Source organism: Schistocerca cancellata, chromosome 8 (genome assembly GCF_023864275.1).
Source record: "Schistocerca cancellata isolate TAMUIC-IGC-003103 chromosome 8, iqSchCanc2.1, whole genome shotgun sequence".
Classification (NCBI taxonomy): Eukaryota; Metazoa; Arthropoda; class Insecta; order Orthoptera; family Acrididae; genus Schistocerca; species Schistocerca cancellata.
The window spans coordinates 347,093,416-347,237,594 of NC_064633.1; the positions used below are offsets into that span (position 1 = coordinate 347,093,416).

General features: G+C 43.8%; 1 protein-coding gene across 1 annotated transcript; it reads left to right on the forward strand.

Moving 5' to 3' along the window:
- Nucleotides 1-2,061: 2,061 nt before the first annotated feature.
- On the forward strand, nucleotides 2,062-120,500 carry LOC126095146 (acetylcholinesterase-like). Its single transcript, XM_049909866.1, has 11 exons — nucleotides 2,062-2,369; nucleotides 27,841-27,960; nucleotides 31,501-31,635; nucleotides 55,295-55,559; nucleotides 79,605-79,790; nucleotides 85,990-86,189; nucleotides 88,975-89,128; nucleotides 92,266-92,447; nucleotides 98,584-98,716; nucleotides 111,433-111,553; nucleotides 119,516-120,500. The coding sequence occupies exons 1-11, from the start codon at nucleotides 2,313-2,315 to the stop codon at nucleotides 119,661-119,663; spliced, it is 1,701 nt and encodes a 566-aa protein (XP_049765823.1). The 5' UTR covers nucleotides 2,062-2,312; the 3' UTR covers nucleotides 119,664-120,500.
- Nucleotides 120,501-144,179: the final 23,679 nt, after the last annotated feature.

The window sequence follows — 144,179 nt, forward strand, 5'->3', positions numbered from 1 at the left end:
GCTTAGAGCCATTCGTCTTGCAGACGAAGTCGAAGAGCAAGACCAGGAAGACTGAGTGAAGAGATGCTACTGCTCGATAAAGGCCGCCCACATTCTGCTAGACGCACAGAAAACACTAGACAGGAGTTGGGTTGTGAAGTCACCGCACCCATTTTATTTACCTCATCTTGTGCTCTCAGATTTTCGCCTTTTCCGCTCCCTATCGAACAGCCCCCTAGGAACTTGTTTTCCGGATGGACAATACACTCAGAACCTGGCTCGACGAGTTCTTCGCCTCGAAACCACACGATTTCTACGGTCGCGGACTCGCAAAGTTAGCCCCAGCGTTGGCAGAACGTTGTAAATAGTGAAGGGGAATATATGTATTATTAATGGCTGCAGCATCTGTTGTGTTTATTAAACTTACGGGAAAACTCTAAAAACTTATGCTCCAGCACAGTAAATGAATGTACACTACTGGCCATTAAAATTGCTCCACCACGAAGATGTCGTGCTACAGACGCGAAATTTAACCGACAGGAAGAAGATACTGTGATATGCAAATGATTAGCTTTTCAGAGCATTCACGCAAGGTTTGCGTCGGTGGCGAACCTACAACGTGCTGACATGAAGTAGGTTTTCAACCGATTCTTCATACACAAACAGCAGTTGATCGGCGTTGCCTAGTGAAACGCTGTTCTGATGCCTCGTGTAAGGAGGAGAAATGCGTACCATCACGTTTCCGACTTTGATGAAAGTAGGATTGTAACATATCGCGATTGCGGTTTATCGTATCGCGACATTGCTGCTCGCGTTGGTCGAGATGCAATGACTGTTAGCAGAATATGCAATCGGTGGCTTCAGGAAGGTAATACGGAACGCCGTGCTGGATCCCAACGGCCTTGTATCACTAGCATTCGAGATGACAGCCATCTTATCTGCATGGCTGTAACGGATCGTGCAGCCACGTCTCGATCCCTGAGTGAACAGATGGGGACGTTTGCAAGACAACAACCATCTGCACGAACAGTACGACGACGTTTGCACAGCATGGACTATCAGCTCGGAGACCTTGGCTACGGTTACCCTTGACTCTGCATCACAGACAGGAGCGCCTGCGATGGTGTAGTCAACGACGAACCTGGGTGCACGTTATTTTTTCGGATGAATCCAGGTTCTGTTTACAGCATCATGATGGTCGCATCCGTGTTTGGCGACATGGCGGTGAACGCATATTGGAATCGTGTAACTTGTTCGCATTGACGGTGCTTTGAGCAGTGGACGCTACATTTCAGATGCGTTACGACCCGCGGCTCTACCCTTCATTCGATCCCTGCGAAATCCTACATTCAGCAGGATAATGCACGACCGCATGTTGCAGGTCCTGTACGAGCCTTTCTGGATACAGATAATGTTCGACTGCTGCCCTGGCCAGCAGATTCCCCAGATCTATCACCAATTGAAAACGTGTGCTCCATGGTGGCCGAGCAACTGGCTGGTCACAATACGCCAGTCACTACTCTTGATGAACTGTTGTATCGTGTTGAAGTTGCATGGGCAGCTGTTCCTGTACACGCCATCCAAGCTCTGTTTGACTCAGTGCCCAGGCGTATGAAGGCTGTTATTACGGCTAGAGGTGGTTGTTCAGGGTACTGATTTCTCAGGATCTATGCACAGAAATCGCGTGAAAATGTAAACACATGTCAGTTCTAGTACAATATATTTGTGTGATGAATACCCGTTTTTCATCCGATTTTTCTTCTTGGTGTAGCAATTTTAATGGCCGGTAGTGTATCAGTCAGTGAAGTGCTACTGCCGTGATGGCGTTATCTGAGAATAGCTGACGTGAAATCCACAAACATAACAACCTAAAAGTCCTCGAACCGGTTCACAACACTGAGCGGGTGATTACCTTAATTTATTCCGCCGCGCCGGCACGAAGCGTGCCTATAGCCAGCGCGGGCACTGTTTCCGCTAAGCGCTGTTAAGGTTAAGGTGCCAAGGTTTGCGCAAGGCTGCCGCGAGGCGCCTGACGTCGGACAGCGGCCAGGGGGTTTCCGGCGAGCGGGCCGGGCTGGTGTCGCGTAGTGCGGGTCGCGGGACGGATGCAGGCGGAGCAGCCGCGCGCCTCCGCTCTTGTGTAACTGGCTCACCGAGCTGCACGGGCCGTCCGGCGTCACTCCATCTGATAGCTCGAGCGTGTCCGCCAGATTTGGAAGCGGGAGATAAGAGCCGGCGTTCTCGCGGCTATAACAATAGCCGACCGGCACGCGTGGACATCAGTGCGCGTCTGTCCAGCTGACGATTCTCACCTCTCCCGTACAGAGATCAACATGAAACTCCTCGCGACTATCGTCTTTATCATCATCAGCTTTTACACCTCTTCCCATGTGAGTAAAAACGTTGTTCCTAGATAATAGCAAAATACTCGCTTTAGTACATCTCTTTATTGTGCTACACAGTTTCGATCAACTAGACTATCTTTAGGTAACAAAATCTTAGCATCACGATTCCAGCAATGACCACTCTTCCCCAAGTTCAGTACATGTATGGCCAAGTCCGCTTCTAAGTTGTTGTACGTCAAACGTCAGATACAACCCATTGCAAAAGTTTAAATTGTAATGATGTTGGCCGGCCGGAGTGGCCGAGCGGTTCTAGGCGCTACAGTCTGGAACCGCGCAACCGCTACGGTCGCAGGTTCGAATCCTGCTTCGGGCATGGATGTGTGTGATGTCCTTAGGCTAGTTAGGTTTAAGTAGTTCTAAGTTCTAGGGGACTGATGACCTTAGAAGTTAAGTCCCATAGTGCTCAGAGCCATTAGAACCATTTTTCGTAATTATGTTGGTATATGAATTCCAAAAGACACTAATTGAAAACATCGGCTGTAAACAATGGCAAGGGACGAGTTGGTTTTTTTGATAAACTGCACAGTTAAGTTTCAGCAAAATATCGTAAATAAGATATTTCGATTACGTACAATGTGATTTTCTTATTCGATTATGACATTGTTTTCAATATAGTATCTATAGTAACACCGAATTTTTCAAATGCTGAATTCCACACAAAAATTTATTATTAAAAATTCGTCATTGAGTACATAACATTGTTTGCTTGCAAACTGGGTGTACTTGACATGAGTTAGCGTTGAATTACTTGCTGGGCGAAGTAGCGAAACCCTGCTGCGAAACTTCCCAAAATTACCGGTATAAAAGTTCTGGATTGTTTCAGTTTTTGATACTATAAGATGGGCCTAAACTATCTGTGCATTAATGAAGTATGTTATTGCTGTTGTGGTCTTCAGTATGCGGACTGCTTTGATGCAGCTCTCCATGCTGCTCTATACTGTGCACGCTTCTTCACCTCCGAGTAACTAATGCAACCTACATCCGTCTGAAACTGCTTGCTGTATTTATCTCTTGGTCTCCCTCTACGATTTTTACCCCCCAACCGCCACCCCGCACGCTTCGCCTCTAGTACTGAACTGGTAAACCCTTGATGTCTTGGGATGTGTCCTACCAACCTATCTCTTCTTCTAGTCAGGTTGCGCCACAAATTTCTTTTCACCCCAATTCTATTCAGTGTCTCCTAGTTACGTGATCTACCCATCTAATCTTCAGTATTCTTCTGCAGCAGCACATTTCGAAAGCTTCTATTCTCTTCTCTAAAATTTTTATCGTCCATGTTTCACTTCCATGCACGGCTACACTCCATACAAATACTTTCAGGAAAGACATCCTTACACTTAAATCCATATTCGATGTCAACAAATTTCTCTTTTTCAGAAACGCTTTTCTTGCCCTTGCCAGTCGGTATTTTGAATCCTCTCTGCTTCGACCATCGTGAGTCATGTTGCTGCCGAAATAGCAAAACTCATCTACTGCTTTACGTGTCTTATTTCCTTATCTAATTCCCTCAACATAGTCTCATTTAATTCGATTGCTTTCGATTATCATAGTTTTGCTTTTGTTGATCTTCAAGTTATGTCGTCCTTTCAGGACACTGTCCATTCCGTTCAACTGCTCTTCGAAGTCCTTTGTTGTATGTGAGAGAATTAAAATGCCATCGGCAAACCTCAAAGTTTTTATTTCTTCTCCCTAGTTTTTAATTCCTACTCCTAATTTTTCTTTTGTTTCGTTTACTGCTTGTTCAATGCACAAACTGAATAACATCGGGACACTCTCTTCTCAACCACCGCTTTCCATTCAAGGCCCTCGACTCGTATAACTATCGCCTGGTTTCTGTACAAATTGTAAATAGCTTCTCGCTCCCTGTATTTTATCCCTGACACCTTTAGAATTTGAAAGAGAGTATTCCAGTCAACGTTATCAAAAGCTTTCTCTGTGTCTGCAAACGCTGTTAATGCAGGTTTGCCTTTCCTTAACCTATCTTCTACGAGGAGCCCTAGGGTCAGTATTGCCTAACGTGTTCCTATATTTCTCCGCAATACAAACTGATCTTCCCCAAGAACAGCTTCTACCAGTTTTACTATTCTTCTGTAATGAATTCGTTTTAGTATTTTGCAACCGTGACTTATTAAGCTGATAGTTCGGTAATTTTCACACCTGTCAGCACCTGCTTTCTTTGGAATTGGAATTATTATATTCTTCTTGAAGTCTGAGGGTACGTTGCCACTCTCATACATCTTCGTCACCAGACGGAAGAGTTTTTTCAGTTTCTTCAGCTTTAATCTACAGGCCGGCCGCTTGTGGCCGAGCGATTCTAGGCGCTTCAGGCCGGAACCGCGCTGCTGCTACGGTCGCAGGTTCGAATCCTGCCTCGGGCATGGATGTGTGTGATGTCCTTAAGTTAATTAGATTTAAGTAGTTCTAAGTGTAGAGGACTGATGACCTCAGATGTTAAATCTCATAGGGCTTAGAGCCATTTTTTTTTAATCCACAGTTCATAACGAATAAACTAGGATCAGAGCCCACATCTGGCTCTCCCAAGGCTGTCAGTAGTTCAGACGGAATGTTGTCTACTCCAGAGCCCTTTTTCGACAGAAATCTTTTAGTGCTCTGTCAAATTCTTCACGCAGTATCGTATCTTCCATTTCCTCTTCATCTACGTCCTCTCCCATTTCCATAATATTGCCCGCTAGTACATCTCCCTTGTATAGGCCCTCTACACACTCCTTCCACCTTTCGTTTTCCCTTCTTTGCTTAGGACTGATTTCCCATCTGAGCTCTTGATATTCATACAGGTGGTTCCTTTTTCGCCAAGGCCTCTTAAATTTCCTTGTAGGCGGCATCTATCTTTGACCTAGTGATGTATGCTTCTAAATCCTTAAACTTGATCTCTGGCCATTCTTGATTAGCCATTTTGCACTTCTTGTCAATCTCGTTCTTCAGACGTTTGTATTCCCTTTCACCTGCTTCATTCACTGTGTTTTTATATTTTCTCCTTTCATCAATTAAATTCAATATCTCTTGTCTTACCCAAGGATTTCTACTAGCCCTCGTCTCTTCACCGACATGATCCTCTGCTGCCTTCACTATTTCATCTCTCAAAGCTACCCATTCTTCTCCTCTATTCCTTTCCCTTATTCTTGTCAATCGATCCCTAATACTCCCTCTCAAATTCTCTGCAACCTCTGGTTCTTTCAGTTTATCCAGGTCCCATCTCCTTAAATTTCTATCTTTTTTCAGTTTCTTCAGCTTTAATCTACAGGCCGGCCGCTTGTGGCTTCTAGGCGCTTCAGGCCGGAACCGCGCTGCTGCTACGGTCGCAGGTTCGAATCCTGCCTCGGGCATGGATGTGTGTGATGTCCTTATTTAATTAGATTTAAGTAGTTCTATGTCTAGAGGACTGATGACCTCAGATGTTAAATCTCATAGGGCTTAGAGCCATTTTTTTTAATCTACAGTTCATAACGAATAAACTAGGATCAGAGCCCACATCTGCCCCAGGAAACGTCTTATAATTTAAAATTTTCTTCCGAAATCTCTGTCTTACCACTATATAATCAATCTGAAACCTTCCTGTGTCTCCAGGTCTATTCCACGTATACAGCTTTCTTGCATGATTCTTAAACCAAGCGTTAGCTATGATTAAATTATGTTCTGTGCAAAATTGTACCAGACGGATTCCTCCTTCATTCGTTCCCCCCAGTCCATATCGACCTATTATGAGGTATAACAGTCACAAAAGTGAAAAAGCGAGCATGGTTCAGCACAACAGAAAATTAAGTTTAACAAGAACTTTACTACAGCGTATAAAAAAATGTTAACGGTGACACTTAACACTTCTACCGCCACTCTATCACCCTAAATTCACGTAAACTGTGGTAGGGACAAAACTTAACTTTCTTAAATGAATATTCACATTTATCTGAATAGCGGTGGCCACGCGGTTCTAGACGCTGCAGGCCGGAACCGCGCGACTGCTACGGTCGCAGGTTCGAATCCTGCTTCGGGCATGGATGTGTGTGATGTCCTTAGGTTAGTTAGGTTCAAGTAGTTCTAAGTTCTAGGGGACTGATGGCCTCAGATGTTAAGTCCCATAGTACTCAGAGTCATTTGAACCATTTATCTGAATAGCAGCAACCTTTCAGGAGCATTTTCTGTCAGATTTTTACCCGAGTCTTAGTTGTCCACAGCGTCCTCAGATTGGTACAAATCTTCCCTGGGAACCATTTTCTGGTACGAACGTCGTCGATTACCGAGATACATGTTTTGTTCAGTTACCTCTGTTTATGTGCAGACATCGTGACGAAGTTGACGTTAGCGAGAAACTGAAATGAGAGAGAGAGAGATAGAACCTCAGTCTCTCGATTTATTGTGGAACCATCAACTACTATGAAAAGGCACATCACTTACCATTTTTTACATGCAGTAACTCTGTTTCTCATCGACTATCCCTTACCACTTTTACAGCGAAGATCTTCAATATGAAACCATATCTAACTTTACTCATGGTAAATATTAGGCAGAACAGTCATTGTAGAAGTGATTATGCATTATACATATACCAGTAAACACCTATTCCTTAAATAATCGGGAGTACGAAATTGAACACGTTGGATTTTTTTATACGTCTTTCCCTATAGTTTTTAACCTCTACGGCCGCTTCTAGTATATGGAGGTTATTCCCTGACGTCTTAACACATGTCCTATCATAAAGTTCCTTTTTCTAGTGAGTTTTTTCCTTATGTTCCTTTCTCCGTCGATTCCACGGAGGGCGTCCACATTCCTTAGTTTACCAGTCCACCTAACTTTCAATTTTCTTCTGTAGCACCACATTCTCTTCTGTTCTGGTTTTCCCATTGCCCATGATTCACTACCATACATGGTAAACATCAATAAAACGAACAAACTGCAGGGACTGGTCCCTGAAACGAAATGGAGGAGAAAATCTGCTATGAACTTGCGTCTGGAAATGGACGGTGGGCGTGCAACGACAACAAATCGTCTCGGAACACAGGTACAGAGCTGCATCGCATCCACGTCACAAAACATGTTCAAAATGGCCTTCATGGCACTTAAGTGATGGGGATAGTATCGGTTGCCATGCAGGATACACATAATCGTACTTTGGCTTTCGCTATGTCGGCGGGCCACTTGCCTGGAGCTTGTACTAGGGTTTGTCTCAGTATCCTGTAGAACCCGGTCCTTCAAATCTAGTGTACGCACAGTTCGACGCCTTCCTGCACGATCGTCTGCGTGAAAGGACCCATGATCACACAAACGCCCAGGAAGGGCTTGAAGTGTTGCGTGATGTGGGTGGTGTCTGTGAGGGTACTTGTTTTGGTGTAGCCGTGCTTCCTCTCGATCGTTTCCATATGCTTGGACGTACACAAACACCATCTCGGCTTGTTCCAAGTATGAATACGGGACTATCCTGCTGCTTGTAGCACGCTGCGTCAATCAGACAGCCTGCAACATACATACGGCGCGAGGTCAGAGGAACTTTCATTCGTCATAGCCATTTTCCGCGGCAACGATGCATTTCAGGACACAAGGTCATAGTACATTTTTTTGCTCCATTTCCATTCTGGAATCTGTTGTTGAAGTTTTTAGGTTTTATTTATGTTCGCCCTGTACAATACTGCGCACCAAACGTAAATTTTTTGAAAATTCTTCCTCACATTAAGGCCTATGTTTGATACTAGAACACTTGCTTTGGCCAGAAATGCCCTCTTCGTTTGTGGTAGTCTGCTTTTAATGCCTTTACTACTCTCGTTTCTGCTACTGCTGGTTACTTTCCTCTTTCTTCCGCTTACTCTCAGTCCGTATTATGTGCTCATTATATTGTTAATTCCATTCAGCAGATCCTGTAATTCTTCTTCACTCTCACTGAGGATAACAATATCATCAGCGAATCTTAACATTGAATTGCTTTCACCCTGAATTTGAACCCCACTCTTGAAGTTTTCTTTTATTTCCATCATTGCTTCCTTTATGCATAGATTGAACAATAAGGACGAGAGACTGCAACCCTGTCGTACACCATTTTTAATCCGTGCACTTCGTTCATTTTCTTCCATTCTTACTGTCTGCTCTTGTTTCTTGTACGTACTGAACATTACCCGACTTTCCGTATAATATACTCTTATTTTTCTCAGAATTCGAACATCTAGTACCGTTTAACGCTGCCGAACGTTTTTTCTAGGTCGATAAATCCTATGAGCACGTCTTGATTTTTCCTCACTTTGCTTCCATTACTAAGCGCAACGTCAGGACTACCTCTCTCGTACCTTTACTCGATTGACATGGTTTATCTAACACTGCACGCTGTGGGAAGCAACAATAAATGCAGATGATAAAAGAGTCACAAGTGCCTGTTGAGGCTGTGGCTGATAAGTGGCGGGTGTCCAAATGACTATCGCTTACAGATAAGTCGTATGATGTTACATCATTCGTTAGGAATAGATAGGTCTGTTGGATTGTACCGTTGTTAAATCACTGAATGTGTCGTGGGGCAGAGGGACACTGCACCAATCAAGATGCAAATCTGGAACTTTATAAAGCAGTCAGAACTACAGACGATTTAAAAGCAAGGAGGTCATAGCTTTAGGCTTGCCTACGTTCAGGTCAGCTTGACAAGGATGAACAAGTGCATCGCCGGTGGCCTTGTTATGCGAACCATTCCGAGATTCACCGCATGTGAGTAATATACATCAGCACGGACAGACAAAGAATAGAACCTCGATTCTCGCCTAAGAGCCATGGTTCCAAAGCTGAGAGCTTACATATCAGAACGAAACCAGTAATCGCGGTGACGCATATCATATGGAAAGTAGCTTCCTGTTTTATCTGAGTGTGGAGATGGGGGAAAACAAATGACCGTAAATAGTACTTCAGTCACTCATAGAATGGGGAATACATTGCTGCCCGTAAATACAGCAACACCGTGTAGGTGGCATGTCACAAACGTCAATTGGCATTTGCTGGGATATGCAAATAATTAGCATACCCCTATAGAGTAAATTTAGAGAAATATCTAAAGAAGATTGTGCGGCCATTATGTTGCTACTAACGTGTATGTTGCCTAAGGATAGTGAGAATGAAATAAGCGACATTACGGCCTTTAGAAATGTACTGAGACAGTCAGTTTTCCACTGCTTGATACGCGAATGGAGTACTAAAGAAGTGGATTACACTGGTACCATGTACCTTTAGCCGTGTAATGTACAGTGGCTTGCGCAGTACACTTTTTGATGCAGGGTATCCTACGTAATGCAGAATACCACTAGATTCAAGATATGCACACTCGCCAGTGTAAAAGAAAGCGAAGAGTACTGTGTTGTCAGTAGAGAAACAGTAACAGCAGAACTGGTAGGTTAAAAGATCTCAATACTGACTTCGAACGCGAATTAGGCATTGGATGTCACCTTAGTATTAAATCCACGAGCGACATTTCAGCCTTTCTAAAGCTACCCAAGTCGACCGTTGGGTATCTGATTGTGAAGTGGAAAAGTGAATGAAAATCCACACACTGAGATGTATCGGTGGATAGAGACCATCGAGAATTTCAGACGTTGGCTATAAAACACGCGTGAAATCAGCGTAAGAAATTACTACTAATGCTACCAGCAGTCCCGGTAGCACAGTGACTGAGCGTATGGAGAAACAAAGAATGGAGTACAATGGACGAGGAACTCTTCAAAAGCCACGCATTTATGTAGTCAGTGTGAAGCGGCCCTTGAGGTGGAGTGAAGAGCGAATGCACTGGGCACTGGGCGAGCGTAAACGAATTATTTGGAGTGATTAATCACGCTGTACCCTGTAGCAGTCTGGTGGAAGGCTGGAGAACATTACTTGCCACCATGTGTAGTACGAACAGTGAAGTAGGTGACGTTACAGTGTGGGTGAGATTACAATGTCGTTATCCTACTGCACTTAAGAAAACGCAAAATGTGAAAGAATATGAAACACATCTTACGCCATAGTGCACTGCATACAGCAGAGAAACAGTTTGAGGGCATGATTGTTTCATTGCACTTTGTCATAAAGCAGAATCGATGAGACAATGGTTTGTGGACAGCAACGTTCCTGCAGTGGATTGGCCTGCCCAGAGTCTCGGTGTGAAACCAATGGAGGGCCTTTGGACTGAGTCAGCACGTCGACTCGGCTCCCGACTCCAAAGTCCAACATCACTACTTTGTCTGGTTTCGGCTCTTGAGGAAGAATGGGCTGACATCCCTCCACAGAAATTCAGACACCTCGTGTCCCAAGCAGGTTTCAAGCGTTTATAACCTCTAAGGCTGGAAACAGCCGACATTAATGCACACCAATAGGCGTTCGCTCACTTTTGATCAGGTAGTGTAAGCGTGTTAGGGCCCGGAACTTTAAACGAGCACCTCGGAAACGGCGAATCTGTCAGCTGTTTTTGTGCTTCTGTCGTAATCATGTGAAGAAAGTGGTTGAAGGACGTTGAAACCACGAGTAAGCGACAAGGTGTCGGACGTCCACACCTCATCACAGAAAGTGTAGGTCGAAAGCTTCCCCGTTCTGTAAAGTAGGATAGGTGCCGAACGGTGGCACATCTGACGACAGAATACGGTGCTGGTGCAGACACAGTTGTCCTGGATCACGCCGTTCAGCGCCTATTGCTGAACACCGGGCTCCGCAGAAGACGACGTCTACGTTTCTCCATGTTGAACGAACGACATTGCCCATAACGACTACTGTGGGCAATGGATCATTGAGATTGAACCGTGTATCGTTAGAAACGTGTCACCTGATTGAATGAATCCGTTTCTTGTTACGCAAAGTCGATCATCGTGCTCTTATACACCGTTATCCAACTGAACGGTTGCTCGAAACATACACTGTGCATTGGACGCAGGATGGTGGGGGCGCTATGAAGCTATAGTGGACATTCGCCTGGCTTTTCACGGTCTTTGTTGTAGTAATGCAAGACACCATGATAGTTTTGGACTCCGCGAGGATTGTTTCGGATCACCTACATACCCTTCATGTCTGATGTTTACCTGGGGCGGCAGTGGCATCTTCGAACAAGATAAATGTCTCCATGACGGGGCGAGAAACATCCTACAGTGTTTTAAAGAGCATAATAGTTAACTCACGTTAGCTGTTGGTCACTAGACTGGGGTTTGCTGATCTGAACCCGATGTAACAGATCTGAGACACTACTGGGCACCAGTTCCGCTCACTGAAACCACTGGTCCGTAAATTATGTGAATTGCGTTATATGTTCGTCGACATCTGGTGCTATGTACCACCGAATGCCTATCAGCTACTTGTTGAACCCTTGCCACGGAAAATCGCTTTTACATTGCTTTCCAAAGGCGGACCAACACGCCCTTTAGCACGTGGTCATAATGTTTTGACTTACCAGTGTAGGATGTTGTAGCAGCTGTCCGAAGACTGCTCTGATGCAGCTCTCCACGCTAATATATCCTGTGCAAGTCTCATCTCAGAATAGCTACTGCGACCCACATCCATTTGAACCTGCTTATTGCACTCGTCTTGGTCTGCCTCCGCAAGTCTCAACATCCCCCCCCCCTTCCCCCCCCCCACACACACGCACACACAACACACATACACACACACAAACACAAACACATATGTCACCTAACTGACGATCTAATGATTCCTTGACGCCTCACGATGTATCCTATCAGCAGATCCATTCTTTTGGTCAACTTATGCCAACAATTTTCCTCCCCGATTCGGTTTAGTGCCTCCTTATTAGTTATACGATCCACCCATCGAATCTTCAGCATTCTTCTGTTCGGAACCGCTTATAGTCCGTGTTTCACTTCCATCTAACGCTACATTCCATACAAATGCCTACAGAAAAAACTTCTAACGCTTAAACATATATTCGAAGCTAGCAAATTTCTCTTCTTGAGAAACGCTTTCCTTCTTACAGCCAATCTACATTTTCTATCCTCTGTCCTTCGGCCATCATCAGTTATTTTACAGCCGAAGTACTAAAACTAATCTACTACTTTCAGTGTCTCATTTCCTAATCTAATTCCCTCAGCATCGCCTGATTTTATTCGACTACATTCAATCATCCATGTTTTGCTTTTGCTAATATTCATTCTATATCTTTCGTTCGAAACATTTCCCATTCCGTTGAACTGCACTTCCAAGTCCTTTGCTGTCTCTGACAGAATTACAATGTCACTGGCCACCCACCAAAATTTTACTTCTTCTTTCTGAACTTTAATTCCTTTCCAGATTTTTCTTTATCTTCCTTTACTGCTTGCTCAGTGTACACGATGTATAACTTCGGAGATAGTTTACATGCTTGTCTCACTCCCCTATCAACCGCTGCTTCAGTGTCAGGTCCTTCGACTCTTATAATAACTGACTGGTTTCTGTACAAGTTGTATACAATCTTTCGCTCGCTATATTTTACCCATTCTGTCTTCCAATTTTCAAAGAGTGTGTTCAGCTCGACATTGTCAAAAGCTGTCACTAACTCTACAAAAGCTATGAAGTAGGTTTGCCATTCTTTAACCCACAGTATCAGTCGTAGGGTGTGTATTGCCTCGCGTGTTGCTATGTACTACCGAAGGCCAATCAGCTACTTGTTGAACCCTTGCCACGGAAAATCGCTTTTACATTGCTTTCCAAAGGCGGACCAACACGTCCTTAAGTACGTGGTCATAATGTTTTGACTTACCAGTGTATGATGTAGTAGCTGCCCGAAGACTGCTTTGATGCAGCTCTCCACGCTAATCTATCCTAGCAGCCTTTTCAGTAGTTGCAGGCGCAGCAGTCTGGATGATTGACTGATCTGGCCTTGTAACACTAACCAAAACGGCCTTGCTGTGCTGCTACTGCGAACGGCTGAAAGCAAGGGGAAACTACAGCCGCAATTTTTCCCGAGGGCATGCAGCTTTACTGTATGGTTAAATGATGATGGCATCCTCTTGGGTAAAATATTCCGGAGCTAAAATAGTCCCCCATTCGGATCTCCGGGCGGGGACTCCTCAAGAGAACGTCGTTATTAAGAGAAAGAAAACTGGAGTTCTACGGATCGGAGCGTGGAACGTCAGATCGCTTAATCAGGCAGGTAGGTAAGAAAATTTAAAAAGGGAAATGGATAGGTTAAAGTTAGATATAGTGGGAATTAGTGAAGTTTGGAGGCAGGAGGAACAAGATTTCTGGTCAGGTGAATAAAGGGTTATAAATACAAAATCAAATAGGGGTAATGCAGGAGTAGGTTTAATAATCAATAAAAAAAATAGGAGTGTTGGTAAACTACAACAAATAGCATAGTGAACGCATTATTGTGGACAAGATAGACACGAAGGCCATGCCTACTACAGTAGTACAAGTTTATATGCCAACTAGCTCCGCAGATGATGAAGAAATTGATGAAATGTATGATGAGATAACAGAAATTATTCAGGTAGTGAAAGGAGACGAAAATTTAATAGTCATGGGTGACTGGAATTCGAGTGTAGGAAAAGGGAGAGAAGGAAACATAGTAGGTGAATATGGATTGGGGGTAAGAAATGAAAGAGGAAGCCGTCTGGTAGAACTCTGCACAGAGCATAACTTAATCATAACTAACACTTGGTTCAAGAATCATGAAAGAAGGTTGTATACATGGAAGAATCCTAGAGATACTAGAAGGTATCAGCTAGATTATATAATGGTAATACAGAGATTTAGAAACCAGGTTTTAAATTGTAAGACATTTCCAGGGGCAGATGTGGACTCTGACCACAATCTATTGGTCATGAAGTGTAGATTAAAACTGAAGAAACTGCAAAAAGGTGGGAATTTAAGCAGATGGGACCTGGATAAACTGACTAAACCAGCTAGGTTGTACAGAGTTTCAGGAAGAGCGTAAGGGAACAAATGGCAGGAATGGGGGAAAGAAATACAGTAGAAGAAGAATGGGTAGCTCTGAGGGATGAAACAGTGAAGGCAGCAGAGGATCAAGTAGGTAAAAAGACGAGGGCTAGTAGAAATCCTTGGGTAACAGAAGAAATATTGAATTTAATTGATGAAACAAGAAAATATAAAAATGCAGTAAATGAAGCGGGCAAAAAGGAATACAAACGTCTCAAAAATGAGATCGACAGGAAGTGCAAAATGGCTGAGCAGCTATGGATAGAGGACAAAAGTAAGGATGTAGAGGCTTATCTCACTAGGGGTAAGATACACACCGCCTACAGGAAAAGTAAAGAGATCTTTGGAGAAAAGAGAACCACTTGTATAAATATCAAGAGCTCAGATGGAAACCCAGTCCTAAGCAAAGAAGGGAAAGCAGAAAGGTGGAAGGAGTATATAAACGGTCTATACAAGGCCGATGTATTTGAGGAAAATATTTTGGAAATGGAAGAGAATGTAGATGAAGATGAAATGGGAAATATGATACTGCGTGAAGAGTTTGACAGAGCACTGAAAGACCTGAGTCGAAACAATGCTCCGGGAGTAGGCAACATTCCATTAGAACTACTGACGGCCTTGGGAGAGCCAGTCCTGACAAAACTCAACCATCTGGTGAGCAAGATGTATGAGACAGGCGAAATACTCTGAGACTTCAAGAAGAATATAATAATTCCAATCAAAAAAAAAGCAGTTGTTGACAGATATGAAAATTACCGAACAATCAGTTTAATAAGTCGCAGCTGCAAAATGCTAACACGAATTCTTTACAGACGAATGGAAAAACTGGTAGAAGCCTACCTCGGGGAAGATCAGTTTGGATTCCGTAGAAATATTGGAACACTTGAGGCAATACTGACCTTACGACTTATCTTAGAAGAAAGATTAAGGAAAGGCAAACCTACGTTTCTAGCATTTGTAGACTTAGAGAAAGCTTTTGACAATGTTGAGTGGAACACCCTCTTTCAAAATCTAAAGGTGTCAGGGGTAAAATACAGGGAGCGAAAGGCTATTTACAATTTGTACAGAAACCAGATGGCAAATATAAGAGTCGAATGGCACGTAAGGGAAGCAGTGGTTGGGAAGGGAGTGAGACAGGGTTGCAGCCTCTCTCCGATGTTATGCAATCTGTGTATTGAGCAAGCAGTAAAGAAAACAAAAGAAAAATTCGGAGTAGGTATTAAAATCCATGGAGAAGAAATAAAAACTTTGAGGTTCGCCGATGGCATTGCAATTCTGTCAGAGACAGCAAAGGACTTGGAAGAGCAGTTGAATGGAATTGACACTGTCTTGAAAGGTGGATAAAAGGTAAACATCAACAAAAGCAAAACGAGGATAATGGAATGTAGTCGAATTAAGTCGGGTGATGCTGAGGGAATTAGATTAGGAAATGAGACACTTAAAGTAGTAAAGGAGTTTTGCTATTTGGGGAGCAAAATAACTGATGATGGTCGAAGTAGAGAAGATATAAAATGTAGACTGGCAATGGAAAGGAAAGCGTTTCTGAAGGAGAGAAATTGGTTAACATCGAGTATAGATTTAAGTGTCAGGAAGTCGTTTCTTATAGTATTTGTATGGAGTGTAGCCATGTATGGAAGTGAAACATGGACGATAAATAGGTTGGACAAGAAGAGAATAGAAGCTTTCGAAATGTGGTGCTACAGAAGAAAGCTGAAGATTAGATGGGTAGGTCACATAACTAATGAGGAGGTATTGAATAGAATTGGGGAGAAGAGGAGTTTGTGGCACAAGTTGACAAGAAGAAGGAACCGGTTGGTAGGACATGTTCTGAGGCATCAAGGGATCACAAATTTAGCATTGGAGGGCAGCGTGGAGGGTAAAAATCGTAGAGCGAAACCAAGAGATGAATACACTCAGACTCAGAAGGATGTAGGTTGCAGTAAGTACTGGGAGATGAAGAAGCTTGCACAGGATAGGGTAGCACAGAGAGCTGCATCAAACCAGTCTCAGGACTGAAGACCACAACAACAACAACAACAACCAGAATCTACTTTCTTTAGAAATGAGTTTATTCTATTCTTTTTGAAGTTTCTCCTGTCTTACATATTCTCCTACTGTTTTTACTTTTCTTCCTCTAATTACTACCGAATTACTATCATTCATCACAACTGAGTTTTTGTCTTCCTTTACTATCTGAAGAATTTCTCTTGCCTCAGCATACATCCTTTCAGTGTCTTCATCATCTACGGAGCTAGTGGGATGTAAACTTGTACTACTTTTGTTAGTGTTGGCTTTGCCTCTATCTGGGCTACGAAGATATGTTCACTATCCTGTAGTTTCCCCTTGATTTCAGCCGTTCGTTGTACCAGCACAGCATGTTTGCTGGTGTTGCAAGGAGAAACTGTTGCTCCTGCAACTACTGAAAATGCTGCTGCCCCTCCTCAGGAAACACCCGTTTGTCTTGCTTCTCCAGAGGTACCCCTCCGTTGCGGTTGCGGCTATTCCTGTTTGCGTGCATTCCTGTTTTATTATTCATTATTAGAATCTGTTCTTGTTTGCCTCTGTTTGATTTTGTATTTATAATCATGTACACACCTGACCAAAAGTCCTGTTCATCCTGCCACCGAATATCACTATTCCCCACTATATCTAACTTCAACCTATTCATTTCTATTTTTAGGTTTTCAAATCTACTTACGAAATTAAGGGATCTAACGTTCCACTCTCTGATCCGTAGAACGCCTGTTCAATTTTTCTCGATGGCCGTAATCATTCTGAGTAGTCTCCGTCTCTAGATTCGAATGCGGGGACTATTTTACTTCCAAACATTTTACACAATAGGATGCCATAATCACTTAACCACACAATGGAGCTGCACGTCAAAAATGGTTCAAATGGCTCTAAACACTATGGGACTTAACATCTGAGGTCATAAGTCCCCTAGACTTAGAACTACTTAAACCTGATTAACCTAAGGACATCACACACATCCATGCCCGAGGCAGGATTCGAACCTGCGACCGTAGCAGCCGCTTTGTGCCGGACTGAAGCACCTAGAACCGCTCGACCACAGCGCCGGGAGCTGTATGTCCTCGAGAAAAGTACTGCCTGTAGTTTCCCCTTAATTTCAGCCGTTCGTTGTACCAGCACAGCATGTTGGCTGGTGTTGCAAGGAGAAACTGTTGCTCCTGCAACTACTGAAAATGCTGCTGCCCCTCCTCAGGAAACACCCGTTTGTCTTGCTTCTCCAGAGGTACCCCTCCGTTGCGGTTGCGGCTATCTGTGTTGTTGAGGCACGCAAGCCACCTCCGTTAGCCATGTTACTGACTCACGAGGCAGCATCAGTGTATAAAGAACGAAATAATGTGGTCCTAATGAGAGTAAACGTCTTAGATGGGCGGCACGTGTCATCGAGCTGAAATCCCATGATTCCTCCCTTTGAAGGTATTCCTTCTCTTGCAACATAGTCGTAGACCACATGGAAGGCAAAGAAGAAATGGAGTGACATCCGAGAAATCTGAGACATGTATAAGAGATGACTGGTGCTAAAGAGCAGCTGACAGGAATCAATGCAATGTTCGGTGCCCTTGGTCTGGTAGCGAAATGATGGTAATGATGATAGTTCTCCAAGTAACTATTAATTTACTTTTTTGTACCTCCACAAGATAATGACAGAACTGTGTTTTTGGAGTGAACTGCAAAACTTGTCTTGCAATATACTAAAGCTGACAGTCCGAAGGAATGAAGATCGTCATTTAGCGTTAATATTATGTGTTTAATGGCCTTCACAGTTCTGTAATATTTTAGAAGTTGCAATGCGTTTTACCTGGAGTTTTATTCTATGTGTTTACTATTAGGATTTTTGTGACGTTTTCAAGTAATAACGACTGTGATGTCAATGCATATATGGAAGATGTAAATACCGTTGACACGAAGATGATATCCTCGTAACAATAATGCAGTTGCATTGATGCACTTCGAAGTGTTCTATTACTTGAGAGCTATTACTTACCGAAATCGCGATTGTAAATAAATGAATATAACAACAGTACAAGCAGAGAATGCTGACATTTCTAAAATTTTGCGGTATGACAACAATGGACCGATTAAACTGTACAAGCATGAGGCTCATTCAAGGGAATAAGCATTACATTCGTCTGGAGTGGTTTAGCGGTAGGAAGATTTCATTTCTGTTAGATAAAGATTTGAACACTGCATCTCCAAAGATGTATGTAGCCTTTGCTATTGCGCCTCTTTAGTTGGTAGCAATGTATTGTGACATATTTTCAGTGCTTTGAGCGAAACGTTTCGAAAAATACGAGGGTATTCGGAAAGCAAAGTTCGATGGGGTGCAAAATGGAAATCACAGTGAAAATCCGATGAAGCTTTGCACAGATGTGTTGGGCAGTGTCTCTAGTATGCCTGTCGATCGAGCCATGTCGCTCTTGTCAGTTCTGAGCGCACAGTGAGTACGTAAATATGCTTAAAAGAATAGTATGAAGGCCTGGTGTGAGTCGCCTGATGTCATGCAGCCCACATCACATAGCAGTCATGCGTTTCCTTCTTCATGACAATTCTCGGCCGGAATTGTAGGGGCAATGGAGATGCTCCTGCAGCGTTTTCGATGGGGGGTGTTCGTAATTGATTCTCCCTGAGTTTCATCATTGGTCACATGAACCGTTAGTTATGAAGACAACGTTCCGGCACAGACTACGAGCTGTAGACCAGCGCAGAGAATTGGCAGGAACACAGGTGGCTTGCTTCGATGACGAGGGTATTGGAAAGTTGGTACAATGGCACGACAAATATCTAATTCGGAGCGGCGAGTATGTAGAGAAGTAGCTGGAAGATGTAGCTAACTGTTGTAAATAAAACATGCTGGTTTCCATTTTGTGACCGATCGGACCTTAATTTCCGAATAGGCCTCGTATAACTGGAAATATCCTGTACGTGACGACAAAAGTTGTCATCAGGTGTAGCCGATCTTCCCGTAACTTGCTACGTATCACAAAATAGAGCTGAAAGTCAACTTTGCTGCAGATTTCAGACTCATAACCATATGTTACACTTTGGAGCGATATCTTTGTTTGTTTTCCTCTGCAAACATTAATCACAGTTGTATTTATTCTAGTTTTCATTTCACGAATGATAATTCCTTTCGAAAATGTGTTTTTCCTCTTGCAAAAGGTATAAATGATTTAGTGTTTTTATGTATATTACAAAATTCTCTGCCTTTTGTGTAGTTTGAGTCACGGGACACATGGTTTCGGAATCTTGCAGAGTTTATGAAATATCTGAGATTTTCATGTTACGGGGAACACATTATCCTTCGCTCTTCGCGGTAGAGAAGATAAGGGATATAAATCAATTGTTTTATCTCGTCGAGTTTCATTAACGGTAAACGTGTGTTATCAGATTGCATTTGTGAAGCAATATATGCCCTGTAATCATTACCTGGTAGTTTCTTGTGTCACAGTACGTTTCATACAATTGTATCGTGGTAGTCCTCTTCTTTGTCTACTTTTTTGTCATTGCTATCTGCCTTCGGGCGAGACGTATTATAGCGTAAGATGTCTAACGTGATTGATAAAGTTATTTCGAAAATGTAGAATACACAGGAGTCGAATATAAAATTAAAATTAATACCGTAATAGAATATTTCTGTATACTGACGCTTCTCGAAAAAGAGTCTATCTTTTGTCAGCCTTTCGCCTCACTTGCGTGTCTGTACGCTTTCATGCTGCAAGGTAGAGACATGCTTTAGTGTTTGAGGTCAGAAATAATTCGGCCGAACAGAAAAATTAAGGGAAAAATCGACGTTCTGTTTAACTTTAAAAATCTAACCTACTCGTTTCCTGTAAGGTGAGGCTACTATTGACAGTGGGACGTCCTGATAGTACTCTTACTAGAAGTTGGAAATTCCACAAAAATATCACCTACAGGGTGATCGTAAATTTCCGTTACGAACTTCTAGGGCTTGTAGAGGGGAGTGAGTACAATATATTTTGATTAGGAACCCATGTCCAAAAACGTGCCGTTTCCATTGTACGATGGTTTGATTTCAGATGCTTAACTCATACACTTCTGCTTGAGGAATAGAATTAGGCGTGACACAGTACAGTTATTAGGTAACAGTTCGAAAGTAAACATTACGAAACATCCATTTATCTGTTAAGCATATTTGTGTTGTATTAAGACTTAAACGTTACGTATTTACATTATTGCAACAACAACAAAAAAACAGCATAGTGTAAGTACTTCCCTCAGCAGACGTTGACGCGTTACACATCTGAATTGAAACCGTCGTAGAACCGAAACGGTAGACATGAGTTCTTATGCAAAATCTTATATACCCACTCTCCTACACAAGACCTAGAAGTTTGTGACGGAAATTTCCGAACAGTGTGTATAATGCCCTTCACTAATTTTCAATAGCACTTTAGTGTGTGAATAACATGCAATTCTAGAAAACAGTATATCCGAAGAAGTGGTTCATGACATTGTTGTTAACAATTCTGATTCGATCTCGTAGTAGGAGAAATCAAAAAATGGAATCAAACGTACCCACATCTTCATTCATGTCACCATAGTTTAATTATCATTTAATGTCAAATACTAGCGATGTATCGGTGCACTGTGCCTATATTCGTTAATTGTTAATAGATCAAATGGTTCAAATGGCTCTGAGCACTGTGTGACTTAACTACTGAGGTCATCAGTCCCCTAGAACTTAGAACTACTTAAACCTAACTAACCTAAGGACATCACACATATCCATGCCCGAGGCAGGATTCCAACCTGCGACCGTAGCGGTTACGCGGTTCCAAACTGAAGCGCTTAGAATCGCACGGCCACACCGGCCGGCATTAATAGATCATAAAAATATACATGATATTATCTGGGTAGGTGCAAAGCAGCAGAACTCAGTGATTCGAATAAATGAAATTCAAAATCAGTGGATTTTGCTGGTATCTGCGTTAGTGGTGTTATTTTTTAAATAACTAGACTTGTAAACAGGAGGAGGACACTGTCTTTGCGGATAATAATCTCACTGAAACACTTCGAGTTTAAAACGAAATATAGTGCTATTTGTTTAAGAACGAAATGCTGAGTAGAGCAGGAATTACAGAGAATCCGATGGTAACAGTACAAGACACAACTCGTTACTCGTCAGTTCGTAGACGCTGCAAGCACCTCTCCTCTGCCTATTACAGCGGATCTTCCATCAAATTTTACTCCATCAGAATCCGCCTTTCGCCCTCCTTCCTTGTTTCACCGTGAGAGATATGGCTGTTAAGTTCATTGATTGTCCTACCTACATCCATCCACCACAAAGGTTCGCAATCGTCTCTCTGCTTCTGCTGTACAACTCTTTCCCGTCGCTTCCAAGCTCAAACAACTGCATAATCAAATATCAACAATCCCATGTCTGACCAGTTGTTCAAAACATGCGTGGCTTGTTCACGATGCCCTGAACTAGGGCTCTCTAGTTGTGGATCACCTGAAGCTACATGACGTTAGTCGACTTCGGGCTGATAATTCTTGTGACCAGCATTGGCGATCTAACGATAATGCAGTGGCCGAGTTATGTTATGACCGCTACTCTGATACTGGTGTTGCAGGGTGGCCACTTCTGTCCTCAACTGGCGTGTGTGGGGAGCTGTGGGATGGGATCTCCAGTAACGTGGCGAACGCGAGTCACAGCAGCATTCTGTAGTAATCGATGCTTCCACCCAAGAGGTCTATGACTGCGGCCCAGGGGCCGGCCTTGGCTAGCAGGCAGCGGGTGTGTCCACTTCTTCTTCTTCTTTCGAATGGGCCAGCTGAGGACCACGATATTCAACTTCTCAGCCTGGAGAGGGACTCGATGATTGCCCAGTAATGCCGCATTCTCCGGCTATGCTTCTCCTTTCTCTCCTTTGTCCAAAGGGCGCCGGTCTTTTTACGAAGCGACCTGTCCTGAAACCTCTTTTCTTTTAGTATCCTTCTGAGGAGAGCTCGGTTTCTAATGTCACGTTCAGTCATGTTCAGTCCCTGTATGTCTTTCTTGACTTCTATCAGCCATGGTGTCACGGTCTTGCTGCTCTTCCAGTAGTTGAGAAGTGGGTTGGTTGGTCTTGTTTGGTCCTTCCTTGTGATATGTCCGTAGAAAGCGAGACGTCTCTTTCTGGCTACATCTGTGATTTTCTCGGTTTGATTGTATAGCTCCTGGTTTTATTGTCTTCTGTACTTACCATCTGTTGTGACCGATCCCAGAATTTTTCTCAGGACCTTCTTCTCCTCAGTCTCTAGTTTATCTGTCAAGCCTTTCCTGTTCATATTCAAGCATTCTGAGGCATGTAGGGCTTCAGGGCGAATAACTGTTTGGTTCAAATAGTTCAAATGGCTCTGAGCACTATGGGACTTAACATCTGAGGTCATCAGTCCCCTATAACTTACAACTAATTAAACCTAACTAACCTAAGGACATCACACACATCCATGCCCGAGGCAGGATTCGAACCTGCGACGGTAGCGGTCGCGGGGTTCCATACTAAAGCGCCTAGAACCGCTCGGCCACCCCGGCCGGCAACTGTTTGGTAGTGCTTTAGTTTGGAATTGCGAGATAGGCATTTCTTATTATAGATGTTCTTGGTTAATCGATATGCTGATTGTAACTTATTAATCCGACTTGTTAGTGCTGTTCCTTCTGATAGATTAGGTTCCAACCACTCTCCTAGTTACTTGAATCTGTCAACTTTCTCAATTTGGCCTTGTTCCAATTGTAGTTCACTGGGAGTATTAGCTGATGTTGGTGAGGTATTTTGTCTTTTCTAGTGACAATTGAGGTCCTACCTTGGCAGCCTGGAGTTTGAGCATATTGAGTTGCTTTACTGCTACTTCCGCTGAGCTTGTTATAAGTGCCAGATCAACTGCGAAAGCTAAATAGTCTACTAATAGTCCCTACCGCTCGGTATATTTTGTACTTCCATTTCTTTTCGCCAGTTTCTGATCACCTTGTCAAGTGCACAGTTGAAGAGAAGAGGTGAAAGTCCATTTCCTCGTCTAGCTCCTGTCTTTATCTCAAAGCTTTCTGAGAGTGTTCCTCTGAACTTTACTCGTGATCTAGTGTTACTCAGGGTCTATTATACTAACGCCCATTCATATAATTTGATTGGCCTAGCTGGGCAATGGATCCACCTTCTTCAATGCGGATGGACACATACTTCCGACCTCCTGTAGGAATCTCAGAGAGCGAACATGGGGGAAATGGACAGGGAGTGCGGGTATGTGGCGCTCAGTGGGAAGGTGAACCGGCAGTGGGGCGTGCCGAGACGTCCGCGCACTTGTGATAACGCTGTTTCCCGGATGGCGCAGTAGTTAATACACCTGATTAGTGAACAGGAGATCCCGGGTTCGAATACCGGTCCGGTGCACATTTTCACTCGTTGCTGCTGATTCCGCGTAGTGTCGTGATGCAGCTGACAGCAGCGATCCCCTCCCTTTCCTTTCTTCCCCTCTCAATTTCAATTTAGATAAGTGTCCACTGCGGCAACGTAACTGCGCTGGTGGTGGCGACGGCTCTCTTGCTGACTCAATTGGGGAGTCGGTTCCGCTGCGAAAGTGGTTACACAGCGGGATGTCTCTTATTTTACCCCAAAGGTGTTTTTCCGAAAACTTTTATGCTTACCCCTTAAATGTTGTTAAAATTATATTAATACCTTCAGCTGCTAACGGGCGTTGATATACACTCCTGGAAATTGAAATAAGAACACCGTGAATTCATTGTCCCAGGAAGGGGAAACTTTATTGACACATTCCTGGGGTCAGATACATCACATGATCACACTGACAGAACCACAGGCACATAGACACAAGCAACAGAGCATGCGCACTAGTACAGTGTATATCCACCTTTCGCAGCAATGCAGGCTGCTATTCTCCCATGGAGACGATCGTAGAGATGCTGGATGTAGTCCTGTGGAACGGCTTGCCATGCCATTTCCACCTGGCGCCTCAGTTGGACCAGCGTTCGTGCTGGACGTGCAGACCGCGTGACACGACGCTTCATCCAGTCCCAAACATGCTCAATGGGGGACAGATCCGGAGATCTTGCTGGCCAGGGTAGTTGACTTACACCTTCTAGAGCACGTTGGGTGGCACGGGATACATGCGGACGTGCATTGTCCTGTTGGAACAGCAAGTTCCCTTGCCGGTCTAGGAATGGTAGAACGATGGGTTCGATGACGGTTTGGATGTACCGTGCACTATTCAGTGTCCCCTCGACGATCACCAGTGGTGTACGGCCAGTGTAGGAGATCGATCCCCACACCATGATGCCGGGTGTTGGCCCTGTGTGCCTCGGTCGTATGCAGTCCTGATTGTGGCGCTCACCTGCACGGCGCCAAACACGCATACGACCATCATTGGCACCAAGGCAGAAGCGACTCTCATCGCTGAAGACGACACGTCTCCATTCGTCCCTCCATTCACGCCTGTCGCGACACCACTGGAGGCGGGCTGCACGATGTTGGGGCGTGAGCGGAAGACGGCCTAACGGTGTGCGGGACCGTAGCCCAGCTTCATGGAGACGGTTGCGAATGGTCCTCGCCGATACCCCAGGAGCAACAGTGTCCCTAATTTGCTGGGAAATGGCGGTGCGGTCCCCTACGGCACTGCGTAGGATCCTACGGTCTTGGCGTGCATCCGTGCGTCGCTGCGGTCCGTCTCCCAGGTCGACGGGCACGTGCACCTTCCGCCGACCACTGGCGACAACATCGATGTACTGTGGAGACCTCACGCCCCACGTGTTGAGTAATTCGGCGGTACGTCCACCCGGCCTCCCGCATGCCTACTATACGCCCTCGCTCAAAGTCCGTCAACTGCACATACGGTTCACGTCCACGCTGTCGCGGCATGCTACCAGTGTTAAAGACTGCGATGGAGCTCCGTATGCCACGGCAAACTGGCTGACACTGACGGCGGCGGTGCACAAATGCTGCGCAGCTAGCGCCATTCGACGGCCAACACCGCGGTTCCTGGTGTGTCCGCTGTGCCGTGCGTGTGATCATTGCTTGTACAGCCCTCTCGCAGTGTCCGGAGCAGGTATGGTGGCTCTGACACACCGGTGTCAATGTGTTCTTTTTTCCATTTCCAGGAGTGTATATCGAGGGGGACAGGTGAAAATGTGTTTGCCTTCAGCTGCTAACGGGCGTTGATATATATCAAGGGAGACAGGTGAAAATGTGTGTCCCGACTAGGACTCGAACCCGGGATCTCCTGCTTATATGGCAGACGCTCTATCCATCTGAGCCATCGAGGGGACAGAAAGTAGCACGACTGCAGGGACTATCTCGCGCACTCCTCCTGCGAGACTCACATTCTCACCTTGTATGTCCACACACTACATTCGTAGTTGTCTATTTGGTTATATTCACTCACGAAAAAATTTCATCTCAATAGGACAACATTAATCTTTGCCGACTGGAGCGACAAATTTTAATACAGATGATTTTATTTTCAGTCAGTGCAAAAGTTATTGAAGATTGTATACATCAAAATGAAATACCTATTTGCTTTTCGGGATGCGTTTAGTCTTCTTGAAAATATTTTCTTTTCAGTGCTTCTTCCTTGCAATCGGGCTATTGTCTACGATATTCTTGAACACTGCGGAATACAAACTCCTTTTACTCTTCGCCTACAGTCAACAATCCGTAAAAATTTTGCATTAATTTAACACACATTTCAGCAAGGTCATCAACAGTCTTTAACTCGTTAACTGTCCGTTTAGTGTTTAAATATAAAGTGTTGATCGTTCAGCTCTCATGAGAGCATTCTTGAATGAAGCTAACGTCCATAATCTTGAAGCAAGAGAACAGACCCATACCCTTTCTTGATATGGAACCGACTTGAACAAGGATATATAACTTTAAGAATGAAAACCAATAACAAATGGTAATCAGAATAATATTAAGCTTACCATATAGTCGTCCATGCAGTTCTCCACAAAAAGAAATATATCTCTTTTCCAGTTGTGGGATATTCCTGACCAAATTTACTGCCTTTTTGATGTTGGTCTGTACGTCTGTTTTATCATTAAAGAGCAATAAGGGAGAGAACTATTCTGATAAATAAGACAAATGATGACAAAACTTTTTTTACAGACGGTTTTGATATCGTGGAACCAGTCCCTTCATACGATTTCACATCTTCTAATACACTCCTGAAATGGCCGTACGGGAAAATTCCCTCTTCGCTAGGAGATACCTTGTCCCATCGCTCGTGCCCACCACGTTCAAACTCACTTAAATCTTGAGATCCTGCCATTGTAGCAGCTGTAACCGATCTAACAGCTGCGCCAGACACTTGTTGTCTTATAGAGGCGTTACCGACCGCAGCGCCGTATTGTGCCTTTTCACTTACCTCTGTATTTCAATACGCATGCCTGTACCAGTTTCTTTGGCGCTTCAGTGTACAAGGCGATAGCTGCGCTCCAAGCAGACAGTAAGCCACACTTTTAATTGAGATATGTGATGAGTGCGAGTATTATCATGCATAATGATTTTTAACATAGCTTTTAGGTCAGCGACAGTGGATAAATAACAAAAAGAGATCTCATTTCTCTTCGTTAAATTTCGATTTATTTTAAGAACAAAAGCTGTCTAGGTAGAAGAAGAAGACATGAACTTTTGCAAAAAGACGTTGTACAACCACACAGCAAGGTGACCTTTTTTCACTACACTAACAGCCAAATCAGATGATGAATGTTGAAAATAAGGAATTGGTATGGAATGCAGTATCTATGTTATTTAACGTACCAAATAAGCCACTATAATTGTAGCTGAAGATAAGTGTTCATAGACGTGATAATAAAATTTCAAAATGAATAAAACTTGTTTCCCAACTCAAAACAAGCCAATTTCGCAAATGTTGCTGTATCTGAGCCAAAAGCGGCAGAACCTTCATACAGTTCTTCAACTTAGTTTTCTTTCGAAGAAAATGTAAACACCTTTACAAAAAAAATCGTGAATTGGAAATTTGAGTGAAGTGTATGAGACTCGTTCGAATCCATGGAATACATCTACATCTACATGGATACTCTGCAAATCACATTTAAGTGCCTGGCAGAGGGTTCATAGAGCCACCTTCACAGTTCTCTATTATTCCAATCTCGTATAGCGCGCGGAAAGAACGAACACCTAATCTTCCCGCACGAGCTCTGATTTCCCTTATATTATTGTATGTCAATGATAGTGGCTATAACAATAATTTTATGTCATTGAATCAGTGAGATTCGCCTCTTTTCGCATTTATTTCATGACCAGTTATGTATCTCGATAATTTACTGTCGCTTGGACTGCACAAATATAGCAATTATTTTGTAAATTAAGTAGAAGAGTATTTAAAAACACTAACCTGACGACTGGCATTCTCGCCGTCTGTGGCGCTAGTGCCTTTCCAATTGACAGAGGTTAGAAATTTTGACAGCAATAATGTCAAGACTGTATAATTATGTTACTCTGTGGCAGTACTCTGAAGATATAGTTACGATGGTACTCTCTGCAGACGAGGCGGTACTAGCAGCAGTTTTGTGTGTTTGCAGGGCCGGTACTTGCATCAGGGGCCCCACACTACCGAGTCGCAGCCTGGAATCTCGGCAACACCTCGCCCCAGTGCTGAAGCAACACGACCCGGAGTCCAGCCGTCGCCGCTGGTGGTAGAGGTGAGTTTGCACACGCTGCTCTGTCGCTTATTCTCCAAGTCATGCTCAAAATATTCAGTTTTCAGTGGCACCTGTCGCAGACACCACTCATAGTGTGCATTTACAATAGATGACTGCTTCTTCATTCGTTACATCTCTGGGCACCACCGTTAATTCCACTCACAGATCCGTCCTGAATCAGCTGCTTTATCTCACATACACAGCCGACCTTTTTAAATCATCCCCTCCCGCGTACCTACGCCAATATGCTGACACACCGTTTTCTTTTCTGTCCATTCCACGCTCCATTCGTCTCAATAATCGCTCCGACTTCACCTCAATAACACCACATCCTGGTCTAGCCAGTTGTACCTCTCAATCAATCGTGCAAAAACCAAGGAAGTAACTGTATATAAACCACCCAAGCTTTCGAGACCACTACCTAACGGTCTTCTGTCGACGAAATCAGTACTAAAAACTTGAAATTCCTGGAGCTAAAAGTCGACAGAAAGATAACTTGGAACCTCCACAGCCAAAAGAAAGCACATATTAGTATAAGAACTATTAACAGGTATAATACAGGATCTAAACAACTCGATTGTTATACGTACCTACAAGACCCTCCTCGGTCCCATCCCCATCTATGCAGTTGTTGCATAGATATCCGTCACTTCCAAGTTTTATCACTTCCTCCAAATCCTTGAATTTCACGACTCTGCCTTACTTTCCATATCCGTTTCCTCTCCCTCTTCAGTAGCCTAAACAGTTTGACTGATTTCCATGTCTCCAAACATCTGGAACACTTTCACCAGTCTTATGTCTCCCTCAGACTCGATTTCCAACACCGCATTGTATATATTGATCCTTGAGAACAGTTGCTTTCCAGTGCGACTCCATCATCACACCTCATCTTCCTTACATCACCATAAAATCCGTGTCCGTTTCCCGGATGGTTTCGACTGAGTTCCTCTATGAGACCATGAAATCTTCCTTGAGATCATTTCATCCTATCAATTATCATTTACCCTAGCTCTTGTACTTCAAACGAAGGGTCCAATACACATTGCATAACTGAAATCTTACCCAACTGCTTCCTACTACCAAGTTTGCTTCTTACTTTTACCAGTACTCATCCTGCATCCTTTCTCATACCACCTCCTCTCCAATCCCATCTGCATCCAAGTCCTTCATTTAGGAAATGTAGCTTGAAACTCACAAGGCCATCATCCTCTCCGTTATGGAGACTTTTAATATTATCACATAACCATGATTTAGGTCATTGTTTTTATGACTGTTACGGTATTTTATAGCTTTAATCAAACTCTGAAGAGCGGCAACGTGGCCGCTGCCAGCACCCCTCCTCCCACCCCCGCCTTATGTGCCTATTTAGCTACGAAATAAATAAAATCGGAACTCCAAATATACCCAGAATTAAACAAATGCTCCCAAATTCAGGAACGCCTCACTTGTGCTTTGCTTAGCCTCTGACACATGACTCTATTACCAGTTATTTCTATACATACGCCTTTCCAATACTATTCGTTGTACAGACTTACATATACCCTACAGGTTCCGACATCTAACTGATTCTTCTTTATTCTCCGGTTCTGGTTCTCTGTTGTGCGCAGAACAACACTCCCCTTCAGCAGTTCACCTACACCTTCTTAGTATCCTCTGCCAAGGAAAATCCATCCAGTTTCTACACCATGTCTTCTAAAGTCTACTCATTCTATCACCACGTCAGAGCTCCTTCCCAGCCGGCCACTGTGGCCGAGCGGTTCTAGGCGCTTCAGTCCGGAACCGCGCTGCTGCTACGGTCGCAGGTTCGAATCCTGCCTCGGGCATGGATGTGTGTGATGTTCCTCGGTTAGTTAGGTTTAAGTAGTTCTAAGTCTACGGGACTGATGACATCAGATGTTAAGTCCCATTGTGCTTAGAGCCATTTGAGCCATTTTTGAGCTCCTTCCCATTTGGAAACTCTGTATTTAGGAATCACTGTGCAAGCTTTCCTCCGTCTCCCCCCTCCAGCCCCTAAAAAGTAGTGGAGTGTGCTATGTATTGTAACTTCCTGACAGATTAAGTATTTGTAATGAACTGGCACTATAGCCTGGGAATTTGCATTTTGCAAGCAATGGCTTGAACGAATGAGCCGCGTGGAGTAGCCGTGCGGTTAGAGGCGCCATGTCACTGACTGAGCGGCCCCTCCCGCCGGAGGTACGAGTCCTCCCTCGAGCATGGGTGTATGTGTTGTTCATAGCATAAGTTAGTTTAAGTAGTATGTAAGTCTAGGGACCGATGACCTATGCAGTTTGGTCCCTTAAGAGCTAACAAATATTTGAACATTTTTGAACGAATCAGCTATCGAGATTGTTGTTGTTGTTGTTGTTGTTGTGGTCTTCAGTCCTGAGACTGGTTTGATGCAGCTCTCCATGCTACTCTATCCTGTGCAAGCTTCTTCATCTCCCAGTACTTTCTGCAACTTACATAATTCTGAATCTGCTTAGTGTATTCATCTCTTGGTCTCCCTCTTCGATTTTTACCATCCACGCTGCCCTCCAATACTAAATTGGTGATCCCTTGATGCCTCAGAACTTGTCCTACGAACCGATTCCTTCTTCTAGTCAAGTTGTGCCACATACTCCTCTTCTACCCAATTCTATTCAATACCTCCTCATTAGTTATGTGATCTACCCATCTAATCTTCAGCATTCTTCTGTAGCACCACATTTCGAAAGCTTCTATTCTCTTATTGTCAAAACTATTTATCACTCACGTTTCATTTCCATACATGGCTACACTCCATACAAATACATTCAGAAACGACTTCCTCACACTTAAATTTATACTCGATGTGAACAAATTTGTCTTCTTCACAAACGCTTTCCTTGTCATTGCCAGTCTACATTTTATATTCTCTCTACTTCGACCATCATCAGTTGTTTTGCTCTCCAAATAGCAAAACTCCTTTACTGCTTTAAGTGTCTCATTTCCTAATCTAATTCCCTCAGCATCGCCCGACTTCATTCGACTACATTCCATTATCCTCGTTTTGCTTCTGTTGATGTTCATCTTATATCTTCCTTTCAAGACACTGTCCATTCCGTTCAACTGCTCTTCCAAGTCCTTTGCCGTCTCTGACAGAATTACAGTGTCATCGGCGAACCTCAAAGTTTTTATTTCTTCTCCATGTATTTTAATTCCTACTCCGAAATTTTCTTTAGTTTCCTTTACTGCTTGCTCAGTATACAAATTGAATAACATCGGTGAGAGGCTACAACCGAGTCTCACTCCCTTCCCAACCACTGCTTCCCTTTCATGTCCCTCGACTCTTATAACTGCCATCTGGTTTACAACTCGCCCTCACAGCACTGCCAGTGATCCAGTGTTCCAGAACACTTTCGGTCTCACGTAGATTCCATGCCACAACGCCTCATCACTTTTGTCAAAGTGAAAAGTGCTACTATGCGCTGCTAAGTATGTGTTTGTAGCTCTTATGACCATGAGTGTATAAGTTGACACAAGTGCCAGAGAAGTAACACTAAGCCTCTGGTGCCCTCACAGGGAGAAGACGTGTACGCGACGGTGGAGCAGGGCACCCTCAGAGGCGCCGTGGTCACCAGCGAGTTGGGCCAGCAGTACGCCAGCTTCAGAGGAGTGCCGTACGCGCAGCCGCCGCTAGGGGAACTGCGTTTCCAGGTGAGCGAGAGCGCAGCGCTGTTGGTGCTTGGCAAAGCAGGCGGTAGTCAAACGCTTGGGAGAACTAATTCTAATTTCACGATAAGATACATTACAAAAGAGTGCAGAGGGTAAGTCTACTTGTTCACTACTGGCCATTAAAATTTCTACACCAAGAAGAAATGCAGATGATAAACGGGTATTCATTGGACAAATATATTATACTAGAACTGACATGTGTTTACATTTTCACGCAATTTGGGTGCATAGATCCTGAGAAATCAGTAACCAGAACAACCACATCTGGCCGTAATAACGGCCTTGATACGCCTGGACATTGATTCAAACAGAGCTAGGATGGCGTGTACAGGTACAGCTGCCCATGCAGCTTCAACACGATAGCACAGTTCATCAAGAGTAGTGACTGGTGTATTGTGACGAGTCAGTAGCTCGACTACCATCGACCAGACGTTTTCATCTGGTGGGAGATCTGGAGAATGTGCTGGCCAGTGTAGCAGTCGAACATGTTCTGTATCCAGAAAGGCCCGTACAGCACCTGCAACATGCGGTCGTGCATTATCCTGCTAAAATGTAGGGTTTCGCAGGGATCGAATGAAGGGTAGAGCCACGGGTCGTAACACATCTGAAATGTAACGTCTACTGTTCAAAGTGCCGTCAATGCGAACAAGAGGTGGCCGAGACGTGTAACCAGTGGCACCCCATACCATCACGCCGGGTGATACGCCAGTATGGCGATGACGAATACACGCTTCCAATGTGCGTTCACCGCGATGCCGCCAAACACGGATGCAACCATCATGATGCCGTAAACAGAACCTGGATTCATCAGAAAAAATGACGATTTGCCATTCGTGTAACCAGGTTCGTCGTTGAATACACCATCGCAGGCGTTACTGTCTGTGATGCAGCGTCAAGGGTAACAGCAGCCATGGTCTCCGAGATGATAGTCCATGCTGCTGCAAACATCGTCGAATTGTTCGTGCAGATAGTTGTTGTTTTGCAAACGTCCCCATCTGTTGACTCAGGGATGGAGACGTGGCTGCACGATCCGTTACAGCCATGCGGATAAGATGCATATTATCTCGACCGCTAGTGATACGAGGCCGTTGGGATCCAGCACGGCGTTCTGTATTACCCTACTGAACCCTACGATTCCAAAGTCTGCTAACCATCATTGGATCTCGACCAACGCGAGCAGGCTACAATCCGACCTTTATCAAAGTCGGAAACGTGATGGTAGGCATTTCTCCTCCTTACGAGAGGCATCACAACAACGTTTCACGAGGCAATGCCGGTCAACTGCTGTTTGTGTGTGATAAATCGGTTGGAAACTTTCCTCATGTCAGCACGTTGTAGGTGTCGCCAACCTTGTGCGAATGCTCTGAAAAGCTAATCATTTGCGTATCACAGCGTCTTCTTCGTGTCGGTTAAATTTTGCGTCTGTAGCACGTCATCGTCGTAGTGTAGCAATTTTAATGGCCAGTAGTGTAGGAAGTGATTTTATAAAGTTATGTGAAACAGTGCGAGGTGCCTGGGCTAGCAGTGTATTTAACACTAAATTCTTCTAGAATCTACATATGTAAATGATGCTCTAAGCCCCCCCACCCTATTATAACTCCGACTTTTGCTGTTGCACATGGATTAAAAAAAAACGGGAACTGACTGTAACAAACCCTGCAAGTGGAGTAGAAAAAGAGTTTGGCACCTGCAATAATTTAATTTGATAAATAAGTTAAATAAAGGAAGGTTTCATTAACGTAGTGAGAAATGATAGGATTGCTCTGCCGATTAACAGAATGAAAGTTCTGTCCAAAACAACAATATGATTTATGAAGACTAAACACAAAATAATAAACAAAAACACATGAAACATTTACAATACATCAAATTGGCTCAAATTGGATACTCAAATAAATGCTGTGAAGGTGAAGTTGTCCCTAAACTAGATTGTGACATTTATGATGAAGTGGTATGTGAAGCCAATTCCCTGCAACTCAAGTCTTAAGAGAGACACACAGCCAACCCAGCATTAATTGCTGCTACATTAGTAAGAACTCAGACAATGAACACCCAAGACAGATCAAAGTTAGAAAAGACAAACAGGCGCGCTCTGCTGAGCTCGGATTATCACCTAGCAAAATTGCCTGCTTTGCTGGTGCTGCGGACGTACATTACCAAGCTGTCTTCTTAACTGCACGGACACGATCTGGCATACCGGAGGCGATGGCTGGTTGCTTCGACGCCCTGTCGTGGTGATGATAATGTCGCGAGTATAGCCCGAAACAAATTATCCTGGCCTGGTTGCTCCAGACTAAAGACTTCCTAGCAATACAAATGCGCCTCTGAGGGAGACGAAGAAGGCTCGCCACACAATCACTGACGGTACAGTGATTGATTTTAACAAGCGAAGTCACACAGTAACTCCGATACAGTCAACTTTAGCCAAAACTGCTCAAGACAGACAACATAGGCCTCTTGTACGCAGTACGCTCAATTGCCAACTGTAGCCGGAAAGTTACGTTGAAGTCGAAACTTCAGCAACTTCGTCAAACAGTTACAATTAAATAAAAGTATATTAGACAGCCAACAGAAGGCAGGCTGTCCAGAGCAGCGAGAGCTCAGTCTTGTAACCTACTCCAACCGAAAGGCGAGAGCCGACTACCCCACAAGAGCACCCGTACAAAACCAAACACAGAACATTCCCGCCCCCACGACAGTGGCTGTTGTTAACTGTTCCAATCAGCAACTCGAAAACCGGCGGAAAATTCCACTCTATTGCCGGAGCACTACCATTCCACCAATGGAGATTCTTGGCGCCAATTTCTGCGCTGATTTTGTTACATCACGGAACTATGCCCTGAGCAAGCCAATCACAGTTACGATTTTGCAGATAGCGCGGGAATTTGCCCGCCACAACTGCCTGGGTACACAAGTCATTCCCACGCCTCGCTGGTAGCCCGCCAGAAAGCGTTTTCGCTACGTTTCTGCGAAGTAACGGAATGTGTAGCCCAGCCGCTCCTTCAGGCCCCTGCGGGCGTGTCTTTTGACAATGTCGGCGTCTGGAAAGCATTCACTCGACTCCCTCACACCTGTCGGCTTACCCTTTCAAGATCAGCAGTGCCCGCCTGTCACCGGACCACCCGGGTAACGAGAGACGCTGCGTGGGAAGCCCGCGTGTGTCGGAATAGCAACTTTTCACCACATGCAATTAGAGAGGAAAATCGTAAGATAGAAATATGAGAGGGGGCTCATGCCACTTCTCATAGCCCCTACGCCATTTTAGATTGTAATTGGTGAGTGGTTGGCTCACTTAGCAGCAAGGTAGTGAGTGAATCGCCCAAGAACAGTCTTGCAAACTGACTCCACATGCCGCACTCTATAAAGAAAATTACTGCAACTGAAAAATGCAGCTCCTAGAGGGAGGATTATTTATGATGTAGCCAACTTCACCTTCTTAATATGGAACTCTAACACTCACATCACACATCCATCCCCAGGGAGACCCTTCCAAACACCGATTCACACAGACATTCACGCTCTAAATATGGCCTGGACACATGAGCCAAATATGGAGCAGTTTATTCTTTACAATCAGAGTTGGAGTGCTCCGCAATTAAATGCCCAAGATGTTACAACGATTTCAATCATTAAACTAACCTGAACTCACTCACACATGATACTATTTAAGTTAACAATCTCTTTGTGAGCTTTCAGAATCTAATTACAACCTCCGATTCATTCTGTCTCCCTGCAGCAAGAATAACCTTTACAAAATGTTCCCTGAACTGATGGTCCATTCACAATGACAGTGGTGGTATCTGCTTTAGTTTATGGGGACTTCAGGCACACTGTCTGCATACACACAACAAAAATTCAGAATATAAAAAAAGCAGGGTGTAGAGAACAATACAGTAATTTGTGCGCCCTACTCTATCAATTACATAAGAATTGCAGTGTAAAACACAAACAGATACAAGGTATAACATACATTACAAAAACTACACTAGAGAGAGAAATTTAAGAAGAAAAACATGGTTCATGGGGCGTCAAGTTGTGCGTGCACATTGCACAATGTTCATGACTGTGCTGAGAATGAGGCACTAAATCACATTGTTAGAAATATTCTAAGCACTTCTCAAATTCGTTAGTTTCTCTGAGGGGGTTGGAATGTTGAGTCATATGCATTGATGCACGTGGTTGCATGTCTTGAGCATTGGAGGGGGGCTTTTGGGATGGGGCCACAGTACTGACATCACATAGGGCTAAACGTCAGGTGTTGTTGCTACGTTGTTGCAACAGCAATAGGGTCTGCTGGAGCATCTGCAGTACTCTGTTGAGATTGTGGCAAGACCCACACATATGATAACGGCAGTACGGTAGGAAGACATAGTGATAGGCTCTCCTCATGTTGATTAAATGTCTCTGAGGTCTACTAGTTGGGATGCATCACTGGTACTGGACAGTACTTTACGTTTCCCAATATTGCAGTTCGACGAGGGATAATGGCTCGTGGAGTGACTCCACAAGTGTGTTAGGTCATCCAGACAGGATCGAACTAGGAGCGACGATTGCTACAACTGCTCTCTAATAGAGAGGAGAAGTTAGAAATGAGACAATTCATTTTGTATGTAGGCTATGTAAGTAGGCTGTTTAGGTTCTTGTATTGGTAACGCCGCCGCCACGTAGCGCTCTGTGTGCTAGTTTGCATTGTTGTCTGCCATTGTAGTGTTGTGCAGCGGCAGCTGGATGTTAACAGCGCATAGCGTTGGGCAGTTGGAGGTGAGCCGCCAGCAGTGGTGGATGTGGGGAGAGAGATGGCGGAGTTTTGAAATTTGTAATACTGGATATTATGAATTGCTATAAATATTATGATTTTTCAACACTATTAAGGTAAATACATTGTTTGTTCTCTATCAAAATCTTTCATTTGCTAACTATGCCTATCAGTAGTTAGTGCCTTCCGTAGTTTGAATCTGTAATTTAGCTGGCAGTAGTGGCACTCGCTGTATTGTAGTAGTTCGAGTAACGAAGATTTTTGTGAGGTAAGTGATTTGTAAAAGGTATAGGTTATTGTTAGTCAGGGCCATTCTTTTGTAGGGATTTTTGAAAGTCAGATTGCGTTGCGCTAAAAATATTGTATGTCACTTTAAGCACAGTCATGTATTATTTTTCTAAGGGGACGTTTCATAGCCACAGACTGCACACAGCACAGCCAGTGATTTTCATACAGAGAGCGCTACGTGGCGGCGGCGTTACCAATATAAGAACCTAAACAGCCTACTTACATAGCCTACTTACAATTTGTTAGAGTTTGTGGCACAATACTGCTTTGTGTGTGCAGATCGGCCAATGCTAGTGAGTTGTAAAAACCCTAACAGGTGAGTATATAGCGTCCCTTTCTGTCCTGAGGCACATGAGGCGCAGGTTCTGACACCATATGTGATCTTCTTCGTGTACTCACGACAATGTGGTCTGCCGCAGGGAATCCCTCCAAACGGCTGCTGCATCCGAAGAGCTAGCTGGCTGTTGTGTGTGGGTTGCATGTCAGTGTCAACGGCCAGCCTCACTTTCACTTGTGGCCCGGCGAGGATCCCGCCTAATCGCTCAGGTATATGGCCTGGTGACTGTCAGCTTGGAGGACCGGACGCTCCCGCGCCCTTCTCGTTAGGTGGCGCGCTGACGCTCCCCTTCTTCAGGTAGCCGAAGACCTCTTGTTTTTGCTTCGGCTGGCTTCGGCATTGCCACGATACCCGTCATCTGCACAATTCTGACAAAAATCATATGCCTAACTTTTCCCCAGAGTGTGGAATGTCAGATCCCTTAATCAGGCAGGTAGGTAAGAAAATTTAAAAAGGGAAATGGATAGGTTAAAGTTATATATAGTGGGAATTAGTGAAGTTCGGTGGCAGGAGGAACAAGACTTTTGGTCAGGTGAATACAGGGTTATAAATACTAAATCAAATAGGGGTAATGCAGGAGTAGGTTTAATAATGAAGCGGGTAAGCTACTACAAACAGCATAGTGAATGCATTATTGTGGCCAAGATAGACACGAAGCCCATGCCTACTACAGTAGTACAAGTTTATATGCCAACTAGCTCTGCAGATGATGAAGAAATTGATGAAATGTATGAAGAGATAAAAGAAATTATTCAGGTAGTGAAGGGAGACGAAAATTTAATAGTCATGGGTGACTGGAATTCGAGTGTAGGAAAATGGAGAGAAGGAAACATAGTAGGTGAATATGGATTGGGGGTAAGAAATGAAAGAGGAAGCTGTCTGTTAGAATTTTGCACAGAGCATAACTTAATCATAGCTAACACTTGGTTCAGGAATCATAAAAGAAGGTTGTATACATGGAAGAATCCCGGAGATACTAAAAGGTCTCAGATAGATTATATAATGGTAAGACAGAGATTTAGGAACCAGGTTTTAAATTGTAAGACATTTCCAGGGGCAGATGTGGACTCTGACCACAATCTATTGGTTATGAACTACAGATTAAAATTGAAGAAACTGCATAAAGGTGGGAATTTAAGGAGATGAGGCCTGGATAAACTGACTAAACGAGAGGTTGTACAGAGTTTCAGGGAGAGCATAAGGGAACAATTGACAGCAGTGGGGGAAAGAAGTACAGTAGAAGTAGAAAAAGAATGGGTAGCTCTGAGGGATGAAGTAGTGAAGGCAGCAGAGGATCAAGTAGGTAAAAAGACGAGGGCTAGTAGAAATCCTTGGGTAACAGAGGAAATATTGAATTTAATTGATGAAAGGAGGAAACGTAAAACCACAGTAAATGAAGCAAGCAAAAAGGAATACAAACGTCTCAAAAATGAGATCGACAGGAAGTGCAAAATTGCTGAGCAGGGACGGATAGAGGACAAAAGTAAGGATGTAGAGGCTTATCTCACTAGGGGTAAGATACACACTGCCTACAGGAAAAGTAAAGAGATCTTTGGAGAAAAGAGAACCACTTGGATAAATATCAAGAACTCAGATGGAAACCCAGTCCTAAGCAAAGAAGGGAAAGCAGAAAGGTGGAAGGAGTATATAGAGGGTCTATACAAGGGCGATCCACTTGAGGACAATATTATGGAAATGGAAGAGGATGTAGATGAAGATGAAATGGGAGATACGATACTGCGTGAAGAGTTTGACAGAGCACTGAAAGACCTGAGTCGAAACAAGGCCCCCAGAGTAGACAACATTCCATTGGAACTACTGACGGCCTTGGGAGAGCCAGTCCTGACAAAACTCTACCATCTGGTGAGCAAGATGTATGAAACAGGCGAAATACCCTCAGACTTCAAGAAGAATATAATAATTCCAATCCCAAAGAAAGCAGGTGTTGACAGATGTGAAAATTACCAAACTATCAGTTTAATAAGCCACAGCTGCAAAATACCAACACGAATTCTTTACAGACGAATGGAAAAACTAGTAGAAGCCGACCTCGGGGAAGATCAGTTTGGGTTCCGTAGAAATGTTGGAACACGTGAGGCAATACTGACCTTACGACTTATCTTAGAAGAAAGATTAAGGAAAGGCAAACCTACGTTTCTAGCATTTGTAGACTTAAAGCAAGCTTTTGACAATGTTGAGTGGAATACTCTCTTTCAAATTCTAAAGGTGGCAGGGGTAAAATACAGGGAGCGAAAGGCTATTTACAATTTGTATAGAAACCAGATGGCAGTATAAGAGTCGAGGGACATGAAAGGGAATCAGTGGTTGGGAAGGGAGTAAGACAGGGTTGTAGCCTCTCCCCAATGTTATTCAATCTGTATATTGAGCAAGCAGTAAAGGAAACAAAAGAAAAATTCGGAGTAGGTATTAAAATCCATGGAGAAGAAATAAAAACTTTGAGGTTCGCCGATGACATTGTAATTTTGTCAGAGACAGCAATGGACTTGGAAGAGCAGTTGAACAGAATGGATGGTGTCTTGAAGGGAGGATATAAGATGAACATCAACAAAAACAAAACGAGGATAATGGAATGTAGTCGAATTAAGTCGGTCGATGTTGAGGGCATCAGATTAGGAAATGAGACACTTAAAGTAGTAAAGGTGTTTTGCTATTTGGGGAGCAAAATAACTGATGATGGTCGAAGTAGAGAGGATATAAAATGTAGACTGGCAATGGCAAGGAAATCGTTTCTGAAGAAGAGAAATTGGTTAACATCGAGTATAGATTTAAGTTCAGGAAGTCATTTCTGAAAGTATTTGTATGGAGTGTAGCCATGTATGGAAGTGAAACATGGACGGTAAATAGTTTGGACAAGAAGAGAATAGAAGCTTTCGAAATGTGGTGCTACAGAAGAATGCTGAAGATTAGATGGGTAGGTCACATAACTAATGAGGAAGTATTGAATAGGATTGGGGAGAAGAGAAGTTTGTGGCACAACTTGACCAGAAGAAGGGATCGGTTGGTAGGACATGTTCTGAGGCATCAAGGGATCACCAATTTAGTATTGGAGGGCAGCGTGGAGGGTAAAAATCGTAGGGGGAGACCAAGAGATGAATACACTAAGCAGATTCAGAAGGATGTAGGTTGCAGTAGGTACTGGGAGATGAAGAAGCTTGCACAGGATAGAGTAGCATGGAGAGCTGCATCAAACCAGTCTCAGGACTGATGACCACAACAACAACAACAACAACTTTTTCCCATGACCTTCTATGTTATAATAAATTTACATAACGACACATTGATGGTCTGTCATTTCTGACACTATTATTTTACTTTTAGAGTTATTAATCTATGGCTATCATTATAACGAAATCTTGGTGTATCTAATCTAGACATGGAAATAATTTATCTTGATATTTGTGTAGAGACCGATCTCACTATTGTATATGGTGTGTGACAACTGATGCTATGTATTGGATGAACAACTAAATGTGCGGGCCCGCACTAATATTACTATTAATTATATAGATCGACAGTAGACATGCTCCAGAATTAACTACCATTTGCCAACGATCTACATTCTATGTCTTTTAATTAAATTATGTTGTTATGCGGGTCGAAGTTTTACTGTGTTATAAAGAACATGCAACTATTCTACTTTCGCTCGCCTGTCGTCCCTCCATGCCGGGTCTGTGGTTTGGTGACCTGAAAAATAGCATCCCAACAGGCTCGCGCCAAACAATTGTGGTAGAAAACCACCACAATATTAAGTATCTAGTTATTATTAAATCCTAAAGTTTAACTTATCCTAGTATATGGTACTCTCTCTCTCTCTTTTCTCTCTGTCTCTCTTTATTTTATTTTATTTTATTTTATTTTATTTATTTATTTTTTACCTTATACAACAATCTTACATAATTCCTGTTACGCTGACGTCTCGCTGAACGCCGCTATTGACGACAGTTATGTGCGCGCCGTACAACACGGCCTCCGAGTTCTCAGTACGCCTCACTGAAATTCCTGAGACTGGGTTAGCCATGGCTATACAAGACAATAAATTTATAGTTGCAACTTCTTTTTCTATATTATCCGGTATTCGCGATCCAAGCACACCTTTCCAGAGGCAATGTAATATGACCAAGCCAGGACTGGTTCCTGTTGAGGATTCCGTCGCCCACCACACATCAGCTATACAGTATGTCACGGATCTCCAAGTATAATTCCTTGGTTATTCATGTGTGACAGTCACAAGCAGCACGCTAAATCCCCAACCAGCACATTAGCATGGTAGGCTTTATGCCCGCATTTCTACCGTCTAGACCCTAGAGCACCATTGGAGTCAAATGCTCACAGGTTCACCCCGACTTGCACGACAACGATGCTGGCGCATCACTGTAAAAACTATACTGCCCATGTTCATCCTCGAAATCACGCAATATACCACAATCTTGCAATGCACTGACGCGTGCCTGCAAGCATTGGTATGAACGTCTCACGAACTGGTTGTGACCGTTATGGAGCGTATCACGACTTCTCAGAACGCTTCTAAGAGCACGTTCTTGTATGCGCCCGTTTGTGCGACATCTCCTCACTCATCATTATCCCTCAACATGGACACCAGACAGGAAAGGACTAAAACATTGCTCATGGAAAGATAGTGTCTCCTACTCCACCGACATTGGAAGTCGCGAACAGAAACAAAAAAGGATAGCAGCAGTAAATTCTTATGCGAGACAACGCAGCGTGTTAATACTTTAGCAATCTTAATCTATTAATGCAACGATTATTGTTCCCCGAAGAAAGGTTCATATATTTGCCTATTCTACTATGTACACCACTTACACTACTACTATAGCAAGGTTCATGTATTTGCCCATTCTACTATGTACACCACTTACACTACTACTATTCCACGAACTCCTTTATGTGAGAGATGTGGTGGAGTCCTATGGCTTCTTTCCTTTCAGCGTCTCCAATTCATAAGCATTGTGGTGAGCTTCTCTCCTTATACGGCACGGGCCATTGTAAACAGAAAAGAATTTTTGGCATTTCATTTTTTGTTTGTTAGAGAGTCGGAGAGACTTCACGAGCACCTTTTGTCCAATTTTGAAGTGTCGTAGACGAGCTCCCCTGTCGGCACGTATCTTCCTGACCTCTGCTGCAGCCCGTATCCTCTTGAGAGCCAAATCCACTATGGCTCGGTGCTGCGTTCGCGCCCTTGGTGGGAAGTTTACGACTTCGGTTACTGTTTGTTACAGTACAACCGGCACAAGTTTCCCAGTTCCTTAATAACCCGTCTGCAGCATTCGGGCTCGGATGGTGTGAAGATATAAAAATGGGATCAATTTTACATCCACGCAACGCCTCCTTCCATGTTTTTGACTTAAATTGTGGCCCGTTATCAGAAATAATTCTACTCACATGACCAACCTGTGATAGGAAATCCCGGATTAGGGCTCGTGATGCAGTTCGTCCTGTCGCCCTCTTCAGTGGCGTAAAGGTAACGTATTTGGACGTTGGTTCAACAAACACTAATAAGTAAGTATATACTCTTCTTGTTCTTGGCAAAGGTCCCATCAAATCTGTTGCCGCTATTTGTCTTAATTTGGTCGGTACGATTGGGTACAATGCTGCCTGCATGCTCACAGTGGTGTGCTTAGCGTTTTGGCAGTCTTTACACACCGACAGTACCCTCCGAATTCGACGCTCCATGTTTCGAAAGTAACACATGGTCCTTAGCTTGAGATTGCACTTGCGTGGTCCGAAGTGTCCATAGCTGAGGTGAGTATGCCATATAACCTTGTTTATTAGGTGTTCAGGGATGCATACCCCCAATTCAGTGTCATTGGCATAATTTCGGTGGAAAATTATGCCTTTCCGCAAGAGGTAGAACTGCCTGATGGTGGCGTGTCTTCTGTCTATCCATTTCTGTTTCAATAACACTAGGGCAGGGTCCTTGTCATGCTCCTTCTTGATGTCCTGCATACTACAGGTAATAAAATTTTCAAAGGCTACTTTCTGCATATAGAAAAGGCAGTAGTGATTTTCCTCCAGATCTTCTTCCATGTTGTGCTCAAATCCGATCGGTGACCGTGATAAGGCGTCTGCAATAATGTTCTGACTGCCGGGGATATATTCTATCGAAAAGTTGTGCTGCTGCAGATATGATGCCCACCTAATGAGCCGCCTGTGATTAAGCTTTGCAGTCATCAGGAACTCGAGTGCCTTGTGGTCTGTGTAGACCCTCGTCTTGCGACCAAACAGAAGGTATCTGAATTTTTCAAACGCCCATACAATAGCCAGCGCCTCTAACTCGGTTACTGAGTAATTCCTCTCACTCTTGGCTAGTACTCTGCTACCAAACGCAATTGTCTTCCACACCCTGTTTCCTTCATGTACATAGTCTTGGAACACCATGACACCCAGACCTGAGTAAGAACTGTCCGTTACTATGCAAAGCTTTTCTGCTAAATTAGGGTGTGAGAGGATGGGTGCTTGTAATAATGCGAATTTTAATGCTTTCCATTCGGATTCAGCCGCCTCATCCCATTCCCAAGGAATCTTCTTTCCTGTAAGTTGATGTAACCTAGGACTGCTCTGAGTTTTGACATGTATAAGCAGTTGTAAAAATTTATGATCCCTAAAAACCCTCTTAACTGCTTCTTTGTCGTAGGAATGGGAAACTTTTCAATCGCTTCGATCTTTTCGCGATTTGGCGCAATGCCGTCACCCGTGATGATATGACCTAGAAATTTGACAGAGGACGTCCCAAAATTCGATTTTTCGATATTGATAGTCACTCCGTATTCCTTGAATGTCGCAAGGAGTTCACCGAGGACCGCATTGTGCTCTCCCCAAGATTTCTCCGCGATCACCAAATCGTCCACATAGCTGGTGACATGACGTTTCAAATTATCGCTTAGTATGCCGTCCAGTCCCCGAATGAATGCGGCAGACGAAACGTTCAAACCAAATGGTAGACGACGAAACCGGTAACATCTTCCAAATGCTAAAAAGGCTGTGTACTGTCTGCAATTTGGATGGAGCTCGATCTGCCAGAAACTCGATTTTAGATCAGCTGATGAGAAGATTGATATTCCATAGAAGTTTTGTAAGAGTTCCTCTAATCGTTCCGGTCTGTCTGTTTCGGGTTCTATTATGGTATTAATTTGTCGCGAGTCCAAGACTAAACGAATACTACCATCTGCCTTCTCGACTACTCTTAACGGGTTATTATAGGCTGAAGCCGTAGGTTCTACTATTCCTTCACTCAGCATTCGCGTAATTTCAGCTGCTACTTTCTGTCGATATGCCAAGGGGATTGGGTAGGGTGTCACACGAAACTGGTTGTGCGGACGTACACGGAATTCGTATTAGAAGTTCTTTATTGATCCTGTCTTGGGAATGAAGACCTCCGCATGTTCTACTAGTAATTTATGAAGTTCTTTGCGGAGGTCGCACCTTATATTCTTTATTGCTTCCACTTTTTCTCCTATTTTCTCCTTTATTTCTCCCATTATTCCGACTTCATTCTCATCCGGTCCTCTCCCCTACCCGCAACGTCGACCTGTTCTTTCTTTCTGTCTTTCAGACACGCATAGTTTATCCGTACACAGTTAGACGGTAGTTGAGCTGGGATCAGCTGGTCGTCGAACTTAACGTGGACGGGATTCCCTTTCCTCAAAACCACTTCACCTCGTCCTAGATCAACTATCGCTTCATGTTCCTTTAGGAAGTCCGTTCCTATTATCATGTCGATCGCCAGATTTGGCACGATCCAGAAGTTAGACTCTATTTTGTGTCCTTGGCAGGATAATTCCAGTCTTGTTTGTTGAGTGACCTCCGTACATTTACCCGCTAATGCCCCTTTTATTTTGATTTTCTTAACCGATAGGACAGGCCAGTCCATCTCCTGAGAGCACCTCTTGTATGCTGCCTCAGATATTGCTGTTATGTAGCTTCCACTATCTATTATCGCATTCATACTCTTTTCAGCTATTGCTACTGTGATAAGAGGCTGCCGATCCTGTCGAGGAATTGTTTTATGTTCTTCGAGCAGGATTTCTGATAAATCTTCGTAATTTATTATCCGTAGTTGGCCAGGTCCGAGATTACGTGCGAAATTCCGGCGGCCTGTGTTCGCACTAGTCTGGCGTCAATCCCTTGTTAAGCTCCCCCTCCTCTGACGTGCATTAGGATTTGCGGGTCTAGTATCAATCTCCTGGCTCCACTGTTGGCCTTGGTTTCGCTCTCTCCAATTACGGTCGCTTTGCCGTTCGTTATTCCTCCTATCCCAGATTCCTTGTCTAGATTGACCCTGCTCCCTGACGTTCTGGTTTCCGTGTATTTGGTTTCCATAACCTTGAATAGCGTAACCTTGACTTCCGTAACCCTGGTTTCCTAACTGACCAGTGCGATTATGCGATCTGTTGTCGTCTTCCCTTCCTGGCCCGTGGTATTTGTTACTTTGCCCCTTCTTCTTGTCCTTTGCGTCTTGTTTATCAAAGACTACTTCGAGTTCGCGCAATAGACTCTTGAATGCTTCTATGTCAGATCCACACTTCCCGACAAGCGTCTGTTGGTACCCAACTGGCAATTAGGAAAAGCAAAATTTAATGATTTCTCCGTTGCTATATGGACTATCTAAAAATTGATTCGTTTTGAGTAAATCATAAAGAAATTTGGTTGCGCTCCTATGCCCGGACACTTCCAGTTCAGGACAAAATATTATTTCCTCTTTAATCCTGTCTTGCGTTTCCTTTGACCAGTAGGTCCGCAGGAATGCACCAACAGATTCCTGATAAGTCCGACACGTCGCTGCCACACCTCGCATCTTTTCCGCAGCTTGGCCTTCGATGTGTCCACACATGAATTCTAATTTTGCCTTGGTTGGCCATAATGCCGGTAATGAATTTGTAAACTGCATCACCCAGCTCTTGGGCTGCATCGACCCTCCATTTTCTTTGAACTTCTGGAATTTTAGTATCGACAGGAAGTGATTGTGATCAAAATCCTGTCTGATCCTCGCACTGGTGTTGTCACTCGTTTCCAATACTTGCACGTCTGCTGAGTGTCCTGTTCTAGCTTGCTGATAACTGTGATGTGCTACCTCTGTATCACAGTGGAAGTGGCACTCAGAATTCACTCTCCTAAGTGGGCTACAATTATTGGAGCTATTACTCGCTGTTTCTGCGTGTGCATTGTTAGCTCCGCACTCGGTCATTGGGCTAGAGCACGGCGGGCTTTTCCTCGGAGACACAGTTCCGTGTATTCCATCATTGGTATCCGAACGCGCAGTGCTCGTGTGCCCGTTTTGCTCTAGTTTTGCTATCCGACTCTCTACTTCTTCCATTCGTTTCGTGGTGTTCGCAACCGCAATATTACCCTGAGTTTTTAAGAACGCTAGGGATTTTGAGTGGGATTGTGTTGTACGTCGCAAGCGCCCTGCGAGATTAGAAGTTGCTTCCGCGACTTTCATTGCCCCTATTGCCGCCGTTTTGGCCAGGCCTATTACTTTTTGTGCAGCCATTGACATTTGTTTTACTTCTCCACATTCTTTCTTTATTGTTAGTAATTCCCCTCGAATTTCTCCTATATGCGAAATTATTGCCTTAGTGTCCTTCTTACACTGTTCGTCAGCTCCTTCTTTCATTGATCGTAGGAAGCTCAGTATTGGGTTTATGTCATCTTTTTGATTCTCTTCAAACATGGGCGATGCAACTCTGGACACCTGGGCGCTAGAGCTCTGACGTGACCGAGCTGGCCCCTGTCTGCTCTCATTCGTTTGATTATAAACTTCTGCTGCCGTCTCGACCTGTGTGCCTGTCTCTGTTTCATCCTCTACCTCACTATCATAATCACGGCCGCGACGTTGCCCTAAGATCACGTCCAAATCACCGTCCTCATCAATGACCCTGTTGTCCTGTCCTGCTAAAAATGTACCCATCTCATCTCCGAACCTAGCCCCGTCAGTAAATTGCCCCTTATCCATTATGCTATCCTCTTTTGTTTTAGCTTCGCTGGATAATAGTCGTGCCTTACTCCTCGTGATCTTTCATCAAAAACTAATTTACGTACGATGCACAATAAAAATAATCTACTCAATATATTTTTCCACATAGACATAAAATTTCAACAACGCCGTTCCAACGCTGTAATTACATGCACGATTTGTTGTGGTACAGAAAGTGCAAACAAATCCGACAAAATGTGATGTGGTGCGGACACCACATCAAAGAAACCCATAAAACAATGAACAAACAAACAAATATATACGCTGAAAACAAAAACAGTAATCATGCACCGCTACTTAAAACTAATCACGGAACTACAAGAAAAATAACTAGGGTATTAAAAAAAAAAGAAGAGAGAAAAAAAATTTGAATGTTCCTACTAAGAATACTGTTTGTTAATCAGTGATTCACAGGAAAGATCTGAGGCTAAGGGTCGCCATTTTATGCAAGGTGCCTGGGCTAGCAGTGTATTTAACACTAAATTCTTCTAAAATCTACATATGTAAATGATGCTCTAAGCCCCCCCTATTCTAACTCCGACTTTTGCTGTTCACATGGATTAAAAGATACGCTAACTGACTGTAACAAACCCTGCAAATGGAGTAGAAAAAGAGTTTGGCACCTGCAATAATTTAATTTGATAAATAAGTTAAATAAAGGAAGGTTTCATTAACATAGTGAGAAATGATAGGATTGCTCTGCCGATTAACAGAATGAAAGTTCTGTCCAAAATAACAATATGATTTATGAAGACTAAACACAAAATAATAAACAAAAACACATGAAACATTTACAATACATCAAATTTGCTCAAATTGGATACTCAAATAAATGCTGTGAAGGTGAAGTTGTCCCTAAACTAGATTGTGACATTTATGACGAAGTGGTATGTGAAGCCAATTCCCTGCAACTCAAGTCATAAGAGAGACACACAGCCAACCCAGCATTAATTGCTGCTACATTAGTGAGAACTCAGACAATGAACACCCAAGACAGATCAAAGTTAGAAAAGACAAACAGGCGCGCTCTGCTGAGCTCGGATTATCACCTAGCAAAATTGCCTGCTTTGCTGGTGCTGCGGACGTACATTACCAAGCTGTCTTCTTAACTGCACGGACACGATCTGGCATACCGGAGGCGATGGCTGGTTGCTTCGACGTCCCATCATGGTGATGATAATGTCGCGAGTATAGCCCGAAACAAATTATCCTGGCCTGGTTGCTCCAGACTAAAGACTTCCTAGCAATACAAATGCGCCTCTGAGGGAGACGAAGAAGGCTCGCCACACAATCACTGACGGTACAGTGATTGATTTTAACAAGCGAAGTCACACAGTAACTCCGATACAGTCAACTTTAGCCAAAACTGCTCAAGACAGACAACATAGGCCTCTTGTACGCAGAACGCTCAATTGCCAACTGTAGCCAGAAAGTTACGTTGAAGTCGAAACTTCAGCAACTTCGTCAAACAGTTACAATTAAATAAAAGTATATTAGACAGCCAACGGAAGGCAGGCTGTCCAGAGCAGCGAGAGCTCAGTCTTGTAACCTACTCCAACCAAAAGGCGAGAGCCGACTACCCCACAAGAGCACCCGTACAAAACCAAACACAACATTCCCGCCCCCACGACAGTGGCTGTCGTTAACTGTTCCAATCAGCAACTCGAAAACCGGCGGAAAATTCCACTCTATTGCCGGAGCACTACCATTCCACCAATGGAGATACTTGGCGCCAATTTCTGCGCTGATTTTGCTATGTCACGGAGCTATGCCCTGAGCAAGCCAATCACAGTTACAATTCTGCAGAAAGTGTGGGAATTTGCCCGCCACAACTGCCTGGGTACACAAGTCATTCGCACGCCTCGCTGGTAGGCCGCCAGAAAATGTTTTCGCTACGTTTCTGCGAAGTAACGGAATGTGTAGCCCAGCCGCTCCTTCAGGCCCCTGCGGGCGTGTCTTTTGACAATGTCGGCGTCTGGAAAGCATTCACTCGACTCCCTCACACCCGTCGGCTTAACCTTTCAAGATCAGCAGTGCCCGCGTGTCACCGGACCACCTGGGTGACGAGAGACGCTGCATGGGAAGTCCGCGTGTGAAGGAATAGCAACTTTTCACCGCATGCAATTAGAGAGGAAAATCGTAAGATAGAAATATGAGAGAGGGCTCATGCCACCTCTCAACAGTATGGGAAGAACAGGTGTGCCAACATAAAGGCGACTGAATTGGCTTAAACGTGAGTGATAGAGGGTCCCAGTTGGGAGTAAACTGGAGAGTTATCCGTTACGCCGTTTCCCTTACAAACCAAGGAAACCTTCACGAAATTTTTTATAGTCTCATAATATTAGATGGAAACGAAAATTAAAAACCAGTAATAGAATAAAAGAACTACGGAGAAAATGCTGATCAGAAGAAACAAAAATAACCAAAAATGTCACGTTAACCAACCGAAATTCCAAGGGGGTGGGTACTTCATGTCCACCTATCGAAAATATTGTACTCACGTACTTTTACATTTTAAAACTCCGAAAAAATTTATTTATTGTTTTTAATGAAGTATTCTACCAGATTCCGCATATGTTTAAATATTTCTGTTAAACTTCACCCAAAATTTAAGTCGTAGTAGTAGACGTGACTTTTCACAATAAATGTCATATTCCATATATTCAAGTTCAGGACCCTACTTACACATCAACATCTCTTTAAAAACTATGTTGTAAGTAAAAGTAAACAGCAATCAGCGAAATACATATTTTAAATTTTTCCTGGTGGTCATAAAATGCACACCCTTTTGGAGTATATTTTCTTGAATGTGCGTTGGTATTTCAAAGAGTGTGCTAAAAGGCATTTTCACCTGACAACTGAAATGCAAAATTCGTGACCGCGCATGGTGTTGTGTTACATACCATTGATTTCAGAAGGTGTTAATTCCTAGAGAGAAAATCCTTTCGTTCTTGAAATGTCACTCCTTTTTCCTCTCTTCTAGAGCAAAAACTGCTATTTTTTCTTCGCGATTGATGCATACTGGTTGCAAAAATTGCAAGCAATCATGGGCTCTCCTTCGTATACATACAAACGGTAAACTACTGTTGAAATTCAGTTATACAGCAAGGAGACTGCTTACCTCTGAGAGAAGTGCGGAAGGGTGACGAGGCGTATACTGATCCAATGTTTATGTTGTACTGAGAATCCGTGCGTCACTGAGATGGACCGGTACCTTTCTGCAGCTCGATAAGGTCTGTATGGGAAAGAGGCAGAGAATACAGTACACTATTTCGGCACTTTTGTCTTAACGTTCACATCCATACTGACTGCAGAAAAGCACCCAGCCGCCGCCTCAGCAAGAAATCAGCATAATTTCCCGTGAACAGAGCGAGAGAAAAACCCCTAAGTATGTAATGATTGCTCAAGTCACAATATTTCCCGTCGTCCTCCGAAATGGTAAAGCTGCTGTTTAGTACAGTCGCAGAGAATCACTTCTAGATTTCGTGAGCTGTAATGAATAAGGAGCCTATACCCGATTTATAGGATGGGCCAAACATCGCAGTTTGGTGACAGCTATTGAAATAGTGTCTAGTAGATCTGTGCAGTTGCCAGTCGCGTAATTTGCCTCGCTAGTAGCACATCGCCAAAAATGATTGGATTCTGGTCGCGGCCGCTAGAAGAATTTCATGCCAAGAACGAGGGGAAAAAAGAGGGAGGGTGATAGGGTGGTGGAGGCTGCAGAGGGAGGAAGGGATGGGGGTGATGGACAGGGACAGGGGGGATGGAGAGAGAGAGAGAGAGAGAGAGAGAGAGAGAGAGAGAGAGAGAGGAGGGAGGAGACTTGGATAAAGAGAGAGAGGACTGGTAGAGAAGCGAGAGGAGGAGGATGATAGAGAGAGGAGGAAGGAGGAGATGGACAGAGAGAAGAAGCACGAAGAGATGGCGTAATAGAAGACTGGAATTAATACACGAGCAACGGCAACACGTACCAGTTGCCGCGTCACATTTGCTAGTCCCAAACTTTCGATGACTTCCTCGATCGTTATCGTCACGAGACAGGTTATAGTTGATCGTTAGATGTTTCATTTGACCGAATTATCGAAACGTCAGAGATTACGAGAACGTTGGTAGCGATCCTGTTCGTTAGATAGTGGATAACTCACTTATTACTCCGTTCTCTTTCAGCAGCCAGCGCCCACTCCTGTGCACTACCAGGTGTGTAGCCTTGGCACCGGTTTGAGCTGTTGCTACGCAATCTAATTTTTACGGTTTAATATTACCGTTTCATCAAAGATTATCGTATGTTTGTCCATGAGGTTGTGTTCGACAACGGCACATTTGTCGAAATCGCTATATTTAATTTAGCGTCGGTGTTTTGTGCTGCGACCTGAAATGATCCGTATTGTCTGACCAATTTAATTGCTGAAGGGCAGTAGAGAAACAACTGGGTCATCAACAATCTAATAAAATCAGCAAGTGTTCTTCAGTCACAGACATCGACCTAATCTTTCAAGAATATGGAGATTCCACACCTCTGTGACGTCTCCATGACATAATTCGGCTAACTGAAGTATGTAACAACTTACTGAAATATTTTCTGATTATGAAGATGGACGAACTCGTCGAAAGCTCGAGAACGACAACCCAGACGCTGTAAATAACTCCATGAAACATTTATTAAATAACTAGCTGAGAAACCCCCCGTTTCTCGGGTATTTATTTATTCCAGTCTTCTATTAGCTTCTTTCCACCTCTCTCTTCTCTCTGTCCGTCTCCTCTTTCCCCCTTTCTCTATCAACCTCTTTCCCCCCCCCCCCTTCTCTCTACCCATTCTCTTCTCTCTCTTTATCCACCTCTCCTCCCTCCTCTCTCTATCCATTCCTCCTCTCCCCGTTCATCACCTCCATCGCTTCCTCCCTCTGGCCATCTCCACCACCGCCCTTCTCGGTCCATATCCTGAACTCTCCAATCTCTGTCCATCTCCTCCTGCTCCTTTTTGCGTCCATCTTCCCCTTCCACTTCTCTCTTTCAATTTGATGCTCTCCCTCTGTCATCAGCTCATTCCCCCTCTCTGTGAATCTTCTGCTTCCCCCTCTATCAATCTCCTCTTCCCCCTCTAATTCCGTTTCCTGTTCCCCCCTCCTTTCCAATCTTCTCCGCCTCCTCCTCTCTCTGCTCATCTCCTCCTCCTCTATGTCCGTATGCTTCTCCCCCTCTCCCTGGTCATCTCTTCCACTTTTGTTTCTGTGTCAATCTCGTCCTCTCCCCTCTCTCAGTCCATCTCGTCCTCTTCCCTTTCTGTGTCCATTTCCTCTTCCCCCTCTGCCTGTTCATCCCTTCCTCCTCCACCTCTCTGCCTTTCTTTGTCCCCCTGTCTCTGTCCAAATCCTTTTCTTTCTCTCCTCTCTCTCTCTGACCATTTCCCCCTTCCCTTTCTCTCTGCATCTCCTTCTCCTTTCCTCTCGCTGTCTGTCCTCTCCCTACTCTCTCTACCTTATCACGCTCACCCCAGTAGGAGGCTGATGGTTCTTACCCCTACAGCATTTCTTTCCAGATTATAACAAATACGGCTACCAAATTTTATTAAAATCATTCCAGGGGCTTAGGTGAGCCATTTACCAGTGATTTTTCTCGCATAGCACATTTCAAACATGTTTCGCACACATTTTAGCTATATGTCTAGAGAATTTCACCCTGCAGTTTCATTTTGAAGCAGCTTAATGTTTATGACGTCGTATCTCCTGAACTAAATGTCATACAATGATGTAATTTTTCTGGTGCATTGAGTAGCATACGTGAATACTGTCTGCAAAATGCGTGATAAATACAGATAACAGTAAAGAAGAAATAAATTAAAACGTCATGCCTCATATGACAGTTTTATTCCACGAACAGCGAAAATCTAGTATCTACATCCTTTTCTTTTCGTCATATTGATATGTGTACCAAATTTGGTTGAAGTCCGTTATGTGGTTGGTTGGAGGAGATGTGGAACATACATACGAATGCCTGGTATATCCATTTTAATGATTTGTGTGGATGTCGCCGTGAAAAACTACGTTCACAAGGTTCGACCTTTATTTGGTTCCCGTTTTTACAAATGCGACGCACAGAAGATAAAGTAATGTGACAAAAGGAACTATCCCCGATGAAAGTGTTAAAGATCTCAACAGTTTGTTGAAAAGCTTACAATGGGGTGAAAAAAATTGAATTATTTTCAGTGAGTTTGTATCACTTTTTTTTTGCTCCAGTGTCACATGTCCAGGAATGAGCTTTCCAGTAAATGACTGTAAAAAGATCAAAAAATAACTAGATAACTAATGAAGTAAAAACAGCAGGAGATAAAACTTACACTTTTCCAATAAGCAGTGCTAAATAATAACGATAATAGCAGACTAAACGTAGAATTAAATACTATCATTATTATTAAAAAGATCTACTGCTAGAAACTAAAAGCAAATACGTAGCCACAATGTTAGGAAACTCTGCTAACTCTGGCTCAGCTGTTTGGAAAGTAATAAGTAGCTTTAGGTTGGTTCAAATGGCTCTGGGCACTATGGGACTTAACATCTGAGGTCATCAGTCCCCTAGAACTTACACTGCTGGCCATTAAAATTGCTACACCACGAAGATGACGTGCTACAGACGCGAAATTTAACCGACAGGAAGAAGATGCTGTGATATGCAAATGGATAGCTTTTCAGAACATTCAGACAAGGTTGGCGCCTGTGGCGACACCTACAACGTGCCGACATGAGGAAAGTATCCAACCGATTTCTCATACACAAACAGCAGTTGACCGGCGTTGCCTGGTGAAACGTTGTTTTGACGCGTCGTGTGAGGAGGAGACATGCGTACAATCACGTTTCCGACTTTGATAAAGGTCGGATTGTAGCCTATCGCGATTGCGGTTTATCGTATCGCGACATTGCTGCTCGCGTTGGTCGAGATACAATGACTGTTAGCAGAACACGGAATCGGTGGGTTCATGAGGATAATACGGAACGCGATGCTGGATCCCAACGGCCTCGTATCACTAGAAGTCGAGATGGCAGGCATCTTATCCATATGGCTGTAACGGATCGTGTAGCCACGTCTCGATTCCTGAGCCAACAAATGGGGACGTTTGCAAGGCAACAACCATCTGCACGAACAGTTCGACGACGTTTGCAGCAGCATGGACTATCAGCTCGGAAACCATGGCTGCGGTTACCCTTGACGCTGCATCACAGACAGGAGCGCCTGCGATGGTGTACGCAACGACGAACCTGGGTGCACGAATGGCAAAACGTCATTTTTTTGGATGAATCCAGGTTCTGTTTACAGTATCATGATGGTCGCATCCGTGTTTGGCGACATCGCGGTGAACGCACATTGGAAGTGTGTATTCGTCATCGCCATGCTGGCGTATCACGCGGCGTGATGGCGTGGGGTGCCATTGGTTACACGTCTCGGTTACCTCTTGTTCGCATTGACGGCATTTTGAACAGTGGGCGTTACATTTCAGATGTGTTACGACCCTTGGCTCTACCGTTCATTCGATCCCCGCGAAACCCTACATTTCAGCAGGATAATGCACGACCGCATGTTGCAGGTCCTGTACGGGCCTTTCTGGATACAGGAAATGTTCGACTGCTGCCCTGGTCAGCACATTCTCCAGATCTCTCACCAATTGAAAACGTTTGGTCAATGGTGGCCGAGCAACTGGCTCGTCTCAATGCGCCAGTCACTACTCTTGATGAACTGTGGTATCGTGTTGAGGCTGCACGGGCAGCTGTTCCTGTACACGCCATCCAAGCTCTGTTTGACTGAATGCCCAGGCGTATCAAGGCCGTTCTTACGGCCAGAGGTGGTTGTTCTGAGTACTGATTTCTCAGGATCTATGCACGCAAATTGAGTGAAAATGTAATCACATGTCAGTTCTAGTATAATGTATTTGTCCAATGAATACCCGTTTATCGTCTGCATTTCTCCTTGGTGTAGCAATTTAATGGCCAGTAGTGTAGAACTACTTAAACCTAACAAACCTACGGACATCACAAAAATCCATGCCCGAGGCAAGATTCGAATCTGCGACCGTAGCGGTCACGCGGTTCCAGATTCAAGAACCGCTCGGCCACACTGTCCGGCCCTGAAACGGTATTATTTCCAATGATTGTATTTGATTATTGTATGTTGTATAAATATTATTATGAATGGTGATGAGAGTGATGTTTGCTGTGAGCTTGTGAGACGCTGTGTTAACGGCGCCGCCGTGTCCCCACAGGCTCCGCGCCCGGCCGCCTCCTGGAACGGCACGCGCGACGCGCTGCAGCAGGCGCCCGCCTGTCTGCAGACGACGGGGCGGGTGTCGTCAGAGGACTGCCTCTACCTGAACGTGTTCGTGCCGCTGGGCGCCGCCGCGGCACCCGTGCTCGCCTGGATACCCGGAGGCGGCTTCACGGTGGGCACCAGCGAGTATGAGGGACCCGACTTCCTGGTCGCCGAGGGCGTCATACTAGTCGCCTTCAACTACCGGCTCGGATCGCTGGGTATGTAGCAACGATTACTCTTCCAGTCGAGTCACAACTGGTTTCAGTCTGGTTCCTGGGAGGCTGCAAACGTTCCAGAGTTACTGAAATGATTATTTTGATTCGATACCTGTTGTACCATTATCAGCAAGAGTTAATCGAAAATTTAGAACATTATATAATCCGAGTCGCTAGGCCGCGTCATTCCCACATCTACATCTGCATCAACACCAATACTCCTCAACCCACCTTACGGTGTGTGCCGGAGGATACTTGGTGCATCAGTGTCATTTCTGCCTTTTACTCTTCCAGTCGCGTGTGGTTCACGAGAAGACCTACTGTTGGTAAGTCTCAGTGTGGTCTCGAACCTCTGTAGTTCTATGTTGACGGTCTTTTCGCGAGGTATATGACTAAGTAGGAGGAAGCAACATATTGGGTGACTTTTAGGAACGGACCCCAACGGAACTTTTCTTTCGCCTGATAACAAGGTCCTCCTGAGTAGTCTCCGCCCGGAGATCCGAATGGGGGACTAACACCACACATCTTACAGCGTCTGCCGTGGAGTTGATGGAACCTCCGTGACGCTTTCGCGCTTGAACCTGTAAAGAAACGTGCTGCCCTTCTTTGGATCATCTCTATTTCCTCTATTGGTCCGATCTGGTAAGAATCCCATACTGACAAACAATATTCAAGTATTGGTCAAACTGATAGTTTTGTAAGCTACTTGCTTAATGGATGGATCACATTTTCTGAGGATTCTTCCAGAGAATCTGTCTGGGACCTGCCTCACGACTAATTTTACGTGGTCGTTCCCCTTCACATCGATCCGTTCCTAGTTATTTTATGGAGGTAACTACTTCCAGTGTCCGCCTGGTTAGCTAAGTGGTAATATGCTTGCCTCCCATGCACTGGGCCCGGGGCTCCATTCCCGGCCGGGTCGGAGATTTTCTCCGCTCGGGGACTGGGTATTGAGTTGTCCTCATCATCATTTCATCCTCATCAGAGGCCACAAGTCGTCCAATGTGGCGCCGACTGAAATAATACTTGCACTTGACGGCCGAACCAGAATGGGACACGCCGGCCAACAATGCCATACGATCGTTTCATTTCAACAACTTCCAGTGGTTGTTCTGCAATTTTGCGGTAGTAAAACAAAGGGTATTTCTGTCTCTGTATAAGTAATACTTTGCTTTTGTGTATGCTAAGGGTCAACTGCAACTCCCTGTATCAAGCATCGATCCTCTGCAGGTAGTCTTGTCGTTCGCTACAATTTTACAGCTTCACGACTTCTCTGTATACAACAGCGTCCTCCGCGAAAAGCCTGACGTTGTCCACTAGGTCATATTTGCACTATGTGATCAAAAGTATTCTTACACCGACAAAAAAATACGTTTTTCATATTAGGTGCATTGTGCTGCCACCTACTGCGAGGTACTCAATATCAGCTACCTCAGTAGTCATTAGACATCGTGAGAGAGAAGAATGGGACGCTTCGCGGAACTCACGGACTTCGAACGTGGTCGGGTGATTGGGTGCCACTTGTGTCATACGTCTGTACGTGAAATTTCCACACTCCTAAACAATTCCTAGGTCCACTTGCCGATGTGATAGTGATGTGGAAACGTGAAGGGACACATACATCACAAAAGCGTACAGGCCGACCTCGTCTGTTGAGTGACAGAGACCGCCGACAGTTGAAGAGGCAGACATCTATCCAACTATCACATCCCGACTATCACACAGGGATTCCAAACTGCATCAGGATCCACTGCAAGTCGTTATGACCGTTAGGCGGGAGGTGAGAAAACTTGGATTATATGGTCGAGCAGCTGCTCGTAAACCCCACATCACGCCGGTAAATGCCAAACGACGCCTCGCTTATTGTAAGGAGCGTAAGCATTGGACGATTGAACAGTGGAAAAACGTTGTGTGGAGTGACGAATCACGGTACACAATGTGGCGATCCCTTGGAAGGGTGTGGGTATGGCGAATGCCCAGTGAACGTCATCTGCCAGCGTGTGTAATGCCAACAGTAAAATTAGGAGGCGGTGGTGTTATAGCGTGGTCATGTTTCTCATGGAGGGAGCTTGCACCCCTCGTTGTTTTGCGTTGCACTATCACAGCACAGGCTTAGATTGATGTTTTAAGCACCTTATTGCTTCCAACCGTTGAAGAGCAATTCGGAAATCGCGATTGCATCTTTTAACACGATCGAGCACCTGTTTATAGTGCACGGCCTGTGGCGGAGTGGTTACATGACGACAAAATCCTTGTAATGAACTTGCCTGCACAGTGTCCTGACCTGAATCCTGTAGTAAACCTTTGAGATGTTTTGGAACGACGAGTTCGTACCAGGCCTCACTGACCGACATTGATACCTCCTCTCAGTGCAGCACTCTGTGAAGAATGGGCTGCCATTCCCCAAGAAACCTCCCAGCACCTGAACGGACGTATGCCTTTGAGAGAGCAAGTTGTCATCAATGCTTAGGGTGAGCCAACATGATATTGAATTCCAGCATTATCGATGGAGGGCGCCACGACTTGTAAGTCATTTTCAGCCAGGTGTCCGGATACTGTAACACTCCCCTGGGGCACAACCGGAGCTACTTTTACCTTTGAATAGTTCTCTCCACCCAGAATGATATGCTGTGTTCTGGCCGACCGGAGTGGCCGTGCGGTTCTGGGTGCTACAGTCTGGAGCCGGGAGACCGCTACTGTCGCAGGTTCGAATCCTGCCTCGAGCATGGATGTGTGTGATGTCCTTAGGTTAGTTAGGTTTAATTCGTTTTAAGTTCTAGGCGACTGTTGACCTCAGAAGTTAAGTCGCATAATGCTCAGAGCCATTTGAACCATTTGCTGTGTTCTGTTTTCCAGAAACTCTTCAGTCCAATCTCACAGTTGGTGTGATATTCCATACGGTGGCGGTACGTAACTGTTCCGAATGTCTTCCAGACATCGAAAGAACACGGCATCTACCTGGGCGCCTTTGTCTACTGCTTCTTGGTTCCTCTTCGAACTTCTTGACTTCTCGATGTTCCGAACCCTCTTCTCGGGTCTTCAGGATCCACTGGTACTACTGAATGGCAGAACGCTATCGTAAGACTGTGTGGCGTTCACTTACAAGAGGATATTTACCCTCGCTTTGTCGGAGGAACTGAGTTACTGGGTAAAAAAAGTGGACGCGACACGGTCTTACGATAGAGTCCAGCCATACTGGGACACCAGTGGAGTTCTGAAGAAGATTCCAGCAGAGGGATGGAAATATTGAGAAGTGAAGTACTACTACTGCTACTACTACTACTACTACTCCTTGGCGATACAGCCCTTGTAGGCCCTTGGCCTCACAGGCAACCTCCACCCACTCTTCTCTGCTGGCTGCCTTGGCTCTCCATCTTCTGACTCCCATCCTTCTCAAGTCCTCCTCCACGTCGTCTAGCCATCGGGCCCTTTGTCTGCCCCTTATACGACATCCGCCAGGTTTTACTTCAAAAACTTTCTTAACTGTGCTGTTCTCCACCATTCTTTCTACACGTCCCAACCAACGTAGCCTATTACTCTTTGTTCCAGTCATGATATTCGGTTTGTTCTGCAAATCCCTGATCACCTTATTATTTCTGATTTTCCAAAAATCTCTGTCATTCACTGGCCCGTAGATTTTCCCAAGTATCTTCCTTTCCCATCTCAGCAACAACTCCTCATCGTTTTGTGTCATAGTCCAGGTCTCCGAACCATACATCACCACAGGTCTCACTACTGTACGATACAGAGTCAGCTTCAGGTGCCTACTAAGGCTGCTTGCTTTAAAGTGCAAAGTAGCTCCTGTTACCAGCTGTAATCCTTGCATGTATTTCTTCTCTCATATCATTATTCTCAGTTACCAGTGACCCAAGATATTTAAAGCTCTCACAGCGTTCATATTCTTTACTGTTCAAAGTCATTCTTCTTTCTCCTTCACTATATCTTTTCCTAGATGTTAACATACACTTGATCTTTGACTGATTAATGGTCAGCGCCCTCTCCGCACCATATCTTTCTACTTCTTCAAGCTTTTCTTCCAGGTCCTGTTTCCTCCTGGATAAAAAATCAATATCATCCGCATATGCAAGCTCCTGAGTCACTCTATTAAACAGTGTTCCCGTAGGGTTGTTGCCTTTTGTATTTCATATTAAACTCTCCAAGGCGACATTGAACAGAATGGTGGAGAGCACATCACCCTGCACGGTCCTTGGTTAACTTCAAATGCCTTTGACAAAGTGCCCTCGATCTCTACTTTGCATACTGTTCTTTTCAAAGTCATTTGAACCAATCTTATCAGTTTGTTAGGGACTCCTGCCTCTTACATTACCTTCCAAAATTGATCCCTTTTGATACTATCAGAAGCTTGTTTGAAGTCAATGAACAGCTGGTGGACATCGATGTTGTACTCATAAATTTTTTCAAGGATCTTTCTGATAGTGAAAAATCTGGTCTGTAGTGGATCTATTACTTATGAAACCACACTGGTAGTCTCCTAGATACTCTTCTACATATGTTATTAACCGCCCAGCCATGATTTGTCCTAATACTTTATATACTATGCAGAGTAATGAAATTCCTCTATAATTCCCGCAATCAGCTTTGTTATGTTTCTTTTGTATAGGGCGGATTATTGCTGTACTCCACTGTTTTCGCATATTTTCTTTCCGCCGTATTTCCACCATAATCTCATGCAAAACCCTTACCAGTTTTTCTCCACCATATTTTGTCATTTCTGCTGTAATATTGTCTTCTCCGGGAGCTTTATTGTTTGTAAGAATCTTGATACTAACTTTAACTTCTTCCGGTGTGGGTTCTGCTACTGATCCCTGGTGCTCTTCATCTCTGTTTACTTCCTGCTCCACCTCTTCTGCCATACCGGCATCAACCCCACCTTCGTTTTCCGATTCTGCATTCAGTAGTTCACTAAAATACTTCACCCATCTGTCTAAAATCTGTTCTTTTCCTCCAATCAGATTTCCCTCCTTATCTTTACATAAAACTGCTCTGCGCTGGAATCCTCTCCTTATATCTTTAACCCTCATATAGAATTTCCTTGTTTCTTGAGCAGTATTTCAGTCTTCTAACTCATCACGACACCGTTTTTCAAATTCTCTCTTTTTCCCCCACCATTCCTTATGTGCTTCCCTTCTCTTCTCCCGGTATTCTTCTACAGTACCTCTACTTCTCGTCTGTAGCATTTTTTCCTTGTCTCATTTCTTTCTTTTATCTTAGTCCTACAGTCTCGATCAAACCAGCTCTGGGTTCTCGATTGCTTCTTTCTACCCAGTAAAGTTTCAGCTGTCTCATGTATTATTCCTTTAACCGTTTCCCATCTTTCTTAAATGTCCTCTCCTGCCTGCTCTTCTGCTTTATTAACTCTATTTGTCAAGATAGTTTTATACTGTTTTACTGTATTTTCATCATTTTTTAACTTGGTATAATCAAACCTTGGCATGATAACTTTCTTGGTCTGTCTGTAATTGGCTATCCTCTGTCTGTATTTGATTCTAAGCCCAAATAAAGATCACTGCCTCCATCTGCAGCACGACAGCTACCCACCACTAAAATATCTGAAACATGTAGTCTATATATGAGTATGTGATCAATCTGATTTTTTGTGATCCCATCTGGGAAGCTCCATGTAACTTTCCTTATATCCTTCCTTTGCATACATGTGCTTTTAATAATCATGTTATTGCTCATGGCAAGATCAATTAGTCTGATGCCATTATCATTAGAAACTTCATGCAGACTCTCCTTACCAGCTGTTTTCCTGCAGGCGATTTCTTTTCCTACTTGAGCATTGAAGTCCCCCATAACATCATGCTTTGCCACCCATGCTATTTCTTGCTCCAGTTGCTCATAGAATATATCTTTTTCCACCAACTCTGCATATTCTGCTGGTGCATATGTTCATATGAAGGATATTTGGAAGAAACGGGCTTTCATTCGTAATACACAGATTCTTCAGCTAACAGGCTTTAAGTTCAATGTGGCAGCCTTTTGAGCATTATCAACCAGAAAACCTGTGCCTCCATATCCTCTGCTTCCACAGCTGTAAAACAGTGTGTGTGTCCCAGATGCTAATATTCCACTTCCTTTCCATTTCACTTCTTGTACTGCCGCCATCGTCACATTGTATTTCCTCATTTCCATTTCCAGGTTCTGTAGTCCTCCAGGCTTGTTCAGTGTTCTCACATTCCATGTCGCTAAATATCAATTCGTGTGCCGTTTCCGTTGCCAAGGCCGTTTATCCGTTACATCCATCCGGTTTCTTTGTCCTTTGGTTCCGTAACAAGCTCTTTTTTCCAGGGTATCACGCCCCCGCCCCCCTCATCTTGGAGGACCTGGATTTTTTTAGGGTTCACTCCTGTAGGACAGTTGGCTTCCCTACGCCTATAGAGTCGCCCCCCCCACCCCCACCTCGCCCTGTGTTGCAGGACACACTTCGTCTGTCTCCTCCGTCGAGACCAATCCGGCTTGGGTGACCCTACAGCCGACACAGCTCTCGGCTTCATCGGAGCACGCAAACTCTCCTTCCCTGCACTGAAGGTGCGTACGATAAGGCGGTGTCCCCTGGGAGGGAAGTGAACTAGGACGAAGAAGAATATAAAGCGTCCTAATGACTCAGGTTTTATCGTCAATGACAATGGCCAAGAAAGCCTGCACACTTAGATAATTTCATAGTTAAGATACATCGGAAGTATCACATAGAGTTATGGAAAATAATTGCCTTCAAGTACTGGGATAGTGAGGCTTTAAATGTATGCAATATCTACGATGTACACAGGAAACACAAACATAATAGTAAAAATTTTACACTACACAGAGTAAATAACCAACATACCACATTCCACTAACATATACCAGTTTATCAAGCACGAGGGGCGTCCGGAAAATAAGTTCCGATCGAACGCGAAATGAAAACCACAGTAAAAATCCTATGAAGCTATGCATAGATATTACTAATATGGACGTCGATCGTATCACGCCGCTCTTTGCATTTCTGAGCGCACAATGAGCGTTAATGATGTCTAGGAAATGGTGTCTTCCGCCAAGGATGGGTGCATACCGAGAGATTTCGCCTGATTTCATGTAACCCCACATAATGTAACTGTCGCTCATTTCTTTCTTCGTGACAGTTCTCGGCTGCACACTGGAGGCGTAATAAGGACGCTCCTGCAACGTTTTGGATGGGCAGCGTTCGATCACCCACCATACAGCCCGGAAGTGGCTCACGTGAACCGTTGGTTATGAAGACAACAATCTGGCACAAAAACAAAGCTGCAGACCAGCGTAGAGAGTTGGCGGAAAAGAGACAGACGGCTGACTCCTGACGAAATTTGGTACAACGCACCGACAAACGTCTAAGTCGGAGTTGTGACTATATAGAAAAGTTGATGGAAGGCGTAGCTAACTGTCGGAGTTAAAAGATTTATGATTTTCGTTGTGGTCTCCATTTCGCGACCGATCGGAAGCTACTTACTGAATAACACTCGTACATACGCACTACCTTGAAAATGTGTTTCTTGATATTATATGCGATATGGTTCAGGTCTTATCATCCTATCTGTTGCCGGCTGGGGTGGCCAAGCGGTTCTAGGCACTACAGTCTGAAACCGCGCAACCGCTACGGTCGCAGGTTCGAATCCTGCCTCGGGCATGAATGTGTGTGATGTCCTTAGGTTAGTTAGGTTTAACTAGTTCTACGTTCTAGGGGACTGATGACCTCAGTCCCATAGTGCTCAGAACCATTTGAACCTATCTATTCCTCTAGAGAGTGTATTCCAACTTCAGTTGGAAAGACCACATAGATAATATTGTGGGAAAGGCGAGACAAGGTTGCGTTTCATTGTCAGGACATTTAGAAGATGCAACAAGTCCACTAAAGAGACTCGTTCGTTCTCTGTTAGAATATTGCTGCGCGGCGTGGTATCTTTACCAGGTGGGAATGACGGAGGACATCGAAAGGGTGCAAAAAGGGCAGCTCGTTTTGTATTATCACGTAATAGGGGAGAGAGTGTGGCAGATATGATACGCGAGTTGGGATGGAAGTCATTAAAGCAAAGACGTTTTTCGTCGCGGCAAGATCTATTTAGGAAATTTCAGTCAGCAACTTTCTCTTCCGAATGCAAAAATATTTTGTTGAGCCCAATCTAAATAGGTAGGAATGATCATCAAAATAAAATAAGAGAAATCAGAGCTCGAACAGAAAGGTTTAGGTGTTCGTTTTTCCCGCGCGCTGTTCGGGAGTGGAATGGTAGAGTGATAGTATGAGTGTGGTTCGATGAACCCTCTGCCTAGCACTTAAATGTGAATTGCATATTAATCATGTAGATGTAGATGTAGATTCCTTCCCTCACCGGTTCTGTGGATAGTCTCCCTCATTTCCTATCAACCTACTTAATTTCCAGCATCCTTCTTTAACATCACATCTCATTCATCTCGATCCCTTCCTTTTCAACTTCTCGCATAGCCCATGATTCTCTTCATAGTCCAGATGTACATTCTCAGCAATTTCTTTCACAAATTAAGGCCGTTGATTGATGTTAGTAGACTTCTTTTCGTGAGCAATCTTTCTTTTGTCTGTGCTAGACCCTTCCTTATGCCCTTCTTGCTTCGTCATGGGTTATTTTGCTTCCAAGGAAGCAAAATTCCTTTATTTCGTCTACGAGGTGTTCTTCAATTTTAATGTTAACTTTGTCGCCAGTCACGTTTCTGCTGCTCCTCGTTATTCTCATCCTCCTTCGTTTACTCGCAATCCATAATTTGTGTTCATATTCAGTTTTCTTTAGACTGTTCAGTCTATTCAATAGGTCCTGTAAATTATTCATCACTTTCTTTGAGGACAGCTATGCCATCAGCAGAAAAATTCTCATGAGATGTTACTGCCAACACATTCTCACAAATCGAATCGCAACTGTGCTAGAGCCTACTGTCACTTGTAATGTGTACGATATTAACGAGATCCAGGAAAGCAATCAAAGTCTAGAAACTTATCATCTCAAAGCAATCTCTGATGAGATAATTCTTGTCCCACACTTATTGAGTCTCATTTTCACCGAAGAAGATAGTGTAGCTCCATTTGTTCTGTACTAAAAGCTTCTTTATCCGATATAATCATACATATTCCACTCTAGATCATGTCATATTTCAAGTGTGAGAAGTTTTTGTGTCCCACCGCAGATAAAAGAAAATGAGAGTTGCGTAACCCTGTCTAGATATTCATGTTTAATTCTCGTTAGATCACTGAAATGGACATTTTCTTCATTGCAAACGTGATTTTACAAGTATCAGAAACAGTTGTCGGACTGAATGTTTCCCTAGTCTTCCCGCAGTTGAGAGCAACTGTGCGTTTACCCTCGGGTTCATGGGCTCGGTGAATATGACGTAATCACGTTACGAGGATGAGATTCTTGAGAGAAAGAAATATGTGAAAACATCATTCACAAGACGACAGTACATCAGTACGTCACTGAACAACAAAAAGTCACAGATTTTGCCACAATTCAGAACACTTCTTGAGAGTTTTCCAGTTCACTCTAAATTTACTGTATAAACAACACAAAGTTATTCATAAGCATCTCTGGAGTTTTCTAAGACTACTGTGCGAAAACTACAGGCCATACAGAAAGCAGAAACATATCAGTGCACAGAAAATCTCTGTAGCTTTTAATTCACGTTGCAGGTATTCAGTACAGCCACTCTTTGTGACGCGGCAGACGAACTAGTGCATGCAATTCATTGCTGCCCTTGGAACTACAACGATATCAACTCGCTTTGTAAATTACAATACTGGCCATTAAAATTGCTACACCACAAAGACGATGTGCTACAGATACGAAATTTAACCGACAGGAAGAAAATGCTGTGATATGCAAATGATTAGCTTTTCAGAACATTCACACAAGGCTGGCGCCGGTGGCGACACCTACAACGTACTGACATGAGGAATGTTTTCAACCGATTTCTCATACACAAACAACAGTTGACCGGCGTTGCCTGGTGAAAAGTTGTTGTAATGCCTCGTGTAAGGAGGAGAAATGCGTACCATCACGTTTCCGACTTTGACAAAGGTCGGATTGTAGCCTATCGCGATCGCGGTTTATCGTATCGCGACATTACTGCTCGCGTTGGTCGAGATCCAATGACTGTTAGCAGAATATGGAATCGGTGGGTACAGGAGGGTAAGACGGAACACCGTGCTGGATCCCAACGGCCTCAAATCACTAGCAGTCGAGATGACAAGCATCTTATCCGCATGGCTGTAACGGATCGTGCAGCCACGTCTCGATCCCTGAGTCAACACATGGGGACGTTTGCAAGACAACAACCATCTGCACAAACATTTCGACTACGTTTGCAGCAGCATGGACTATCAGCTCGGTTACCCTTGACGCTGCATGACAGACAGGAGCTCCTGCGATGGTGAACTCAACGAAGAACCTGGGTGCACGAATGGCAAAACGTCATTTTTTCGGATGAATCCAGGTTCTGTTTACAGCATCATGTTGGTCGCATCCGTGTTTGGCGACATCGCGGTGAACGCACATTGGAAGCGTGTATTCGTCATCGCTATACTGGCGTATCACCTGGCGTGATGGTATGGGGTGGCATTGGTTAAACGTCTCGGTCATCTCTTGTTCGCATTGACGGCACTTTGAACAGTGGACGTTACATTTCAGATGTGTTACGACCTGTGGCTCTACCCTTCATTCGATCCCTACGAAACCCTACATTTCAGCAGGATAATACACGACCACATGTCGCAGGTCTTGTACGGGCCTTTCTGGATACAGAAAATGTTCGACTGCTGCCTTGGCCAGCACATTCTCCAGATCTCTCACCAATTGAAAGCGTCTGGTCAATGGTGGCCGAGCAACTGACTCGTCACAATACGCCAGTCACTACTCTTGATGAACTGTGGTATCGTGTTGAAGCTGCATGGGCAGCTGTACCTGTACACGCCATCCGAGCTCTGTTTGCCTCAATGCCCAGGTGTTCAGGTTATTACAGCCAGAGGTGGTTGGCCTGGGTACTGATTTCTCAGGGTCTATGCACCAAAATTGCGTGAAAATGCAATCACATGTCAGTTCTAGTATACTATATTTGTCCAATGAATATCCGTTTATCATCTGTATTTATTCTTGGCGTAGCAATTTCGATGGCCAGTAGTGTATATTCACTAGGTTGCCTAACTGCAGACGCGAACTGATTATAGAGTGGATGGTATGTCTACATGTTCTGAAATACCTGCCCCCTAGTTGTGTACTCTGCAACTACGTCACATCGCGTATTACGAATCGAAACTTGGCGAGAAGATATATCCGCTGATAGAAGAAGTGGACAAAAGTGCGGAAACAGTACGCATTCCACACCTAAAACGGAGTAAGAAGACAGAAGGTATTTGACTAGGATTGGATAAATACAAGAATTGTATGCAGAATGAGATTTTCACTCTGCAGTGGAGTGTGCGCTGTTATGAAACTTCCTGGAAGATTAAAACTGTGCGGCGGACCGAGACTCGAACTCGGGACCTTTGGCTTTCGCGGGCAAGTGCTCTACCAAGTGAGCTACCCAAGCACGACTCACGACCCGTCCTCACAGTCCAGTTCTGCCAATACCTCGTCTCCTACCTTCCAAACTTCACAGAAACTCTTGCCCGCGAAACGCAAAGGTCCCGAATTCGAGTCTCGGTCCGGCACACTGTTTTAATCTGCCAGGTAGTTTCAAGAACTGTATGGTTTTCCAGGTAATCTTACACAATTCTTTCTGCAAAATAGTGGCAATTTCAGGTAACGGTGATGGAGGTGGATGGCGATCACTCTTACCTCTCTCCAACGTAGACGGCAAAGTCTCAGTAATACTGACATTTGGTGACTGTGGTGGCAGGGGAAATGCGACACAACATCCTCGGGCACAGGAAACCATCCCTCAACGATACGAGCTGAGTGAACAGAAGGCCTGTTGTCTAGGAACAAAACGTTCATCTGAGGAACAAACAATTTACTCCGGGATGAACCTGATCAGCCAAAATGGGCATATAATCTTTGGCACTAATGCGATCTTGCGAAAGGAATCATGGGACCTATGGAGTACCACAATAAGGTGACCAGGTCATCACTAAAACCCGAACACCTGACGAATCGAGCTGAGTGAACAGGAGGCCTGTCGCCTAGGAACGAAGCGTCACCTAGTGCACAAACAATTTACCCTGGGATGAAACAGACCAGCCAAAATGGTCATACAATCCTTGGCAGTACTGCGACCCTGCGAAAGCTATCGTGGGTCCTAATACCACAGTACGGTGGCCCAGGTCACCACCGAAACACGAACACGTTTCACTCATGAGGCGTTAACCCGACCAGAAGCAGGAAACAATGTGAAACAAGACTCATCCGGCGAAATGGTATCATTACATTGTTCCATAATCCAGATATTATTCGTTCAGCACCACAATTTCGTTTTAAGGCAACTAATATCACTTTTGAGTCGTTTGGAATTTCCAGCACGCCCCGCAATTCCCAGCTAAGAGATATCCCTTAGTGTTATTTTGGTGCTGACATGGTTCACGATTGCGACATTTTTCGTCACAAACCTCTTCACTGACCGTCCGTGACGATCACTCAACGCACAATTTCGACCACATTGTGACATAAAATGATAAATCAAGACCCTAAGCTGTTGACAGGCGTTGATATACATCAACGGGGACAGTTGAAAATGTGTGCCACAACGCGGACTCGAACCCGGGATCTCCCGCTTACGTGGCAGACGCTCTATCCATCTGAGCCACCGAGGGCACAGAGGATAGTGCGACTGCAGGGATTTATCCCTTGCACGCTCTCCGTGAGACCCACATTCCCAACTTAATGTCCACACACTACATTCGTGATGTCCCTGCCCATTACACTCATTACTCGCGGCAGACAATCTTACCGAGTCCCGTAAGAGTTCGGCCAATGCGTGTGGATGCAACACAAAAGAAGGTCAATGGCCGGTTAGCCTTAACTATATGAAGATGGTATATGTTCTTTCGGACATGCCCGAAAGAACAGATACCATCTTCATACCATCTTCACATAGCGACATAGCGGATGACATTCTGCTTTCCCTGCATGCCGCAAAAATCTTCGGCACAGTGCCTCTTTAAACATCAGACTCTTCGGCTCGTTGGTAACGGAACCACCGGTCATACGAGCACCAACAATTTTCTCACGTTCGAATTCACTTAGCTTCTACATAATGAACTTCTAGCTAAGAAGGAGACTGTTCTGACCACAATTGACAGTTCCAAAGCATTGAGGACATGGTACAGGTACCATTTGTAGCCGCGTACAACAGCGCAATCTGCAGTTTTAGCTAGCACCTGCATTTATGTTCAAGCACGTATCTCTCGCGATATTTCCAAATTTTTGCTCGTTCCCTGTACGTGTCATTTTTCCGCGTATATTGTAGTTTCCGCGCAGTCGTTTTCAGACTTCCCGGAGGTAGTTACGAATAATCCTGAACCTATGGAGTACATGAAATTATTGCATTTACTGATCAAAAGCTTAGGCAGATCTCAATACCAGCATCCAATTCTCCATATTCGTATGATAGTCGTGGTATCGCCACTAATGGGAGCAGCAATATCAAAAAGCGGTAAAGCACATTGTCGACAGGCCACGATCTTTCTGCTGTCGAGTTCCAACACGCTGCTGGATGTTTCTCTTCCTTAGACGAGACGTAACACGATCTTCTCACATACAACCAAGATTCACACGCGAAATCTGAATTAACTCATTTCATAATGTTTCCTCATACACTCCTAACTGCTATGCGCTGTTGTGCCGAAACGTTAATCATTTGCATATGCAAGTACATGGCGTATTTTGTACCACTTTGGCATTTGCTGCACGTTTCCTTCATGGGGATGCAATTTTAATGCACAACAATGTACATTGTACACATTTATTTCTATGGGTCTGCGGTGATCAGTTTCACACCATCTGCGTTACACTTTGGATTTATTAATGATTTTTTGGGGCAGGTTGGCATACTACTGCTCTTCAGCTAAATGACGTTAAACATGCACATAACCTTTTATACGGTTGAGATATTAAAAAATAAGTTTAAAGTAGAATAAAATGATTGTGTGTGGTACTTTACTGCAAAATAGAGAGGGTGATCTTGTAGTCGGTGTTAAGGCGATGACGATTGCCATGGAAAAATCCGGCACGTCCTTTGAAGCGATTTCCCAACAGACGATGAGTGCATTGTTAAGGATGGGAGGATAGAGAAATGACAGGAGTAGAACAGTGCAGATAAATAGGAGTAGGAGGTAACACTGGGCTGGGAACAGAGACCTATAAACAACTGTAGCCAGAGGAAGAAGGAGCGAGAGTGCATCAGGATGCTCCGAAAGGTGTTGGAGCCTTGATCTAAGGAGACGTTATGGGGATTAGAGCAGATTTTCGGATCAGTAAGTTGCCTTGCAATAAAATGTGGTGTAGAGGACCCACCCTGATAGCCGAGCGCTATGACGCTGCCTCCGGGATTCGGGGAGATGAGCCAGACCTGGATCAAATCATATCGCGTATTAACAACGAAGGCTGGCGAGCCGATCAGCCTAGATGTAGTTTTTAGGCAGTTTTCCAGATCCTGCTAGGTAAATGCCGCGCTGTTACCAAGTCCCACCTCAGATACACCCTATGCAAACATTTAGCGAAACGTTCTCACATTTGAACGTAAAACTTACTCTACACGCAGACAGATGGGGTAGACTCATTCCGTCCTGATGTTAGTGTTGGCCTTAGGAACGGCGTCATAGCTAAAACCCATATAACAATGCCGATCCCGTGGAGATACAACCATCTATAACGCCGATTCACGCACCTTCTACCCCTCTGTGGGTGTGCCCCTGGGCTCTGTCTTCTCCCCTCTCCTCTACCTCCTGTATACGTCAGATATGCCCCCCCCCCTCCAGTACACCTCCTGCAGTATGCCGATGACACTGCCTTCCTTGCCCTCGCTCCTACCCTTCAACAGTCTCAACGCCTTCTCCAGAATCACCTTGATCTTTTTGCCGCACGGTGTAAACAGTGGCTCCTGAAAATCAATCCTTCCAAGACCTACGCAATCATCGTAGTTTGTACCACTCACTCCTTCTGGCTCCTTGATTTTTTCCTTACCATCTGCCCCTGTCCTGTCCGCCTCTCCCCCACCCTCACCTAACTTGGCCTCACCATTGACCGTCACCTCACCTGGATCCCTCATCTCCGCTCTATCCAATCCAAAGCCCACAACCACCTCTGACTCCTTAAACTCCTCTCTGGCCAGACATGGGGGTTGAACCCCTCTACCATCCTCCAAATCCTTAATCCGTCCTATCCTCTGTTAAGCCAGTCCCACCCGGATATCCGCTCCCCCCCCCCCCCCAAATTCTGTAAGTCTCTCCAGATCCTCAATCACCATGCACTCTGCCTCGCCTTCCGTATACGCCTCCCGTCACCCATGCGGATCCTCTATGACCTGATTCCTTTCTCCCATCTGCTCCTTTTCTACACCTCCCACTGCCTTGATCCCCCACATCCCATGGTTGCTCCTCTCCTCTCCCACCCCTGCCTGTTACTGCGCCTTCCCTGTTGTGTCCCCCCTACCCTCCACCTTTACACCCTTCATCTCCTTTCCCAAGGTGGCTTCCACCAACTCCCCCTCCCGGATGATGCCCTCTCTCCCTCCATTTGTCCCTCCTATCAACTCTGATCTTCACCTACCCCTCCCTCCCTCTGCCCTTTTCCTGGGCTCCCTCTCCCTCCCCTACTTCAATCCTGTTCTTCCCTGCCTATCCCCTCTTTGACTCCCTTCTCTCCCCCAAGTCATTTCGCTTCCCCCCCCCCCCTGCCTTCCCCGCTCCTTCACACATCCACTCTGCCCCCTTTTCCTATGTCCTCTTCCTCCATCGGCTCATTCCCTTTTTTCATTTTCCACTCCTCCCCCCTTTTTCCCCCTCATTGGTCAGGGTCCACCCCCTGGCACCATGTCGCCTATAGTGCTGTTTTCAGTGAATGTTCAGTGTTGTGCGCCCCTTGTCAGTGTTGCGAACAGCCACCATACTATCGCTCGTTGTGTTTTTTATCTCGTGCGAATAGACACCAGACTGTCGCCATGTTTTTTAATTGTGACTGTCTATTTACTGTGTGTCTTCATCCGCATCGTCAAAGCCATGTTTTTATATTTTAAATTCCGCGACTTTCCGCCATTTTAGGTTATTAACGAAGTCACCGTTTTATCGCTTTTTTATATTGTTTGTTATCTTACCATTGTTTGTTTAACTCTTCTCTCGGCTGTAGAGCAGCATACTAAGCTGCTGTCAGCCTGCCCCTCCCCCTCCCCCCTGTGCTAGTTCAAGAGATTGTTACCTTTCTTATATTGCGTGGGTCCTTCATGGTTGTCTCCAAGTGCTTGGGTTTCTTGTACCTTTATGGACTACGTTATAGGCTAAGCGTCTCAAATGTGGTATTGAACAGGGATGCTGAAAATTAAGTAGACTGTTAAAGTGTGAGATCTGGTGTAGAATCAGGGAGAAAAGAAATATAAGGAAAAGCGTCACTAGAAGACGGGACAGGATGATAGGACCTGTGTTAAGAGATCAAAGAATAACTTTCAAGTTACTAGTAGAAGTCGTAGGGGTCAAAAAGTGTAGGGAAAGGCAGTGATTACAAAATTTGCAACAAATTATGCACGACTTCGGTTGTAAGTGCTATTCTGAACTGAGACTGCCATAAAAGAGGAAGTTGTGGTGGATGATATGAAATCAGTAAAAAGTTTACCAATAATCAAAATGGGATTGCCTTAGCGCCGATATGTTATGCTGCCCTGATCGAACACTGCGCTCGTGCTCCGTTGCAAGGGGGCTAACAGGCCTCCCAGTTTCCCCAACGTAGGTGGTACCGTGCCCGAAATATAATTCGTAAAGTCTCTGTATGTCCATTTTTCCAGAGATGGCTGCGCGACTCGGCTGTTCGATGCAGGATGTCAAATGAAACACCTTTCAATCGTCTAGTTTCCAAACTTATCCTATTTGGCTACCAGGTTCGACGATTTATTACGCCATTTCCAGACCCCTGACCGACGTGTAGGAAGATTTCACCTCGTTGCTGGCCCCTGTTTTGACCAGAACCGAGGTGAAATCCTCCAACACGTCGGTCAGGGGCCTGAAGATGGCGTTGTAAATCGCCGAAACTGGTAGCCAAATAAAATAAGCTTGGAAAGTAGACGGGTGAAAGGTGTTCGATTTGACAGCCTATAATTTGTAAATGCTAGACCTTGCGGCCTTTACGGAAAATTGATTTGATTCTTCTCCAGGGAGGGATTGTTGCCTATTCGTAGATGCCCTTCACCCGCTGCACTGATGAAACAAAACGTTACGACCATCCGCTTAATGAGATACTGGTCCACCACTGCGCTCGCATTTTACTTATCATAGCTTCGACAAGTCCTTGGCGGATTTTCGGAGGTATGTGACACTAAATATCTATGCGCAGGTCACGCAGTTTCCATAAATTACGGACTGGTGGTTTGTGGACGCGGCGCTGCCGATTGATAAGAGTTCCTCATGCGTTGCAGCAGTGTGCGCTGAGCGATGTGCTCCGAGACACTTGTGCATGCACCGGCATTGCAGCCTGTCATTCGATCTGTCGTATCGCCATTTATCCCGCTTCACCTCCACGTTCTGAGACGGGGCATGAACGTCTAACATCTCGTCTCCTAATAGTGGGTTCACCGTCCTTGAAGCACTTTCCATAGATGCTCACAACAGTAGCACGCAAACAGCGGAACAGCTTCCCAGCTTTCGAGTTGTTCGTTCACAGGAGTCGGGCCATAACTATCTGTCAAAACGCTAATGTCATTGGATTTCGGCTCGTATCGTCAATGGCATGGTTTCCCATTCATCTCTGCTACGCTTATACATTTTGCTTACCGCGTTGCATGCCTTCAACGCGACTTTGTCTCGTGATGCGCAGTAGCCACAAGTTTTTGACTCAGCTGTGTATAAAGTTGAAAGCGGCTGCTAGGTTCTAACATTAAGGGGAGACTTACTATCTTTGGTTGAAAAAATCGATTTTTTTAAATTCCATTTTTGGATCCATAAAAGTGTTTAGAATCCACCCCTGAAACAGGTTTTCCGAACACGGAAAGGAAATATTTGTTATTCACGGTTGAACAAAAAAATGCATCTGTCTGAAATCGGCCTTTTTCACACACCAGTTTTTTTCTTTCGGGGGACGAGTTGTTGTACCGGTCCTTGGGAGAAAACACTCAAAATTCAAATGAAAGTTTGAACGAGTGTGTTTCAACGTTAGGCTCCCCAGCATTTGCATTCTGGTGCAAAGACTGTGGAGATTGCGACTTTCCTGGCAGTGAGCAGCTTCAACGAAGGGTATTCAGCAATTCTGAAGACCATGGCAACGATGAACGTTACCCCGGGACTCTATTCGACGGAGTTCGCCAAGCATTCGGACGACCACCGGATTCAAGCAGGCGAAAATTGCTTGTCACCGGCCGTACGAGCGGCTCTGGAGCAGCGCAGGATGGAACAGATCGTGCAGAACGCCCTCTATAAGGAAGAGGAAGGACTAGTTTATGGACCTGGAGTAGCACATTCATTGCATAATATTGCAAAACTTCAAAGGCATTTTTCTCGAAATGTTTTTTTATCGCGCGGTATGGTAACTTCAAATCTACTGACCCGATTGGCATGATTATTTGTTTCCGACGAAGCTAACTAAATTATCTAGGAGTTGTACCACTTTTATTCCGATCCATCAACAATAAATATTTTTACTTGGCCGACGAAGTCGAAAATTCGATGAAACAACCTTTTTCTTTTCAAATGACCTTGATTTTGTTTCCTATGGTCCAAATAACTTAAGCGAGGTACAGCTCCTAAAGAATCTTATATACTTCGCTAACGTCAACTCAGTTTTGACCTGTGACATACCGCGCGTGGAGGTCTACATCGAATTTTTATTTCGTTCCGACGGCACTTCCGCCTTTGTTCTTCGACATTTCCGGTCGAAAAATTCCAGTTTGTAGAGGAAATATCAATAAACATTTTGCCCAAATTTGACATTCATATCTATAACACATCTCGAGAAAAAAATTCTCAAAGAACATGCTTTTTTCAGGCCAAAAATAGTAAACCACCCCTTAACCTAAGAGCACACAGCATATTATGTCTCTGATTCTAATGTCGTGGAAACTTACCCCGTTATATGAAATCTGACCCATAAATGGGCAATAATGCAATCTGAATGCTATTAGTGAAACACGCGGAAGTGAACCAACCAACACAACGAAATAATAAAGGGGTATTTAACGCAAGTTAAATCAAGATAAACTGCATCCTAAATCTTCCACTGTTCTACTACAACATGTCAGAGTTAATGTATCACTACTTGTAGAAGTGATATGTGCCATGCAAATGCAAATACGCACAGTATTTTATAATACCTAACGAATGGAAAATGACTCATTTTAAAGCAAAGTCTCGAAGAATTCCTCGCTTCAGCACGTGTCTTGAAGACCACTAGAACTCGTCTATGCAGAAGACAGTTCAGGAACTATTTAAAATACGTTGTACTTAAGTGTGGTGCTTTCATCTACAAAACGTGAGTGAGCACATGCGCGGACGAGCATCAAAGATCGGAGGAGTAAAAAGGACTTCGTGAAGAAAAGGATTCCGAGACAGCTGAATTTAAATTCAGATATTATTAAGAAAACAGACACAGAAGCTCATGAATAATACATACGAATGTTTTCCAACGGAACACGTGGTTGTACAGAGACGTGCACTTACAAAACAGAAAAAAAATAGACGCATATTCATAACAACACCCGTAATATTATTTAATGACTGGGAATGTAGTGTGATAAGCCGCTGATATGCTCGGATGACTCAACGAAAAGCTCATATTGATCCATACGTATTCTAATAAAGACGCAAATCGAACGAAGAAATAACCCTCCTCAGGTAGACCCCAACTGCAAAGCATGTCACATGAATAAATATTAAAAAGCACGAACATATAATTATGTCAGTGCAGTGCAAGCAGGAGGCAACTGTGTCACCAGTAATACTGGATGATATAGCTTAAAAATGTCCGTTTCAGTATCACAGTACAAATGTCTATACTTCACAAGTCGGCAACAGGTAGATGTTCACAGCCGCAGGCGAAAAATAATGTTGCTTTGTCTATCACCACGCCTACACTAGGGTACTCAAGTCTTGGCACCAAGTAATATGACTGTCTGGCGTGACCCAACGTCAAAGTGCTTAGTAGGGACTTGCTTTGCACCACCCAACTGAAGATTAGGCTATTTTTAGTAAACAGGATTTTGACTATAGTATTTTTGAGTCAAAAAATTGCATAGTCACTCGCATACGAGTACATGACATGAAAGTGTTTTATATCGCTTTCAAGATAATTGAGCTAGTGGGAACTGTTGGTATTTTTCAGATGGTTCAAATGGCTCTAAGCACTATGGGACTTAACATGGGGTCATCAGTCACCTAGACTTAGAACTACTTAAACTTAAGGGGATCCGGAAAGGCTCAAAATCATGAAAAGTTCAATTTTTACTTTTTTGCGTTTTCTGAATCTGCAGACTATTACCTTTTAATAGATATATAATTTATTCAATTCCGAAGACTACAACTATTTTTAAATTTTTTTTGAAATGTGTTCTACATGGGCGTGACCCACTGTGGCGCTGTTAAACTGCTGTCAAATGGTGTTATTATTAACGTCCGTGTTCATCAGGTACATTTTAGTGATGTGAGATAAAGTATGTGTTGTGGCTAACCTGTGATTGTTCAATATATATCGCTGGTGTGATTGTTTCATGTTTATTTACTCTGTCGTTATCTCGAAAATATTCGTAATTAATTCTGTTTCTTGACAAAATACAGAACTATTATGGAATGGCTATTAGGCAAAATACACAAAGTGTCGACGAAATGAAGAAGGCTGTTTGGGTTCTTTTTTTTCATACTTCTTCAACCGATGAAAATCCCCAACATAGCTTCTGTCCCAAAGAAGAAGACAGTTGGTGTAAATATAACAAAGGATTGCTAACTGGTGAATTGTACACTCATAAGCATAGTCTGCCTCATGCAATAATGGAGGTGATAAAACCTATTTTCAGAGACTTAGCAGCACCTGAACTGTTGAAAAAGTGTATTCACGGAAAAACTCAAAACCCCAATGGTTGTGTAAATAGTGTTATATGGTCGAGAATCCCCAAGACTGTATTTGTTGGAATAGAAACACTTCACTTTGGTGTGTATGATGCTGTTGCGACTTTCAATGATGGCAACATTGTAAGGTGCAAGGTATTTAGAAATATGGGAATGAAGATAGGTTCTAACGTGGTACGAGCGATGCTTGCTTTAGACAAGGAACGCCTTCGGGCTGCAGACAGGGCTGTAAAGAGTCTAGAAATACAAGCAGATTAAACAGGAGGAGGAACAAGAGGAAGCTGGAGGAGGAGTTTGCAGAGGATGAAGATAATCCATCCTATGGATTACATGTTTTCTAAGGATCTTCCAAACATATTTGTTTCAAACTTTCAGTAAATGTTACACAGTACCTTCTGCATAATTTAACACAGCCTTTTTCCAAAAAAACCATATATTTTTGAATATATAAATAAAAAATTGCAAAAAAATGTTGTGAATTTTCATTACAATTGAAAAAAAATCATCTTTAATAACTGAACTAAAATTTTGTAAAATCCCTGTGTTAAGTTGTAGCCCATATTCCAATAAATAATCTGTAAAAAGTTCAACTTCCTACCTCAAATACTTTGTGAGGAAAGATGTAATTTATAAGCGTTATTTTAACATTGCAAGTATAGGGCGTTACGGAGCCCCTTAACTAACCTAAGGTCATCACAGACATCCATTCCCGAAGCAGGATTCGATCCTGCGACCGTAGCAGCAGTGCGTTGCCGGACTGAAGCGTGGTCTTTTTCATCTGTCTTTTTTCTTACTGGATTTTGTAACTAGTCTTTCTGTCGTATCGTCTGGGCTTGAAGTGTGTCTCAGCTGTAAAGGACACCGTATATAGGTCGCTGGTACTGCTCGAGAGTTTGGGACGTGTAGTAGGTTGCATTGAAGGTAGTCATCGAAGCAGTTCAGAGGCGGACTGCTAGGTTTGTTAGCGGTAGCTTCGAGCGACAGCAAGTATTATGGAGATTCTTCGGGAACTCAAATGGAAATCCCTGGAGGGAAGGTGACGTTCATTTCGACAAGCACTATTGAGAAAATTTAGAGAACCGGCATTTGAAGCTGACGGCTGATCGATTCTGCTCCCGCCAACATACATCGCGCGTCAGGACCACGAAAATAAGATACGAGAAATTAGGGCCCATACGCAGACGTACAGACACGCGTTTTTCCATCCCTCTATTTGCAAGTGGAACAGAGGGGGAAATGATAAGTAGTGGTACAGGGTACCCTCCGCCACTCACCGTACGGTGGCTTGCGCAATATCTATGTAGATAGATGTACACTATTGGCCATTAAAATTGCTGCACCCAGAATAAATGCAGATGATAAACGAGTATTCATTGGACAAATATATTATACTAGAACTGACATGTGATTACATTTTCCGCAGTTTGGGTGCATAGATCCTGAGAAATCAGTACCTAGAACAACCACCTCTGCCCGTAATAACGGCTTTGATACGCCGGGGCATTGAGTCAAACAGAGCTTGGATGGCGTGTACAGGTACAGCTGCCCATGCAGCTTCAACTCGATACCACAGTTCATCAAGAGTAGTGACTGGCGTATTGTGACGAGCCAGTTGCTCGGCCACCATTGACCAGACATTTCAATTGGTGAGAGATGTGGAGAATGTGCTGGCCAGGGCAGCAGTCGAACATTTTCTCTACCCAGAAATGTCCGTACAGGACCTACAACATGCGGTCGTGCATTATTCTGCTGAAATGTAGTGATTCGCAGGGATCGAATGAAGGGTAGAGCCACGGGTCGTAACACATCTGAAATGTAACGTCCACTGTTCAAAGTGCAGTCAATGCGAACAGGCGGTGATCGGGACGTGTAACCAGTGGCATCCCATATCATCACGCCGGGTGATACGCCAGTATGGCGATGACGAATACACGCTTCCAATGTGCGTTCACCGCGATGTCGCCGAACACGGATGCGACCATCATGATGCTGTAAACAGAACTGGATTCATCCGAAAAAATGACGTTTTGCCATTCGTGCACCCAGGTTCTTCGTTGAGTACACCATCGCAGGTGCTCCTATCTGTGACGCACCGTCAAGGGTAACCGCACCCATGGTCTCCGAGCTGATAGTCCATGCTGCTGCAAACGTCGTCGAACTGTTCGTGCAGATGGTTGTTTGCTTGCAAACGTCCCCATCTGTTGACTCAGGGATCGAGACGTGGCTGCACGACCGCTAGTGATACGAGGCCATTGGCATCCAGCACAGCGTTCCGTATTACCCTCCTGAACCCACCGATTCCATATTCTGCTAACAGTCATTGGATCTCGACCAACGCGAGCAGCAATGTCGCGATACGATAAACCGCAATCGCGATAGGCTACAATCCGACCTTTACCAAAGTCGGAAACGTGATGGTATGCATTTCTCCTCCTTACACGAGGCAACACAATAATGTTTCACCAGGCAATGCCGGTCATCTGCTGTTTGTGTATGAGAAATCGGTTGGAGAGTTTCCTCATGTCAGCACGTTGTAGGTGGCGCCACCGGCGCGAACCTTGAGTGAATGCTCTGAAAAGCTAATCATTTGCATATCACAGCATCTTCTTCCTGTCGGTTAAATTTCGTGTTTGTAGCATGTCATCTTCGTGGTGTAGAAATCTTAATGTCCAGTGGTGTAGATGTAGAATTACAGTCTGTAAGCATGGAAGTGCCCGCATCGAGATCACTATCCGTTCTATGGCGGTAGAGATTTGGTACAAGTGTTTACACATTCCTCCTAAGACTGATGTCCCCTGACGCAGGCTTCCTGAGCACCGGAGACGAGGCGGCCCCCGGCAACGCGGGCCTGCGGGACCAGATGCTGGCGCTGAGCTGGGTGCAGCGCAACATCGCGGCCTTCGGTGGCGACCCTGCCAGGGTGACGGTCGGCGGCGAGAGCGCGGGCGGCTGCTCCGTGGGGGACCTCATCGTCTCGCCAGCAGCAGCAGGTAATCTGCCGCCCGCTCACCTCACGTTCACCACGACCCATCTGAGAGTATTCGGACAATTATTCATTTACATCACCGAGTGACGTGACGCAGTGGTTAGCACACTGGACTCCCATTCGGAAGGACGACGGTTCAATCTCGCGTCCGGCAATCCTGCTTTAGGTTTTCCGTGATTTCCCTAAATCGTTCCAGGCAAATGCCGGAATGGTTCCTCTGAAAGGGCACGGCCGACTTCCTTCCCCGTCCTTCCCTAATCCGATGAGACCGATGAACTCGCTGTTTGGTCTCTTGTCGCAAACACCCCGAACCCAGCCCAACCCCAACCCAATTCATTTACATCGCTTTTCCCTTTTATTTAGGCAGACGATAATCACATCTCTTAGTCATACCATAGCCGATTTCTACTATAAGCTTCAATCAACTTCAGATCTGCCACCGCTGGCCATTAGAAACACACTGAAGGATAGCAGATAACGGTATATTAAAGGTTTCCAGACATGGCTGCCAATTGTACTAATCGTGTGCGTACCAAATAAAGTACATCTGACACTAACAATGGATCTTACATGGATGGGTATCACGCCGAATTGTGCTTGATAGACATGCTGCTTCACCTCAAACATAGTGTTCAGCGTGCTAGTATATTGACAACCTGTGACTAGGTGTCAGACTGAATACGTCACAAATATAAAGGCTGTTGTCTAAATTAACGGCTATATGAACCAGAGATGGTTGTGTGGTGTGTACAATATTATCCCACACTATCACGCCACACGTTAGGTCCGCATCACGGTGACGAATGCAGTCTAGTATCGTTCACTCTTTTCGGAGCCTCGACAGACGGGTATGTCCCACGAATTAGCGTACACGTAACTAGCACTCGTCTGAAAAGACGACTTGGCCCCATTCTGTCCCGTGCGTCGTTGCTGAACATACCGACGTCGGCGCGATTCTCTGTGCTGCCGCGTCAAAGGAAACCGCAACAATGCTCGCAGAGACGACAGTCCGTGGTGCTCCATACACCGGCACACTGTCATTGACTTGCAGACGGTGGACTCTGCGGTCCCGTGCGTCAACGTGGTGTCTCCAATTACAATTACTTTAGCCATAACATTCTGGACTGTCGGAGGAAGCCGCATCATTGAGGGAGGCATTGCTCGGAAGCAGCACAGTGGAAAACTGGCTAGTGGGAATTGCCACTGTATCTGAAGCATCTGCACAAGGGTCGGAAAGGCCACGGTGGGAAAGTCAACGGAGCCGCACAATTCGTGTGCTTACTTTTGTTGCTGCAAACCTGCCTGTAGAAGTAACACCACTTGTCAGAATGACGTCAAATTGCAGTGGAATATTATCGGAGAATGGGGAAAGTGTATGGCAAAAGAGAAATAATACAATACACCTGTCCTCTCGCCGCAGTTGAATGCCTGAAATGCGTTGTGTATAATCCTCCCGAATCTATCGATTCGATATTCAAAAGAGAAATGTGGAATCCATCCAGTGCGAGCAGCAATATCGCGGAACGATAAACGGTCTCGGTAGTCCACGATTGTGCCGCTACTGAATTCCGGTACGTCCATACAGAAGGCATAATACCATCATCTCACAAACAACCAACATCCAACTGCAGTTTCTGAATAAGAACGTTGTGTATTATCCCCCTACACAAAGAATGTACATAGCGTTACTGGTACGCACTTTGTGCGGTTGCACTGAAATGCTGATCACTTGCATATTAAGGCATACAGCGGTTAGACAAAAATATGAAAACATCACGAGGAATGCATGCCGAACATAAATGCAGATGTTGGCCAAGCCTGCAGGCAGCGCTGTTGTGTGTGATCACGATCAATGCATGAGCAATACCTTCAATATGCTCCAAGTGTCAGTCGTGGCCAGAACAGCGTTGAGTGTAATTCTGATTGCATGATGTCGGGCCTTAATGAAGTCCAACCTGGCCAAATTATTAGTGGTCGTATAGTGGGTGCTTCTGTAATTAAGATAGCAGAACCGTTTCATGTTTCAACAGGCAGTATATCGAAGATTTATACCGCATACAGGGAAAGCGGAAAACCTCATCCGCTAAGTCACGACGCCGATGAAAGTGTGTGTTGAGTGACTGAGACGGACGGTAACTGAAGATGGTTTGACCGAAGACAAGAGGACAGCTGCTGCAAAAGTCGCTGCAGTACTGAAGTCGTACCCACCAACCCAGTCAACACCAAAACATCACGACGGAAGCACCATAAACAGGGAATCTCAGGGCAAGCTGGAATTACAAAACCACTCACCAGTGATGCAAATGACCGTAACAGAAAAACATGGTGACAAAACCATAAAACTTGGTCTATGGAATAACTTTAGTCTTGTTTCACACTATCTGACAGAGGCTGCACAAATATTCACAGATCTGGATGAGATTTCAGTGTGCTGCAGAGATTGGCAACTTGCTCTAAATGTTCAGAAATGTAAAATTTCACACTTCACAAAACAAAAAGACGTAGTATCCTATGACTGTGATATTAATGCCCCACTGCTGGAATCGGCCAACTCATACAAATGCCTGGGTGTAACACTTTGTAGGAATATGAATCGGAATGATCATATAGGTTCACTCGCGTATAATACATTGTCCAAAATTCCTCATACTTTTTGTCTGGCTCTGAGAAGAGCCTTTGTTGTAGTTTGTGCTGTTGTCTTGAGTAGCCATGAGAGAGTGATCTGGTATGGCTGCCGGCAGTGGAGACTTTTCACCGTCCTGCCTTAGCAGTACGTTGCCCGGGGCACACCGTCCTGGAGGCTGCCTACACGTCGCACCCCAGCACATTAAAATCCACCCCGATCCCCTGGTTGCACACCATCAGCAACATCCCACCACCGGAATTACGACGCTAAGAAGCAATCGATCGAGAATGCAGGACACTACACCACCCCGACTGTCCACAAGACCTCTTAAACAACCCTCCCCCAGACCGCTTAAAACTTCGGAATCCACTGTGGCATAATGGAAGGGACGATAAGAAGTTCGACATTAAAGAAGAGTGGCACAAGAGATGGAATGCTGCAACAATAGCACATCGAGGTGTCCAAGACCCAACTGCCAGCCTACCAGGATTTCATCTGCAGAAAAGGGAGTGGACAAGGCTGAACAGAATAAGAACTGGCCGCACCAGCTGCGACGTTATGATGCACAAGTGGGGACTCCGAGATTCTCCAGCCTGTGATCGTGGGGTCCAAGAACAAACTGTTCAACATACTGTTAGAAATTGTCCTCAGAGGAAGTATCCTGGACCATATAGTGCACATTAGTAATGCCACTGCCTCTGCTGTTAGTTGGCTTCAATCATTAGATATTGAACTATGATAAAATGTATCTGCCTTTTTTAACTTGCAATTATACCAAAGCAGTCAGTAATATTAAGTTAGTAATTTCCACAATTTAAAAATGTGTATACAATTTGTGCCAAAAAGTAAAATTAAAGTATATGTAAATGCTTAGGCAGATATACATTTTAAATTAAACTTTATGCCATTCGATAAACAAATAAATAAATAAATACTCGTGTATAAAACAGGTGGTAGACTTCGTATTGGTAGAATACCGTGGAAGTGCATTCAGTCTACAAAAGAGATTGCTTTCAAATCACTCGTGAGTCCGGTTCTAGAATATTGCTTATGTGTGTGTGACCCGTAGCAAATAGGACTAACAGGGAGTATCGAACGTACACATAGTATGTCAACATGAATGGTCACAGCTTTGTTTAATCCGTGGGTCAGTGTCACACGGATACTGAAGGAACTGAACTGGAATACTTTTGGAGACAGACGTAAATTATCCGGAGAAAATTAACAAAGTTTCAAGAATCGGCTGTAAATGATTACTCTACAGCCCCCTACATATCGCTCACATAAGGCTTGTGAGGATAAGATTAGAGTAATTACTGCACCCACTGAGGTTTCAACCATCCTTCCCATACTCCTTCTACGTGAATGGAACGGGAAGAAATTCTAATAACTGGTCCCCGTTGTTGTTGTTGCTGTCTTCAGTCTTGAGATTGGTTTGATGCAGCTCTCCATGCTACTCTATCCTGTGCAAGCTTCTTCATCTCCCAGTACTTACTGCAACCTACATCCTTCTGAATCTGCTTAGTGTATTCATCTCTTGGTCTCCCACTACGATTTTTACCCACCACGCTGCCCTCCAATGCTAAATTTGTGATCCCTTGATGCCTCAGAACATGTCCTACCAACCGGTCCCTTCTTCTAGTGAAGTTGTGCCACAAACTCCTCTTCTCCCCAATTCTATTCAATACCGCCTCATTAGTTACGTGATCTACCCATCTAATCTCCAGCATTCTTCTGTAGCACCACATTTCGAAAGCTTCGATTCTCTTCTTGTCCAAACTATTTATTGTCCATGTTTCACTTCCATACATGGCTACACTCCATACAAATACTTTCAGAAACGACTTCCTGACACTTAAATCTATACTCGATGTTAACAAGTTTCTCTTCTTCAGAAACACTTTCCTTGCCATTGCCAGTCTACATTTTATATCCTCTCTACTTCGACCACCATCAGTTATTTTGCTCCCCAAATAACAAAACTCCTTTACTACTTTAAGTGTCTCATTTCCTAATCTAATTCCCTCAGCATCACCCGACTTAATTCGACTACATTCCATTATCCTCGTTTTGCTTTTGTTGATGTTCATCTTATATCCTCCTTTCAAGACACTGTCCATTCCGTTCAACTGCTCTTCCAAGTCCTTTGCTGTCTCTGACAGAATTACAATGTCATCGGCGAACCTCAACATTTCTATTTCTTCTCTATGGATTTTAATACCTACTCCGAATTTTTCTTTTGTTTCCTTTACTGCTTGCTCAATATACAGATTGAATAACATCGGGGACGGGCTACAACCCTGTCTCACTCCCTTCCCAACCACTGCTTCCCTTTCATACCCCTCGACTCTTATAACTGCCATCTGGTTTCTGTACAAATTGTAAATAGCCTTTCACTCCCTGTATTTTACCCCTGCCACCTTTAGAATTTGAAAGAGAGGATTCCAGTCAACATTGTCAAAAGCTTTCTCTATGTCTACAAATGATAGAAACGTAGGTTTGCCTTTCCTTAATCTATTTTCTAAGATAAGTCGTAGGGTCAGTATTGCTTCACGTGTTCCAACATTTCTGCGGAATCCAAACTGATCTTCCCCGAGGTCGGCTTCTACCAGTTTTTCTATTCGTCTGTAAAGAATTCGCGTTTGTATTTTGCAGCAGTGATTTATTAAACTGTTAGTTCAGTAATTTTCGTATCTGTCAACACCTGCTTTCTTTGGGATTGGAATAATTATATTCTGCTTGAAGTCTGAGGGTATTTCACCTGTCTCATACATCTTGCTCACCGGATGGTAGAGTTTTGTCAGGACTGGCTCTCCCAAGGCACGCCACTCTAAGCCTCCGATGCAGATTACTTGTTGGCAAGAGTGAAACATGGTGGGGATTCGGTGACGATTTATGCAGCCATATCGCGACATCTCATAGACTGCATGGTTACTTTGCAAGGTCGTATTACTGCCAACGATTATGTGACTATTTTGACCGATCAGATCCGTCCCACGCTTAACTGTTTATGCTGTGTTTCATGGCGACAGGGCCCCAGTTCCACAGCTCGTATCTTGTAGTTCTGCTTTTGTGAGCGTGAGAATGAATTATCACATATCCCTCGGCCACCACAGTCTCTGATCTCAACGTTATTGAGCCTTTGCGGTCTACTTTGGAGAGAAGGGTGCGTGATCGGTATCCACCTCCATTATCATCGCCGGAACTTGACACTACTTTCCTGGAAGTATGGTTTAAGGTTTCTGTTTGTGATCATATAGGACTAGTATTTATCCACACCGAGACGACCGGAAGTTCTTTTGAATGCCAACGGTTTTCCTACACCGTATTAGGCACGGTAATGTGCTGTGTTTATTTGTTTCCACGTTTTTGTCGAACCCTTGTAACACACTTCATGGCAGTTTAATGTTTATTGCATACCCTGGGCGGTCACGAGCGATGGACCACCCTGCATATGTTGTAATCTGACTTGTTCCACATCATGTCGATAAAATAATCGGGAAAATGATCTACCAAATATGACGTAACTAAAACTAAAACTAGGAGTCACTGCTCAGAAGCATACACGTTCTTGCAGGGCTGTTCCAACAAGCGACTATCATCAGCGGCGAGGCGGTGAGCCCGTGGGGCATCGTGGGGGACCCACGGCGGAGGGCGTTCGCCCTGGGCGAGGCTCTGGGGCTCAGCACCAACGACTCGCAGCAGCTGGTCGACTTCCTGAGGACGCAGGACGCGGCCGACCTCATCACACACGACGGTGACGTCATTCCTCCTGAGGTGACGCAGCATCTTCTACTCGCACTCTAAGACGTCTACTTAGTTTTCTCTTCCCAGACGACCGATAATTCATTACTTTTTGACAATTTATTTTCTATTTGTATATCAATATGATCCTTCCACTTCATTCTATTCCGTTCTATCTTGTAATTATCTGAAAAGATTTTTAAATCTGATGCTATTGTTTCGTTCATTATTTTATCTATTTCATTGTAAACGCTTACCTATCTGATGAACTTTTCGATCTTACTGTCCATAATTCGAAGTTACATGAAAGAGTAAGTACAGCCAAAATTTCATTTCTGTTTCCGTTCTTGTTCTTCTTCCCAAAAATCTTCCAATCGTTTCTAGAAAATACATTTTAATCATCAGCTGTGTTACTTAAACTACATATCATCTAAATAAGACAGCTGTTGATTAATATGCATTTTTTAAAGTACTTAACGGCTGTTGGTTCTCACCGGATGAAAACATTAAATTTCTTCCAAATATTACGCTGATAGCTTGAAATGTACTAACCTTTCTCAATGTCTTTGGCATAGTTAAAACTAACCTCACGTTCTAACTGAAGTGGGATACCTGTTCTAAAATGGAAATGCCGTGTGGCTAGCGCCTCCCGTCGGGTAGACCGTTCGCCTGGTGCAAGTCTTTCGAGTTGACGCCACTTCGGCGACTTGGGGATGAAATGATGATGAAAGACACACAACACCCAGTTATCACGAGGCAGAGAAAATCCCTGGCCCCGCCGGGAATCGAACCCGGGACCCCGTGCGCGGGAAGCGAGAACGCTACCGCAAGACCACGAGCTGCGGACCTGTTCTAAAATTTTCTCTTTTGTTATTATTTTCGGTATGACTGGTTTCTTCCATTAGAAGATCATGATCTTTGTCTTACTTGTATATGTAGTTAAATTGTAGTATATTGCGTTTTGGCTCAATCTATGCACAGGTATTTGTAAATTATCTTCTAGTTCCTGTATATCTCATCAGCATATAACAGGCCGTGTAGCACCTTCGTTAAAGTTTACGTCTACCTACACACCTGTACACCGAAGGACATCGTAATGTAGGTTTTATAGATTAGTTATTGTACCAGTCACTCCCCTCTCCCCCCCCCCCTCCCAACACCTCTCCCCATGGGGGAAGGTTCAAATGGCTCTGAGCACTACGGGTCTTAATATCCGAGGTCATCAGTTCCCTAGACTTAGAACTACTTAAACCTAAATAACCTAAGGACGTAACATACATCCATGCCCGAGGCAGGATTCGAATTTGCGACCATAGCAGCAGTGCGGTTCCGTACTGAAAAGCCTATAACCGCTCGGCCACAGCGGCCGGCCCATGGGGGAAAAAGATTCTTAGTGCCACACCGCATGATTCTGAATTTCTCTAACTTTACCGTTATGGTCATTACACGACATATATTTCGGAGGAACTAGTATGATTTTTTACTCTTTTTGGAACAAGGACTCTAATAATTTTGTGAGCAAGAGTGTCCGCGATTCACAAAGTCTTCTTGTAACATCTGCCACTCCAGTTTGTTGAGCATGTCTGCGATGATTTCGGGCACAGTGAACAAAACCGAGACGAAGCGTGATTCTCTTCGTTGAATCTTTTCTATCTCGTCCGTTAATCCTACCTGGTAAAGATCCAGAACAATACTGAACAATTTGTCGAACGAGGGTTTTACTAAGCGACCGATTAAGCGACCTCTTTCGTGGATGAACTACATTCCGAATAAATTGTTGACTGGTTTCTGCTTTCACAACGACTAGATTATATGGTCGTTCCATCTTAAAGCGCTACAGACACAGACTCTTACTAGATACTTCAAGGATGAGACTGACTTCACTTGCATAGTCAAACGATGTAGGATCTCTTGGTCTATTTGCACACATTACGTTTGGTTTACTTACGTATCGGGTCAGCTACCAATGTTCTTCGGACAGTGCGCTTCTAGTTGCACCGTCCGAGCAAGGATTATGTTGCGAACCACCGATTCAGCCTGCACCTACATTTCGTCTGAACCAGTTCACCAGTTGAGCTCGGAAAGAATGTATTGTGGCACTCTGCATGGATCATTGTCCAAGTCCTGATTCGGTACTCAACCTTATCACAAATTATAAATTGCAAATATCCCGTGGTAAAAAAGAAACAAATCTTTTTCGCCACCGACTGCTTTATTGTCATATTTTGGTTGCATCAGGAATGTAAACAGGATGACAATATAAAAAAAGTTTCATCCGCCGACGCTTCCATCATCACGAGGACTAACTGTTTCTTGGATAGCGTAATAAAACAAACTACAGACTAATAATACCCTCAATAGAGACAGTGACTTGCGGCTTGTTACATTGTGGTACCCATTCATCGCAGAGTTAAAGTGGGCGCGACAGACACGAGGATGGGAACATTGCTTATGTCCCACGGACTGAGCACCAGTGACGTCACAGGCGTTACCAGGGCTGTATAATGGCGAGACCAAAAGCCACATGGCATTTAGCTACCATCTGACAACGGTCGAGGAGGGTTCATACGGAATGACAGTATTTAGGGGAGTGATTCAGTGGAGATTAATGTGAGCAAAAAATACCACTAAGCTAAAGAGCAAGCAGGAGTAATAGGAGTGTCAACTACTTTTAGCGTCGGTATTGACGTTACATGAAGTTCAACATCGTGCATTTAGTATAGAATTTGCTTCGGAGGCTTTCGTGCCTACAAATTTATGTCCGCCCCGAAAGTTTTGTTATGTTTCATGTTTTGAAATTAAGTCGTGTTTCTCACAGGAACTGATCCGCCTTGTCGCTGTGGCCTGGGGTCCAGTGATCGACGGTACCGTAATTCAGGAGTACCCCATCAGCAGCCTGAAGGCCGGCCGTTTCAGCAAGATGCCCATCCTCGTGGGCTACACTTCAGGCGACGGCATGATCGGAGCGCAAGGTGAGCGGTCGTCAACTTGTGCCAATGGTAGGATGATCTTCAGCATCTGTTCATCCTCGCTACGCGGACGGTCGGCGTCAGTTGTCACCTGGTGTTGTTGACCGTTGACGACCACGAGACAAATTTTCAACGTTTTGTTTGTCACGATAGCGGTTGAGTGTTCTACTGATTGCAGTTCTGTCAAACAATATACATTGACTAGGGATAGTGCACTATCGTGTACCTTCACTGCCAAGAGGTAAGGAATGTGAACCATGGCTGTAATAACAAAACAGTCGTACTTCGAAAGTTGCATTTATCACCTGTACTTTGAAAGCATAGTCATATTATATAAAATTCATTTCTACACCTACATCTACGTGATTACTCTGCTATTCACAATAAAGTGCCTGGCAGAGGGTTCAATGAACCGGCTTCAAGCTGTCTATCTGCCGTTCCACTCTCGAACGGCACGCTGGAAAAACGAGCACTTAAATTTTTCTGTGCGAGCGCTGATTGCTCTTATTTTATCGTGATGATCATTTCTCCCTACGTAGGTGGGTGCCAACAGAATGTTTTCGCAATCGGAGGAGAAAACTGGTGACTGAAATTTCATGAGAAGATCCTGTCGCAACGAAAAACGCCTTTGTTTCAATGACTGCCACTCCAATTCACGAGTCATGTATGTGACACTATCTCCCCTATTTCGCGATAATACAAAACGAGCTGCCCTTCTTTGTACTTTCTCGATATCATACGTCAGTCCCACTGATGAGGATCCCACACCGCACAGCAATACTCCAGAATAGGGCGGACAGGCGTGGTGTAAGCAGTCTCTTTGGTATACCTGTTGCACCTTCTAAGTCTTCTGCCAATGAATCGCAGTCTTTGGTTTGCTCTACCCACAATATTATCTATGTGATCGTTCCAATTTAGGTTATTTGTAATTGTAATCCTAAGTATTTAGCCGAATTTACAGCCTTCAGATTTGTGTGACTTAGTGCATAATCGAAATTTAGCTGATTTCTTATAGTCCTCATGTAAATAACTTCACACTTTTCTTTATTCAGGGCCAATTGCCACTTTTCGCATCATACAGATATCTTATCTAAATCATTTTGCAAGTCGTTTTGATCATCTGATGACTTTACAAGACGGTAAATGACAGCATCATCTGCAAACAATCTAAGACGGCTACTCAGGTTGTCGCCTATGTTGTTAAAATAGATCAGGAAGAATAGAGGGCCTATAACACTTCCTTGGAGAACGCTGGATATCACTTTTGTTTTACTCGATGACTTTCCGTCTATTACTACGAACTGTGATCTTTGTGACAGGAAATCACGAATCCAGTCGCACAACTGAGGCGATAGTCCGTAGGCACGCAGATTGGTTAGAAGATGCTTCTGAGGAACAGTGTCGAAAGCAAGGACGTGCACCATGCCACTATGAACCGGACAACACATTTTTATTCTTGCAAAAGCACCTAAGAATCTGACATTTTTGCTGTCAGTTGCATCTGAAGAATCCCTGGCCGCTTCCCATCGACTCAGACGTCGCAAATGTCCTCAGGGCAACAGTTTCCTCTGCTGGAACTTCCTCCTCTGAGATTATTCTTAGAGGGCAAGTACTAAACTGGGACGTGAAACAAAATATTGTAGTTGTAGTCGCAGTGACATACCGTACCGTCCCTTCGATAATTATTTAAAGACAAACAATTTAATACCATGCATATAGTTGGCTCAGCACAACATCTCTCTTCCCGGTTGAGCCGACCGGTGTGGCGGAGGCGCTTCAGTCTGGAACCGCGCGACCGCTATGGTCGCAGGTTCGAATCTTGCCTCGCCCATGGATGTGTGTGATGTCCTTAGGTTGGTTAGGTTTAAGTAGTTCTAAGTTCTAGGAGACTGATGACCTCTGATGTTGAGTCCCATAGTGCTCAGAGCCATTTGAGCCATTTTAACGAACAGTCAAAAGTAATAATTTTAATATTCCGTCCGAAATTCCACACGACTTCCACTATACCGTTCACTTAAATACACTTTGTATTACTTCGCGAACTAGTAATTAGCATTTTTCCGCGATTTTACAGGACTTTCGTCGGAGCTGCTTTCAATTAGATGCTACTAGTTCGAATCCTCAGCCCCGACCCCCCTAGATCACACCAAAGGCTTTGTTCCCAGCATAGATTGGCGCGAGCCTGCATTTTTCTGATTGGCTGATATCACAAACAGCAAATCATGTTGCAGTATTATCCCGCGCTAACCCGTGCTTTACTTCAATGACCAATCATAGTAAAACATTTCTTTCTATGGCAATTGCTAAATAAATAAATTAAGAAAAGTATCAAATATAAAATTACTCCTTCTGAAATTACCGATTGATTTGTGTTCACTCACGATTTATTAGTACCATAAACTGACTGCACATTTAACTATAATAAATCCCCTGTATAGTTTAACTGGTACTTCGTGAATAAACAAAACAATTTTCATTTACTTCTGTTTTCTTCACTTATACAACACTCACACTGCTAATTACTACACACATAAAACAATTATAATTATGCAAATATATTAAATATTAATCAAACAGAACTTACAACATTGTTTTGACTACGACTGCTAGCACTGTCCGTCAAATGCTGACCTCTGCCGCCTACTAGTACAACTACGTGCAGCTCTGTAACTCAGGTGCATGTCAGCTGGTGACATCTGTCGATGACTCATGCCTATAACGATATCGTCCTAACAAGTGACAGGAGCGATGCGAAAGCGCTACGCCTCAGCCGTTGCCTCGAGGACAACACTCGAGATCGACCTCGCATCTCCTCTTCCTCTGTCGAAGTCGGGAACTGGAATTGTCATAGTACAGCTCTTTTCCACTGTTGTAAAGCAGCGATCTGAACAGTGCTGCATTCTTTGCGCTTGCTCTTCTAAGCACTTGTACAGTTCAGTTCTGTTTTTCTTAATAGCACGAGCTGACTCGTCTAAATCAGTCTGGAAGTAGTCACTATTGTCAGGATTACTTTCTTCCTCTCTGTTCTCAGCCCCTGTTCCTGTTGGTATGTCGTCCTCTTGCAATGGAGATTTTCTCCACAGGTGAAGGTGGAATTCTTGAGCAGGTCGGTGAGAGGAGTGCTTGCACTGTGTGTGCAGGGAAGGGCTACCTGAGCAGCGAGGCGGCCGTGCAGCAGCTGGACGAGCACTTCGTGGAGGCGGCGGCGCCGCTGGTACGTCTGCCGACGGCCGGTCAGCGGCAGGACGCAGCGCTGCGCATCCGAGACTTCTACTTCGGCAACGCCAACATCACTCTGGAGGAGGCGCAGGCTATCGTCGACGTGAGTTCGCGGCGGACTCTCCCTCCCTCAAACTTCCTTCAGAGTTTAAAATCACTCCCTTTCTAGGGTTTGAAATTACACTACTGGCCTTTAAAATTGCTACACCAAGAAGAAATGCAGGTGATAAACGGACAAATATATTACACTAGAACTGACATGTGATTACATTTACGCGCAATTTGGGTGCATAGATCCTGAGAAATCAGTACCCAGAACAACCACCTCTGGCCGTAATAACGGCCTTGATACGACTGGGCAATGAGTCAAACAGAGCTTGGATGGCGTGTACATGTACAGCTGCCCATGCAGCTTCAACACGATACCACAGTTCATCAAGAGTAGTGAGTGGTGTATTGTGACGAGCCAGTTGCTCGGCCACCATTGACGAGACGTTTTCAGTTGGTGAGAGATCTGGAGAATGTGGTGGCCAAGGCAGCAGTCGCACATTTTCTGTATCCAGAAAGGCCCGTCCGGACCTGCAACATGCGGTCGTGCATTATCCTGCTGAAATGTAGGGTTTCGCAGGGATCGAATTAAGGGTAGAGCCACCGGTCGTAACACATCTGAAATCTAACGTCCACTGTTCAAAGCGCCGTCAATGTGAACAAGAGGTGACCGAGACGTGTAACCAATGGCTCCCCACACCATCACGCCGTTTGATACGCCAGTACGGCGATGACGAATACACGCTACCAATGTGCGTTCGCCACGATGTTGCCAAACACGGATGCGACCATCATAATGTTGTAAACAGGACCTGGATTCATCCGAAAAAATTACGTTTTGCCGTTCTTGCACCCAGGTTCGTCGTTGAGTACACCATCACACGCGCTCCTGTCTGTGATGCAGCGTCAAGGGTAACCGCAGCCATGGTCTCCGAGCTGATAGTCCACGGTGCTGCAAACGTCGTCGAACAGTTCGTGCAAGTGGTCGTTGTCTTGCAAACGTCCCCATCTGTTGACTCAGGGATCGAGACGTGGCTGCACGATCCGTTACAGCCATGAGGATAAGATGCCTGTCATCTCGACTGCTAGTCCTACGAGGCCGTTGGGATCCAGCACGGCGTTCCGTATTACCATCCTGAAGCCACCGATTCCATATTCTGCTAACAGTCACTGGATCTCGACCAACGCGAGCAGCAATGCCGCGATACGATAAACCGCAATCGCGATAGGCTACAATCCGACCTTTATCAAAGTCGGAATTGTGATGGTACGCCTTTCTCCTCCTTACACGAGGCATCACAACAACGTTTCACCAGTCAACGCCGGTCAATTGCTGTTTGTGTATGAGAAATCGGTTGGATACTTTTCTCATGTCAGCACGTTGTAGGTGTCGCCACCGGCGCCAGCCTTGTGTGAATGCTCTGAAAAGCTAATCATTTGCATGACACAGTATCTTCTTCCTGTCGGTTAAATTTCGCGTCTGTAGCATGTCATCTTCGTGGTGTAGCAATTTTAATGGCCAGTAGTGTAATTAATAGATATTGCACCTGTTTCCTGTACAGGGCAAGACATTTCTAAAAGAGTCCCCTATCCCGAATAAAGTATGACACTTATATTGATACACACAGGTGGTTTACACTGAAATTGTCTGAGAAAAAAGTGTATATAACGCGGTATTAACATCATTTTGCGTTGTTTAAATGTTTTCGTCATCTGACTTATTTTAGATCCTTCTGGTTGTACTCTGACATTTCCGGATTTGGTGTCATTTTCGGGTGATTCTATAACAAACACACACTTTTCAACATCAGTACTTGCTACAATTTTCATCATAGAAAGTCGAACCAAGTATGCGGTTAATAGATACCACACCATTGTTGTGTTATCGACATTAGGCACACTATCTGATCAAAAAACCTGGAAACCTATTAGTGGACATTAATATGGGATGTTTCCGGAATGAGATTTTAACTCTGCAGAGGAGTGTTCGCTGATATGAAACTTCCTGGCAGATTAAGTTGGTTGCCCGCGAAAGGCAAAGGTCCCGAGTTCGAGTATCGGTCCGGCACACATTTTTAATCTGCCAGGAAGTTTCATATCAGCGCACACTCCGCTGCAGAGTGAAAATCTCATTCTGGACTCATCCCCCAGGCTGTGGCTAATCCATGTCCCCGCAATATCCTTTCTTTCAGGAGTGCTAGTTCTGCATGGTTCGCAGGAGGGCTATTGTGAAGTTTGGAAGGTAGGGGACACGATATTGGCAGAAGTAAAACTGTGAAGACAGGGCGTGAGTCGTGCTCGGGTAGCTCAGATGGTAGAGCACTTGCCCGCACAAGGCAAAGGTCCCGGGTTCGAATCTCGGTCCGGCACACAGTTTTAATCTTCCAGGAAGATTCAATATGGGATGTGTCCACTCTTCGCCTTTATGAAGCCTTGAACTCTGCTTGAAGGTATATGGAGGAATGGCAGTCCATATTTCCTCAAGAGCCGAAACCAGCGAAGGTAGTGATGTACTCTGGGGTCTTGAGCGAAGTCTAAGTTCTGACTCATCCCAAAACTGTTCCATTTGGTTCAGCTCAGGACTCCGGGCAGGGCAGTCCATTTTAGGAACAATACTATCCACAAATCATTTCATCACAGAGTTTGTTTTATGACAGGGTGCATTGTAATGCTGATACAGTCATTGTCTCCTAACTTTCTGTTTGCTGTACTCGGTACATAACGTTCCAAAATGTGGTTACACTCGTCCACATTGTGGGCGACACCCTAGCCACGAAAAACATCCCCCTGCCGTTACACCACACTTCACTGTTGGTTCTATACTGTGTGATTAAGCTGCCCCTACCGGTGTAGTTTTATGCAACCTGCAATGCTCTGTCTGGCCTTAGAAAACAAAGCATGAGATTTTCATGTTCTTTCGTTCGCTAGTCGCAAACTATTAGCACTACAGAAAAAATGAACAGGGTCTTTTTGTGAGAAATTTGATGTAGTTAAATTTGGACCTGGAGTAAATTTTCGCTGGAGATCACGGTTTTCGACTTATTCACGGAAACGTGCAGAAGTGATCTTAAGATGCAGCTCCAACCCCACACTCACCTTTCACCAGTCAGGACTTCTAGGATGTTGTTCGTGCCAGTCCCTTCTAACACTGTTCAAAAATTTCTGACTACATAAACTATTCCCGATATTCGACCTTTCTCAGTCTGTACTGATTGGGCTGTTGAAGGCCTGACGAATTCAATGATGTAATTGTTTATTTTTTGCTAGTAACATTCACAAAAGTTATAGGTTAAGTTAACACAAAAGTCAGTTTTAAAATCTGTAAGTACTCGACGAAACCGTTAGCGTAATAAGGCCAATCAATAAAGACCAAAAAAGGTCGAATGTGGGAAATAATTCTTACAATCGCATATTTTTGAGCAGTGGTAGAAGGGAGTGCCATTAACAACATGCTACAAATCCTGACGGGTGGGGTCTGAGTGTGGGTGCGTTGTAAGGTCAGTTTCGTACCTTTCTTTGAACAAGTCGAAAATGTATCCCAGTGCAATATTTAACTTTATTAAATTTCGTATAAATAAGTCCTGTTTATTTTTTCAGCAGGACTAATACACTCATGCTCATATATTAAGGACAGTTGCAGAATGTGGTGCCACACAACGTGGCACTACACACAATTGGCGCTAATAACAAAGGCACATGGAGAACAAACACGATACAGATCTGTAAGTCCACGGTATTGGCGATAAGTTGCGAAAACCGTCCTGAAACACACGTGCTACAAAACGCCACTGTTTCCTGCGCATGTACCCCGACATCAATTGGAATATGATCACCATGCACACGTACAAAGGCAGCACAATGGGTTGCCATATTCTGGATCAGGTGGTCGAGCAGCTGCTGGGGTATAGCCTCCCATTCTTGCACCAGTGCCTGTCGGAGCTGCTGAAGTGTAGTAGGGGTTTGAAGACGTGCAGCGATACGTCGACCGAGAGCATCCCAGATGTGCTCGATGGGGTACAGGTCTGGAGAAGAGACAGGCCACTCCATTCACCGGATATCATCTGCTCCATGAAGGCAGCTCGGTGGGACCGTGCGTTATCATCTTTGAGGAGGAAGGTGGGACCCACTGCACCCCTGAAAAGGTTGACACACTGGTGCAAAATGACGTCCCGATATACCTGACTTGTTACAGTTCTTCTGTCAAAGACATGCAGGGGTGTACGTCCACCGATCTTAATCCCACCCCAAACCATCAAACCACGACCTCCATACAGGTCCCTTTCAAGGACATTAAGGGGTTGGTATCTGGTTCCTGGTTTACGCCAGATGAGAATCACTGTTCAGATTATACCTGGACTCGCCCGTGAACATATCCTGGGACCACTGTTCCAATGACCATGTACTGTGTTCTTGACACCAGGCTTTACGGGCTCTCCTGTGACCAGGGGTCAGTGGAATGCACCTTGCAAGTATACAGGCGAATAAACCATGTCTCTTCAGTCGTCTGTAGACTGTGTGCCTGGAGACAATCGTTACAGTGGCTGCGGTAAGGTCCCGAGCAAGGCTACCTGCAGTACTCCGTGACCGTCTGCGGGCACTGATGATGAGATATCGGTCTTCTTGTGGTGTTGTACACTGTGGACGTCCCGTACTGTAGCGCCTGGACACATTTCCTATCTGCCAGAATTGTTGTCATAATCTTGAGATCACACTCTTTGGCACACGGAGGGCCCGTGCTACGACCTGCTGTGTTTGACCGGCCTCCAGTCGCCCTAGTATTCTACCCCTCATAATGTCATCAATATGTGTTCTTTGAGCCATTTTCAACACAAAGTGACCAATAGCAAGTCTGTAAACGTCTGCACACTTATCCGCTGCACCGTATTCTGACATGCACCAAGACACCTCTGCATATGAGGACTGCTGCCAGGCCACCGTGCGACGACCGCAGGTCAAATGCACCGCATGGTCATACCCCGACGTGATACAAACCCGCAAACCGCCCACCAGAGCGTTGTTCCACGAAGTATCAGCATTAACCTTAATTTATGAGCATGAGTGTAGTTTGGGCGTAGCGAGCAGGTGAATATGAAAATCTCTCACGTGGTTTATCAAGGCCATATATAACATAGCGGGTTGCATAAAACGACATTGGTAGGGGCACCTAAATCACCGTGAGAGTGACTGCACGTATCGTTTCCCATGCATTCGCCAAATCCAATCCCTTCCATCGGTTTGTCACAGGGTATAGCGTGATTCATCACGCCAGATCACATGTTTCCTGTCGTCCACTGTAGAGTGACGTTGCTCTTTATACCGTACCAAGCGTTCCTTAGCACTGATTGCAGAAAACATGTGGCTTATAACGAGTTGCTCGATCACTGTACCTCATTCTTTTTAGTTCTCTACACAACTCACGGTGCTAGGTGAACTGCTAATAACACTTTAGAACTCACGAGTGATTCAAATGGTTCAAATGGCTCTGAGCACTATGGGACTCAACATCTTAGGTCATAAGTCCCCTAGAACTTAGAACTACTGAAACCTAACTAACCTAAGGACATCACACACATCCATGCCCGAGGCAGGATTCGAACCTGCGACCGTAGCAGTACGAGTGATTCCTTCCGCTAATTTTATGCGATTTTGTAAAACGACCTTCCACAATACTCCACGATCCCTGTCCGTCAGTACAGTAGGTCTGGCAGGTCTTGGTTTAGCTGTAGTTCCTTCGCGTTTCCACTTCACATCACCAGCAGTCGCCTTGGGCAGCTTTGGGAGGGTTAGAGTGTCTCTGATGGATTCTTTACTCACGTGACATCTGGTGACCAGTCATGTTCGAAGTCACTGAGCTCTTCCGAATGACCCACTGTGTTGTTAGTGCTTCTCTACTGACAGCACAGTATCCGTCGCCTCCTTTTATACTGGTGAGTCTGTCTCCCGTCTGATCTGCTGGTCAATTCTGCATTCCATAGACGTGTCCGGATACTTCTGATCAGACAGTGTACATTGCATGTCGTAGTGCACATCAACAACATAATATTCATTGTAAAACTCTGGTACTTTTTTGAAATGTTATGTATATTGTGAAGCTAAACAGTTACTCACTTTTTTACAAGAAGTGTAAACTGACTCCTTATTTTCAGGTAATCGTACACGTCATTTTTTGACATAGATGTTTATGTTTGCAGATGCTGACGGACTTCGGCTTCGTGGAGCCATCAGACACCGCAGTGAGGATCATGGCTAACCAGTCTGACGCCGCTCCCATCTTCTACCACCTGTTTGACTATCGCGGACCTTCCATAGGGAACTCCACCTACGGTATGAAGTCACACTTATCAGCAGATTACAGGCAATAGCTTTGCGTGCAGTTCTTCCATTGGACTCATTTTCTTTCTAGTGGAGCTTACGTTTATGTCTTCAAATCATAATGTTGTAAATTAAGAGCATAAATAATGTTAATTGGTCTAGAACTGTTTCGTATTTTCATTTTCGTACTCGAGACGGGCGTGACAGATTTAAAATGTCGCATTAATGAGGGAGACTTTTCAGCGGCACGGAAAAATTCAGATATATATGCGCACTACCTGAAACTCCAGTCAATCAATAAAGTAACACGCAAACAGCAACTGTGCTGTGAGGTAACAGTGGTCTGAAAAGTCCACTCCAATGTTGCAGATGAGTAGGTACGCTGCTAGTAATGAGTAAACATTGAAGACAGTATTATAACGTTCAGCAGTACAGTGAATACTGCTAAGATCTGTATGCTTGGTGCACAACAAGATCCGTTCCACTCATCAGCCTGACAGTGATCTGAACTAGCTCTACGATGGTAACAAACTAATACCGCTCGAGGCACACTTCAGTGTGTGCTACACTAACGCAGCGCGACGACTACCGGTACATTAGACTGCTGGTCTGCAGCGGCCGTCTTCATAGCGAGGACTTATAACTGGGCTCCGAGGGCTGTGGCCCGAGGCTCGCTCGGATTGACCTTGCCATTGATGCTGTGCTTGCTTCTGTTTGCGACTGTCGACCTTTTGCATGAGTTTCGATAGTCGACAACACAGCACATCTACCTCCAAACACTCCCCACCGCTGTCGTATACAAAAGTTGAGAACGCAGGTGCGGAGAAGGACGGAACATCGACACAGTTGCAGGGGTAGGAACCGACGCCGAAGCCGGCGATATGCTCCTACCAGCACCCTGGAATTCGCCCTCCATGTGGCCGCAAACTCCAACTGGAAAAACTGTCACAGGGAGCACGTCGGGGTCCGTAGAGGCAGAAATTGACGCTGGAACAAATGGGAGTCGGGGACGGCGACGGGAAACTCCCAAGCGCCCAGCCAACTGACTGGAATCCCCCAATGGCTGCAGCGCGGGCTGCCAGACCAGCTGCGACGCTGAAGGCACTTCCAAGTTGATCTCCGTAGCGGTCTCCGACAGGGGAGACGACCACGCTGCAGGTGGAGGCAACTGGGACGGTGAAGGCGGCTACTGCAGACACTGGCGACGAATTGGGCCTGCGAATACAAGTCGGTATGGAGGAACTGGGAAAACTTCAGTTACTACGCAGCAAACTGCGACACTTGCGGAACACTCGAAAGTAAACTGCTTGCTGAAGCTGAAACTTGCATGTGTGCAGCAGACTGTGAACCTGCTAGGGCAGATACATGATGCAACAATGTTCGATGACGTTAGCCATGGAGATGCTCCACCAGCCATTTGCCGTCTCTTGGCAAGGAGCGGTACACAGAAAAGAATTCCATGAGTGTTTGGTTCCTTGAGTCTGTAGAGCGTAGCTTGTCCATCAGTGATTTGAAGGTCCGAAATGAAACGCCCTGGTTGACCCGCAGGACAGGACAGGTAGTATAAATTGTGGAACGGGGCCAAAATAAGTGGCTGTCAGTTACAGTCGAATACAGAACGTTATTATTTGATCAAACATTACAAGAGCCCCCCAAACAAATTGTTTTAAACACTCAGCTTTAGTCTTAGGGGCTTAATTACCGGCTGAAGGCCACTTTAATTTAAAAACGGCTGAAGGCTAATAACTTAAAACGCAAGCATAATCAGAAATTTAAAAGGCAAGCCTTATCTTAAAACAGTTCTTTAGTTACGCTTAAGTATCAAGTTAAAGTCAAATCGGCCGAAGGCCTAACACTTAAAACTCCATAACATAATTAAAAAAAAAAAAAATACCAACCGCCTTACGTGAAACCGTTCTTTAATTTAGGCTGAAGACCTTAGAGCAAACAACTCAAACTCAAAATCGGCTGAAGGCCGAAGACTTAAAATTGAACAACATTAAAATTTTTAAAATGCCAAAGGCATTACGTGACACAGTACCTTAAACTAGGCTGAAGGCCTTAAGAGCAAAACAGCTCTAATTAAAAAAAAATCGGCTAGGAGCCATACAAGTACAAACAACAAGAACAAATTTTTAAAAAAGGCAGTACACACAAGGGCGCTAAGATGTTTGACGGTCGGCCTGTAATTCAAACACTAACGCTCGCTTAGGTGAGACAGGCAGTTGGACCAACCATTCACGATCTGATGACAACCGAACCGACGGACAGTCAGTGGACCCACCGACAAGGTAACTTCCACTTCACCGGACCAGGGCACAACAGGGAGTTCAACGGAACAACGTAGAAGATATAGGCGCCCACAACCAAACATACATGGAGTTGTCAAACGACACACCGTGCTGGACGGCAACAACACGATGAGGAAACTACACTGCCTGAAATTTACGTCAACGGCCAGGGCAGATAACCGGAACGTTAACGGCCACAATGCAGAAGATTCCGCTGTTGCACTTCAATTCAAATAACCAAATATAGTGAAACTCCACCGGAGAGTGGCTGGAATTTTCCAAATTGAAAACCACGTTGTTGCTCGCGGGAATATCCCAACAGCCGACAACGAACTCCAAACGACACAATGTGAACAGTCTTGACCTGCTGGTAGGTTAAATCAAAACTCAACTTTCGTGTCCAGTGTTGGTGAGTCACGGACCTCGTAGCAATGGGAACAGCGCCACACACTCCGACACCGCATAGAGACCGCCACCGGGCCCCGGCCAAACTACACCCTGCCGAGAATTCCTCGCTGCTCCACGCGAAACGAACGACTACTACACACCAGCACGGAGACAGTACTAAAATAACTGGGCATTAAACTTCACAGGCTACACACTATTTCACAAACACTTGGGCGAAGAACGCGACCAAAGCTAAAAGCGGTGACTGTGCAATCACCAGGACGAATCACGAGTTGAGACACACACAGGCAACCCATAAGCGATCGAACAGCAAATCCACGTCGTCCGGTAAGACGACTAACCGACGATCAACCAACACCGTCCCCAGACATGTGTGCCAGCAACGGTCGGACGAGTCATGGATATCCAAACCTCACTGCCTCTCCGACCCGACCGAACTTCTGCCGCGTCCCAACTATCCGACTGCCAGGTAGGAACCACCCTGCTGGCGCGTTCCAACTGACCTCATTGCTCTGCCCGAACTGCACTGCTGGCGCGATCCAACCCGTTGGTCGACACACGACCACCAGGAAGTAATAGCAGTCCAGCAAAGATAAGAGCTGCTGCTGCCACTCACGGGCAGGCAAGGTAGCAACTCAGTGACACCAGTAATTGAAAACTAAGATAACGAGGCGGCAGTACGATAAAAACCGGGTGTTAAACAAGAGATGGCACGAACACGAGCCACCCACGGCTCACGAACAAACCGTTCTACCTCATTATTTGACTGTGAGTGGAAGGGTGCGTAAGAAAATATGCGGAATACCATTGTCATTACAAAACCTTCGGAACTGTTGAAAGGTAAATTATGGCCCGCAATCTGAATCTACCGCTTCAGCAACCCTTCAGTGCAGAATATTGAAGTAAGTGCCGACAATGTATTTGCTGATGTGCTGGACTTCATTGGCACAAACGGGAATTTGCTGAAAGCATCACTGCTAACAACCATCTGGCGTTTCAGAATAGACTAGCAAAGTCGAGATCCAATCTCTGCCTTAGTCCTGAGGGTCGTGACCAGTTAAAATGAGTTTGAGCTCGTGCGGTTTGATGTTTTGAATAAGCTGTACACTGAGAAGTCAACTGTTCGATATGATTGTTCATACCTCGCCGTGTACAACTGTGTCTTGCCAACTGTTTAGTACGGACAATGCCCCAAAGACCTCGATGTAAATTTCAACATTACCAACTGGAGGAACTGTGGGACTGTAACACGGACATCGCCATTTCTCGTACAGATACGTAGCATCCGCATCTGCACTGAAATGGCAGGACGAAGGATATAGGAGTCGCGTACTATGGGATGACTGATCTCTGTAATACTGCCAGACCACACCTTCCATGAACACATTCCAAAATGACCCCCAGGACTGGCTCAGATGCAATTTCACTTGCTACTCGAGGAAAGTTCAAAGGAAAGTTCTCCAAATCGTTGCGATCTCGGGAATCCACTTAAATGCAGGAGCATTCAGAGGAGTCAGACATCTCATTGGAAGCACTGGTAGCTGCAGTAGAAGATCAGCATGTGAATGCTTAGCTGTGGGCCGATACATCGTTTCATACTGATAATATGAAAGCAGAAATGCCCATCACTTCAATTTCTGGGCTTTTTGAGGAGTTACTGGCTTTGATTGATTAAATAGGGCCGTCCATAATGAAACCGAAACGTCCCCAAAAGAGCCGGCCGATATGACCGAGCGGTTATAGGCGCTTCAGTCTGGAACCGCGCGACCGCTATGGTCGCAGGTTCGAATCCTGCCTCGGGCATGGATGTGTGTGATGTCCTTAGGTTAGTTAGGTTTAAGTAGTTCTAAGTTCTAGGGGACTGATGACCTCAGATGTTAAGTCCCATTGTGCTCAGAGCAATTTGAATTTCGTCCCCAAGAGAAATATTGGTGCAATTTGGTAACCCCTCCCCCCCCCCCCCCCCGCCCTCATACATGAGGGGGACGGCCGCCTGTTTTGACTGACTATAATCGCATTGTACATAGTTTCGGTGGCCTGTCAGTGGATCCTATTCTGTTTGACAACACAGCGCCAGTATCATAAGATGAGACACCCACAGCAAGAATGACTGGTTTATTAGTGTCGAGGTGAACGAGACAACCATCTCTGAATACGACATCCTTCAGTGGCTGAAAAGTGGTGTGACAGATCATGCAAAAGAAACCCGTTTTCGATGCAAGCGATTCAAGGGAGCAGTGATCTCTGCTGTGTGAGGAATAAAAAGAATGTAATAACATAATTTGCCTATCACTGCTTACAGTGCTTTGACATTCTTGGATGCAGGCAAACCCCTCATAGCACTCAAGGGAGACTGTAAAGGATGAAAGCACTGTGCGTTAACAACTTGTCCAATTGTACTCCATTTCAGTATTGGAAACGGAACAATTTGACATATTGCACTTTACACCTATTTCTGATAACACTTTGAACAACGAATCTAAAATCTGCAAATGTTCAGCTGGTGTCTGACCAGAAGTTACTGTAGCGTCCAAGTAATAAGCACAGTGAGCAACTTCTGACGTAAGCTGCTCTAAAAGCCTCTGAGAGATCGTGTGCACTGAGGCCCTGCCGAAATGCAATCTTTGAAACTGGAATCGACCCTGATATATAATAATAATAAGCTTCGTGGATGTATCGTCCAATGGCGCTTGCAAATATCCGTCTTGCAAGACAATTTTTTGTTCAAAAAATGGTTCAAATGGTTCTGAGCACTATGGAACTTAACATCTGAGGTCATCAGTCCCCTAGACGTAGAACTACTTAAACCTAACTAACGTAAGGACATCACACACATCCATGCCCGACGCAGGATTTGAACCTGCGAACGTAGCAGCAGCGCTGTTCCGGACTGAAGCTCCTACAACCGCTCGGCCACAACGGTCGGCACAATTTTTGGAAAAAACGTGACTGTGTTCCACTTTGTTCATGAGCTCGTCTGGGCGGGGCAACGGGAACGAATTACTGACGGTTTGTGGACTCACAGTAGCCTTAAAATCTGCACGTAGCCTTCACCCACCCGACGGCTTCGTAATAAAGACCAAGAGGGCGCCCACCGGCTAGCTGACACAGGTTTTATCACATCGCAGTCCCGCCATCGCTGTAACTTTTTAGAAACCTGGTTCTAAAGAGCATAAGGGACAGGCCGTGGGCTGCGCGTTGTCTTTCAGAGTGATATGAGCCTCAAAGTCTGATTCCTTGCCTAAACCTCCGTCAAACAACTGGCTGTGCTTAGGGCACAATGTATCAATGCTAGCTTGAGGCACAGCCGCATTCACTTGTAGGACATTACCTTGTATAGACAAACCAAATAAATCACATATTTCCATACCGAAAATGGAGAACATATCACACTGGAAGGTCCTGTTTTTGTAGTATTGCGAAGAGTGAAAGGCAGACTACACACTCCCAATACAGGGATACCCTCATCATCAAGAGGTGACATTGTGGCAAGAGGCTGTTGTAGCCGACGACTACGTAATCATTCATTCGATGCGTGGTTAAACACTGTACCAGTACCTAACTGTAATTTCACATCACTATTAGTCACACGCATATGAACAAATAACTTATTTGCGTGTCGTTTGACACCTTGAAATCGATTCTATATTCCGACATAACTGTCGTAAAAGAGTGTGACTCTAGTATTAGTTAAATCTTTATTTGACACAACAATAGCGAAACCAGAAAAACCAGTAGACAAAATTTTTCTTTAAAAAAAAGGTGTTATAGTACCGGCTTCAACGAACGACGTCGTCATTTAAAATGTATAACATCAGTTATATATACACTCCTGGAAATTGAAATAAGAACACCGTGAATTCATTGTCCCAGGAAGGGGAAACTTTATTGACACATTCCTGGGGTCAGATACATCACATGATCACACTGACAGAACCACAGGCACATAGACACAGGCAACAGAGCATGCACAATGTCGGCACTAGTACAGTGTATATCCACCTTTCGCAGCAATGCAGGCTGCTATTCTCCCATGGAGACGATCGTAGAGATGTTGGATGTAGTCCTGTGGAACGGCTTGCCATGCCATTTCCACCTGGCGCCTCAGTTGGACCAGCGTTCGTGCTGCACGTGCAGACCGCGTGAGACGACGCTTCATCCAGTCCCAAACATGCTCAATGGGGGACAGATCCGGAGAACTTGCTGGCCAGGGTAGTTGACTTACACATTCTAGAGCACGTTGGGTGGCACGGGATACATGCGGACGTGCATTGTCCTGTTGGAACAGCAAGTTCCCTTGCCGGTCTAGGAATGGTAGAACGATGGGTTCGATGACGGTTTGGATGTACCGTGCACTATTCAGTGTCCCCTCGACGATCACCAGTGATGTACGGCCAGTGTAGGAGATCGCTCCCCACACCATGATGCCGGGTGTTGGCCCTGTGTACCTCGGTCGTATGCAGTCCTGATTGTGGCGCTCACCTGCACGGCACCAAACACGCATACGACCATCATTGGCACCAAGGCAGAAGCGACTCTCATCGCTGAAGACGACACGTCTCCATTCGTCCCTCCATTCACGCCTGTCGCGACACCACTGGAGGCGGGCTGCACGATGTTGGGGCGTGAGCGGAAGACGGCGTAACGGTGTGCGGGACCGTAGCCCAGCTTCATGGAGACGGTTGCGAATGGTCCTCGCCGATACCCCAGGAGCAACAGTGTCCCTAATTTGCTGGGAAGTGGCGGTGCGGTCCCCTACGGCACTGCGTAGGATCCTACGGTCTTGGCGTGCATCCGTGCGTCGCTGCGGTCCGGTCCCAGGTCGACGGGTACGTGCACCTTCCGCCGACCACTGGCGACAACATCGATGTACTGTGGAGACCTCACGCCCCACGTGTTGAGCAATTCGGCGGTACGTCCACCCGGCCTCCCGCATGCCCACTATACGCCCTCGCTCAAAGTCCGTCAACTGCACATACGGTTCACGTCCACGCTGTCGCGGCATGCTACCAGTGTTAAAGACTGCGATGGAGCTCCGTATACTACGGCAAACTGGCTGACACTGACGGCGGCGGTGCACAAATGCTGCGCAGCTAGCGCCATTCGACGGCCAACACCGCGGTTCCTGGTGTGTCCGCTGTGCCGTGCGTGTGATCATTGCTTGTACAGCCCTCTCGCAGTGTCCGGAGCAAGTATGGTGGGTCTGACACACCGGTGTCAATGTGTTCTTTTTTCCATTTCCAGGAGTGTACATACATTATATATTCTCCAACTGACGTTTTACATTTTGAAATGATGACGCAGTTCGTTGAAACCGGTAACGTAACCACCTTTTTTTTTAAAGAAAAATTTTATGTAGTGTGACAATGGATTCACTATTGAAGTGTCAAATAACCATTTAACCTTGAGATCGTCTGCACTGACAAACAGGTTGAGCCGCTGAGGGTCACTGCGCATAGGCGTGGCAATAACATCATTCACTTTCGAGGACACAGAGTTTGAATTCGACCTTGAAAATTACCTGGCGCGGGGCTTTGAAGACACTTTGAATACAGCCTTGCTTCCCACATAAAGAACACTTTGCTTCCAGACACCGATATTGTTGCCGATCATGCGCTCGGAAACACCATAGGCAAGACTTCCTTGTGTGGTTCGAAATATATTCGCTGACTGCAGATTTCTTGGCATCATCTTTATTAGTTATAGATACACTACCCATTAGTGACATGTGAAAATTTGTGCCGCACCGGGGCTCAAACCCAGATTTCTCGCTTATCATGAGCGATCACCTTCGTGTCTTCTGGCGTTGCTACTTTGTTACAGGCAATCGAATCATCTGTGAACAGTCTAAAGTAGCATCCGAAGCTTTGTACTGGATCGTTTATTTGCATTGTAAACAATAACATTCCCGTCACATTTCCTAGCGGTACTGCGGAAATAATCTTTACATCTGTCAATTTTGTTCCCTTAAGAGCGATGTGTTGAGTGCTGACTGGAAGGAAGTCTCGAATGCAGTCTCAAATCTGGTCCAATGCTCGATAAACTCGTACTTTTTTTCACTAAACGGCAGTGCGGGACGGTGTCAAACGCCTTCCTGAAGCCAACGAACACGGTGCCAACCTCAGCACCGTTCTCTACAGCGCTATGGGTCTCGTGGAGGAGTTTCGCAAGATCTCTGTTCGCAGAATCCATGATGATATTTATAGAGGAGATATTCGTTCTCCAAAAACGTCAAAATACTTATGCATAAAACATCTTTCATAATCTACAACAGATGAGGTCCACGATACAGGTCTATAATTGTGTGCATCTGTCCTACGGGAATGACATACGCTTTTTGCCAGTCGCTGGTACCCTTCATTGCTCCAGCTGTGCGATAAATTGCTGCTAGAAAGGGAGCAAATTCTTTCTTATAATCTTTATAGAATCTCATAGATAACTCATCTGGTTCTTTTCACTAATAAGGGATTGAAGTTGCTTTTCTGTTCTGCGATTGGTTATCTCAAAATCTGACATTCGTACGAAGATTGAAAGAAAGGACTGCATTACGATCTTCCGCGGCATAACAATTTCGGAAGATCGAATCCAGTATTTCGGGCTTCTCTCTGTTATCTTCTGTTTCAGTGCCAGTATAGTCTCTGAGCGAATGAAGAGATGATTTCCAAGCGCTTGCTGATTTTGCATAAGACCAGAACCTCCTAGAGATCTTATCCAGATCAGTAAACAAAATTTTACTTTCACAGTCATTGAGATTTTCTCTCATTGCTCGCCTTACACTTATTTTCGCATCGTTCAGCTTTTGTTTGTCAGCTATGTTTTGACATTTCTTCAGTCTGAGAGGAAGTTCGGAGCAGTTTCCTATCACGGCTATTACACTACGGTAGGTCATTCAGATCCCTTAAGACCTTCTTCGGAATACGCTTCTTTAAGACATATTGAAAGATGCTTTTGAATTTTTTTCCATTTGCTCTCCACATCTTCGTCCTTATCACTGAATATTTGATTCTGACTACTCAAATACTCTGCAAATTGCTTCTGTCACTCTTGCTAAGCAAAGAAATCTTCCTACCTTTCTTAACATCCCATAAAACCAGTAGTCATAGCCTCTCTTAAAACCTGGTGCTCACTGATAGTTTCCTGTACGTAAACTCATACGTTCCGGACTGTTGGTTGCTAGGAGGTCCAAGACGCTACTTTCACAAATTAGTTCTCTATCTGTTCAAAACGATTTTCAGAGAAGACATCCAGAATAATGTCATACGAAAACCTGTCTATGCACCAATTTTGATAGCATGAGTGTTCCAATCTATAGCTGGCAAGCTGAAGTCACCCCCATTACAACAGCATGATCAGGAAAATCGTTAACGATATTCTGTGAGTTCTCTCTGAAGAGCTATACCACTACAGCTCCTGACTCAAGAGGTCTATAAAAGCATCCGATTCCCACATTTGACCAGCTTCTGACGCCTAACGTCACCTAGGTTGAGTTACTTTCTGGATCCGTGGTAACCTCGCTAGTTATTTTCCAGTTCTTTAATGCAATAAATACGCCACAACCATTGGCAACTAACCTATCCTTACGATAAATATTCCAATCTGAACTTAGTATTTCGCCGCTAATAACTTCCGGTATCAACGACTTTTCTGTTCCCAATACTATCTGGGCATTATAACGTTCAATAATCGATACTTTTCCTTGGTTGTTCCTGCAGTTTACTAATATCATGTTAACCTTTACTATACCCGACCTATGAGGCGAGCATCCTCTGAGAGTATTATGGCTGATGTAACTTCGATTCTGAAAGGCAATTCGACTCTCATCCGAAAGGGGTGAGGGGTTTCTCTAACATAAAAAACCCATGTGCACGCCACACGTACTCCGATACACTAGTATCAGCTTCCTCCACCCGATAGCGGAGCTCGAGAAATTCGCGTCCCATACAGTCGCAGAGTCGTACGAGCTCTGGTTTAGACCTTCCACTGTGCTCCAAAGCAGAGGACCGCGATCGGCCCTGGGCACGATGCTACAAAGAGACGGCTTAGCCTGCACAACTCTTGCGGTGCTAACTGCCTTCACCAAATTAGCCTTCTGGTGAAAGGAGCCAAGGGCGGTCTTCAGAACCCAAGCGGCAGGCGTCATACGTGCAAAATGTGTCCCTACACTAAGAAATATATCAAGATGTGTGGCGTCAGCGTTCTCGAACTGATTGTAGAACTTCATTAATGTCTTGGAGGTGGGTCGTACACTGCTATATCTATGCCCTAATAACAGCACCAGCTGTCTAAAATAGGTTTCGTCGGACAAGTACCAGCTAAACCGATAAAACTGATAACAGGATAAATAAGTTAAAGAAAGTATGCAATAACTTGGTCTGAACAAATAAATAAATGTAGTTGGCACAATGGCGAAGTTAAGTCTGAATTCTATACGCATCTTGCGGTTGAAGATCATATTTTGTTTGTTTTTGCTTCCTGATATACAGTGTAGTCATGGAAATACGTTTGTGCCTAGAGAAAATACGATATATTCTTCATTAATCAACAGTGTGGTGGGTTCACGTATTTTCCGTCAGAAAAATGTAAAAAAAGTGTGATAAGTTATAATGTTTTGATTATTAGTTTATGGTATTTACATTTATAATTTTACTATCGCAAAATATATAGCTTACATCACATACTGATTTTATGTGGCTGTACGACATTTGAAATATCAGACGTAGTGCAGACTGCCGTTCGGCCACTCCGGTTTAGATTTTTCGCACTCTCATCAGTCACTCCAGATAAATGCTGGAGTAATTCCTCTACAAGACAACCCCCAATTTCCTACCAGAGCTTTGTCCATCTCAGTTAATATTCCGTCCAATTACCTCATCATTGTCTGTGCGTCGCCAATCTCTAATTATCTTCAAAAAAATGGTTCAAATGGCTCTGAGCACTATGGGACTCAACTGCTGTGGTCATCAGTCCCCTAGAACTTAGAACTACTTAAACCTAACTAACCTAAGGACATCACACACATCCATGCCCGAGGCAGGATTCGAACCTACGACCGTAGCAGCAGCGCGGCTCCGGACTGGAGCGCTTAGAACCGCACGGCCACCGCGGCCGGCCTAATTATCTTCTTTCTTTCCTAAAACCGTATCATACAAAAGGCTACCGTTACGAATGTAGTTAGCTGAACATGTGCAAAGCCCCCATAAATTGATCAGTACGGGAAGAAAGAAAACAAAACATTGACCATAGACACGATATTTTCCAATATATATGTTGATATTAGTTATAGTTTGATTTAGATTAGTAGTCTGTGATAAGTGTTAAGTGTAGTTTTCCCCTCCTTGAGTAAGTTTAATGGTCACTGATATTTACTGAAAGCTCGTCGTTTGATAGAACAAATAAAACGATAGAATGGAATGAAGAGTGAGTACAATTTTGCTACAAGATATTGTGTAACACACACTTCCTTTGTCACAGGTGAGTTACACTAGAATTTTATGTAAGAAAACGTAAAAAACTGGAAACGTAAACGTATGCTACGCTATTTGTCTGGAATGCCGCACAGTGCAAAACTGACTAAAAGCTCAAGTTAACTATCACTGAAGATCATAGTGTCTTCCAAAATAAAGTTCTCATCGGTGGCAATATAGGTTTGTGGAGGCCCCATCTTAATCTCTATGGTGCAACCATTTTGAACAGTGTCATTATCCATTATTTTATAGGTGTTACTACTTTGGAGTTTCATTTCCAAAAGACAGCTGTTTAGTTACTAAGCGTATTGCATCCTGTGGCGTAATTAGATATTCTTTCCACTTTAGTGTATTAATTAGTTTGATTTTTTATTCATATGTAAAGGTGATAGTTAATATCTATGAGGTCACGACTTGATTCAGAAAATTCTATACCTACTTAAGTACTGTAATGTTACGTATACCGATCGTCGGAACACTCTGGACTAGTGTCTATTTGATATATTGTGTTTTAGCTTAATGCGTGTATGAGAATGTGCTGGCTAAGTTTCTTCTTTTCTCACAGGAACTCCTCATGGATCACAACGGTCGGTGCTCTTTTCAGGACTAGTCAGGAACCCTGACGAAGAATTCATCCAGCTAAGGACAAACATGGTTAGATTGTGGGCCAACTTCGTAAAATACGGGTAAGCATAGCATGTGCCAAGAACCTCGTTTCTTACAACATAACTGATTTTTTCGTTGTTGTTAATGTTGTCTTCAGTCAAAAGACTGGTTTGATACAGCTCTCCAGGTCAGTAAACACAATACAATCCCCTTCATCTCTGCGTAGCTACTCCATCTTACATTTGTTTTACTGTGATTACTTAGTCACACCTTGGTCTCCTTTTATTATTCTAACCTTTCATACTTCCTTTCATTACTAAACAGACATTGTATCCCGTCAACAGCCGCTTTAGTGAAGTTGCGTCATCATTTTTTTCTCTCGAAGTCGATTCAGTATATCTTTAATAATTATCCGATCTACTTATTTGATCTTCAGCTTTCTTCCGTAGCACCACATTTCAAAAGCTACTATTCTGTTCTTCTTTGAACAGCGTATTGTCCACATTTCACTTCCAAACAAAGCTATACTCCAGGCAAATGACTTCAGAAGAGACTTCTAACTGTTAACAAATTTCTCTTTTTAGGAAAGTTTTTTGGGCCTTGCCAGTCTGTATTTTATAAACTTTCTACTGAAGCCATTTTTTTGTCAAAATATCAATACTCATCGGCTAGTTTTAGTGTCTCAATTCCTAATCTAATTCACTCGGCATCGTCTGATTTCAGTAGAGTGAGTTCCATTATTTTTGTTTCCTTTGGTTGATGCTCCTCTTGTAACCCCTTTTCATCACACTTTCCATTCCCTTCGATTGATGTTCCAAATCCTTTAGGGTCTTTGACAGTTTGAGTAATAGTGGGGGAGGGTACAATCGTGTCTCATTCCTCTCTCAACTACAGCTTCTCTTTCATGTCCATCGGCTCTTATAACTGGATTCTGGTTGCTATATAAATCGAAGATTACATTTCGCCCTCTGTATTTTAATGCTGCTACCTTCCTAATCAGAATTTATGTACTGTTTTGCCTCCTACATGATGGTCTACTAAAGCAAATTAAAAGTAATTAATCTTGACTCAAAAAATGACAAAGTAAATCAAAATATTTTCCCTACTTATCAGCGTGCTGGTTAAGCGTGGAACATATCTGACAACTCAGTCGTTGCTAGGCAAACTCTTAGAATTAGTCTCTATTGGTGGTATGACAGAGCCAGTTACATTTCTGTAAAATTGTGGTTGCCGACTTTTTTCTAAGGTGGGGAGGTAACGTCGATCAGTTAACATGGGGTTGGGAGCGGGGAGTGGAGGTAGTCGATGAGGTTAATAGATTTTACAGTCTTACAGTTTTGCATAATTTGGAATAATTATTAAATTAACAGTACTGTTCTTCTGTTGCTCCGTTAACCAAATAGGACAAATCAATAAAGATACGACATTCAAAAAGTCAGATACTACTTGCACATGGATATGCTTTTTGTAATAGAAGTATTATTTTCATTTGCTTTTCTCATATTTGCAGCACCTTTTATTGTGTACCCAACAGAGAACTTTTGTTAAGGAACTGCCCCTTCGATTATGTCTGTACAATACCCGCTTTCAAATACGAGAAAAACAACTGTTTAAAGATACAGTAACAGTTTTAAGTAAAGGTAATACGAACTGATTGACTACGCTGAATTAAACTAATCTGTTCGAAATATCTTGGAAATAGTGTGACGAAGTTTAAATGAAAGCAATACAAATAAGAAAATGAAACTTAAATGTACCGTTACACACTACGTTTCGTTAGCTAAGATGACTGAGAGGAATGTGTACAATCACCAGAAGTCTACGCACAGGTAAAAATTGCAAGGAAAGAAATCGGCTGTGCCCTTCCAAAAGAACCATCTCGTCATTTACCTTATGCCAGGGCAATTCAGCTCGGGTGATCAGGAACGCGGAACAGTCGGAGGTGTAGCGTAGCATCTGGGTAGAGTCGGGTTTGGGCTGAGTGTTTTGCAGAAGTGGGCTTATTATAAAAAACATATTTATTAAACACAAACAAATTCTCCAACAGTTCAAAAAAATTTAAAATTAGCTAGAGTAAACTCAAATCTCTTGCCCGCTACAGTCCTTGAGAAATTCGGCATCAGACAACTGTAAATAAATTAAAATTTCTTCCAATACAGTAGTAAGCGAATCTGATATTAAATACCTTCCCAAAAATAGCAAAATTCAAGGTCAGTAACAAAACAATATACATCTCACAATACTACAGCTAAACAGGGGGCAATAACAAAACAACGTACATCTCATAATACTCGGCCTCTTGGTCCATGAAACATAGTCAAGCAGAAAATAACGATGGTCACTCAGTGAGAAAATAATGACAACCACAAAATCATACTCGCAATCCTCAAACTTTACAGCAGTGTGTACCCAGAATAAAATCAACTTCTCCCTCCACCAAATACTCATTCCTGCTAATCCTATTAACTTTTGTTGTTGTTTTGAAATAATACACAGCTGTATACAACCTTTACTTGAATATTTGTTTTGATGTAAATGGTGAAAAAGAAGATTCATAACCAAAAAGACCCACAGCAAGAAAAATTTTTCTAAATCTTACAGTGCGAGATGTTAAGAAATGTGTCGTGTAGCATGCGCCATAAAACAAAACATATGTTTTAAAATAAAAAAGTTTTTTGTGGTTCACGAATAAATTAAACTGTTTATATATCAGAAATACAAGATAGTAAAAGAACAGTTCGTTGGAAAACCTTTCAACTTTGTGATCGGTTGAATCTGACACAATATATGATGTTTGTGAACTGAAATTTTCTACAAGACAGTTTCCAGTGCTTCTTCATTAAGTTTTGACAGAAATTTTTAAGTGTCAGTTTCTCTTCTCTGTTAAATCTATGAGTCATTTTTAAACTTTTTGGCAAATCGTATGCCAACTTGTGAGACTCAGTCTTAGCGCGCGACATTAATAGGGAATCTAATTTTCTCGAACGTGATTCACGCATTTCTTCGTAGATTTCTACAAATGTTGATTAGAAAAATCCCATATGAGGTGTCACAAATATCTGCTGATTCTCCACAGTGGTTTTCATCTCCTTTTCCGATTATTAAAACAACGGACAGCAACCATTTCGATTTCACCTTCCGCTTGTTTCAGGACATTCTGGCATCAAGCCCCTCTACCCTCACCAGTACGTTCCTCTTTGAACCTTGGCATCGTGCCTGAAAAACAAAATAAAAAATTAGGTACATGTTGATTATCACCTGACTGTGGTATGGCCTATGCTACCTAATGTTGCACATTAAATCATGGTGATAACAGAAACTGATTTGAGTAGGGAGAATTTCATTACAATCCACAACAGACTACTTAATTATTGTTAATCCTCGTGAGATAAAATACTTCTTACTTTTGAAAGTGTAAACACCGTTCACCAGCTACTAAACTCGGAACCAAATAAAATTCGCTTGTAACACAGAATCAATTACTGCATCACACATGTTCCACAAAATTCCAGAGTGATGTCTGCACTTTATTCCACTTTATTCCAAACGCTGCATGCGTCAGCTTCTAACACGCCCGGGGATACAAATGGCGTTTTGTCGGGGGGGGGGGGCACTCTTAAACTGGTTGTCGCTTTTCGGACCGTGCGCCCTGTCCACACCACGTACCTTATACTCCCGCGGCGGTCATATTGTTCTGCTCCACCCTGCTGCTGCCTTGTCTGAAATTATCTATAGATATATGTAAGTGGGTTTAGGGGAGCCACTCAACGTTAAAACACAACACTGTCCTACGTCTGGTATGAACAACTATTTTCTGAGACGATAAAGGAAAATCGCAGGCTGCACTGTTTACATTCTAAGTCATAAGTGTTTACCCCAATTAATGGATGACAACCAGTCCACAATATCACTCTGACGAGCGTACGCGTAACAGAACACGGCGCGGATGATTGTTGATGCGGAATCCGAATAACCGAACGAAAGTTCTTATGCTCGCCACGCATACACAGATTTCTTTTGGTACCAGTCCTCCTTGACACTAGTAATGATATAACACTGTTTATAGAGTAAATTATTCAGTTCTCAGTTCTCAGTTGTACGAGCGTGCGCGAAACAGTCGCGACGCGGCTGATTGTTGATGATGCGGAAACTCGATGACCGAACGCACTTTCTCACGCTCGCTACAAGACACTGGCAAATGATTGCACTCTTTTGTGGTACTAATTTTTACTGATTACATTAGTTCATTCTGGGAGACTGAACACGGCGCGGATGATTGATACTGTATGGTACGACACACAACGAGAGGATACACAAATACGTTATCGGCGGCACTGCTCATTTTTAATTATATCTTGACGCACTTTCCTCTGAATCACTTCCATATTTCATCACTTTACTGTAATAGTACTTGTAGCAATACTTCAACGTCCATACTAACAATGCCTCTCATATGCAGAGCTACCCACAACACAACATAACAGTTCCGTGTCCCGCGCTCGACTCTGCAAAACTCGCTGCCGGCAAAGACACTCCGCAACTAAGCCAGCGATATGACAGTACGCTTACACGCTGTTATGCGGTAAACTCGAGAAACACGAAGCGATTCATATTACCCGCCGCCCATACTAATCGTCGTTCCCCTACATGTAATCTTAATCAAGCTCGCAGCGTAATGATCACAACAGAATTCACAGAGCCCTCCTCAAGAGAGGTATAAACGCGTACTCCCTGCGTGCAAGAAAATGCATCAAACCAGACACACAGTACCGTGTTTATGGTCCTGTCATGCGAAATACAGCTCCCAACATTCGTTAACTTGTACTAATTTTACAAAAAAATGGTTCAAATGGCTCTGAGCACTATGGGACTTAACTTCTAAGGTCATCAGTCCCCTAGAACTTAGAACTACTTAAACCTAACTAACCTAAGGACATCACACACATCCATGCCCGTGGCAGGATTCGAACCTGCGACCGTAGCGGTCGCGCGGTTCCAGACTGTACTAATTTTACAAACACATAATTCGACCAGCTGACCGAAATCACTGCCAGCCACTAAAGCGATCACCGAAGCCCTTGTCTGTACCTCTCCTGTAGCCGCTATCCTATCGCCACCGAGTAAAAACTCTTAGTACCTTCCTAGCCCATTGTGTCCACACCAGACGGGCGCACACTGCATCGACCTATAAAGATTTCAGATATCCAGGCACTTCAGCCCACCAGCTCACAGACGGTTTTTTAGAGTTCACTTTCTTCCCAGTGACCTGCTGACTGCTTCACTCCACCCTCACAGCTCCAACTGTGGCCCACTGAGATGCTTCAGTCCTGCAGTGCGCCTTCAAACGCATCGACGCCACTCGGGACTCGCTTGCTGCTGGCCTCAGAAGCGTCTGATGGAGGCTCTCTTAGATGTCGCCTCTACTCCCGCTCCGTTGTCCACATCTCCCAGCTCATCCCACTTCCACCAACCTCGACAACCGCCCCCCAACTCGGCCAGGCACCATGATGAATACTGCGGACCCGCCGCAGTATTCCCGACCACGCCACGGCTATCACGGCGTTGCCTTCTGGCAGATGTTCCTCCTTTCAAGTGGGGTAGGTGACTGACGTCCATCGCCTCCCACACAATACCGTGTGGTGCTAGCTGCAGTACAAACTCCGCTGATCGTACCCTTTGGCTAAAGTCAAGCGCCGGAATAGTGCAACCACACTTGGCTGGGCGGGAACGTCCCGCGAATTTGAAATTCACGGCACAGAGGTAAACACAGACACTCTTATGAACAAAAGTTCGTGCACTGCTAAATGGCAGACGAAGCGTGTTTCTCTAACAGCAGACCTTCAACGCCAACTGTTTCCAGTAGCCCATGGGAAGATCTGCACCTTACTTCCGGTGGTGGTAATTATGCAAAATGTTTAATGTACCATAAAATTTGCGACGACCTCGACACGAAGAGATGAAACTCTCTCTTTCTCTGGGAAAGGCGAATGGAGGCTAGAAATCTCACATACTTTCCAATATTGTCTGCAGCGAGCAATGTTGCCACTGATATAAAGTTTGGAGAGTGTTTAAGCCTTCTAAGAAAGTTGCGTAACGGATTTGGGAAAAGGTTCTGACGACACATATCAGGAATTTTTGCCACGAAGTGCACTGTTGATGACGAGTCTGTCAGCCACGTACTACAAATTTAGATCGTTGAAATCCAATCATATGGAATTAAAAGACAGATATCAGACCAGAAAGATTCTAAGTGACCTCTATAAACATTTATCCCGAAATTTCATACCTCTGCAGCACGCATGCTTAGTTTGTTCGAATGAAGGAATGACTGAGACCAGTTCTTTTCCCTGATGAAAATATGGATACTGTGTCTGAGATGTTCCATATCACAGAATAATTTGAAATATGATTTGAGATTGTGCTCATTCAGTCGTTCCTGAGGATCTTGTACGAGGAGAGGCAAAGAAATCGAAGAAGAAATAATAAAATTAAATGAAACAACAAGTTTACTGTTACCAGTCACCGTTTTATTATTTCCATGTCGCGTTTCAAAGGTTTAAACCTCCATCATCGGGTGGATTTACATTAGTTAGAATGAAACTTGTGTGTGTGTTGTGTTACGCTTTCTTGGAGGAACTTGTGGCACTGCCTAGTGGAGAAACAAGACACTATTTCAGAACATGGTTTTGGATTTCTTCTGACAAAAATTAAAGTGATATCTAATGTTAAATATTAAATAAATAAACTAGAGTACCTCCAGTGCTCACACGTTCCTTTCACTGTCGTAACACATCATATGTATACTGTCACATTTGTAAACAAATTGTGCGTCTGGAATCTGCTGGGTGCAAGGTTCGTATATCAGAAGAGAAGACATAATCGCAGAGTGCAAAGAATATGCAACGTAACAACATTATTACAGAATAATTGTTTAAAGCATTTGGAGATGTTTGCTTTGAGATGTCGAATATAAATGTGTGTACTTCAGGTGGCATATAAATCCTATTTTGACAATTTAAAACAGCTTAACATTCGTACTCGTTTATACAATCAGGTGAAATGTTAGAACGGCTTAAACTTCATACTTGTTAATAACAATCAGGTGAAAATTTACAAATCTGAAGTACAATAATCATATTGGCTACAGCAGTAAAATCATATATAGATGACACTATTTGATTGGGATTAAAAGACAAAAAAGCGTAACACAACACACACACAAATGTCATTCTAAGTAATGTAAATCCACCCGATGATGGAGGTTTAAACCTTTGAAACGCATCGTGGAAATAATAAAACGGTGACTGGTAACAGTGAACTTGTTGTTTCATTTAATGTCAGTAACAGTCACGGTAAAGCCTAACCTAAAATGTTCGCATTTAAATGTAATAAAATACTAGCATTTACTAATTTTGCGTCGTTTTAATGCGTTTTGGTTTCCCTGTGTTGTCTTGTAGTCAGCTAACTGTGGATGAAGAGATCAGTGATTAGCTTGCTCATTTAATTCGTTCTTACGTATATTTCTTGTCATATGTCTACTTTCAGCTGTTTCCTTTACATTGTAACCCATTAGTTATTATGTTCACTGTAATCGTCTACTTCCTTAAATGCTGAACATGTTTATCAACATATCTCGTATTGCTAAACAGAACTTTACTTGTTTATTACAACTTAAACTGCAATTGTTGTCTTTAATTTAAGATACCACTATCCAAAATTGCTTGATCTTCGTCCCACTGCGCGCCGTATGCTTCTTTCGGCAATACAGCTGACACGTCTTGTACCGGCGAGCCCTCCCGCTCCCAGGACCCGTGCCAAATCTTGCTTCTCTATAGAGAGCGCTATCGTGAAAGGGAGTGTCTTAAGTGGTTTAGGAAATCACGGTAAACCTAAATCTTAATGACTGCACGGGTCTTTGAAGCATCGTCCAGTGTCTTATCATTGCGACAGCTCGCTCTGTCCTAGTAAGAAAGCGAGAGTTGAAGAGAAATGTAACTGTGTGGCTCTGATGTAGTACAGTACTCTTTTCCTTTTTGTTCCAGCACACCATCCCCCGAGGGTGAATCAATCGAATGGACGGCGTTCAACAACAGCGACCAGAATTACATGCACATCACGAATATCTTTGAAATGAAGCAGAGTGTGTACAAGCAGCGAATGGATTTCTGGCATGAAATAATGCCTGTCTAACGCACAGAGAAATCTCCTACAACGACGCGCAGCCCTCAAAAGTGACTGTTGAACATCTGTTTTGAAAAGGCCAGAATCTGATAACCATAACGAAGCCAGTATTAAAATGTATTTATTACTCTTACTTAGGTAACAGTACGCTGTTGTGTTCAGTAACATTTCTCCGCATTGTAGCCGTCAACGTCAACACGTGTGGCACAAGAAAGAAAATGGAAATTCCTTATTTCTGCATGTCCTTCAGAGAATATCGATTTGCATTATCTTGGACAATGTTTAACGTTTTATATTCTGAACATGTTTGGAGATGCAAGTACATCAATTCTGACTTTTATCCTCCCCAAAAGCTCACATTTAGCAACAAATGTGCTTATCTGTGACTGGATATACTAAGCAACTGATGCTTATCGATACTAGATCAACTGTACTAGTAGTATGGAAGTCTGAAAACGTCCACTTATTGCGAAAAATGGACTTTTATGTTTCAGTAGACGACTTACAGTGCATACTTTCATTGTATTAGCTTTAAGAGACTCATTAGTGACAACACTAACTTTTTTTCTTAAAACGAAGATGTGTGTAGCTTCAAATTCTATTGTTCTGTTGTGATGTCAGTAACTAATTTTTCAACAAAGTATATATTTGCTCTCTTATTGTTGATTTGATGACTTACATTAGCAATTTAATATATCTACAAAAGAAAACACACTGAAAACAAAATGGATAAAAAATGCTTGTTGTACTATTGTTTTTCCTTCCACTCTCACTGCATGTCATGGCTTGCGATCTATTTAAATCAAGACAATAATAAAAGACTTCCAAAACCTGGATTTTTAAAATCTGAAACTTTTCCAAATAAAAGAACTTTTCCATCAAATGAGATATTATTGTATGGATACGGTTTTTATTATAGTATATTATTAAATTGCGACGAAGGATTAAAAAACAAATATTAAACTATAGCTGAAGTATGAAATCTAACAAAATTAAGAAAATTATGCTTACTTCATATGTACATACGTTCTACGAAAGACTGCACAAAAATTTTCCTAACCAGGTGCCATTATTATCTAATAGTTACTCTTTATGAGTAGCTTATTTATCAGAAGACTGACGGTACTGTATTAATTAAGTTCATTATTGTAAGTATTTTCATAATAAATATAGTTCTATTGATGGTTTTAATAGTTCCAGGGCCTACGGTCTGGCCGTGTTATATTAGTCAACCTGGCCTTTCTGTGCTGGTATTGTGAAGAGTTGAAAGCAATGGGAAACTACAGCCGTTATTTTTTTCCCTACGGCGTGCAACTCGACAGTATGGTTATATGTTGATGGTATGTTCCTAGGTAAAATGTTCCCGAGATAAAATAGTCCACCATTCGGATTTCCGGGTGGAGACTGCTCAGGAGGATGTCGTCATCAAAAAAACCAAAACCTGGCATTTTACGGTCAGAGTGGAATATTAGATACCCTGATTGGGCACGCAGTCTCGAGAATTAAAAACAGATAATGGATGGGTTGAAGTTAGATATAGTCAGAATTAGTGAAGTGCAGTTACTAAAGAACAGGATTTCTGGTCAGAGCAGCACAGAGTATCGACACAAAATCAAATAGAGGTAATGTACACTACTGGCCATTAAAATTGCTACACCAAGAAGAAATGCAGATGATAAACGGATATACATAGGACAAATATATTATGCTAGAACTGACATGTGATTACATTTTCACGCAATTTCGGTGCATAGATCCTGAGAAATCAGTGCCCAGAACAACCACCCCTGGCCGTAATAACGGCCTTGATACGCCTGGGCATTGAGTCAAACAGAGCTTGGATGGCGTGTACAGGTACAGCTGTCCATACAGCTTCAACACGATACCACAGTTCATCAAGAGTATTGACTGGCGTATTGTGACGAGCCATTGACCAGACGTTTTCAGTTGGTGAGAGATCTGGAGAATGTGCTGGCCAGGGCAGCAGTCGAACATTTTCTATATCCAGAAAGGCCCGTACAGGACTTGCAACATGCGGTCGTGCATTATCCTTCTGAAATGTAGGGTTTCGCAGGGAACGAATGACGGGTAGAGCCACGGGTCGTAACACATCTGAAATGTAACGTCCACTGTTCAAAGTGCCGTCAATGACAACAAGAGGTGACCGAGACGTGTAACCAATGGCACCCCGTACCATCACGCCGGGTGATACGCCAGTATGGTGATGACGAATACAGGTTTCCAATGTGCGTTCAGCGCGGTGGCGTCAAACACGGGTGCGACCATCATGATGCTGTAAACAGAAGTTGGATTCATCCGAAAAAATGACGTTTTGCCATTCGTGCACCCAGGTTCGTCGTTGAGTACAGCATCGCTGGCGCTCCTGTCTGTGATGCAGCGTCTAGGGTAACCGCAGCCATGGTCTTAGAGCTGATAGTTCATGCTGCTGCAAACGTCGTCGAACTGTTCGTGCAGATGGTTGTTGTCTTGCAAACGTCCCCAGCTGTTGACTCAGGGATCGAGACGTGGCTGCACGATCCGTTACAGCCATGCGGATAAGATGCCTGTCATCTCGACTGCTAGTGATACGAGGCCGTTGGGATCCAGCACGGCGTTCCGTATTACCCTCCTGAACCCACCGATTCTATATTCTGCTAGCAGTCATTGGATCTCGACCAACGCGAGCAGCAATGTCGCGGTACGATTAACCGCAATCGCGATAGGCTACAATCCGACCTTTGTCAAAGTCGTAAACGTGATGGTACGCATTTCTCCTCCTTACACGAGGCATCACAACAACGTTTCACCAGGCAACACCGGTCAACTGCTGTTTGTGTATGAGAAATCGGTAGGAAAATTTCCTCATGTCAGCACGTTGTAGGTGTCGCCACCGGCAGCAACCTTGTGTGAATGCTCTGAAACGCTAATCAATTGCATATCGCAGCATCTTCTTCCTGTCGGTTAAATTTCGCGTCTGTAGTACGTTATCTTAGTGGTGTAGCAATTTTAATCGCCAGTAGTGTAGTAGCAGACCAAATAAATAATAAGAAAATAGGAATGTATGTGAGCTATTACGAACAGCGTAGCGATCGCATTATCGTAGCCGAGTTGGACATGAAACCAAAGCCATCTACTTCTACAGATGATGAAGAGATAACAAGAATGTATGATGAGACATAGGAAATTATTCAGACAGTTAAAGGAGACTAAAATTTAATTCTATTCGGTGACTAGAATTCGACACTGGGAAAAGGAAGAGAAGGGAAAGGAACAGAAAAACGTGGACTGCAGGAAAGAAAGCCATCTGGTAGAATTTTGTGCAGAGCTTAATTTAATCATCGCTAACACTTCGTCTACGAATCATGAAAAAAGGCTTTACACGCGGAAGGGATCTGACGACTCTCGAAAAATTCAGAATCGTTATACGTATAGTGGGAAGACAGAGATTCCGAAATCAGACTTTAAACTGTAAGACATTTCCAGGGCCAATGTGGACTCTGCCCATAAATTATTGGTTATGAAATGCATATTAAAAGTGAAGGAATTGGAGTAAGGTAGGAGATGAGACATAGATAAACGGAAACAACCAGAGGTTGTTTTCTAGTAGGAACAAACAGTCAGTTCTGGAGAAGATCGCTAACATCAGCACTTTTCTTTTGCATCCGGTGTCAGATTACAGCTGAGGCAATTGTTCTTGTTCTACTCAAATCCTCCCAACCACTTCTTCTCCCTCCCCACCCCTCCCCCTCCCCCTGTTGTCGACTCGGCCTATTGCTTTACGTCAATGTGGTCATGCTCAAGGCTAGTCGAAGAGGGGGGGAGGGGGGGGGAGGCAATTTGATCTCCATTCTAGGTTTGTGCTCTTTAGTGGGAGGATCGTAAATAATTTGACTACTGACCTGGAAATTGGTAAAACCGGAAAATTTGCCGTATAATTGGTGGGGCATTGGCAAATTAGTAGCAAATTACGAGGAGCCAAGTATGAAAATTGGTAAAACTGCCAAATTTGCAGGCCAGGCAGTGGTTAAGCCGTGTCTCCGCAATATTGTTTCTTTTAGTAGTGTTAGCTCTGCAAGGTTCGCAGAAGAGCTTCTGTGAAGTTTGGAAGGCAGGAGACAAAGTATCGGCATAATTGAAGTGTTGGTATGGGTCGTGAGGCATGCTTGGATAACTCAGATGGTAGAGCACTTGCCCGCAAAAGGCAAAGTTCTGGAGTTCGAGTCTCGGCCCAGGATGCAGTTTTAATCTGCCAGGAAGTCTCATATCAGCGCACACTCTGCTGCAGAGTGAAAATCTCATTCTAGAGGCAGTGGGTGTTTGCGTGACAAGTTCTCTGGCACCTCGTCATTTAAAAATTTTAAGTCCTTTTGAAAAGCTTCTGTTGATAGGCTTGCGTTGAAACCTACGCAGAAACTCTTCTTCTCCCCTATTTTAGCCCGAATGGTGTTCAGATGCCCACTGAAGAGACATATTTGCCTAACCCCGTCCTTCGCATCCCATCGGTCACAATGACTTTGCCGAAGGCATTATTAGACAAAGTACGGAGTGTACCAGCCATTGTTGCCTTGCCTCATCGACGCTAGTGAGCCAAATACTTGAAAAGAGTCAGATCACCTATAAAGACTACATCGTTTTTGTGTATGGGCCTCCCTGTGGTGTGGGCTCAGTCCTTGCGTTGTCTCTGTACATAGAAAACACTTTCAATTTGGTGGAGAGCTGTCTCGGTTGACATACTGTATTCTCCCTCCATAGGGATTGAGAACAGCCATGACTGGAGGCCGTAAGGCTAAAATTACCTTTAAAATTCTTGCTCTCTTATAAACAGTGATCATAATCTCCCATGATTTGCCTGTACTGTAAGATGCGTTTAAAATGGGAAACTGGGATAATTGAGGTACTATTCATAGATCTTCTGAAATTGCTCTTGCTTACTGGTATCATAGTGCTTACGCCCTTTCAATTATAGGGGGACAGAAATTAAATATTAAGCATAGGTGGTAAGGATGTTCAACATCTGAGCTTGTGGGAATTGGCCGGACCATTTCATCACCTCCTGCACCTGATTAAAAAGTGTGTCCAGTGGATGCCTCACTGAAAGTGTTACACTGTGACGTACATAAACAGTTTTTCATCTCCACTGTATATTTAGTTGTTGAATGGGACAGGCTGAACCTGCCACCTCATCAGGTTTGGGGTAGGGATGAAGGAGTGTGGAGCCTTGTTAGTTTTTATTTATTTTTTATTTCTAAATATTCTTTCATTCACTTCATTGATTGCTTAAAGTTCAGGTACTTGAGGTTAATTTATACATACAAAAACAAAGCGTCAGAATCAATCTGATTCACACATTAACTGACTCTTACTATGATGTGGGCATCATTAAAGAAAAGACTCGCAGATCTTTAATTCTTGGCCTGCAGTAATCACTTCACAAAATATCGCATCCTTGCCGATGACAAACGCATTCACTCTTTCAATTTTACAGTTATCCATCTGTTATATCAGCAATGTCATCCACTAATCCACATGTTAATTATTAAAATTTCCCCTCAACGTTCTAATTATAGATTATATACATACAAAACATATATACAAAAAGTGACATGTCCATTACAAGAAACACAAAAGTCATAAAGTATGTACCGACAAAGCACATTACTAATCGAACTCATTCAAAAATTTTCAAAACTTCATACGGCACAAATGTTACTATCAACCAGAGGACTTCTTAAAGGTAATTGTTTAGTTATGAAAACATGCTGCACAAAAAGATGAAAGTATGGCTCGTGCTTATTTTGCACTGTATAAAAATACTTAATTACTGTACTGTAGTTAACAACGTCTGTTACGAAATTGTGTACGCTTCTCCTAAATAATCAGAGTTAGTATTACAGATGTTCCTGTAGTAAAAATACAAAGAAATAGGCTAATGTAGCACAACACTCATAAATATTAGTTTGCTACATATTTTGGCAATCAGATTTTTTTCTTCACTGTATCATTAGTAACCTTCGGCATGTCTTTCCCTGTCTCTCTTAATCACCTCATAACTACACAGTAGTATGTGCACAATAGAAAGTCATGTTATAAAGTTCTATTTAGGCTGTACACACACACACACACACACACACACACACACACACAAACACACACATATCTATGGGTCAAATGGCTCTGAGCACTATGGGACTTAACATTTTAGGTCATCAGTCCCCTAGAACTTAGAACTACTTAAACCTAACTAACCTAAGGACATCACACACATCCATGCCCGAGGCAGGATTCGAACCTACGACCGTAGCGGTCCCGCGGTTCCAGACTGAAGCGCTTAGAACCGCACGGCCACACCAGCCGGCACACACACACACACACATATATATATATATATATATATAAGTAGAAAACCGATGTTAATGATACAATAACTCAAAAGTTCATCGCGCAGTTCGAAGGCCTTGCGTAGAGATATGGGCACTGTTTAGAACACCTTCATTGTTTCGTCTGTCCATTCACTCTCCTGAGATGCCGGAATGGGAAAGAGAAAGCAACAACTAGTTTACTGGGCCGACCCAAGGCGTCACAGCTGTGGGTGTTTATTCAGCCTGCGATACACGCGGTTGGCCTTGGCGGGTTGAAAGGAGCTTCCCCAGGGTGACGATTCTCTCAGACAGAATGGTGCTGGCCGAGGGCTGGCTCCTTCTTGTAGCGAGCCCCAGTATAGCGGCGACCAGCCTTTCAGAGACAAACTAATGTCGTAAAGTGGCGGCGGAAGGTCGGCACACCGACATGTACACTCATGTCCATAAATTAAGGATAACTGCAGAATGTGGTGCCATGCAACGTAGCGCTACACAAAACTGGCGCTAATAGCATAGGCACATAGGGGACACACACGATACAGATCTGTAAGTCCACGGTATTGGTGATAAGTTGGGAAAACCGTCCCGAAACACATGTGCTACAAAACGTCACTGTTTCCTGCGCATGTACCTCGACATCAATATGGGATATGATCATCATGCACATGTACACAGGCCGCACAACGGGTTGGCATACTCTGGATCAGGTGGTCGAGCAGCTACTGGGTTATAGCCTCCCATTCTTGCACCATTGCCTGTCGGAGCTCATGAAGAGTCTTAAAAGTCCCGATACACCTGACCTGTTACAGTCCCTGTGTCAAAGACATGCATGGGTGTAATGTGCACCAATCATGATACCACCCTACACCATCAAACCACGACCTCCATACAGGTCCCTTTCAAGGGCATTAAGGGGTTGGTATCTGGTTCCTGGTTCATGCCAGATGAGTACCCGGCAAGAATCACTGTTCAGACTATACCTCGACTCGTCCGTGAACATAACCTGGGATCACTGTTCGAATGACTATGTACCGTGTTCTTGACGCCATGCTTTACGGACTCTCCTGTGGCCAGGGGTCAGTGGAATGTACTATGCAGGTTTCTGGGCGAATAAACCATGTCTGTTCAGTCGTCTGTAGACTGTGTGTCGAGACAATCGTTACAGTGGCTGCGGTAAGGTCCTGAGCAAGGCTACCTGCAGTACTTCGTGGCCGTCTGCGGCCACTGATGGTGAGATATCGGTCTTCTTGTGGTGCTGTACATTGTGAACGCCCCGTACTGCAGCGCCTGGACACGTTTCCTGTCTGCTGGAATCGTTGCCATAATCCTGAGATCACACTTTGTGGGACACGGAGGGCCCGTGCTACGACCTGCTGTGTTTGAGCTGCCTCCAGTCGTCCTAGTATTCTACCCCTCATAACGTCATCAATATATGTTCGTTGACCCATTTTCAACACACAGTCAGCATTAGCACTTCTGAAAACGTCTGCACACTTACTCGCTGCTCCGTACTCTGACATGCACCACCACACCTCTGCGTATGTCGACTGCTGCCAGCGCCACCGTGCAACGTCCGCAGGTCAGATGCACCGAATGGACATACCCCGAGGTGATTTAAACCCGCAAACCGGCCACCAGAGAGTTGTTTCACCATGTATCACCACTATCCTTAATTTATGAGCATGAGTGTAGTTCTCTGGTCGCAGTCGCCCACTTCTTCCCACAGGTGCCAGATCTCCATCGAAATGGATTCGTTCAGCTCACTCCATGGTGCTGGGTGGCGGCAGTCCGTATTTTCCCCAAGGTTAGGGATGAGCCATTTCTTAGCCGCGGGTTCCCGGGTATTAATCATGCGTGAAGTTGCACGGTCCTTTCACCTCTTTGTCCGCATCTACTGCCCATAATGCTCGCGCTTCTGTACATGTAGGGTCGACATAACCAAACTGTCGCTACTCGACATGGCCCACATGAAGAATGAGTGTTCGTAGCACAATGAAACTTTGTGAAAACATTTTTAAGGACATGCGGAAGAGAAATAACGAATAAACCATTGAATGAAACGCATTTTAAATTGACACATGAGTGTGAAATATTTGTTAATTGAGTACCATGTTTACGTTCCATGTTACAAACGTTGCTCACACGCAAACCTCCAGATGTCAGATACTGAGATCGCTACCACACGTCGTGTGTCGGTAGAGTATCAACCAAAACACCAATTTAGTTTGTGTTACGTGCTGTCGTCCAGTAGAACATGCGTAAATGGTAATTAAAAGTAACACCAGAACTACGGAGCGCAGAAAATGCGGTTTGTACATCTCGCGTGGGTGAGTCGGTAAAGGGTAAGGTCGTCGTGCCAAAAAAACTCCCACTGATGACAATTTATTTTAACTTTTACGTGTGAAACAGTTACATGTAAGAACACTTTCCTGACATCTAAAAGGACTTTTCGGAGTTTGTGGCAATGTTCTTTCTGCAGTCTGCTTTCGCTTGGTTAGTTGAAAGTAGCAAACCTATAGAGTATATTTGTATAGTCAGGTGAGGTGTTCTATCGGACATGTGCGACAGAACAGACACCACTTGTGATGAAGCAGCTAGTGCATTTATAGTTTCACAGAATAAACATAAGCAATCGAAACAGTAGAATAAAGAAACAACTGCATCACACGTGCGGATGTATTAGTAGTCCCACGTAACACTTTCACGCATAATACAGGGTGTATCAAAAAAGAGTCATCCGATATTAAAAAATCATAAATATTATGTTATTTGAGATGCGTGCGTGAACAACGTACTGCTCGAAAGAGCAAACTATCGAGTTTTACCTGGTTCCCACCAGGTAACAGAAGTGTGCGCCCTCTTCAGTTCTAGTAAAAATGGTGTTGGGACAACAGAAATAGTATTGTGTTCTACGTTTTGCGCAGTGCGGGTCAGTAATAACTGTTCAGCCCTACTTTCGTACTAGGTACGGTGTGGAGATCCTTCTACAGCAGAGAGCATTAGACGATGGCGTGAACAATTCCGAGAAACAGGTTGTTTGTGTAAAGGCCAATCGCTGGACCGTCCCCGAGTGTCTGTCACAGACGTCGAACCCATCCGCAATAGTTCAACAAGGAGTTCGCAGAAATCCGTTCGCCGTGCAGTTCGACAGCTCAAAATGCCCCCGATGTCCGTCTGGGGTGTCTTGCGTCGGCGTTTACACATGGAGCCACACAGAATTCAGCTACTGCAAGCTCGTCGTGTAGGTGACAAACAACGACATGTGGAGTTCTGCAATTTAGTTCTTGGCAAGACGGCGGATGACAGTTTTCTTCCACACTTAGTGTTTAGTGGCAAGGCAACATACCATCTACATGGAAAGGTGAACCGTCGTAATGTTAGAATTTGGGATGTCAAACAACCATATGAAGATGTACAACATGAGAGGGACTCTCCAAAATTTAATGTCTTGTGCAGTTTTGCGGGAAAAGGTGTATCTTTGCCGAGAACACTGTTACAGGAAAAACATATCTCGATACGCTTGAGAACTCTCTTTTCCCAGGAAACATATATCTCGATAAGCTTGAGAATTTTCTTTTCCCACAGTTGGAAATTGATTCGAACGACTTCGTTTACGAGGAGGGTGGGGCACCACCACACTGGCATCTGGAAGTGCGGGAATTTTTAAATCAGTGTTACTGAACGATGGATCGGTCGCACTGGATCAAATTATTGTTATTATTATTATTATTGTTGTGGCGTAGCAAGAGCCACGCCACTCGGAGGTAGCCGAAAGGCACGCGATGTAATGCAGACGGGCGTGAATTCTGGAACAGGATAACTATTGAATGGTAGCAAGAAAAGTACGTAGCTTATAATATATACTTAACTTTAATTCTCTGATGAATACAGCAATCTTCATGATACAAGTGAGACTCATTAAGATACATGCAATGTTACAAATGGCGCCTTGCTAAGTCGTAGCCATTAACTTAGCTGAAGGCTATTCTAACTGTCTCTCGGCAAATGAGAGGAAGGCTTCGTACGTCTAGTCGCTAGCAATGTCGTCCGTACAACTGGGGTGAGTGCTAGTCCGTCTTTCTAGACCTGCCATGTGGTGGCGCTAGGTCTGCAAGTACTGATGGCGGCGACACGCGGGTCCGACATGTACTAATGGACCGCGGCCGATTTAAGCTACCACCTAGCAAGTGTGGTGTCTGGCGGTGACACCACAATTATTATTATTACATTACTGGCATCCAAGGTCACCGGACCTGACTGTATGTGATTATTTATTGATTGGTTTATAAAAGACTGTTTATGTGCGTCCGTGACCAACAACAATGAATGAACTGAGACATCGCATAACAGCAGCTGTGGAAGCTATTAACTCAAGACACACTCGCTGCAGTGTGGGAAAAGTTTGAATACCGCACTGACATGCGCCGTGCATCTCAAGGCGGGTATATTGAAAATCTATGAAAAGGTATATAAAAAAAACTTTTTGAGTTTCCCGTTCATCAAAAAACAAAATTCATTGTATATGTTTATTAGTTTCAGAAATATAGACGTGCCAAATAGGATGATTCTTTTTGATATACACTGTATACTAAAACAAAAATAGTTATCAATGTGGTGTGAATCAAGGATGCTTGGTACGACGAACTAACGCTCTACCAGTTTCCTCACCGTAGCTATACACATCAGTTATGCACAGTTATGCGTTTCCTGTGATCCGCAGCTCTTGTATTACTTTTGTCTAACGTTTACACCCGTTCTGCAAAATCGGAGTTTTGGTTGATGCTCTATCGACATACAACATCTGGAGCTTTTGGTGTCACTGTGACGACCATCTGCATCCATGTCAGCCTGGAACTGCACTAGAGACACTATTTTACAGTATTGTTCGCGGCACTTTTCGAACGGTGGACCATGAAATGTTCAGCTGTCGTGACACAGCTCGAGCACTGCTTGAACAGCGCACGTTGTGTTCAGCATTTCCAACCATGGCAACCGTAACTTCTTCAGTAGTCTGTGTGTAATTAGCCGTCGGCCTCTCCCAGGAGCAATTCGCCAGTTAATTCGAACTTCCGTATCATGTTCTTCAGTCCTGATGCGGAAAGAGGACCTCTCCGTATTCCTTTTAGTGCGTCGATACTCATGAAGAGCAGCAGCACTACTTGCTGCTGTTTTGATAAAACAGCGTTACAAGTAAAGCTTGTAACCTCCCCCTCACTTATCGACCTTAATGACAGCGAAAAATTAAACCGCGTGTACCTAATGGAAATTTGGGAAAAGCAATCGTCACCGAACTTAATCTGTCGGTAAAGAGGGAGGCAGGGTTACATCTAAACGAAAGGAAAAATGCAAAGTGGATATTAATTTTGAAAAAGGCTAAAGTTAATAAAGAAAGTAAATGTGCGGTCGTTACGTTAACAATTAACTGGCGTTAATTAGATATTTGAGGTTTGGGGAAAATTACAGTCGTCAGTACTATGGACAACTACTATAATAACTGAAAAAGAAAGGTTAATGCACATATAATTAGCACTAAAAGCGTGGCAACTAAAGGTTGACACGTGTTGTGTGTACACTGAATGTTTGTCAGAAGTAATAAATTTCGCTACACTGTGACTTAATTTAGCAAAATAATTAATAAAACCGGGAAATTGAAAGTCAATTTAGTGACTGAAATTAATAGTGAACTTTGTTTCTGAAGCACTACAAAATTAAATTAAATAAGGTTAGTCTTGGGCTACCTCAACAATCATCTCAAAAACAACTTGAATCTACGCAATTTAGAAATAAGAGATTTAACTTTGAACTTGAATTAAATGATTTTGAACAATTAACAATAGTAAAATTTAGTACGTACCAAGCTGAGCTGCAGTCACAAGTAAGCTAAAATATGGTAACAAAACTCGCACTCTTAATTTGTGCTTGTGTAATCTAAATATAGTTCTGTTTGTTTATTGTAGCCCGCTATGGTTACTTTAACTGAACTTTGAAATTAAAGCAGTGAAATGGAATGATATTACTTTATTGCTGGCGTTTGAATTTCAACGACACTCGGGTTCATTTCGGAAAAGGAAGGGACCCTTCTTGGTAATGCAATTGGGACAATGAGCAACAAAGGTTCAGGCTAAGTTGCTGTATTTTAGTGATGCAAATGGAACAGTTTGAAAAGCTGAGGTCTGCCATACAGTTCTAAAACTTTACGTGCTTTCAGTCTTCTTTGTTGGTTGATTCAAGGTTTGAAGTCGTCGATCGAGGAGGTGGCGACAATCACTTATTGTCGGCCGTCGCTGTTGCAGAAGCTGGATGTTGGCGCGCCTTCTTCTCGACACGGTCACCAGGCGAAATGGGCTCTTGATGTGTGCCAGCTAATGTTTCCCGTCCGCGACACTGTGCCAGAAACTATCAAAGTAAGTCGAGTGCAATTACATGCTGCCAAACCCCGAAAGCGCGGCAACTCGCGGGAGCTTCACACAACACAACTGCTCCAGCGCCCTACTCCAGCCAGACTCTGCTCTGCCCGCGCTCCAGGTGGCAGAGTTAACACTACCCAAAATCCTAAACACTTTGGTTCTCCACACGACCTATCGATGTAACCGTTCGATAGCATATTTTTCCCTAAGCAAGACCCAGCGTAAAAATACAAACAATATTTGCAAAACAAACCAATTATACATCGACATAAATGCATAAATATATACATAAAAATGGTAAAACAATTACAATATATAAAGACACCGAAATGTCATATCTTCAGGTACTAAAAAAAGGAAAAAATTTAGTACAATAGATGGAAATAGGAGGACATACATTTCCGGCGTTACAAGCTCTGCTCATCTTTTCCAGATACATGTTTACTGTCTGCAACTGTAATGCACACTGATGTTTGTGTTTCAATTCTACGTCACCGCACCAATACCGGCAACTGACGGAAAATCATAACACTAACACTACAAAAACGCAAATCTTGCAGTGCACAGTCTGGACATCACTCCCATAAAATTGGCCACCCATATTGTAAGCAGTTTTCCGTCTGCACTGTAACGTATTGCATACATAGAACAAGCCAAACTCCGAATTTACATTGAAAGGGTAAAAACAGTTATCGCCCGAGTGGCGTCTGAACTCTACATCTCATCCATTAAAATCAGTCTCACACTCCTTTTCATTCTGGGACACAGGGAGATATGATAAGATTTTTATTTAGAGATAGTGTGTAACAAAACATAATCATTTTAAAAATGGTAGTTTTTTTCTTCAGTCATTGGGAGAAAGGCAAAAACTGACATGCGTACTACTGGCCAAAAATTATTGATACTAGAAACAAAATATTTATTGTAACCTCTTAATATGTCGCATTATTTTTCAGGGGTACTACTGCCCCAACTGTTCAAGGTTAATTTCTAATTGGTTATCTCCACCTACTACCGTAACCCGTCAATCTGCCGATGCAACATGCTATAAAGAAATAGAAAATAAACACCAACAGTCTACTGAATTATAGCCCATTACTATGCTACCGTATCTGTTCGGGATCTCCCTTTCTATATACATTAAGCCATAAGTTAGATGACTGAGTTGTTTCGGTGACTCTCTGTTTCAGTACCATGTCTGGATTGCTTCCAAGTCGCATCAACATATAGACAACTCAACGCTGCGTGAGTGATTCTGGACATTATCCAATTCTGGAATATATGAAACATGTTAATGAAGATCGTTATATTCACAACATCATGATATCAAAAAGAAAACCCTTTACTTGCTTGTCGCTAATTAGATGTTCACAGGCTGTTAAAGTCTAGTGACAGGAAAATTCTCTCTTCCTTGACGACATGTTTCTCATCTTCTAGAGTGACCTCCCTTCCATAATTGTTGCAACAGTACCCGGTTGTCTCTTTCTTGACCTTTCACAGTGTTCCTTTCAGGTTTTCTCAAACTATTTCTTATTCAGCATACTACGATAGGTCTTCCTGTCATATTGTCCAGCGAGTACTAGATTCCGGTCTACTAGCCTTCCTATCAACAATATCAACAGTATTCCTCTTACATGGTTCTTCCAATACCTCCTCAACCTTCACTCACTAATAATACGCATGATTAATACTAATTTTACAAAAGACATTCGCAACATATCCCCTCCAGATAGCTCGAGTTCAGCACTCGTAAAGACCGAAACTGAAGGCAGCAAAGAAAAAGGAAACAAACTCAACTGCATTTTCAAAAGTTCCTTGACACAGTAAGATCCAAGAATAAGGCCCCAGTCTCGTTCTCACACCACTGGAAAGTTGAGTGGTACAAATATTAGCGTGGGTGGCCCTGGGAAACATCTAAAATTCGCTAAAAGTAAACAAGGTAACAGAAACTGATGGAATCATAGTCAAATCTTATACAGAATTTACAGATGATTTATTTCCCCTCCAAACTATGATGAACCGTACTTCTCTTGAACAAAACCTGTGCCCACTGACTAGAAGGCAACACAAGTCACACCAGCCAACGGAAAGAGTAGCAGGAGTGATCTAGAAGCTACCGTGCAGTGTCAGTTACCTCTTTGTGCTGTAGAAACTTAAAATATATTCTGAGCTCAAACGTAATAAGCTTTGTTAAGCAAAAGGACCTCCTCCATGCCAACCAGAACTGATTCCGAAGAAACAAAAAATCCTTCATCTGAAACCCACCTCGCGCTTTTCTCACATGACACCCTGAAAGACATGACTCAAGGCAGGCTGGTGGATACCGTATTTATTGATTTCGGAAATACAATGGGCTCGGTATCACATAACGCTAACTAAAGAAAATACCATAAAGTGAGGTATCAAACGAGATTTGTAACACACTGAGGACTTGTTAGTAGGGAGGACGCAGAATGTTATCTTGGATGCAATATCAGCGACAAATTTAGAACTAACTTTAGGCCTGTCATAGGAAAGTCTTTTGGAACTCTCGCTGTTCATTTTGTACATTAATTTCCTGGCATGCAATATCAATGATACCCTCAGACTTTTCGCAAGTGATGTTGTCATTGACAGGGTGAGCCAGAACTCCACAGACAAAATTTCAGAGGTTGTTTAGGGATATTGTCTGAGTATTTTGATACAAGAGAGCCGTGATCTCCGGTGGCTCGTTGCAGAATAATGATATAATTGTGATTTATTCAGTTTGTAGTAACCCATACTTTTGTTTATGGAAAAATACCTTCACGACAGTGAAAAAGTCTGTAATACGGCAACACAAAACACAGAGTAACGCAGGAACCCTCAACCATTACTTTCTTGTAATTTGAGTCCACAGCTTCTATAAATCTTTTGAATGATATCATATTTTTGCTTTTAGGTGTTACTATTTCAATTTTATTATTGCAGTTTTGCATTTGTCCCATTTTGAAGCATAAGCGCGTCAAAATCCCTATGTTTGAAAATGGCACAAATGTAGAAACTGCAGTAGTAAAATAGAAACAGTAAACCCTAAAAGCAAATATGGCGTCATTTAAAAAACTCTCATACACATATAAAGGGGTTGTCGTCGATGGGACAACAACTCAGCATAGCGTCATAGTGCCGCTTTCCATTTCACTTAGTCTCCATTAGCGAAACTCTGTATTACCATTAACGAACAACTAACTCAGTCAAAAAAGAGAAAAAAAAAGGCCGGAGAAGTGCTTATAGCACTCACGCTCTGAGGGTTTCGTAGAAATTGAATTACGTATATAGATAACACATAATAATAATAGTAATAATTCCTTGTGGCTCAGTGGTCTGGTGCAACTCTTCCTACTGGACGCCTCTTCGGTGACTTGAGTGTCACTAACCTACCCCAGTTATGCAACTAAGGAAAGGGGACTTACAGTTCGACGTGTAATTCGAACCACGTGTTGTTTCTGGCAACTCCTTACATCGCTGAGGTGAGTACTAATTAAAACGAAGATTGAAAAATTCCATGGTCCTACTGAGATTAGACCACGCACCTGCTTCCTTCATCTCTTTCTTCCTTCTAAAAGTGAGTTGTATGCTTCTTTGTACATGCAAAGAAAATCTAATATTTTGCCTAAATCCAGTCACTTGTCATCTATAGAAACTGTCGTTCCTGTTTATTTGTCAGGACAATTAGAGAAATAAGTAAAATGAATTTCTTCCCCTACGTTGTATCATATTTTCTTTGACTTGTATCCCGCCTCGAGATCGTGAGGTACATCTAAAATACAGGGTTTTTATAAATGAATATCGGCGTTTTAACGCTTTATAATATTTATTAAATTAAACTTCCAGTTGTAAATGATATGTCAAATGAAAGAGCAACTCGAACAGTTTTACCAAGAACCTTATATATGTTCAATGTGAGCACCATTGGTCACACGGCACGCATCAAGTCTATAGCCGAGTTCTTCCCTAACGTTGATACGTGTGTCTTCAGTGATTGTAGGAACAATCCGGTTTCTTAATTCTGGGAGGTCTGCTGGTAGAGGAGGCACTTACACAAGATCCTTGATGAAGGCCCAAAGGAAAAAATCGCATGGCGTTAGGTCGGGTGAACGTGGAGGCCATGCAAAGCAAGCCCTGTCTTTGGGCCCCTTGCGGCCTATCCAGCGCCTGGGTACAGTCAAGTTCCAGCGGAATGCGGCAGAAACATTGCGCGCTTCGCATGCGCACTGGTGCCAAACACAGCTATTTGAGTTGCTCTTTCATTTGACATATCATTTATAACTGTAAGTTTAATGTAATAAATATTATAAAATGTTAAAATTCCGATATTCATTTATAAACACCCAGTGCAAGTAACAGAGAGTAAGAATATTAATCGTAATTAAAAAATAAAACTAGAGTATTCAGCAACCTATACACCGGTCTTAACATCTCAGATGCAGGGATATCATGCTCTTGCGTAGATTGCAAAATTGTTTCCATAATTTCGTTTGTTTTGTAGTACATGGCGTAATGTTGCCAGCCTACACTTAAATTCGTTTTCACTTAGTGTTGCTGTTGTTATCACGCAGTAAACGAATTCATCCGATAACCAGATTACCAATTTGTTTTTCTGGTTGGGGTGTGGCTTTGGGTCTGGTGTCACAACTTCCTGTGTCTTTGCATATTGCGGTGCCGTCCGCAGTAGTGATTATTTTTTTTTTTTTTACTCCATTCCCAGATTTCGCGGTCGTGGTTACATGTAAGCCAATGAATAAGTGTAACCTCCTCATTACTCCTATCAGAATTCGGTGAATCCGCAAGATGGGTAGAGTATAACTTCGTGCATACTGGAATCGTTTCATTGACAACTTTGTACCATTGTGTCCTAACATCTGACGTAAGCTGTTTGTTGTGAATGTTCTTCCACAACCCGGACCAATTGACACCAGAATATTTAGTTTCCGTTATGATAGGTTCAAGTGGTTCAAATGGCTCTAAGCACTTTGGGACCTTACATCTGAGGTCATCAGTCCCCTAACTAACCTAAAGACATCACACACATCCATGCCCGAGGCAGGATCCGAACCTGCGACCGTAGCAGCAAAGCGATTCCGGACTGAAACGCCTATAACCGCTCGGCCAGTTCTGATAGGAAGTGAATGTTTCTTGATATGATGATATCATTTCATGGACTGCACATTTTGTCTTGGTGGTATAGGTAGCTGTTCTCGAATGTGGCGTTTCTGAGAAAACAGTTTTGTATGTATTTTGCCAATATTGACTAGTGCTACTTGGCTTTCTGGCTGATTTATTTTCAGAAGTTTACTTGTCAAGCTCGTAGAGCTGAATTTTGATCTTTCTAGGACACTGTGTACAAGTAATGGTTTGAATTTTGCATCGATTATCATATGCACTATTTCTCAACGGTGTTTCTGTTTTTGTCTGTATGCCATTTTCCGCGTATCACTTGATCAAAATTAATGACTGAGACATCATTTTCAAGTTATCGTTCAGCAATAATGACGAGAAATGCACAAATAGTTTACAGTTACCGTTTTCGTTAAAAAACTGTTTGGAAGGCATTTTCATAAAAATAATGTAGAAGACCTCATATATTGACAATCTGTTCAACACGCACGACAGCCGTTACAGCTGTCTACAATCTTTACACATGCGTTATCTATCACGCGATTTCGGTCATGCACATCGATGTAAAGAATTTAGAAGGCACCATCTAACTACAGTCTACTTTTACTATTATTCACAATAGCGGTTAGACTTCTTTACTTTCTTCGAGCAAGCGTTGTGTACTGCGTGAAAATGATAAGAAAACACTGTGCAATAAAAGTAACCTTCCTTATGACCATTATTAAAGTACAAAGTCAGACGATTCCAAGGGTAGGACAGTATCTATCAGATTCTGTTTTTCCGCACGAACAGTTATGCGTGGCTTTTCAACGACTTCGGACTTTCAGTGATATTTATATTTGTGCAACAGACACTTGAAGCCAAAAAGCAATGGATGATCACACTGTAACTACAAACATTGTTTCCGAAATTGTTTTATAAGTGTCCGAGAGCAGTTCCAATCTCTCTCTGAGGGTCAAATTGTGTACCATTTGTTGAAACGAGAATGCAAGTACGATCTGTGCTATGAACCTCAGCTACACTACTGGCATGACAGTGACTGTCAAGTAATGTTTCAGTATTCCTTGTTACTTCTGATACGAGGCCTGAAAATAAAGGTTTACTTTTAGTTAGGTTCAGTTCAAGACGGAATTTTCGGCTGAGGCAGTCTTGTTTAACGTGATCTGTTTCATTGCTTATGAAGCATGCTGGTAGTTGCCCCACGTATGTTACGTGAGCTTGATAGACCCCAATACTCATTACAGACGGGATCGGTGTTTTAACTTCCATTTTGATAGAGCTGATTCCATTAGGGACGGGGAAGGATAAAAATCTGGCCAGGCCTCTTTCCGAATTGCACGAAACTTCCCCTGAGGCTGCTATTTGAGTTTTAAATTTATTTTCGAATCTTTATGGGGATGTTAAAGACACGCACATTTGTCAAACTGTCATCGACTGGACTAATGGTAAAGTTTGTGACAGAGTCAGTTGCTAACGTTAACTCAAAGTGGCCAGTACATTCACAAATTACTCGACCTTACACTACGCTAGAGCGAATATACTAATAGTAGACTGACTCGTTCGTATTCAATTGCACACTGTGTACGTGATCTCATATTAGTTTCATATAGGTAGTTACCTCAGTGGCCGAGCGGGTTCTAGGCGCTTCAGCCCGGAACCGCGCGACTGCTACGGTCGCTGGTTCGAATCCTGCCTCGGGCATGGATGTGTGTGATGTCCTTAGGTTAGTTAGGTTTAAGTAGTTCAAGTTCTAGGGGACTGATGACCTCAGATGTTAAGTCCCATAGTGCTCAGAGCCATTTGAACCATTTGTAGTTACCCATTCTGGATTTCGGGAGCTGCTGGCCGCTCATTCTCCCTGCCGAATTCCAGTTTCACATTATTCTTTCGGGGGAACGTTTCTATTGATGTTTACACCTTATACTTCGTCACACACTTAGGAAAGTGTGAAGACTATCACTTTCCTTGTAACGCAGCTGTGTAGTACCCGCTACGTGAAAGGGTTCCGATCGCACGCAACTTGTAAACACTGGCTGCGACGCAGACAAGTAAACATCGCTTGGACGACATCTACGACAGCCGTAGCGGAAATGCTAGACTACCAGGTCCGACATATGCTTGCATACTTCATCTAGAGGTTGTGTACCATATCTGGCCGTATCTTTTGATTGCACTGACTTAGGAGCTCAAATTTTTCACTCTGCTGACGGACCATAGACTGTAGTATGTGACATAAATTTTAATTTGGTAACTCACATGTTCCTGAGAAAAGTGGTCTTAACAGTCGGACAGACAGACAGACGGACGGACAACGAAGTAATCTAATAAGGTTTCTGTTTCTACTGAGCGGTACTGAATCCAGTCTTGAGGTCTAAGGGTAAAGTTGGCTTTACTGTTGTCGACAACAGGTACCATGAGTGAATGGAGCAAGTGTTTCCGAACAAGACATACATTCGCACTATTATGTGGCTATTTTCAGTGCAGTACAGATACAAAGATAACTAAGAACAAGAAATCAAACGAAATACAAGTACTCTGAAACAGATCACGGGCGAGCACGGGTTCTCACACCAAAATACTCAACAAATATCCCTGAACAATCTTTGAAATTTTGTCGCTGGAGTTATGGTTCACCCTGTATAGTGAATAACTATAAGAAAAATTTGCACAAATATCCAGTCAGATCTTGAAAAGGTATCAGTGTGTTGCAAATATCAGCAACTTGATTTAAATGTTCAAAAATATAAAATTACCCATTTTACAAAATATAGTACCCTATGTTAACAGTGTCAGTGAGTCACATCTGGTATCAGTTAACTCATACAAATACCTAAGTGTAAAAACTGGTGGGGGATTCACAATGGAATGAGCTCGAAGCCCCAGTCATAGGTGAAGTAGCTGACAGACTTGTTTTCATTGCTAGGATATTGCGAAAAACGCGATAAGTGTACAAAGTAGAGTGTTTACAAAACACTCGAGTGGAGCGTAATAGATTACCGGTTAAGTGTTCGGGAACCGGACAACAGGAATTCCAGAAAATACCTGCTGTACAAAATAGGGGCAGTACGAATGGCCACAGGCTTGTCTGGAACACAGGAGAGCGTAACGCATATGCTGAAACATCTGAAATGAGCTTCTCGAAGACAGGCGTCAACATGCCACGAAAGCTTACTTACAAAGTTTCTAGAACGAGTATCAAGTGGGAATATAGGTTGTAGGGCAATGAAACTTTGTAAAAACATTTTAAGGACATGCGGAAGAGAAATAATAAATAAGTTATTGAAGGAAACAAATTTTAATTTCGACAACAGTGTAGTATTTGTTTATTGCGTACCAAGTTTACTTTCCAGATAACAAACGTTGTCCAATGAGACGACCATCTGCATCCCTGCCAGCCTGTAACCGCACTAGAGATTGCTCTACTGCTGCCGGAACATCTCAGGTAGACCACAGAGTGTTCAGCTGTCGTGGCATAGATCGTGCACTGCTTGAAGATCGCACATTGCGTCCAGCATTCTCAGCCATGGCAACAACTACTTCTTGAACAATTTGTAGCGCAATTGACCGTCGCCTTTTCCCAGAAGCGGTTCCCAAATCGTAATATTGATTCGAACTTCCGAAACATGTCCTTCAACCCTGGACGGAAAGAGGACCTTTCCGAATTCCTTAGGCCCTGCTCATGTTGTCCTGGCCCAAGTTGATTGTATGTAACGGTAATAAACACTGACGCTTACGTTTCAGCCCTACGTCGCCACACTAGTACCGCCAAGCCATGACTCTAACACAACTAACAACGCAAATCCTAAAGCGCAAGTGTGAAAATCATTCCTGTAAAGTTGGGGACCCATAACGACAAAAATATTTTGTCTAAACTGGCTAAAGTAAAGAATTTTAATTATAACCACGGTGTACTGTAGCCCCTTACTTATCTCTCCTGTAGGAACCGTATGGAAACTGATTATATTTCGTACAAAGGCATTTAAGCTGTAATTCATCTCTTGGTGGTTTGGGCGTAGTAAGTACCCTCTGTCATGCACTTCACAGTAGTTTTCAGACTGTGAATCTACGTAGGTTTTAGTGTAAATTTACAGCCATTAATCCAGCTGTCTCACTTCTTTCCTTCACACACACACACACACACACACACACACACACACAAACACACACAGGCGTGCGCGCGCGCGCGCACACGCATGCACGCGCAGGCGCGCGAGTACACATGTTACACAATGTTTCTGAACTTCGACTTATTTAAATATATTACAGTAAAAGATGAGCCACACTCCCATTAAAAATGGACGTAAAAATGTGGTATATTCGAAAGAAATCGCTGCCATTTAGGAAACAAAAGAGGTTCGACAGAAGTAGTTTGTTGATATAAGTCGTGGACGTTTCCATGGTAATTGACGGGAAGAGACAAATGCAGCAGAGAATACTGACATACTCGCCTCATCGATCTATCTGCTTTAGTTGTGCAGTACGTTGGGTTTATCTTTTCTTTGGAAACTGATGGTGACACTTAGAAGGGAGGGCACTGATTATTTGTTCGGAATTCATTTCGCAGCTGCGGCGACGCCCGTACGTGGTTGTGGTATGTGGTCCTTATTGCGACGACATTCGCCGGGAGCCTGAGGGTATACAGCATGGAGCCGCCTTGTCCCATAAGGTAAGTGGTTCCTGTCGACAGCACCAGAGATACTGACAATTCTGTGTCGGGAACTGGTCGACTTCACGGCGGTGACATAGCGTAGCTGTTTGTGTGTACGTGGCTTGTGTGTGTGCGTGAATGCGGGGACTAGTGCAGCAGGGGATACAACCCGTCGGCTTTGAACAATGACGTCACAAGTCGCCAGAGAGAATGTATTACAGAGATGAAAGAGCTGAGGAGAATGTTGAGAAACAAAGGAATGCGAGAGAGATAAACATTGATCTTGTCAAAAGCATAAGTGTTTTTCGACTTTTTTAAAAAAAAAATCTCACGAGATAGAATAAACTGATCCTACTTTATTAAGCAATATCTTGTCAAAAGCCGAGAAGCGATTGTTCTTAATGTTCTAGCTCCCTTCAGTACGTAATAAGTGTTTTTTGACTTAAAAAAAAAACAAATCTCACGAGGTAGAATAAACTGATCCTACTTTATTAAGCAGCTCCCTTCAGTACCTAATAAGTGTTTTTTGGCTTTAAAAAAAAATCTCACGAGATAGAATAAATTGATCCTACTTTATTAAGCAATATCTTGTCAAAAGCCGAGAAGCGATTCTTCTTAGTGTTCTAGCTCCCTTCAGTACGTAAAAAGAGTTTTTTGGCTTTTTTTAAAAAAAAATCTCACGAGATAGAATAAACTGATCCTACTTCATTAAGCAATCAGTAAAGAAACGAAACTTTTTTAGATTTACATTCAATTATTTTAATGATAGTGCTTATTAGAACACAGAACTGCTTTATTATCTATGCCTCGAAGTGAAGACATTACGATCTATGACTAAGGAATGACGTCATTGTTCAAAGCCGACGGGTTGTATCCCCTGCTGCACTAGACCCTGAATGCGTGTCTGTGTGTGTATGTATCTAAATGTCAAAACAACTCAAACGTATCACCAATTTCCAGGTATTGAAACTTAGTTTTAGCCTGATGACAGCCCGCAAGCGACAATTTAATTTTGTTAAGCAGTTAATACTCTCAACTTTTTTATCAACCGAGACTGACGAAAGAGTGGTTTTTGCTTTTTTAAAAAATAGAACCATATGTTTTTAACGATATTTGAACGTTTATAATTTGACGAATATGATGAGTCAAAAAGATTGTTCTGTATCTAAATTAATAAATTGCACATCACCGTGAAGTGCATGGCAGTGGGTACTTCCAATTGTAACATTTATTAGTGCTTCTTCAAATTCCATTCACGTATGGAGCGAGGAAAGAATGGCTACTTAAGCGCTTCTATGGATGCTCTAATTAATCTAATCTTTTCTGCATGGTTACTACGGTTTCGATACGGTGGGGCTGTAGTACAATCTAGGATTTCTCACTTAACTTCTCGATATTTAGTAAGTACGTTTTCCCAGGATTCTTGATGTTTATCTCCAAGCCAGTTCGGGTTTTAGAGCATTTTCTGTACCCTTGCGAATGAAATAAACTTTTAGTCGATTAAATTCTCATTGCTGGGGTTCACAGTCATGTAGAATTAAAAAAAATTATATTCGTCATTGACTATAGAAAGTTTTTATTTTCATAATACAATTTCGGTCTTTAAGATCAAATGGTGTACTGCTGCATGCAGATTCCAGTAAGCCACCTTTTCAGTGGGTGTATTTCATTTTCAGACAAAAGAACAGGGACTATTTTACCAACTGATCTGTTCTCTGTTTTAGAGGAGAATTAGGAGAAAATGTCTCTGTAGGTGTTTTTGAAACGCCTGACTTGCAACATACGGTGTATTATTAGTGAGAAGGTTTTAATCCGTTCCGGTGTGGTTAGCTCGTGTTTCTTGCAAGACACCAACCAGATAGAGGTATGTGAGTGAGTTATTTTCAGCTTTCAGGCTATTGTTGATTTAGGGTATTAGCAGTGCACTTAATACTGACATAGTTGACATTTTCTTTCAGTGCGACTGAGCATGGCT

Excerpts from the sequence above, each read along its gene's own strand:
- LOC126095146 (XM_049909866.1), top strand. The coding sequence starts at position 2,313 with ATGAAACTCCTCGCGACTATCGTCTTTATCATCATCAGCTTTTACACC. Across the intron at positions 27,961-31,500 it reads CGTCGCCGCTGGTGGTAGAG|GGAGAAGACGTGTACGCGAC; the intron begins GTGAGTTTGCAC and ends GTGCCCTCACAG. Across the intron at positions 111,554-119,515 it reads GCCAACTTCGTAAAATACGG|CACACCATCCCCCGAGGGTG; the intron begins GTAAGCATAGCA and ends TTTTTGTTCCAG.